Source organism: Cryptomeria japonica, chromosome 6 (genome assembly GCF_030272615.1).
Source record: "Cryptomeria japonica chromosome 6, Sugi_1.0, whole genome shotgun sequence".
Lineage (NCBI taxonomy): Eukaryota > Viridiplantae > Streptophyta > Pinopsida > Cupressales > Cupressaceae > Cryptomeria > Cryptomeria japonica.
In genome coordinates this window covers 318,618,944-318,763,122 of record NC_081410.1, presented here as the reverse complement: position 1 = coordinate 318,763,122, position 144,179 = coordinate 318,618,944, and the positions used below count along the sequence as shown (strand labels likewise).

At 36.0% G+C, this 144,179-nt stretch overlaps 1 protein-coding gene across 1 annotated transcript; it reads left to right on the top strand.

The window, feature by feature from the left end:
* The first annotated feature begins 72,398 nt into the window (after nt 1-72,398).
* Nucleotides 72,399-73,148, top strand: LOC131876594 (uncharacterized). Its single transcript, XM_059222033.1, has one exon. The coding sequence runs from the start codon at nt 72,399-72,401 to the stop codon at nt 73,146-73,148; it is 750 nt and encodes a 249-aa protein (XP_059078016.1).
* The last annotated feature ends 71,031 nt before the right edge of the window (nt 73,149-144,179 follow it).

The following is a 144,179-nucleotide window of genomic DNA, read 5'->3' as shown; positions in this document are numbered from 1 at the left end:
AACAAAAATAAAACTCTCCAAAAAGTGACATGACAATTGCCAACACAACATACAACATATGTGTCAAGTGACACTACAAAATAATTCCACATCACAAATACACACATGGCAATTGTCCCTTGAATGATTTAAACAATTCAATAAATATAATTTACACTCATGCAAACATTTTACGTTTACGTATAAAATACAATACATACGGGGTGTTGTCTCTCCAAATAGACAACCCTTGGTTTTATTAATGTACATAGGCCTAGGCTTGATTCTCCATGCGCATCTCAATTTAAACATTAGTACTTTCCAATAGCCTCATATAATATAAAACACATAATTAAGAATGGAATTCAATCACTCTGCATAGAATTGACATTATACAATACAATCTGCCACATATCAAAGCAATTCACATAAGAAATTCATCATAACCCTCATAATTTAATCCATTCATAGGATATGCAACATATTTCTAGCATCATAATAAAGTCTTGCAAATCAAATAATGGCATACATCATCTCAATGTCACCCTATTCTAGGATCATATAAAATTCTATATCCAGAAAGCATAGAAATGAAGCATCAATATATCAATGTTATCAAATTCGTGGGATCATATACAGTTCTATATCCATAATGCATAAAAATAAAGCATCCATGATAGTTCCAACATGAAAATCACTGAAAAGATAAGATGGGTTAGGGTAGGGCCTCACACCGTCCCCCTCTAGGCATGAATGTCCTCTTGAAATTCATCAAAAAGATGAGGGTACTGTAATCTCATACATGTTGCATCCTCCCATGAAGTTGTAGCCTCATCATAACAATCGCACTGGACCCTAACCTGGTCCAGCTCTCAACCTCGAAGGGCCAACGTCCGGCAAGCCAAAATGCGAATGGGCTCCAAAGATAGATGTCCATCTGACTCCACCTGCAAGGCATCCCAATCTAAAATATGAGACTCATCATAGATATATTTCTTCAAAACTGATACATGAAACACATCGTGGATGCGTGATAGGATAGGTGAAAAAGCTAGGCGATAAGAAACTGGTCCTATCCTTTCAAGGATCTCAAAAGGTCCAACAAAGTGAGGTGCAAGCTTAGAACCCTTCCCATAATGGATTGGACTCTTATGCGGCCACACTCTCAGAAAAAATCTATCCCCAACCATGTAACTCCAGTCTATCCTCTTTTCATCTGCATATTTCTTCTACCTATCTTGTGAATCTCTAAGGTGCTGTCTAATCAAAATTACCTGCTGCTCCATATCATGAACCATCTCAGGACCTATGAACACTCTATCCTCAATACGGTCCCAACTCAAAGGTGTCCTGCAAGGTCTGTCATACAAAGCCTAAAAAGGTGGCATCCCCAAAGAAGTGTGATTCCCATTATTGTAGGCAAACTCTACTAAATGAAGGTACTCCTCCCATCTGGTCTGATGATCCATGATGTACATGTGGAGCATATCCTCTAATACCTGGTTAACCCACTCTATCTGTCCATCTGTTTCTTGATGATAAGCTATGCTGAAATTGAGCTCGGTGCTCATAGCTTCTTGTAATGCCTTCCAAAAGGAAGAAGTGAAGAGGGAATCCCTGTCAGAAATAATCTTGCATGGAACACCATGAAACCTGACAATGTCTCGCAAGAACACCTGTGCCACTGCTGGTGCTATGAAGGTAGTCCAGACTGGTGTTGGTCAACTTGTCAATTATCACCAAGATAGCATCATGGCGACGAGATGACATGGGAAGACCAATGATGAAATCCATGAATATAGTATCCCACTTCCACTCTGGTATAGCATGAGACTGGAGCAACCCACCTGGATGGTGGTGCTCCACCTTGACTCTCTAACACTCAAGGCATCAGGCTACTAACTCAGTGATAAGCTGCCCCATACCTGGCCAATGATATAACTGCCTCAAGTCTGCATGCATCTTCTTAACCCTAGGATGCACTGCATAAGGAACTCTATGAGCCTCCATGACAATGAACTATCGCAATCCCCTGAGAGAAGGTACATAGATGCGCCCTCGATGGTGTAATAGTCCATCAGACTCTAAAGAGTAATCCACAAACTTCCCCTCTAGGGTCTCCTGAGATCGGATCCTCTGACAAACCTCTAGATACCATCCATCCTCTAGCAACCGCTACAATATACGGTCTCTCAAATCTATGCTCATAGATATGGTGTATACCTCATGTCGCCTCCTACTCAAGGCATCTACGACTATGTTCTCCTTCCCCTTGATGTAGTGGACATCAAAATCATGCTTGCAAAGGAACTCCATCCATCTCCTCTGATGGGCATTAAGATTAGGCTGGGTGAAGATGTACTGCAAACTCTGGTGGTCTTAATGAAGCTCGAAGTGATGACCCAAAAGGAAGTGTCACCTCCTCACAAGTGCATGTACTATTGCTGCAAGATCTAGGTCATGTGTAGGGTAGTTAAGCTCATGAGTCTTAAGTTTCCTAGACTTGTACGCTATAACTCTACCCTCTTGCATCAGGACTACTCCTAATCCATCCAAGGAAGCATCCGTGCATACCATGAAATCAGCTATGGGGTCTGGCACAATAAGGATAGGTGCACTAGTGAGTGCCCTTTTCAGATCCTGAAAAGCCCTCTCACACTTCCTTGTCCACTCAAATTTCTTTCTCTTTCACTGGAGGGATGTGATGGGGTGTGCAACTCTGGAAAATCCCTCAACAAAGCATCTGTAGTATCCTGTTAAACCCATGAAACTCCTGACCTGTGTCACACTGGTTGGCATTGGCCAATCCATAATAGCTCTGATCTTTGATGGGTCAACTGAGATCCCATCACCAGATATAAGATGCCCAAGGTACTTGACCTCTGATCTAAAGAAAGCACACTTTGACAAACTGTCGAACAACTAGTTGTCCCTCCAACATTACAAAACTTGCCTCAAATGCTCCTCATGCTCCTTCTCATTTCGAGAATATATTAATATGTCATCGAGGAACACAATCACAAATCGGTCGAGGAAAGTGCGGAATACCCCATTCATGAGACTCATGAATATAGCTGGAGCATTCGTAAGACCGAATGGGACCACAATGAACTCATAGTGGCCATATCTGGTACGAAACATGGTCTTGTGGATATCACTCTCCACAATCCTCAGCTGATGATACCCTAACTTCAGATCTATTTTGGAGAACACTTTAGCACCTTAAAGCTGATCAAACAAGTCATCAATCCTAGGCAAGGGATAGCGGTTCTTAATGGTTACTTTATTCAGTTGCATGTAATCCATGCATAGCCGAAGGGACCCATCCTTCTTCTTCACGAAGATGACTAGTGTGCCCTAAGGGGAGATGCTAGTATGAATGTGACCCTTCTCTAAGAGTTCCTCTAGCTGCATCTTGATCTTATTAAGCTCACATGTGGTCATCCTATAAGGTACTCTCAAAACTGGCTCAGCTCCTGGCACCAAATCTATGTGGAAGTCAATCTCTCTACTCGGTGGCATGCCAAGTAGCTCGACTGGAAACACATCTGCAAACGCCCCAAGGATGGGATGATCATCTATGGAAGACTCCTGATTTTCTTCCTCTCTATCATTGATGGTGATAGCACACAACTGCCATCCCTTTTGCATGCTCCGATGAAGCTGCATAGCGGAAGTCATACGAAGAGACACGAGCCTCTGAATCCCAACGATTACTATGGAAGCACCATGATCGTCCTCGCACTTGATCTTTTTTACGTGAGAATCCATCTTGGCTCTGTGGGCGTAAATCCAATCCATGCCAAGTATGATGCCATAGGATCCAAGTGGTATAACTCTAAGGTCTACTACGGTGGTGGTATTACCAATCTGGAGCGGACATCCCCTAACCTCTGAATCCACTGACACTTTAGCCCCTGATGCTAACTCCACTTCCCAACTGACACCTTGCCTAACTACCACTAGCCTGCAACGCTCCACAACCAATGGAGATATAAAGGAGTTAGTCGCTCTTGAGTCAAATAATATAGAAATACCGATACCTTTGATCATACCTGTAGCCTCAATGACTATGGCCTAGTGCTCTGCCTAGCAGTTGTCAACCACTACGAAGACTCTATGGGACTTGCCCATATCTCCAACTGTAGACTCTGATGCTGCCATCCTCTAATTACCTACCATCTGACCCTGTGGACACTCTCTCACCATGCGCCCCATGGCTCCACATGTGAAACAAGCACCATGTGCCTGAAACTGTGCACCCTGAGGCCTAGAGTAAGGCTTCCCACCTGTCCTACTTGAACCACTGTACCCACCCCTGGAGGACTGTTGAGTCTGTGCTGGACGTGTGTATGTACTCTGTGCTCTCTGGTTGCATCTAGGACCCTGTGATTGCCACTGCTTGGGCTTAAAGCCCTGTTGTCCCTGAGGGGGCCTCTGCCTCTGACTCTGCTATGACTGCTATGGAGGAGGGGGTTTATAGGACCTTGATGCATTTTTGTGGTTGCCCTTCCAGTGGGGTTTCTGAAACCCAAAAGACTAGGGTGTTGGGTTTAGGTTTTGAAACCGATCCCTCGTGTCCTATGGCTTGACCTGAATCTCCTCGGCTATCAAGGCCTTCTCCATGGCAACCTAAAGGCTCCCTGGAGCAGCCATCCTCACTGGTCCTGCTATCCTGACATTAAGTCCCCTGATAAATTGGTTGATGAGAAGCTTCTCATCCTTCAGGTAGTCTACATAAGGTAGGAGCTCAATGAACTTGCTCTCATACTGGGTCACTGAGAGACCCTTTTGCTGGAGGTCATGGAACTCATTGATCCTACACTACCTGAAGTGCTCTAATAGGTACCTCTCCTTGAACCTCTCTGTGAAGATTTCCCATGTGAGGGTGTCTAAAATTAGACCACACTTGAATTCCTCCTATTTCCACCATGTGGAGGTCGATGATCTCAGAAGGTGGACTGCAACTCATGCCTTCAGATTGCTTTCATAAGAACACAATGCGAAGCACTGATCTAGGCTCAAAAGCCAAGCCTCAGCTTCTACCCCATCGGTAGATCCCCCAAAAGATGGTGGCTGGAGACGCAAAACCTCTCTGATCAAATCCCCTAGTTCTCGATGTGTCCTCTCAATATAAACAAGTGTGGCTACCAGAGGTGGTCCAAGTAGATGAACAGACTCAGGCTCATGCTCAACCTGGACCTCTAAGGAATTAGGAGGTGGACTCCTACTCCATTCCCTATTTGCTGATCTAAGGCTCCCTGAGTTATGGTTTTCTTCATGATGATCTACTGCTGGAAGCCTATCCTGCACTATCCCGATCAGGATCTGAAGTGCTAATAAGATGTCTCGGTTTGGGTCAACCGATGGTTTCAGAGGGGCCTCTGGGTTCCCTTTTGGAGTTGGTTCCTCCCTATCAACCTCCTCGCGTGCCATACGTGTATTCTTAGGACCCCTTCCGCGCTTGTGAGCTTGTCGCGTAGTCGGAGGCATCCTTATGAGAAAATAAAATGAAAATAAAATAAATAATAATTTTTGGGAATCTTTTTTTTAAATTAATTAAATAATTAAAGAAAAACCTAATGGAGAAAGGTTCCTAGTGTTGGAAACCTTGCTCTGATACCGAAATGTCATGCCCAAACTTTTGAGCTAAAAACAAAACAATTTTTTTTAAAAAAAAAAAACCTAAACTCTCAAAACAAACTACATTTAAAATGGAATCAAATAAGTCTTGTCTTAACTAGGATGTCAATAGAATTTTTTCCTAAATTTGGTTTAATTATCCAACTCAAATAAGCGACCTTAATTAATGGAGATTAATTAATCCCAAGAGGGTTGTCTCAATTTAGTTAGTTAATTTAATTATCTTAATTAAGTTGCCGCTAATTAAAATTGAGGAATAATTAGATGTCTCAAATGCATTTAAAATTATGTCGGGCTAATTGAATGATGATGAGGATATCATAAATTAAGAATTTAATTAATCAAGCACACACAAATTCATTGTTTAAATCTTATCGATAAGGGTTCAATTTCCACAATGTCATTTGTCCAATAAATCCAATTTTATACTATAGTCAATTTTAATTTCCCCTAAACCTTCAAATCTAACAATTTAAGTAATCTAGCCAACATTGGCCTCATAGGTTAAAAATTCATAAAAATAATTGATAATTTTCAATTATAAATTTTCCCCAATTTAAAATATAACTTAACGTCCGTATTTAATCGAATATATCAAATAACTATATAGTTTCCCTAGTTGAATAAATTAAATCAACTATGCGATTAATGTATCCATATAACATTAATCCTCCATTTTAAATTATATAAAATAAACTATATTAAAAATTAATGTTCTCCCACATCGGATAAGGAGTTTTAAATTAATAACACATAAGGCTAAAATTATATGGGGGGGAATATTTCAAAAATTTGGAAAGTATTTCCCCCTCTTCTTATTTTAATTTATTATTATTTTTTTTTAAATCTCAAACCCTAACCAGGGTTGATTAATTTTCTTCTCCTATATTTTATTTAAATCCACTTAATAATCCCTTCCTTTTATTTTTATATTATTAACTAACCCTAATATTTTTTGTCTTTTATCTGTATGCAAACTCTAATCCAGATTTGGATTAGGGTTGCATATTATACCCAAAAACAAATCTTAACTTAATGTATTTCCTCTGCCCTAACCCAAAACTAGGTTAGGGTTTATTCTTTTTTTTTGTACACTGTGTGTTATGCAGGGCCGAACAGGGCAAGGCGGCGACCATGGAAAAGTGGAGGTCAAAAGGGAGGGTAGAGGCCGAAGGGGAGGTTGGGATTTCATAGTGGTGGCTCCCCCCCCGGTCACCACTATGTTTACACATAGTGGCGGGCGGTGTCGTCCATTGTGTGCACCCATAGTGGCAGCCAGTGTCGTCCACTATGTGTACATACAGTGGAGGCCAGTGTCGTCCATTGTGTGTAAGCATAGTGGCGGCCGCGGGCCGTCCACTGTGTTTACACATAGTGGCGGCACCTCCCGCGTCAAGCACTGTGTGTAAACATAGTGGCTCAGCCCGTGAGCCATCCACTATGTTAACACATAGTGGTTCGGCCTATACCCCAACATTTGTTTATTTTATTTTCTTTTTTTTCTTTACTTACAGTATTTAAAATACAATATATATATATATATATATATATTTGTGTGTGTGTGTGTTTATGTATGTATAACAAGTTCAAACATATATTTTTGTTACATTTATGTGCATTTTTAAATGTGTATATATATATATATCAACTCTTGGGGTTAGGATTTTTTGGAAGTTATTGATACATTAGCATGCAGGAATGTAAAGAAAAAGAATGTTTAGGCTGTTCATAGATAGATGTAAATTTTTTTTTTTATATTCTATTTTCTGAAAGGATTTAATTAATTATAATTAGATTAACTTATACCTTCATAGTCTAAGAATATATCTACATGCATTTCTTCTCTCTTTTTTTTAGCAGCAATACTTTTTTTCTGACAGTTATACTAACAGCAAGCTAAAGACTATAATAAGGTTTTATTTTTATTTATTTTGTTTATAGATTAATATTCTGCAATGAACAAACAGAAATAAAAATGACAGAAATAATTATGACTGTAGGAGCATTTTCAACTTCATTTAGATATCTATAGGGAAGGTAAATTTCATGGTTCTACTTTAGCTTTCTGTTTATTTTATTTTGTTCTAAGTAAACTAAAATGACAATAACAACAACAACGTTTAATATTGCAAGAAAATACTTAAAACACATTTCATTTCCTTTTTTTTTCTGCCTTTTTCATTGCTACACAAAAATTGCAGAAATAAACAAAATGCAGCAATATTATAGAATTAAATAAAGATAACAACAACAATATTTTACAGAATTTAAATAAAATGCTTCTCATATATGGAGGGTTTGAACACAAGTTGTCAATCTTTAAAAATGGGTAAAACTCCCAAATAGTCTCTCATTCCTAATGAATGAGGACTTAACTAAATAACACATCACTTTCCTTCAAAATATTTACAATAATTACATTTTTTTTTATTTCTTACTTTCTGCAACTAAATAAAATTTACATCTCCTAGCTTTCCTTTCCAAGCAACCTGCATTTAAAAATTTAAGGTTGTGACCATGGGATGCTCACCTCCCAGCCTAGGCTTACTAGAAGCCACCCCCGAGCTTGGAAAACCAAGTCCTAGATGGCTTACACTCAAGCATACACAAACAAGCAAAGAGGAAAAACATAACAAAAACATTCCTTTCCCAAGCTGAAACTTCATCACATAATGTGATGTTTTACTAGGGTGGAAGTGGACCAAGTACCCTTGAGGAGATCTGCTAGATAGTAACTCACAACCAGCTCATGGCATCCAAGAAAACACAACAAAACTCATCTTAACCCCCATATCCTTATGACCCATAAAAGGCAAACATGTCATTATTGCTCCCCTTATGACCCCCGAATGCATAAACAAAACTATGCAGCAAGGGTCACATGGACAAACCCTTGAGATTACTCTCATGATGAGAGCCTCTCACTCTAAGGCTGTCAAACTCCTTCCACCCCCAAGACCATTTTGTCCCCCCAAGGGTAAGATAGTCTTGGATACTTCCAAACACAACAAAATGCATAAACAGAAATAGAAAAAGAATCACAAAGAGCTTTCACAAATACAATGTAAGATACAACATCTACATTCAAGCATTCTACATATAGATTTCAAATAACAAGTAAGAAAATACCAACCTTAAATCTGCCAAGGGTATTCTAGGGAAAACTTGGAGAAGAACAGCCCAATCCACAAGACTTTTCTGTAACACTTAGCTAAATTTTTCTATTCTCAAACTGGTTTTTCTTTCAAAAATTGTCCAAACTCTCCAAAGATGGAGAGTGGGTGATTAGCTTACTAAGCTTCAATCTTTAGCCTAAGAAGGCTTCTCTCACTCCTTCCAACCTCTTGGTTAGAGTGAGGGACTCCCATTGGTTGGTCTTCCCTAGGTCTTACACACTCCCTAACCAAGGCACCTCAAGAAGAGGAATGAAATGGAGAAGAGGAATTACACCTATCAAGAAAGTTATCTAACCAAGGATGGCACTCCTATAGATGGAATTCGTCCATCTTGGGAAAACCACTTTTTTGGGTGGTTAAACAAGCCCTAGGGGAAAGACACATGGCCAAATTTGGCCTTCACCCATAGGTACCCCATGAGGCCTAATAAAAATGCTCTAAAACTGACTCTAGGAGTTGATTTAACCCTTAGAAAGTCCACCTAAAGTTAACCTACGGGTCAACTCTAAGTTGACCCTCCTTGTGGCTCACTAACCTAGATTTCTTGGTACCTTCAAGGATAATTAGGAGATATAACAATTAAACAAAAATAAAACTCTCCAAAAAGTGATATGACAATTGCCAACACAACATACAACATATGTGTCAAGTGACACTACAAAATAATTCCACATCACAAATACACACATGGCAATTGTCCCTTGAATGATTTAAACAATTCAATAAATATAATTTACACTCATGCAAACATTTTACGTTTACGAATAAAATACAATACATACGGGGTGTTGTCTCTCCAAATAGACAACCCTTGGTTTTATTAACGTACATAGGCCTAGGCTTGATTCTCCATGCGCATCTCAATTTAAACATTAGTACTTTCCAATAGCCTCATATAATATAAAACACTTAATTAAGAATACAATTCAATCACTCTGCATAGAATTGACATTATACAATACAATTTTCCACATATCAAAGCAATTCACATAAGCAATTCATCATAACCCTCATAATTTAATCCATTCATAGGATATGCAACATATTTCTAGGATCATAATAAAGTCTTGCAAATCAAATAATGACATACATCATCTCAATGTTACCCTATTCTAGGATCATATAAAATTCTATAGCCACAAAGCATAGAAATTAAGTATCAATATGTCAATGTTATCAAATTCGTGGGATCATATAAAGTTATATATCCATAATGCATAAAAATAATGCATCCATGATAGTTCCAACATGAAAATCACTAAAAAGCTAGGATGGTTCGGGGTAGGGCCTCACATGATTTTCACAATGCAATCAAAATTTACATGACAAAGTCTCTTATGCCATAGCCAACTTTCATCAATATGTGCAATTAAGCATGTCTTTTCATTGTTATTCAAATGAAAGATATTACCTCTAGTTTTATTATGAGTTGCAATTTCCAAACTAGTTCTGTTCATAATTTTGCATTTTCCATTCTTGAATTGTAACTAAAATCCTTTCTCAACTAATTAACCAACACTCAAAAGATCATGCTTTAAACCTTCAACATAGTAAACATTGTTAGTATTATGCTTACCAACAAGAGATATAGTACCTTTTCCTTTGATAAAACAACTTTTATCATCTCCAAATCTTACCAGACCTCCATTATATTCCTGAAAATGTTAAGAATTTACTTTTGTCACTAGTCATATGATGTGACCATCCTGAATCAATGATCCATTCATCATTAACTTCAACTTTAACTATCAAGGCCTGCTCTACTCGTTGAATAGTAGGTATCAGTTGATCTTATGTTATATCAACAAAGACCCATCCATTGTCTGTCGGATTCTCATCAGAATCATCAGTGACTCCTTCATCAACAAGATAACAAGATTTATCTTTATTCTTCTTAAATATGTATCTCTGATATTCAGGGTTAGGATTGTATGTTCTTCTAGCCTCTTATCTTAATCTAGCATGTCTATTAGGGCATCTTGAATCCATATGACCAATCTTAATATAGTTAAAATATTTAAAGGGTGCTTTACCTTCATACTTACTTCCAACTAGACCTTTAGGCATTTTTCTTGCAAATAGTGCTTCAAGTTCTTCAAGTTCTTCATTTTCTCTCCTGCTTTCTTCAAGTTCTCTTGCATAAAATGCTTTCCAATCAGATTTGTCAAATGATGGTGCAGATGATGTTGATAACTTAAAAGCTAAATCTGTCTTTATAGTAGCAACATGACCAAATTGCTCAATTTCAAAAGCTGAAAGTTTTCCAATCAATGTGTCCCTAGTTACTGATGTATTAGGCATTGTTCTTAACTCATTTATAGCAATAACTTTCATTTTATATGCTGGTGGAAATCCTCTTAAAAACTTTGAAATAATTTCATCTTCACTTAAGGTTCCTCCACAACATTTAATACCCAAAACAATTTCATTAACTCTTTCCATAAAAGCATAAATCCTTTCGTCTTCTTCCATTTTCAGATTTTCATACTTGACCTGGAAGCTTTCAAGTTTTGCAATTTTGACTGTGGAATCTCCTTCATTAAATGTTTCATAATGGTCCCAAATAGTTTTAGCAGTAGATCTATCAGATAATCCCACAATTTTCTGATCTGATAATGCGCTCAAAAGTGCTTCCCTTGCTTTGCAATCTTTTTCCTCATCTTTTCCTAAGGTAGGTGGATTAGGTTGACTTTGAGTAGAAGCAATATAGCTATTCTTTGTAACATCCTAGATGTCCTTTCCAATGCAATTTAGATGTGTCTCTATCCTGATCTTCCATATGCCATAGTTGGTTCCATCAAGTTTAGGATTGTCCTTCCTGAAATAGTTAGTAGACATTGGATCTCCTCAAGCTGTTAAAATTCTACAAAAAGAGGACTAGGATCTGATACCAATTGTTAGGTCTCAGAGATAACTGAGAGGAGGGGGTGAATTAGTTGTCAAATAATTTCAAACCAAAAACAACTTAGCCAACCTTAATGCTTAATACCAATAAACCAAACTTTATGCCGGTAGACATTTTATTAGTTAATTGCAGCACCAATAAAGATTAATGCATGAAATAGAAAGACAATAACATCCACAACACATTACACCAATATTTGTACGTGGAAACCCTGTAAGGGGAAAAACCATGGTGGGAAACCTTACCCACAATCAGATGATACTAGTGCAGATAGTATGTGTATACATATGGGGTTTGCATATGCAGAAAGGCCAAGTGCCTAGAGCTCATTGCTCAAACACAAATAGGAGTCAAACTGACTACAATTGGATGGTTAAATCCAATAATGATGTACTACTCAAAATAGCATCTTCATATGCTGGATTCAGTATTGATTCAGTTCTGATATTCCTTCACAAAAACCTTGCTTTACCTTCAAATGATGTCTGCGTGTATAGCTCTGCTTATTCTTGCATATACCTTCTTACAATTTCTTTTCCCAATTGCATATTGATCTTACAAATAAGATCTTACATATATACCATAACCTAAGACCAATTTTAGTAGGTCGGCTCTAGAAGATATTACAATCAATAACTGATGCAATATCTGATTCAACATGTCGGCTTAATGCATTTACAATAACAGCAAAATCATCTTCAAAGTGTGTCATGCTGATCTGGAATAGATAAGCCTGCCGATGCTTATTCTGGACCTATTTGCCGGTAATAGAAAATATGCAAACACGAATATACCAATGAACAAATCTCCAAGACAAAGTGTCCAAATGATGTCTTCAACTTAACCATATTTTCCATGTCATTCCAAGTGTCGATGAACAATATATCCTGTTGGTGAACCAGATACCGGTGATTGTGCATAAGTCACTTGTTTGCTGGTGAACATTGCCAATCCTCCAAAGTGCCAAAGTTGATAAGTGTTAATAGGTGTTGACATCAATGACAAAACCATATCAACATATCCAAAATACCAACAAAGTGTTTGTAGATGATATCATATTTGGAGGTAATGATGACATGAGCAATGACTTTGCAAATGAAATGAAAAGTGAGTTTGAAATGTCTCTAGTGGGAGATAAAAAAATTCATAGGCTTGCAAATATAGAAAATGAAGAGTGGTATTTTCATCACACGGTCTAAATATGTGAAAGAGGTATTAAAGACATTTGGTATGAAAAATTGTAAACCAGTTGGGACACCAATGGTTATAGGTTGTAAATTATCTAAGGAAGATGAAGACACATCTGTTGATGAAAAGAAGTACAGGTCAATGATTGGGAAATTGTACTATATTCTTCACATCAAACTAGATATAGCTCATGTAATTGGTCTAGTTGCTAGATTTCAGAAGAGTATAAAGAAAACACATTTGATAGAAACCAAGAGGATATTCAGATATTTGAAAGGTACTATTGACTATGGATTATGGTATCCATATGCATGTAACTTTGATTTGAAGGTGTATACAGATGTAGATTGGATAAGTAATGTTGATGATAGGAAAAGCACAACCGGTGGAACATTATTTCTCGAAGGAAGACTTGTTTCATGGAGTAGAAAGAAGAAGAGTTGTATATCATAGTCTACTACTGAAGTTGAGTATGTTGCAACTTATAGATTTTACCTAGGCTATCTAGATGAGACACATTTTGGAGGGTTTCAAGATGAAGTTTATAGAACTTGTAAAGATCTTATGTGACAATACTAGTGCCATAAATATTTCCAAGAACCCTGTTTTGCATGCACAAACCAAGCATATTGAATTGAAGTATCATTTCTTGAGGGAAAAAGTGCAGAGTAAAGATGTGATATTGGAACATGTTTCTACCAAGGAGCATCTTGCAGATATCTTTACTAAACCTCTTCCTAAGACTACTTTTAAGTACCTTAAAAGTCAGCTAGGGGTTGTACCCCTTCATGAGGTCAATTGAGAATGATGTAGAGTACATCAGTGCGGGAGCTACTTGCAAAACTTTACAGCAGGATTGGTGTAGAGTGGAGTTATTCCACAGGGGGAGCATCAAGTTGTAGGTTGTTGATATAGAACATAGAAGTTTGACATTGCATGTTTTACTTTCATTTTTTCATTGTTGTCAAAGCGGGAGAAGAACTATGTGATTATGGGGAAGAATAATTGTATGATTGATAGATATAAGGTCTATAGCCAATTACGAGATGAAGACAAGGAGAGTACATGGTAAAATGTAAACCAAGATTCCTATTCACAATCATACAAATCAATGGTAATGATATTTGTATTGCCATCAATGCCCAAGGGGGAGATTGTTGGCATTTGCATGAAGATTGCATTAATGAAATGTTATGTTATCATTGATGTCAATTGTAACTAGTAATGATGTTGTTATAATGTTGTTTTGTAACCGTTAGGAAGAGCTAGTCAAGGGAACTACAACCGGTAGGTGAGTTTATGGAGTGAACCGATATTGCTAAGTATTGGTTAGTTGAACCGGTAAATGCTACCTGTTGATATGATAAACCCTAACTAATTAAGTTTAGTGAATTGGTTGTATTGGTTTATGATCTGATGATGAGCTATAATGATTATGACACGTATGCATGTTGTATGAGATGAGTTTCAAATTATTTTTGGCACGTTGAGATAACAGTTTTTGTCTTGGGAATGAGAAAGTTCATTGCATGTAATGAAAACCATGTGATGAGTTCCAAAGTTTGATGAAGCGGTGATCAAGGAGAGGTTGAGGCTATCTTGAATGATGTACAGAGTTTATTATATAATCCAATGGTCATACTTGAACCAATTTGTTTGTAATCTCTATGAGAGAATTAGGCTTGTGTTGTGTTACTGACCTATTAATTTGTTTATAAGGTCGATGAGTTGTTCTATTGAAGAGTTGGAAAATTTGTAGTTGAGTGTGGCTGACAAACCGAATGATGTATCTACAATTTGTGTAAAGGAAGATAGGAACATGAAAAGGATTTGGACAAGAAAGTGTAGTGCTATTCAAACAAATCAGAAAACCCCTATTGTTTTCTAACAATTACAGCAGTAAAATCCCCTAACCAGGTAAGCTCTAACAAGCTTAGTATTATTCAAATCCTCTAACCAGGTGGTCCATTAGCTTGGATTTCAAATCCATTACCGAGGTTACTCCTCATAGGGTATTGCTTCTAATAGGGCATTATATTCAATCCCTTAATTGGGTGGTCCCTAATAGGATCTATTCTTAACAGGACTTTTGTAAAAGCTTTAACAGGCTTGGCTCCTAACAGGGTGAACTTCAAAAGAGTTCAGAATACGTGTGGGTATTCATCCCCACCGTGGTTTTTTCCATTTGGGTTTCCACATCAAAAATATTGTGTCAAGTGGTGAATGTTTTTGTGGTTATGTTTACTATGGTTGAATTGCTTAAATGCTAAATCCACTTTGATATGTTATGTTAACCGACAACAATCTGAAAATGAGGTTTTACTTATGTTAGTAGAGTATTTGGATGTTTGTGAGTTTCAAGTTGTTTTATTGTTAATCTGTTATAAGAGTCAACCGGTTTAACTTGACAGTGATATTGCATTTGTAATTCAGTGGTTTAATTTGTCACTTCTGAGTTTTCTTTGAGAGGTTGATTCTAAGATTGGTGAAAGTTTATATCAGTTTTCTATCTAATGATTCACCCCCCCTCTCATTAGTTGACTGGATCCTTATTCTATCATCATACCATCAATTCATGTCTCCAATAAACTAATTGGGTCCATGATTGAGTCTAACATACCTTGGAATAACATGATCTTGATTTTCCAGTTCTTCTTCTTCTTCTTCACTTTCTTCTTCTTCTACTAGACCTCCCTATTCTAGTTGAACTGGGGCTTTTGTGTTATGTTCACCAACTTCTGGCTTCACTGGTTCCGGTTCCAAAAACAGTGTGTAAGGTTCTTATTCCTCCTTCTCCTCATTGGTTTCTCCTAATTTCTCAGAAAACTCATCAACTCGGACATTAACACTTTCAATGATCTTCTTGATCTAGTTGTTGTAATACTTGTAAGCTTTGCTCTTGGTTGAGTAACCAAGAAATATGCCTTCACCACTCTTGGCATCAAACTTACCAACATAATCACCTCTTTGGATAAACCATCTGCTACCAAATATCTTAAAGTAACTAATGTTAGGTGATATACCATACGATTACTCATGGGGTGTTTTATCCTTACCTCTTTTAACCAGTATCTAGTTCATTGTATAAATAGTTGTGGTGACAGCTTCTCTCCAGAATGTCCTAGCTACACCTCCTTGAATTAGCATAGTCCTAGCAGCTTCAACAACTGATCAGTTGTACCTTTCTGCAATACCATTCTACCATGGTGTCCTAGGTGCAGAAAGTTGCCTCTTAATTCCATTGTCTTCACAGTATCTAGTGAATTCCTCTGAAGTAAATTCACCACCTTGATCAGTTCTGAAGTAATTTATCTTCTTTCCACTTTTATTTTCAACTAAGGCTCTAAATGCGTTAAACTTGCTAAGTGCTTCTGTCTTGTCTTTCAAGAATGTGACCTACATCATCCTTGAGAAATCATCTGTAAAAATCATGAAGTACTGATCATCTTGAATACTCCTAGTCCTCATTGGTCCACATAGGTCGGTATGAACCAAATCTAGCAAATGTTCTATTGAGAAAGATTTTCTCTTGAAGGTTGAGGATGTCATCTTCCCTAACTGACGTTCCTTGCACAAAGCATCCACTGGTTTGTCCAACTATGGCAAACCTCTTACTGATTTGGACTTACTGACCTTTACAATGTTATCCAAATTTACATGACAAAATCTCCGATGCCAAAGCCAGCTATCTTCTACTTTTGTAATTAAACGACTATTGACTTTAGAACTTAAATGAAACAAGTTACCTCTAGTCTATTTGCTAGTTGCAATCAGATCACCTTTGCTTCCATAAATCTTGCATACTCCATTCTTGAATTCTAGTGGGTAACCTTTGTCATTGAGTTGAGAAACACTCAAAAGATTGTGTTTTAGTCCTTCAACCCTGTAGACATCATCTGCACTAATTTTTCCATTCAAAGAGATGGATCCTTTCCCTTTCACCATGTAGGGTGAGTCATTTCCAAATCTCACAACACCTCCATTAAACTCTCTCAAAGGAAGAAACTTGCTCTGGTCACCAGTCATGTGGTGTGAACAACCATTATCTATAATCCAGTCATCAAAACTATCCATGCAAGAGACTAATGCCTTTTGATATGATGTCTCTTCTTTAATAGCAACAAACAAAATGTCCTCATTTGCATCTTCCTTGGATTCCTTATCGGTAATTCCTCCATCCACTGCAATGAGACAATCTCTTTTACCTTTGCCTTTATACTTCTTATACTTCTCACGTTTTTTCTCATTATCTTTATTAGGACATTTAGCAACAATATGTCCAATCCGGTTACATGCAAAACACTTCAAAGGTAATTTACCTCTGTACTTACCAGTACCTCTGAGTAACTGCTTGGCCAACAATGCTTCAAGCTCAATCAGACTATCTTCATCATGTACCTCTCTACTAGATGTGGACTCATGACTGTAGCTAACTTCTTTGCTTTTCATTACCATTGGGGTTGAAACTAAGGCTCTAAGTGCAGATTCCAATCTCTGAACACTTCCATCAAAACCATTTAATTCAAATGCAGTTAATTTACCAATGACGGAGTCAAGAGTTACCTTTGTTTTATTAATAGACTTGAGTTCCTAAATGGCTGCAACTCAGATAGCGTAGACTAGTAGAAGGGTTCTCAACACCTTGCTAACCACTATGGTATCCTCCACTATACCTCCAACACTTTTAATCTCTCTGACTATCTCCTTGTTTCTCTATCCATATTGTTGAATTTTTTATCCTTCAACCATTCGTATATCATCAAATTTACCTCTCAGACTCTCTTCTTTGGCAATCTTAACATGCTCATCATCGCTATATATATCTTCTAGTTTATTCCATACTTCTTAAGAAAACTCCAATCCATGGACATCAACATACTCTAAACTGGACAAGGAACAGATAATGGCCTCCAATTCTTGATTGTTCTTCTGTTGCTCGTTCTTTTGATCATCTGACAAAATCCCACTAGGCAAGTTATATTTAGTAACAACATGTTCCCAATATTGACTTCCTAAGCTCTTGATATAGATCTTCATTCTATTACAATAGATTATGTAGTTTTCCCTATTGAACTTCGGACCTTCTTTCTTCATCATGTTCTCCTAGATCTTTTCCTCAATATTTTATGCTTAAACACAAGAGAACCTAAAATTATTTGATACAAATTGATAATATGATGAAACAATAAGGATCCAGTCAACTACCAAGAGGGGATGGTGAATCAGTAGATAGAAAACAAACTAAAATTTCACCAAACTTAATCCCAACTTATAAACAACTTGCTAAACTAAACTAGTTTAGACACTATACCAAAAACTACAACTGCATTGTCAAACTTTACCGATTAACCAAAACATCAATGATACAATGTAATAGATCTAAAACTCACATACCATTTAACCAAAACATCAAACCACTTTACTAACATCAGTAATAGCTCATTTCATATCACTTTTGGTCATCTAAGCATATCTAACTGGCTTTACTAGTTAATCATATCAACCATATTAAAACACATCCTTAAAATCATTCACCACTTCACACAATGATTTTTTATGTGGAAACCCAAATGGGAAAAACCACAGTGGGGATGAATACCCACAAGTATTTTGAACTCTTATGAAGTTCACCCTGTTAGGAGCCAAGCCTTGTTAGAATCTTATACAATAATCTCTTGTTAAGAACAGATCCGGTTAGGGACCACCCGGTTAAGGGATTGACTACAATACCCTGTTAAAAGCAATACCCTGTTAGGTGTAATCTCGGTAGAGGATTTCAAATCCAAGCTAATGGATCACCTGGTTAGAGGATTTAAACAACACAAAGACTATTAAAGCTTACCCAGTTAAGGGATTTAACTATTGTAATGGTTAGAAAACAACAAGGTCTTTGTTGATCTAGTAATAGCACTGCTTTGCTTAGTCAGATCATTTTCTTCTCCTATCTGCCTTCACAAGATTCTGCAAACACTCCTGCTGGTTAGACAACAATCTCACTACCAAACAACCAAATTGCCAACACAATTACAAAACAACTCATCAACCTTAAATACAAATACAATAGGTTGGTAACACATCACAAAACCTACAGATCTCATAGAGATTACAAACATATCGATTTAATCATGACCATTGGATTACATAGCAATCAACTACACATTGTTCTAGACAACTTCAACCACTCCTGGATCACCTCACATTGGATCCTATAGCTCATCATGTATTTTCCACTTCATGCTATGCATTTGATCATTCCCAAGATAAACACTTATCTTCATATGCCAAAACCACTTGAAACTCATCGTGTGCATCATGCTTATGTGGCATATTCATCTCTGATCATCATTAGATCAAAGATCATCACAACCAATTCACCAAGATCCATCGGTTAGGGTTCAACTTATCAACTAGTTAGGGTTATCGATTGATCACTCTGCTTGAATACCAATAACAGTTTCCTTAACTGCTTTACTACTAGTTGCTTTGTTGCATCATTACCGGTTGCAATACAAAATCATTACCGGTTACTATTGATGTCAATGAAAACACTATACTTCATCAATGCAATATTCATGCAATGCCAACAATGTAATTGTTTTATTGTTTGGTGGCCAACCTGATTGGTTATGTTCAAGGGTTTGTATATATATGATGTAATATCTCATTGTAGATCACCATGGTATGAGATATGGATATGTAATGTGCGAATAATTTAATATCATTCAAGTAGAGGACTTGGTTGATCATTGGAGATCAAGTTAGGTTTATGTAAGAGGATTTAGTCCTCTGGTATTGAGCTCAATCGAAACTATACTCAAGCATAGGAGATGCTATCTTTGCAGTTCATTCATTCTTCCGGCTTGTAGTCTAGATTTCTTTGTAGTGAGTGAGACTCCTTTTGTGATGAGCAGTGCACTCTAGGTTGTTGGCCTTGTTGCAAGTCCAAGCCCCTCAATTGTAATTCACATCCTTACTGCAGAAGTATTATCTGACTATCGGTAGGCTTCCCACTATAGTTTTTCCCTTTACCAAGTTTTCCACGTATAAATTTTGGTGTCATGTGAATGGTATTTATTCTCTGATTATTGTTTATGCTTAATTGGTTGATCTATTATTCTGGTATTTGGTTTAAGCATTACAGTATTAATGTTTTGGGTTCTGGTATTAAATTTTTAATTACTAATGGTTCCGGTAATCTGTGACAACTGATTCAGCTCCCCCTCTCAGTTGTCTTCTAGTTATTTGAATTGTGTCTAACATTATTCTCTTCAACCAAATAATTAACTCTCTTCTTTTTAGCATCATTTGAAATTTTCTTAGACACTTTGCTCCTTTTGAGCTCATTTTCCAACCTTATTACTTCATCCTTGAGCGCCTTTATCTCCAGTGACAAGGTGTTATTATTTTCAACCAAATCACTTACTCTCTTCTCTTCATCGTCTTTTGAACTTTTCTCAGCCACTTTGCTCATTTTGAGCTCATCTTCCAACCTTGCTACTTCAGCCTTGAGCACCTTTATCTCCTGAAGTGAACTTGAAGCAGCATAAGAATTTGAAGTAGGATGTGGAGAAGGTAGGAGTGACACCACCTTATTATATTCCTACAGCAATTTTTCATTTTGAATTTTTAACTTACTCAAATCTTCTATAAGCTTGTTAACATCTACCTGAGAAGTCATTGTATCTTTTGTTAAGAGCATTGCAAATCTATCAGGAGGTCTTATTTTTATAATAATCAAGTTATCAGTAAGATCTCCTACCCTCTTCTTAATCTGGGTTTTATGAATTTGGTCATCATTAAATATTGACCACATTGCCAATGCCTCATATTGAGGGCTATAATATGACCCAAAATACAACTCCTGAGCTTTCTCTTTAGTTGGTAAAGCTACAAACTATGAAGATTCCTTTCTTATGGTGTCCAATACAATTGTAGAAGAGAGGTCCCATCCTTCAAGTAACAAACATCCACTATTCATTACAAAATGCCTTGCCTCCTTAGGGGTCATCTTCGATATGAAATAATTAACCTCCTCTAAAACTTCAACTATAAATCTATCAATATTGCTGCCTGTCATATTCCTCGATGCCAACCTTTCTCTAAGCATATTGGAAAATTGCTCCCTTTTGTTTTTTAGGAAAAAGTCCCTAAACTCTCGGGACTGCACAAACTTATCATTGGACAGAAATGTAGAGCATGCCAATTGGTCTAACATCATCTCCTACCTTTACTCTTTCAAAATTTATGACACTTTGTTCCACCAATTTAGTGTATACCACTTTGTATGTTGGGTCTATCTTTTTAATTTTTTCTTTTGCCATGTGTATTCTCCACTGAACTTTGACATCAGAAGAAGCATTTCTAATTAAGTCCTCAAAATGATCATGCTCATGAACAAAGGATGCCAATCTACACCCAGCCCTGGTCTGATCAATAAAGTGTTCTGGATCAAAATTTCTGATTTTTGCAAAATTCATTTTGTATGGTAGTAACTTGTAATATAACAGGTCGAATCTTCCTTTTCTCGAGATCTCAAAATCACAAAAACATATGGTTTTGGGAAGGATCCCTTCTTTACCTTTGGGATTTGTAAATGAGCCTTGTCAGACTCATTCAACTGCCAAATTATTTCTAAGAAAACAATTCTATCTGGTACATATCTAGGCAAAAAATGAGGTTTAACTAGTGCACCGTAAAATTTGATGATTGTGTAACTGGGGTAGAAAAACCAATCTCCCTAGCTATGGCAGATTCCTAGCTTGGGCTCTAGCTCAAGAGACCCCAAAACTCTCCTCACCATGTCTGATAATCTCTAATTTATTGGGTACCCCAAATTTTACAACACAGCTCTGACAAAGAGTTCCTCAAACATGAGATAATTGGAGTTGTCATAGTGCATGTCCCATAAATACATCCATTCTTGGATAGGAAACCTTTGGTTTTGTTCATCTACATTTCTCAAACTCAGCTCTGGGCCTCAAGGGCAAGGAGAAACCTTGCTTCCACCATACAAAATAATGTGGCACAATAGAGAATACCACCTAAATTGAACAATAGGGCTACCCTTTTGGATATCCAAAAGGGCTTCGTGAATAGCATTGGAAATGAATGAGGAAAATTCAAAGAAGGTGTTTCTATAAGTGTGCTAGGTTTTTGCGGCCAACATCATAAGATGCATAGGCATCTTGGACTTTACATCGATTCCCAACATTCGGAAAAGTGCAAAGTAAGTGTATATGAAATAATCCTCAAAAAATTCATAATCAAAGGGATCAACATTTGTCTTCCAAAATGCAATAAGCTTCTCATCCCCCTTCTTCCTTCTATGAAATGGAAGCCATTTAACCTTAAAGGTACCTTTGTCCTTGTCTTATTCCCTCCCTAGAGATATAAAATCAATGGGCACCAGCACCTGGGCATTAGAGTTTAACATAAATGTTTCAGAAATAGATTCCCTGTCAAACTTGGCTAACAAAACACCCTTCTCTATCGAGATAGATTGGCTATTTGGATTATAGCTTTTTTCCACACCTCTAATTAGGTCTACATTGACAAAAAGATTTGGGATGACAAGACTTCCCAAATCCAATTTACATGCATTATTCACTGGAATTGGGGCTCTACTAATGTTTTAAAAAAACACGAACAAATCCATTCCGCTAATCAACATGTAAGGATCCCCACATGATGCTGCCCTGTCCACAATTGTATCAAATATAATATCTATAACCTGGGCATGCCTTCCCCTTTTCAAAGAACCGGGCAATTAAGCAATAATATCTTCATCCAAGGCCCTCTTAGCATTAGCTAAACCTCTTCTTGAATTTCCACTCATCCTATTTAAGCTTATGGTATTCAAGAAATGTACAAACAATGCTTCCAAAAAGAAATTGAGTATTCAAAATTTATGATCTCGCAAAATCGCAATCTGAGTACTACTTTCCTAAAACTAAGCCTAAAATACCGACAAAACCCTTTCATAGATAGAAAAAATTAAACCAAACTACAAAATGCCAACTTACTTGTACTTGACACCACACTTAGCAGTGTCAAAGTTCAAACCCTTGCAGTTTCATTAGATGCTAATGCTTGGAGTTGTATTATTGGAGTGTCTGAATTACACAAATTCATCAACTATGACTCTTCATAAATATTAAATTATCTAAAATTGAATGCAATTATCAAGTGACCAGGCATGTTCGAAGGGAACTAGTGGAAATTGTTAGATTCAATGACAATCCCAAAGACACTGAGAGGGGGGGGGGGTGAATCAGTGTCTAACTAGTTGAATGAATATTTAAAATTATTTATAACTTTGCAACCCAAAATAGTGTACCAGTAAACAAGAATTAATTCAGTAAACAGAAATAATAGAGACAACATAGAAAGACAACATAACACAATATATTTTAATGAGGAAACCCGGTGTGGGAAAAACCTTGGTGGGATTTGTGACCCACAATATTTACTCACTAGCCAATGAATAAATACTATTCACAATAGGGGCCTGCACATGCAGGGAGGCCAATAGCCTAGAGCTAATGCTCAATGAAGAGTCTCATTGACTACAAAAATGGATAATTAAATCCAATACAATGTACTGCTCAAAACAACATCTCTAATGCCAGGTTCAGTACCGGTTTAAGCTTAGATAGATACCTTAACCAAAAACCTTCACTTCCACTAAACAACTATCTTCTACCATACATATCACTACAAAATGATCTTATAAGATCTCATACATATATGAGTCTTTTACAATATACCAAGTCGACTTACAAATAGTTAATTAAATTTCTAAAACAATTCATATAAACAAAACTTTATCCCATGTCAGCCTGAGTGCTTGTATACTTCATTTCTGGTGTAAGCACCTGTCGGTGTCGGTGTCTGCCAGTGTATGGTATCTATGCTATTGGTGCATGTGTAGAAACCTATTGCCAGTTGGTTTCCAGTTGGTTGCCATCAATGACAATATCAACTATTCTCATATAAGTGTAGAATTCCAACAATCTCCCCCTTTGGCATTGATGGCAACACTCATGAGAAAAATCAAAACTGTTATCCCAAAACTAAAATCCAAAAAGATGTGCTCCCCCTGAGCAAGTGATCTCCTTTGTACATGCATTTTTCTCTCTACTACTCCTTATTTTTCTCTATACTACTACTCCCCCTTTGACATCAATGACAAAGGATTTCATAAATAATCAAAAGAGTACAAAAATACTACCTCAAGGTCTGTAACCAGTTCGTTACTATTTGAAAAATGTCCACCAAAACCAGATTCAAACTCTACATAAACTTGTTACTGTTAGTTAGAGTTGCCTCAGTCTACTGGATCATATCAATGAGATAGTGCATTTGCTGTTTCAGTGATCGTTCTTCAGTAATTGTTGCCTTAGTCATTTCATCTCTCTGAGTAATCAGACTATCTAACCTCAGACCAAGTTTATTCTTTAGTTCCCAGGCTTTGGACCTTATTCTTGCCTTTTCTTTCTCAAGTTTCTCCAACTTCTCCTCAAAAACTGTCATTTCCTGCTCAAAAACTGAGATAAGTTCAGATGAAGCTATCATATTATCTGCAATGTCATCAATCTCTTTTTGTTTCTTTTTAATCTCCTCATCAATGTCCTCTATCAAATAGTGAGGTTTACATGCTTCTCTATATAACTCCTTATACTCCAAAATTGTAGAATTAAGTACCGATAAAAGTGTGTCCAAGTGATCGATACATTTCTTTATAATGTTCTCAAAGAATGTATTTTTCTCTTTGTCAACTCTCTCCTTAATGGTATCCTCATTCACCTCTTCTAGAGTTATGACATTATCAACAATGAATTTGGACAATGTGTCCAATTTACCTAAAGAATCATTAATGTGCTCTATCTGATAATTAGGTGCAATCATCTTCAAGATAGGTAATATGTTATCAATTGCCTTAAATGCTAAGGCATTACAATCTGTAATCCTCTTGATGGAATCCAATAAGACCTTTGTTATGTTAGTAAGTCTAAATTCACATGTAGATGTTCTCAGTTCTGCAATGGGTTTCTTCTCAATAGATGTTTGTCCAATTACCTTCACTATATCCTCTTTATTTCCATCAGATGCATCCACTTTACTTACATTTTATTCTAGTGGATCTATCTGTGTATGTGCCTCTACCTTTGATGGTTTCTCAGTTTGATTAAGCACCTCTACAATTGTCGGTTTCTCAGACTCAACATGAACCTCTCCCTTAGATTATTTCCTAGTTTGTACAATTGCCACTTTCTCTGATTCTGGTTGCCTTGTGTTAGTTGTCTTGTCCTTTGTAGGTTTCTCAGTTACAGATTGCTCTGCTTGGGTCGGTATCTCAGTGTTCTGAGAATCAACAGTTTGTGTTGGTATCTTAGAGATCTTGTTGTCTTTGACATCATCTGCCTTAACCTCTACAGTTTCTTTGTCCACAACAATATTTATGTCTTGAGTATCCACATTCATGGTAAAAAGTATTTCTTACCCTGGGTTAGTATCATCATGAGTTATACCTTCAGTATCCATATCTGGTGGATTAGTTGTATGTACCGGTGATGTTGAAGTTAATGGAGGGGTGTCCTGAGCCAGTGGAGGGATGTTATCTGTTACTTTTATAGCAAGTGTAGACACCTAAAATTATCTAGTCTAATTAAATTTATTTATTTAATTACTTTAGCCTAATTCTTCTATTAATTAAATAAATCTTTATTTATTTAATTAATTCATTTATCCTCTTCTAGCCTTATTTCTCATTTAAATAAATACATTTATTTATTTAAATTACCCTTTTCCTAAATTAAATAAATATCTTATTTATTTAATTGATCCCACTTCCTCTAGTAATTAAATAAATCTTTATTTATTTAATTAATTCATTAACCTTTTTCACCCATGACACGTCATTCATCTCTTAATTCCTACACTACCTACCCTCTCATTATTTTATTATTTTCTCTACCTACCCTCTAATCATAGCCGACCATTTATCTTTTACACCTCTCAATCTTATCCCTCCATTTCTTATAGTGTCTTCTATATAAGGAGATGCTTCCTTCATTATCAAACCCTAACTAACTCAATTACGCACTCGACTACACTATGCCTTTTGCACTTTCATATGTGATCCTACTTGCAACCACATTTCCGTTCTTTGTTGAGCTCTTGTGCACATAAAATCTGAGAGCAAATATATCAAGCAAGATCAATGCAGATTCAAACCCTATTGGACATGTGATGGTATAATCTTTGTGATTTCATTTGATTTGCATTGTCTTAGGTAATCTTCATATATTATGGTGGATCTTTGTTGTTGTTAGGCTAGGGTTTTGTGGTTGAATTCATTTAGCCTTTCAATATTGTTGTATCCATTTTCACCATATACATTTTGGCACACCCAGTGGGACTCTTGTCCCTTTTACATTTAACGTCTTTTGTTGCAAATTTTGTGTTTTGAAGTTGCAGATCAAACATTTCCAACAACATTTTGATATTTTCGCGTCTGCGTAATTTTGGATCGCATTTTTGATTTTCTGTCGCGTCTGCAATATCTGGAATCGCGTCTACATCCTCGACAGTATTTTATTTTTTTGTAGATTCTGAAAGTCATGTCTATGTTCTCTAGTCATGTCTATGTCTAGAAGTAGCGTCTGTGTTCTGGAATTGCATCTGTGTCAGATCTAAGCGCATCTGTGAAATTTTGTAGCATTTGTGTCTCTGATAACCGTGTCTGTGTGAGGTTGTTACATTTTGGACTTCTTTGATTTGGTTTTTCATCATTTGGGTTTTCAGATCTAGTTTATTTTGAGCTAACATCTTCAGATCTAGCTAACAAAATTGGTGTAGCTTGTCTTGAAAGCAAAATCATTTTGTCGAAGGCCCCTATTTTACAAAGTCTTTTGGATCTAAAATTTACCTAACTTGTGTGCTTGTAGGAAGGGGTGATTATTTGAAACAATCCAAACTACTAATAGAGCTTTGTTGCAGGACCTTGGCAAGGGTTTTTGATCTTTATTGTGTGCCTTATTTTTTATAGACTAGCAAACACTTCAATTGGTGCACTAAAATTGAACCAGTGTCTTTTATGTCTTGAGCAATAGGCTCTTTTTGTTTAATCTTTAGAGGGCCCATCTCCCTGTGTGGTCATTAGGATTACTAGTGAGGAGAGAATGACCCAAGTGGTAGCAAGGAAAACCCACCTCTTCCGAACCACTATAAACAATTGTATCCATGGTGAAAACTATGGATAACATGTGCTAATTAGTTCATACCGACACTTTGTCTCCCCATAAACCCATTTGATCAAATTTATTTGATCATTTGTAGGGCGTAACCCCTACCGGCTGGGAGCCTTCTGTATTTATAGAGTTGGAAGTGCCACATGTATGGCCACATGAGCAGATGCCCTTACTAGCACCTTGTTGTTTTAGAATCCAAAATCCTTCTAGTTGTTGGGGCAGGAGGTTAGACATCTGGTAGCGGCCCACACACATACGATTCTTAGTAGAGATACAAAGTTCGCCATGAAGAGTTTTCATGGGGACTGATGCTTGGCTGCCCCAAGAAGTGAGTGCTGAGGGTGGAGCCAGTGGGGTCAAGCATCTAAGTATCCACTTTGAATAGCGTAGCCTCGGGGGAAACTCCATGTGGGATCAACAACTATTGTCTTGGCCAGCCATAAGAATTGTGCTTGACTTATTTTGAACAATCAAACATTCAAGACCAAACATCAAAACATAGTGTCTTTTGTGTCTTCAAGTGTATGCAAAACATTTTTACATCAAACAACACACTTTTCTTTGAGTCATTTTTGGGTTTAAATACTTACAAACATTGAGTCTTCATCAACACTATGTCCTCTTGTCATGAAAAATAGTCAAACATTCAGATTTGGTCATTTAACCACGTCTGTGAAGGGCATAAACGTGTCTGTATCTTTTGAGCAGCATTGCACTTATAGTACCTCAAAAACGTGTTTGTGTCTGACAGAACCATGTCTGTGTCATTTAAGTGTGTCTGTGTCTGACAAAATAGCATATGTGTCATTTGAGCGCGTCTGTGAAGTATACAGGCACATCTGTGTTCAAAATTGAAAACTTTCATAATCCAGCAAACAAGGAACAGTCAGTTTCAGAATTCTTGAGCTTCCTAGGTATCTCTCTGGGTTTTCATCTAGCATTCAACCTGTCTTTGGGTCTCACAAAGTCCATCATTGCTTTACACCTTACATTACATTTGTCTAAACTCGAGTCAAAAGGTCACTTGCTTGTCCTCATCATATTTTGTCAACACATTACATACAACAACATTTTTCTAAGTGGTCCCTCATCAAGGTCTATCACCTTTGGCTCTCATTTGATCTTACTTAGAGTCAAGGTCAACTTACCTCATCAAGAGAAACTATCATCTCTTTGGAAGTCACACCTACTCTACTACATACATACTTGGTCTTACACTTTGGACATTGCAAGTACACTTCAGATTCATTTACATTCCATCCAACTCTTGGTCTTTCATATCTTTCCATTTTCATCTAGTCTCACACATCTTGGTCAATACCTAGTTCGTGGTTGAAACCCATTCCCAAAAATCTAGGAGAGAAACTAAAGAGGCTCAAGAGTCTGCAAACATGATTTCCTATGAATATGACAATGATATCTTTTTCAATTCTGATCATACTACATTACCTGACATGGATGCCTATAGAAACATTCCAAATGTTGAGAACATGGACACTACAAACAACAATGATACACACAATGACAATATGGACAAAATTTTATTACATTCAGCAGAAGTGGAAGACACCATTATGGATCCCCATTTCAATAGATTGGTTGAGGAAATAATGAGAAGGGATAGACAATATTTCTTACAAGTGATGGCACATAGTGGAGCCAAGATCCCTCATGATTTTCACATGTCTCAAATAATGGAAAATTGACCTTTGCAACAACCTCACCTCAACATGGATCAAAGGAGGCCTAATAGTGGAGGCAATAGAGGACCACATAGGGTGCCTGAATCACCATCATCTTTGTTTCAAAAACTAGAGGTCCCATATACACATGGTCAAGCATATGATACTCACCTTCGCAGACCATTATGGAAGTCTTATGCAGAAAAATATGCTCAATCACATTCCAATGCTAAGGATCAACCACCAAAGCAATTGGATATTCAAAGGCATGCTCAAACTTTGGACACAGGGAAACCCCACGTCAAATTTGGGGGCAACACACTAGAACAAACTCATGACATTCCTATAGAGTATGGTATACATGGACAAAGTAGATATTTCGTTCCTCATCATGACTCTATACCAAGTGGTCCATATACACAACATCATTATAGACCTCCTCCATATGAACATGTGTATGATCAATATCATCCATATATGCAACATGCTCCTCCTCCACCCAGTGGTTCAGGCATGGGGTATGGTCCAAGAAGTCGATCTCCACCTAAGAACAATTTGGAACAACAAATCAAGGATTTACAAAAGAAAATGGAGGACATAAACACACCGAAGCCAACTTACACAATGAGAAACATATGTCCCTATGCATTTGACAAAAGCATTCCAATGCCTCCTTTTCCTACACACTTTGTGACACCTAAGTTTGATAAGTATAGAGGAAAAGGGGATCCTAAGGCACACATAAGACATTTTTTCACAGCTTGCATTGAGGTAGCAGCAGAAGAGACATATTTGATGAGATTATTCCCACAAAACTTAGGTGATCAATCTATGGAATGGTTCTCCCAACTCCCACCTAGAATTAAGTCATGGGGTGACTTAGCTAAGGCATTTATACAACATTTCTCATACAACATAGAGATAGACATATCAGTCACTACTTTGTGCAACACCAAGAAAAAGGATGGAGAATCTTTTTCATCATTTTTACAAAGATGGAGAAATCTAGCCAGCAGATGCTCTTGTGAAATTCCACAAAAACAAATGGTAGAAATGTTCACTCAGAATGTTAACAAAGACATTGGTTATGACCTAAGAAAAGCTTGTTTGTCCACCTTCAAAGACATCATTGAAAAAGGCTTGGCAACAGAGAAGGTCCTAATTGAACAAGGAGTCATTAAGATATTCAAGGAAAACAAAGATGACTTTAAAGGAAAAGATAAGCCAAGATTTTGGAATAAAAACAAGAACACAGTCAACGATGGTGTTGTGGATGCCAATACAGTGTGACCCAAAATTGTTTTTACTGGATCAAGCTCTACAAACAATCAAGTGAATACTCAAACAACTTCAAAGTCATGAAGGAAGTACACTCCATTGGGAGAACCACTTGAGTCAGTTTTCAAGAAGCTAGTGGCAAACAAGGTAATCATAGTTCCATATTTTCCTCCATATGAACCAAAGGTCAAACCAAATTGGTGGAATGATGGTGAGTATTGCAAATTTCACAAGAGCAAGGGTCATAAGATAGGAAATTGCCATCGACTGAAGAACATCATACAAGATCTTATTGATAGAGGTGACATTACGATTGAAGGACATTCATCCAATCAAGAACATGAGATGTTTAAGGAACCACTCCCAAAGCATGACAAAGGAAATCTGAAGCCATAGATGACCAAACCAACTATACCAGAGCATCCTATAACTATGATTCAACTATCAATCACATTTGGATGGACAATTATGTCTCTACCATTATCATCAAGGACAAAATGCCTGAGAATTCTATCCAAAAACCCAAGATTGTCCTAAAAGGCATTGGATCTTCTTTCGGACCTACCTCTGAATGTAATGTTACAACTCGTCAAGGTAAATTCACTTTGCAAGGTGCTCCAGCCAAAAACACAGCTTCCTTATCAACCAAACCTGAGTATGACCTTGTAGAGCAGTTGGGGAAGACACCCACACTTATTTTCATCCTTGAGCTTTTACGCATATCCCTCGCACATAAAGCTATTCTTGACAAAATCTTGAGACACTTCTATCCCTACGGATTTAAACATGGACTAGTTTCAAGCCATGGTGAGATACCTTTCCATTCCACACTCCCTTACATTCACAGAAGCCGATGACGCCTGTAGTACCCCTACTAGTTTGAACTAATTAGACTCATATTTTATTATTGGTTGTTTTAAGTGGATACATTACCATGGTATATTATTCAGATTTTTATAACATTATGCTTTATCTGGAGATAAGATGTATAATTTATTTACAGTATTTTAGTACTTGTGATTTATGGCATTTTATGGATTATTCCTATGTACTAAAATTTTACTTTACCTATGTGATGTGTAATTATATGTTGTGTGTTTGCGAGTGTATTGGATGCAAGGGGACGATTTTCCTTCACTCATTTCGGTGAGACAGGGAACGTCGCGATTCTCCTTCATCGGTGTGTATGTCATGTTTTCTATATTATATATATATGCATGCATGGTTTGGTGATGCAGGATATTGTAGGTACAAGTACCGAATAGGTACGGGGTATCGTCTCCACCTGGCTTCACAGGTCTGAGTGTGCCTTATATTTTCTGATGGAAGTGGAGGAGATAGTAGTTGATCCTATTTTACTTAGTTACACTCATGTGAGTGTCATTAGTTAGTCGTCTTGTTAGTGTGTTCAGCCTTCGTATTTTGTCATTTTATCTTTTATGGACAATTGCTTGAGATTTGTTTAATTTGAGTATTTTAGTGGATTTAATTAATTAATTAATTAAGTTTATGGAATTATCTCATTATTGTATTGTTTGTGCATTGAGATTATAAATTTAGTTAATTAAATGAAATTATTAAATTAAGTTGCAAGCTGCATGATATTAGAAATATATTTTATTTAAATTTTAGTTGAAAAATAAATTAGATTAATTATATTTATTGTTTCCTAGAATTTTAAATAAATAAATAAATAAAAGGATAAATAAATAAAAGAATAAATAAATAAATAAAAGAATAAATAAATAAAAGAATAAATAAATAAAAGAATAAAAGAATAAATAAATAAAAGAATAAAAGAATAAATAAATAAACGAATAAAATAATTAATTAGAATTAAAATATTGTTTTAATTCTTTATTTGGAAAAAGAATTAATTGGAATTAAAGTATTGTTCTAATTCTTTATTTAGAAAAAGAATTAATTGGAATTAAAGTATTGTTGTAATTCTTTATTTAGAAAATTAATTAATTGGAATTAAAGTATTGTTTTAATTATTTATTTAGAAAATTAATTAATTGCATGAGAAAAGAAAAGAAAGAATAATGATTTTAAATTATTGCATGTTAGCTTATCTTTTGTTATAAAATTAGAAAATAAAATAAAATTACTTTTATTCTAAATTTAGGTTTTTGAGAAAAAGCTATTGAACCTAGAATTTTAGTTTAAATAAGGGAATAGGTCATTGTTTTAGATACACAGGAACAGGTCAGGAATTTAGGTGAAGGAATTTATTGGGAGCTTATTGAAAAAGTTAGGGCGCTTCTACAGATTTCTTCCAGGAAAGCAATACCAGGTTGGATGAATTCTTAGTTGTGGGTTTTTAGTAAATATTTCTATTTTTCTCTGATTGATGTGTGTGTGTTAAATTATTGTCGAATACAAACCCTCTTCTGATGAATTTGAGTTTTGTTTTGAAATCCATGTCTAACGTGTATTTCTAGTTTATAGGAAGAAAGTAATTTTGGAAAAATTAGGAAAATTATTATAGAAAATTCATCAAGATTTTATGATGCATGGAGAATTGCAAGATTTGGGAGGAATGGGATTCTTAGAGAAAATATTCCCTCTTGTTTGATTTTTGTTTCGATACTTGGCTATTAGAGTCCTTTTTAATATTTGTGTATCTATGTGAAATCATTTAGTTATTTTAGAAATAAATTTAATCATTAATTAAATTTATTGTGTTATTAAACGTGCAATGGTTTTAGTTAGTGCACTGAGTCTTTAAAAAAAAATTATTTCATCCTTTTAGTTGCCTAGTTGTGTTGTTTTCCTTTAGGGTTCTTGGCGGGGCATTACATAAAAGGAAATTAATTAATACATAATTTCTCCAAAATAATATAATAAAACAAATTCCCTTAACTTTTAATAACACAATAAATTTTGGTTGAAAATAGAATTTATTGGTTTTTAGGTTATTGTATGTTAAAAATAATAATAATAATAAATTAAATTAATTATAAAAAAAATTAAATTAATTAAAAAATAATAATAATATTAATATTAATATTAATATTATATATATATGTATATAGTATTTTTTGTGGTTTTAATTATGTTATTTTGGAAATGAAAGATATTTCAAAATTAAATCTTCTTTTATTATATATTTTAATGTGATATAATTGTATAATATTATATTCGTAGAGTATATATATTTATGTAATTATATTATATTATTATATATATAATTTGGAATTTGGAATTTAATTTAGATTATTGATATAATCTAATCGGGTTTATTTGTAAATTAATCATGAACATATATAATTAGGGGGTTAATTTTTATGTGATTTTATTTAACTTTATTGGACAAATGACAGATTGATTTCTTTGTATTAAAATAGTTGTATTTTCTTATTGTCTAGAAAATCTTTAATTGCAAGTTATTTATGTTTTTGGTTGTTTTAAGAAAAGATTGTCTGTATTAGGATCTTGTGTAAATGGTGTTTGCAGTCAAGCTTAATTTCGTTGCAATTCTAGTTGAGTTGTCATTGTGTTCTATGTTATTATTTCTCCTTGGTCGGGTGTTGTTGTATAACCTTATTGATGTGAGCCATTGTGTGTTTTGTCCAAATGGTCAATCTTGGGTTGGTATTTGTGTATCCTTCACCTGTGCTTGCCAGGATTGTTTATGGTTGTCTGTTTCGCCATAGAGTTCTCGTAGAGAGAAACATTTCTTGTCTATGTCCTAGGAGAGAGAGTGGCTTTCGAGCGGGGGTCGTGCCTGAAGTGGATGACAGGATAACCCGTCAAAAGTTAGTTAAAAAGTGATAACATAATAATATATTGGGTGGGAGTGAGATAAACATAGATAAGTGTACCTCATGCATAGGTGAGTGCTTGTATAGGGCTCATAATGTTACGAGAAGGCTTGGAATGGCAAACTTACCACCTTGTCTTCACGAAAGGATTGGTAGGGTCCACATGAGACTTAGTTGGAACCAGAGGCTTGGGAGAGGTTACCAGGAGAAACCCAAGTATGGGGGCCGAGACCTATGGAGGCTATACCATGGTAACCATCAAGCTATGTGATGACACTCTCTTCTTAGAGTCATTAGTGTTTTGTGAGTTGAGTCACATGTATGTTTGCAGAGTCTTGTAGTCCTTTCGTACTTGTCTTACTTTGCTTGCTTGAGGGTTTTCTACTATCTCCTAGCACGGTGGGGTGGTTCCATTTTGGGATCACATGGTCGGGTGATAGTGCCACTTCCCATCGAATGTTCTGGATTGTATCTTCAGGTGAGGAAAGGCTTCGCTGGTGTTTCTTGGTTCGTGGTTTATGTACTAGCTCTTGTTCAAGATCATTAATCAGTTGAGACCTTGTGGTCATTGTATCAGACTTTTATGTAACCTTGATATTGTATCTTTGTAACCAGTGGTATTATTGGAAGCCATGTATTTATGGATATTGTAATATTATTATGTCAGTGAAATGAATGTTATTGTTTTGATCTTATGGTTAAATGGTTTATGGAAATTGGATACATTGGAATACTTTTATTTCTTTATTATGAAATTTGGATGTATGTGTAGTTTTAAACTTAAGTTTTCAATTTATCTAATTAAATGGATTAACTGTGGTGTTAATATAATCTACGAAATTAACCTTCATTGGTTACCCTTAGGAAATCATATGTTACACTTCCGCTATGTTATTAAACGTGCAATAGTTTTAGTTAGTGCACTTAGTCTTTTAAAAAAAATTATTTCACCCTTTTAGTTGCCTAGTTGTGTTGTTTTCCTTTAGGGTTCCTAGTGGGGCATTACAACACCTCCATAAGTCAGCCACATAATGTACCTTTACACATTGAAGCCTTCATACACAAACATCAAATAAAATGAGTCCTGATAGATGGAGGAGCAGATCTAAACATTTGTACATTGAGCACTATTAAACAATTGGGATATTCTGATAAAGTTGTGAATTCTACAAACAAAATTACCATCAAGGCATATGATGATGAAGAGCGTTCATCCAAAGGCACAGTCACCTTGCCTCTTAGAGTTGGGCTAGTTACGAAGGATGTGGTTTGTGAAGTCCTAGACCTGGATCTCACATACAATATATTACTAGGATGTCCTTGGATTCATGAAATGAGGGCAGTCCCATCTACATATCACCAATGCATTAAGTTTCCTCACAACGGAGTTGAGATAACAGTTAATGGTGATCCTAATCCAGACATATACTGCAATAACCTAAGACCAAGAACTAAGATGAGCATTCCAAGTAATAGGGAAGTTGTCCCTTCTTTTGCATACATTGATCCTAAATCATTAAAACCTTCGACATCAAAAAAAGGTGAGCTTAAAGGGAAATTCCAGGACAAGGGCATGGGTGAATGCACTTTGAATCAAACCATGTGCTTACAACAAGTTATGAGTTCACCAAAAGAATATGGAAGACCACATCCTAATAAGCAAGTATCTATCATTATACTCAAATGGGACCCTACTATCTTTCAAAGATGGGGTGAACTAGAAGAAGAAGACTTATACAACATGCTTTACAAAGACCTTGAAAATGATACACAAGATCGCATCAGCATACCATGTGAAAAGTATGGCAAAGGATTCAAAAATCTACAAAAAATTGGTTATGATGGCAAAAGTCCTCTTGGATTAAGGAAGGAAGGTATCATTGAACCTTTACAACCTGAATTGACATTCAAAAAGGAACGCTTGAAGGGACTTGGTTTTGTGACTTCCAAGGTCCATACTCAAAAGATAGAAGAAGCATTACAAATCAAAGCTACCAAAATTCAACAAGAGAATCGCTATTCCACAGACTCCAATGACTGGGAATGGGATTCAGACAAATCCTCTAGTGACTATGAACTCACTGAGACATTCAGAGAACCAAGTGAACCCACAAAAGAAGAGGAATTTTATAGAAAATTCAAAGTTGGTCAAGAAATAACCCCTAAGGATCCCACATAGTCCTTGCCTCTAGATTCTAGGTCGAAATCACAAAGAATGAGAACACCTATCCTGGAATGTGCTTCTAGTGATGACCATTTGGATTCATTCACGATCGAGACTGATGAGGAGAGTGCCAATGATGACCTCGATAACTACCTTGACATACTTGAATATAACTGCATCTTCACCCTTAGCCCCGCTAACTTCAAAGACATCAAAGGCCTTCCCCTTGTTCACCACCAACTTATTGACTGGGACCATGAAGGACCTACACAGTTCGATACATTCCAAAATGATGAAGCTTTTATTGACTATCTGGGCATACAAGATGATCTTCCCCTTGGGGATCATAAGGTAGGATACACTATAGAACTCAACAACATGGCATATTTTGGTGAGGGTGTCGGGCCTTCCAGTCACAAAAACATAAAAATAAAAACAAATCAAGGGTCTTATGGAGAAAACCATGTTGTGGCGCTGTCTGACCCCAAAATAGTAAAAAGAAAGGACATATCTGAGGGCGAAATCCTCTTTGAGGCACCCAAGGATGGAAGGCTCGACATTCTCCCAACATCGTATGAAGAAAAATCATCTATGTTGGTAGAGGAAACCATCAAAACAAACATTGGTACAGAAGAAAGTCCACATAACATATTCCTGGCTCAATCTTTGACAGAGACAGAATGATCAAAGTTCATAAGTTTCTTCATAGAGTGACAAATTAATTTTGCATGGTCATATGCTGATATGCCTGGATTGGATCCAGATTTGGTAATGCATCATTTGACAGTTAAACTGGGGGCAAAACCAGTGAAATAGAAATTGAGAAAGATGCATCCACAAGTGGCATTATTAGTCAAGGCAGAGCTTGAAAAATTATTGGATGTCGGATTCATATGCCCAATTGATTATCCTGAATAGATCTCCAACTTAGTGCCCATCAATAAACCAGATCGTAGCATCAGAATATGTACATACTTCAGAGACATCAACAAAGCTTGTCCTAAGGATGACTTCCCATTACCAAACATAGATTTGATTGTAGATCTCACAACAGGTCATGAAATGTTAGCTTTGATGGATGGATTCTCTAGTTATAATCAAATAAAAATTGCATCCGAGGATCAACACAAAATGGCATTTACTTGTCCTTGGGGAACTTTCTGTTGGAATGTCATGCCCTTTGGGTTAAAAAATGTAGGCACTACATATCAAAGAGCCATGACTACTATCTTTCATGATCTCATGCACGTTACTGTGGAAGATTATGTTGACGACCTCTTGGGCAAATCAGTAGACAAAGATACACATTTAGACATACTTTCAGTTGTCTTTGATTGGTTGGAAAAATACAAAGTAAGATTAAACCCCAAGAAATGTGTCTTTGGAGTAACCTCCGGGAAGTTCCTGGGATTCATTGTCTCAAAAAGAGGAATCAAAGCCGATCCAGCAAAAGTCAAGGCCATCCTAGAGATGCAACCACCAAGAAATATTAGTCAACTTTGATCTTTGCAAGGGAGACTTCAGTCCATAAGAAGATTCATAGCACAACTTGCAGATAATGTAATCCTTTTCAGCACTTGCTACATAAAAACATCAAATTCAAATGGGATGATAATTGTCAATAGGCTTTCCAGATACTCAAAGATTATCTTCTGAATCCGCTAATTTTGGTGCCACCAGTTCTAGATCAACCTCTATTACTATACATGTCAGCTACTTCAATAGCACTAGGGGCACTCTTAGCACAATAGGTTGCTGAGGGCAAAGAAAAGGCAGTATACTACATCAGTCATACCTTGGTGGTATATGAGCTAAACTACACACCAATTGAGCGTGCATGTCTCGTTTTGGTCTTTGATTCACAAAAATTATGACATTACATGCTAACTCATAAAACTAAGTTGGTTGCAAGGATCGATCCATTGAAATGCCTTCTCAATAAAGCAACACTTACTAGGCAACTAGCCGAATGGGTGATGCTCCTAAGTGAATTCGACATCGAGTATGTGGATAGAAAAGCAATAAAAGGACAAACTATCACAGATCAATTAGCGGATGCTCCCATGATAGATGATGTTCCTCTAACTTTAGAATTCCCAGATGAATCCATCTTGACAGTGTCACGCGCAAAGCCTTGGCAGCTGTACTTTGACGGCTCATACACATAGCACAGGGTAGGAGCTGGTATCCTTGTCATAACTCCTCAAGGGGATTCCATACCAAAATCATATTGATTATCATTTCCCTGCACTAATAACATAGTGGAATACAAAGCATTAACAACTGGATTACAGATTACAATTCAGTGGAAGATCCAGGAACTTCATGTTTTTGGGGACTCTCAACTTGTGATTCGTCAAACAACTAATGACTACCAAACAAAGGATGAGAAATTAATGCCTTACAAAAGAATGGTGGATGACCTGAAACAACATTTGATGAAGATAGACTTTGACTAGATACCAAGAGAGCGGAATCAAGCTGCAGATTCTATGGCTGCAATTGCTTCACTAATCGATCTACCACAAAATGAGACCCACTATGAGTTCTTGGTGGATAACCTTTTGATTCCCTCATATGAGATCACTCCTACTGAGATGATATGTGTCGTCGGTCTTGAGTCCCAGTTATATGGTCCCATTTTCACATACCTTAGTGACAATACCCTACCTCCTGACCTATCCAATAACCAACATTGCACTTTCATTCACCAATCTTCTCGATATGTCATTTTAGTCGATATCCTATACCATCAAGGTCTAGATGGCACTCTTCTTATATGTTTAGAAGGGGACGAAACTCAGATTGTGTTACATGAAGTTCATGAAGGGATATGTGGTCCACATTCTAGTGGTCCTACCTTAGCCAAGAAACTCATTCGGACTGGATATTACTGGCCCAATATGGAAAAAGACTCATATCAGTTTGTCAAGAAATGTAGGCATTGTCGAATTCATGGAGACCTCATTCATGTGCCAGCACAAGAACTTCAACCAATTCTGACTCCTTGGCCCTTTTGTCAGTGGGGACTCGATCTCATAGGCAAGATTCACCCTCCTTCCAATGGTCTTAAATTCATCATCACAACCACAGAGTATTTCACAAAATGGATCGAAGCGGTGCCTCTTACACAAGTCACTGGAAAACAAATTGCTACATTCATTCTCAACTATATCATTTGTCGACATGGTATTCCTTTTTCCATCATCACTGATAACGGGCGTCCCTTCAAAAATTAGGATGTTCATGAACTCTGTGACCACTTCCATATTACCCATCATTTCTCCACACCATATTACCCCTAAGGTAACGGTCAAGCTGAGGCATCTAATAAAATAATCCTTAAAATCTTGAAAACAACAATCGACGATGCTGGCCATAATTGGCATATCCAACTTAATCCCGCACTTTGGGCTTACCGCACAAGCATCTGAACACCTACAGTAGCTACACCCTATTCACTTGTCTACGGAACTGAAGCTATCTTGCCTATTGAGGTCAAGTTACCCTCTTTACGAGTCTCTTTGCAAAACATTATCAGTGATGAAGACTACAAGGTCTCTCGCATACAAGAACTTGAACTATTAGATGAACGAAGACAAACTACTTTTAATCATCTCAAGGCTTATCAAAAATGAATGAGTTGTAGCTACAATCTTAAAGTCAAGCCTGGCACATTTGAGGTAGGTGACTTAGTTCTCAGAGAAAATCCTAAAAATCAGCAAGACAGAGAGAAGAAGGGCAAGTTTGAACCAAACTGGCTTGGTCCTTACATCATCACAGCAACATATGGATCTGGTGCATATCATCTCTCAACCATAGAGGGTGAACCTTTGGAGGATCCTATCAATAGCATGTACCTTCATAGGTTTTACACATAGCTCTTCAGAGTATCCTAATTCAAAAATACAAAAAAAAAATTAAAAAATTAAAAAAATACAAAAAAAAAAAAACATTTCGTCCAACAATGAAAACCACTTTGGTGGCGCCCTGGGCAAGTACCATGGTGAAAATTGGGTCACTGGTGCCATGCGTAGAGACATTTCTCCTCCCTCCTTGAGGATTCCATCTCATCCTTTCACTTTGTACACACTCACATCCTATCGATCCATAATAAACTTACCCATTCCCATCATAGCTTGTTATTGATCTACCCAAGATTAGTTCGCCATTCATAATAAACCTCCCAATCACCCCTTTCCATCCATAATAAATCAGCTCCTATCTTTGGCTAAGGCAAATCCTATGTCTAGTAATGGGTGTGGAACTGAGAACATCACACATTCTAAGGAGTACAGTTTCTTCCATTTTTCTTTAGTCTATCCGTGCACAATCCGCAATAAAGTAGCACTTGCATCACAATCCGCAATAAAGTTCCAGCTTCTCCACAATAAAGTATCAGTTGCATGGATTTAGTCAGTTTCAGATGAGACATAGTAGCAACAATGGGCTTCAACAAATCAAATCTTTCAATAGACTCAGACAACATTATGGTTCAGTGCTATCTATCCTTTTTGTGAAAGTAAACATTGTGACCACAATCAAATAAGACTTCTACAAGTGACAAGAGACACTAAAATTGAGGACTACAGTGGATGTTGATGTCGAGTCTTGATTTTTCTTTTGATTTTATCTTTTTGGTGACATGTCTTTTAGCTTTTCTGGGATGTCTCTGACTAGAGATTTTGTCTCCAGGATGTCTTTGACTAGAAAGGTGAGGATGGGGTATCATCACCTACTTTTCTTTGTTGTATGTGAATTGTCTCTTAGTAATGCTATGACTTGTCCAAGGATATGAGGACACTGTGAGTCTAGTGTGAACTGGGGCATTCCTTGTTTGCAACTATCTTATCTCCATGCAAACAGGTACAATGACTTTCTGGGTCGAACATATGCCTGGATTGTCATAACCTATTTTTCCATAATAAAGCTCAATGATGATAATGCACAAGAAGCTCTTTTCACTTTCATATCTTCTATCTTCCATCCCCCTTTCTTGATTGACCTCCACTATCCTTCTTGAGTCTATGTAGCCTGCTATCACATGACTGAGTATAATGACATGCCAAAAACATTTGCATTTCATATAGTTTTGCACCTGCATTATCACATATTAAGCATTTCATACATACATATAGATATCACAATTGCATCACATCCTGCACACATCACATGTTAGCATATTTTACATTCTCATCATGCATCTCATCATTTGCATTTCATACATTCACATTTGCATTGGCATAACATTTAAAAACATAAAAGAACAAAAATATTGCATTTCATCATCTACATATTTGCATTCATAACATAAACATCACATAGAAACATACATCATGAAACATCTCATCACATAGGTACACATGCATATAGCTGCCACAAAGATGAATCATCTCATATATATATATATATATAATCATAAGTGTCATGATACAATGATGTTAAAATCATATGGCTACAAATCACCCAAAGGTGTCTACATCATCATACAAAAATGGTACAAAACCGATACATAGGGAGCCCTCTAAGGCTATGATGAACTCCCTCCCTCAGAGCTACCTGGCCTCGATGGAGTCTGAGCCCTGGAAGGACCCACCCCAGGATCATCTCTCCTATCCCCTCTATTTGGTGTTGGTGGAGGACCCATGATCCCACTACTAGACGTCGGTCTCCTGTGACTCCCTCCAGTAGTCGTCGTTGTCCATGATGGTCTGCACAAGCTCCTCGCTCACTGCTTTGGTAGCACTGCCCCGTAGTATAGGTCTTGCCAATAACCTATCTCCTCCTCTTCCTGCAGAACATAGGTGTATCCAGCCCCTATGTCATCTATCACCTACCTCCCAGCCCTCAGTGTTGTCTCAGCCTCTATGTAGTGTTGGATAGCCTGATCTCGCTCCTGCTCAGTATCCCTCAGCTCTCTCTTGAGCCTAGCTATCTCCCTCTCTAGATCCTGGATCTCATTTGCCTATCCCTGACAGATCTCCCTCAGCTCAAATAGATCATCCTCTTCCTCCTCATCCCCCTATTCCTATGGCTCTACCTGTGGCTCCCCCTATATTGGTTGTTGTGCTTGTGCCTCTGCCTATACCTATACCTGCCTCTGTCCCTATCCTTGCACCTATCTAGGATCCTGTGCTGTTGGCACCTATAATGGCAATCCATCATGACCCCTCACCACCCAAGCTTGTCTCTCTTCCCCACCCTCTCTCCATGGAGCCACTTTCCTCTCTCCTACTGCACCCCGCCTCCTCTGTCAGCGTCTACCTCTACCATCTCCATCATCATCCTCATCCCCTCTGCCATCTCCATCTATCTGCTCACCTAGATCTATCAAGCATGGAAATGGATGCTCTGCCCAATATGCAGTATACTCTGCATCCATCCTTGCATCCTCAATCTTAGGCCACATATCCCATGGCATGGGAACCATCTCTACCAGCTGCATCATGGACTGATCATATGATAATAGTGGCCCAAAGTGTGCCTAGTCTTGTACTGTCCATGCATACATACCAGAACCCCATGGCATCCGTTGGATCCTGCTAAACTACCTACATACCCTGTCCACTAACTACCTCTCTAGTACATAGGGTGTCTGCCCAATCAGATATCTACTCCTGAATGTGTATGGCATATCCACTGTGTCATCCTCCCATTGCTTGCACTCACAGTACAACCTCCATATCACAGTGTCAATCTCATCGATCACTCGATGCCAGTGCTCCAACCTGCCAATCCGTGGCTGTGAGGTAATCATATCATATAGATGAACAAAACTGCGTCCATGACCCCGACCTCTGAAATGTATTGGTCGTGTGACTGGCAGATGCTCATATGCCCAAACCTGCAACAATGTAACTCCACAGCCTAATCCTACGGATCCATGATAAACAAATTGATGAAGCTCATAGTATAAGTGTGCCAGCATGCATGGTCCCCAGGCATAACTGGTATGCTATGTAACCAGTGTCTCCAAGGTGCTCCCCCAACCCACAACCAACCCTCGTGTCACCCTATCTGGACACAAGAACCCGCTGATCACTCCTCCTAGCACTGCTGGTAGCACCAATCCTGTCATTGTCATGGTGTCCCAGGCCATGTGTCCAGCCCTCATCTCCAGTCCCGGATCCTGGAACACTCATCTCAATGCCTCCCTATCTCCATCTCGATCATAGGGTATCAACTCCCCATCGATCGGTATCCGTAATATCCTATATACATCCTCTAAGGTGACTGTCATCTCACCCATAGGAAAATAAAAAGTGCATGTCTTTGAATGCCACCTCTCAGCCAGTGCAATCAGCAACCCCATGTTCACCTGAAACTCAGGCACATACATAATAAATTGTAGACCCATAACCTCAATGGAAGCCCTGTCCTCGAATGTCAACTCTGGTCATAACCTCTGAGTCGATGGGAACCTCTCCTGTGACTCCAACATAGGTAAGTACTCTTGTAGTCAAGCAAATCAACTGTGTCAGTCAAAGTGGCATTCCCTATTCATCACAAAATGTTTTTTTTATATTAAGTGCTTATGGTACTATATCCTAGTGACACTCACTATTCATCACAAAGTGTTGCTTCTATCCTAGTGACACTCACTGTTCATCACAAAGTGTTGCTTCTATCCTAGTGACACTCACTATTCATCAAAAGTGTTGCTTCTATCCTAGTGACACTCACTATTCATCACAAAGTGTTGCTATCTATCCTAGTGACACTCACTGTTTTTCATAAAGTGTTTCTATCTATCCTAGTGACACTCGTTGTTCATCACAAAGTGTTTCTATTTATCCTAGTGGTACTCCCTATTCATCACAAAGTACTACATATTTGCACTCCCTGTTCATCACAAAGTGTTGCTCCTATTCGTACTCCTTGTTCATCACAAAGTACTATGTCTTGGTACTCACTGTTCATCACAAAGTGCCTTGATCTATCCTATCATAGGGCTATACTTGAGTGTATCCTCTTGAGTAGTTTCCTAATTGGCAACGTATGTTCTATCATAGAATTGTCAATCCTAGCCCTATCTGCTATCCTAGTCTTCCCTAGAGGACCTGCTTGAGTGTATCCTCTTAGCAGCTTATCCAATCGACAGCGTATGTTCATCATAGAACTACCGATTTGACCTTGAAGACATAAATGTGCTTACATATTGCGTAAACGCGCCTGCTTTGCACAGACGCACCTAAAATACATAGACAGGCTTCTGTTCTACACATACACGCCTGTCCTGCATAGACATGCCTACATTTCATAAATGCACTTGTACAACGTAGACACGCTCGCATCTGGCATAGATTCTTTTCCCAGCATAGACATGCCTGGCACCAACATAGGCACGCCTAGCCAACCTAGACGCGCCTGGCACCAATGCAGATGCGCCTACGCGTTTTTGACATTTTTTTGACATTACCTAAAGTCACATTTATTGCACTCCCTAGCATGCATTAATGGTAACATTTATTATGATAAAGTACAAAGAGGTTTTGTGGTACTTACCGACTCTCCTGCATCGGCTGGCCTCTGAAATTGGCGAATGCGATCGAATCTATGCACCAATGCCATTGCTTCTGACTGTTGCTGCTCTATTCTCTCTCTGCACTTTGATCTCTTGGATGTGTGGATGAAAATGAGGATGTTTTCCCCTCGTGGTCTATCTTATAGATTGCCCTAGCCCTAGCCCTAGCCCTAGCCCTCATTTACCGAGTCAGTCTTCTTTATCCCATGAATCTGTAACTCTATCCTATCTTGTCATTCCTTTCTAGACTTTCTTTCTTATCAAGAGATTGTCTGTGATCTTTTCAGACATTTTCATCCAATCTCTCGAGGGGGCATATCATTCCCATCTTGGGGCAACTTTGTATCAGTTCATATTATCTTCTTTGAAACAACGCGACAAGCTGCATTGTCTCAAAGAGGGACAAAATGTAGACACCTAAAGTTATCCAGTCTAATTAAATAAATATCTTTATTTATTTAATTAATTCATTTATCCTCTTCTAGCCTTATTTCTCATTTAAATAAATACATTTATTTATTTAAATTACCCTTTTCCTAAATTAAATAAATATCTTATTTATTTAATTGATCCCACTTCCTCTAGTAATTAAATAAATCTTTATTTATTTAATTAATTCATTAACCTTTTCCACCCCTGACACATGTCATTCATCTCTTAATTCCTACACTACCTACCCTCTCATTATTTTATTATTTTCTCTACCTACCCTCTAATCATAGCTGACCATTTATCTTTTACACCTCTCAATCTTATCCCTCCATTTCTTATAGTGTCTTCTATATAAGGAGATGCTTCTTTCATTATCAAACCCTTACTAACTCAATTACGCACTCGACTACACTACGCCTTTTGCACTTTCATATGCGATCCTACTTGCAACCACATTTCCATTCTTTGTTGAGCTCTTGTGCACATAAAATCTGAGAGCAAATATATCAAGCAAGATAAATGGAGATAGGAATAATGGAGATTCAAACCCTATTGGACATGTGATCGTATAATCTTTGTGATTTCATTTGATTTGCATTGTCTTAGGTAATCTTCATATGTTATGGTGGATCTTTGTTGTTGTTAGGCTAGGGTTTTGTGGTTGAATTCATTTAGCCTTTCAATATTGTTGTATCCATTTTCACCGTATACAGCAGGTACACCACCTACTTTACCTTTTCCCTTGTCCTTCTGATATACCTTGAATGTATTTTCCATTTTTGGTCTGTTTCTTTCCTCTTGCTTTTCCTTCTCAACAAAAAATATGTCCCATTTATCTGCAGTCTCATCTGCAATTTCCTTAACCCTTCTAGCCATAAGACTTACTTGTCGGTGCCCACTGACAAATACTGACCGGTTTGCTTCAGATATAAGCTCATCTATATCTTCCTTGGAGTTTACCAGATGTATAGCCAAGAGTGCTTCAACTTTCAACTTCTTATCCAGTTCCATCACAGATAGCCTTTTAGCTTCTAATCTCATGTACAAAGCATTGGGTAAATCATGAATTACTTCTATCAAAAATTTCTTGTAGATATCCAAATGTAAAATAATGTCGTCTTCAATAGTTTATTTTTCAGAATCCTTAAAAGAATTATACCATTTATTTACATTTACCAAATTACCTTCCTATGTAATCTCATTTAGTAGATCATCGAGTGTAGGGGTAACCGGTGTCTATTTCTTCTTTGGTGTAAGCTTTTTCTGCGGTTCCCTAACTGCCTATTGATTTTTCCTTAGTGTCCTTGTTTTCTTAGGAGGAGGAGAAGGTACTGGTGGGGTTTTCCTTTTCCTTTCCACTCTCTTAAACTTAGTAGCCTTGCCACTATCAATATCAGAAGATGTTACAACCGATGAAACATGTGCTTCCAGTTGCAATCCTGTAAGCTCACTAGCTGATATACCACTGATATTCATGACATTTTCTTTAATTTCACTAGCCTTCTTAGAGGCATCTCTAATAAACTTGTCTCTTTTCTTCCTTTCTTTCTGCATAGATACATTACTTGCAATAGTTTATGCATTACCAAATATTCCTTCAGATGGCTCCCTAGGTGCATCAAGTAGGGCTTTTGCATATGTTTCTAGAACAGGTAGGTCTACCTCATAACCCATCTTAGTAACCCAAATAGTTCTAGGGCTTACTGCTTCCATCCAAGTCTCATCTCGCTTAATGACAAAATAGATTTGCTTGTCATATTTATCAACTATGCTCTACGGTAATCTCTCTCTTGCTCTCATCTTAGTTTGAAATGTTTTGAAGTAGTCTGCAATGTTCTTTTCACAGTCACTGCCCATACCAGTGAAAGCTTCCTGTATCTTCTTTCCTATCGAGATGTCATAACCAAAGTCCTTGTGACCTATGTTGGGTGTCTCTTTGGAAAAGTATAGCATTAAACATACTATTAGGCTCCCAAAATGGAAAGTACCTTTCTTATCTCCCTTAATCTTCTTCAAATTGCCAATCAGTTCATCTTTAAGCCATTCACAAACATCTATCTTAGCATTATTGTTCACCATCTCATATGCACTATGAATAAAAAGGTTAGAACCAAATTCAGTCTATTGGCATGTGTTGCTTTATATCCAAGTATCATACTAACATATCTCACATTTATATCCTTGACATCATTGACTCTAAGTGACCTGCTATCAGATGTGGCTCCGGTTAAGCTTGTCACACTCTTGTTAGGTATTTTCTTGGTTTTATCAGGCCTACTACCGGTTGAAGGTAAACCAGTAACTGCCTTAATTGCTTCCTTGGTTATCTTGCAAACTAACTCTAACCATATGTCATGCCCAAACTTTTGGGCACAAACGGTTTTTTTTTAAAACATAATCTAATAACACTAAATTTGCTAAAAGATCTGAACTAACAAGTTTAGTCTTAACTATGTTTTGAACTGATCCAATAACTAAATCAATTTGGTGGAAAAAATCTTCCAAATTTAAAGGCGGGATGTTGTTCCTCCAAGAGAGTTAATATTATCCCTTAAATGAATAAATAATTATCTTATTTAAACAAGGTTCAAAATTAAATTGACAAGAGCTATAATTAATCTCCAATAGCCTTTTAATTGCTAGGAAATAAATTATTGAGTACTAACTCTTAGATTATTTAACCTAATATGCAAAATTGACATTAATTAAAATGTGCCTAACAAACTCGATTAAAGGGCCATCATGAATTACAAACATCATTATAAATCCCTAAAGGTTAATCTCCAAAAGAGTTTAAAATTTAAGGCTTCATATTTAAACGTTTATACATACATATGAAAATTGGACGTAAGTTAATTAATCTAAGATTAGATATTATACGTCCATATATATATATATATATGTATATGTAAGTGTGTAAGAAAGTATATATATATATATATATATATATATATATATATATATATATATATATATATATATATATATATATATATATATATATATATATATATATATATATATATATATATATAAAGGATATAGGGTTTCTCTTTTTTTATTTTATTTTAAAACACACATTATTAAGTTGAAAGGATGGGGAAAACCCTATTCAAATTTGAATGGGTATTTCCTCCCCCGCTTTTTTTTAAAAAGGGGAATAAGAGGTTCCTATGCTAACCCTAACCCAAAATTGGGTTAGGGTTGCATATATATTTTTTTTGTGAAGCAACCCTAATCTTTACCCCCTTTTTGGTTTGCCTTATTATTTTTTTTTGTGTTAACCTCAACCCTGCCCTAAGGCTGAAACCAATGAATTTGTTGCAGGGTGGAAGAGAGAGGAGGTGGCGGCCATTTCCAGCAGCTGCTCCATGCCATAGTGGCGACATTTTAAGTTAGCATGGGGGGAAGGGGTTGGCGGAAGGCCTAGCCTCCCACAGTGGTGTTGGCGCCGCTACAGGTCTCGACCCGCAGTGGTGGCCTCGGCCGCCCCTATGGGTCGCGGCCTGCAGCGGCACCGTGGTGCCCCTATGGGACTCGGCCCATAGAGGGACCGCGCCACCCCGGGGTGCCCGCAGAAGCCTTGGGTCTGGGTAACCTCTGGGGGTAGGGTTTGCCAAGGGGCAAAAAAAATAATTTCTTTATTAACTTTTTTTTTGTGTTATTTTCATTTTTTTTTTTTTAATATATATATATATATTTACAATAACACACTTAAGCAATCTATGAGTTTTTCTTTTTTTTTTTCCAGTATTATTATGTTTATATAAACCATGCAGAAAACTGGTAAAATAATGGCAGTATGCTATAGATGAAATTTTCTTTTTTTTCTAATATGTTAATGTGTATGCTTTAAATTATGTTTTTTTATTATTATTATTCAAATCACAAACATCATGCTAGTAGATTTAGAATAATGCATTTCTCTCCTTTTTTTTATCTAATGCTAACTTTTGAAATAGATGACTATTTAATTTTAAATACATTTTCTGCAATAAATAAGTGACATAATAAAATAACTAGGTTTTATATTCTGCAATAGATAAAATGACAGAATGTAATAAATTTTAACAGCAACTACAATAGCCTAGAAACATTTAAAATCAACTTAAAGATAGATATATTAAACCTATTTAACACAATTTGTATTTGTATTTAACTCAAAAGGTCTATATGCATGCTTTTCCGATTCCCATAATTTTATTTGCATGAAGGAATAAAAGAACTTTAAATTTAAAAAATAACATGAATGCAACAACTTTATTTTTGGTAACTATAGGACTTAATAAAACTTATACATTTCATTTTTTTATGCAAAAATAACTAAGTAGAATAATGCATTTCTTTAAGCATATTTAGAATATAATGTAGATAACATTACAAATGGGTTAGAAACCCAACTAGTCTCTCCTTTCCATTGAATAAGAACTTAGAATATAATATATACATTTCTTTGCTTTTGGAAAATAAATACAACATTTGGCTTTTCTTTACAAAGCTACAACATAAATACATCTTCTCTTTTCCTAATCTTTTCTGCAACTCAAGTAAAAACTAGCAACTTATATCTTTCTTTTTCCTTCCCATCCCGAGAAACCTGCAAATAAAACATAAGGTTTGACCTTGGAATGCTCACCTCCCAGCCTAGGCTTACTAGAAGCCATCCTCGAGCTTGGAGAACCAAGAACTAGATGGGTTACACACAAACAACCACAACACGCAAAGGGGTAAACATACAACAAACAATTTTCCCAACCAAGGCTACACTTCACCACAACTTGTGATGATTTTCCACGGGTGGAAGTGGACCAAATACCATTGGAGAGACTGCAAGCATGGAACATCTCAAGCCATCTCATGGCAACCAAATACAACACAAATACATCCCCACATCCTTATGCCCCCTAAAGGCATATAAGCCATATCATCTCTCCTTATGACCCCCAAATGCATAAACAAGGCTATGCAGCAAGGGTCACAAATAACACCCTTGAGATCACTCTCCATAAAGGAGAGCCTCTCACCCAAGGCTATCAAACTTCTTCCACCCCAAGACCATCCTACTCTCCCAAGAGTAGAAGGCCTTGGACACTCCCAATACAAGAAAAAGCATAAAAAGAACAAAGGGAAAAATTCACATTTTCTTTCACAAAGTAAAATACATATAAACAACTCTTCCATACAAGCATTTCTTCAACATGCATATACAACATAAACAAAAGAGAATAAGAACCAACCTTAATCTGCCCAAAGGTTTTGATAGATCTAGTTGGGGATGAGTAGCCCAAATCCACACAATTTTTCACCAACACTTAGCCAAAATTCTATCCTACAACTATTCTTCAAAATTGCATGATCTCCAACAATGGAGAGTGGGTGATTAACTCACTAAGTCCCTAATCCTTGCCTAAGAAGGCCTCTCTCACTCTTCTCAACCCCTTGGATAGAGTGAGAGTTCCCATTGGTTGGCCTTCCCAACCTCTTACATGTTGCTAAAACTGGAAAGAGAAAAGGTAAGAGAGGATGGGGAAGAGAGTCTGACACCAAAAGGGAAGGTTGTCTATCCTAGGAGGAACCTTCTAAGTTGAATTTTCGCTCACCTTGGAAAAACCACTTTTTGAGGTGACTAAACAGTCACATGGGAGTAGTCACATGTTTAAAAATACCCATAACCCATAGGTATACCCTTTGGACCTTTGGAAAAGCCCTAAAACTAACCCTAGGAGTCCATTTGACCCCTTAGAAACCCAACTGAAGTTAACCTACGGGTCAAACCTGAGTTGACCACTCCCAAGACTCCCTACCCAAGGCAAATTTGGGACCACACTCAAATGTTTGAAATGGCTTTGGTAGAAACAAACTCCCTCCAAGAGACAAGTCAAAATCAATGACACTAATCAGCACATGTGTCAAGTAATACAATAAAATACATTATAAAAATCACACATGGAATTTGTCTCTTGTTGGATTACACAAATTAATACAATCAATCTAACACACGTGCATCATTTACTTTCACAAATAAAATACAATACAAATGGGGTGTTGTCTCTCCAAATAGACAACCCCTAGCTTTACAAATGTACATAGGTCTAGGTTTGGTTCTCCATAATATTTCCATGTTCACATGGATAATTTTCCTGTGCATCTCAATTTACACATTAGTAATTCCAAATAACCACAAATATATTAATAAACACATGAATTTGAATACACATCAAACACTCATACAATTGAGAGTAATAAATCAATATCTCATATATCCCAATTGATCCACATAAGAAATTATCATAATCCTCATAATTTTGATTGATTCATAAAATATAAATCCTATTTCTATTCATCATAATAAAGTCCTGCAAATCCAATAATGACATACATCATCTCAAAGTCGTCCTATTCTAGAATCATATAAAGTTTCATATCCATAATGCATAAAATAAAGCATCAATATACGTCAATGTTATCCAAATCATGGAATCATATAAGTTCTAAATCCATAATGCATAAAAATAAAGCATCCATAATAGTCTCATCATGAAAATAACAGAAATGCTAGGATGAGTCGGGGTAGGGGCTCACACCATATGAACTCTCCATGGACTCTGCTCAATACAAGTCTTACAACTTCCTTTGTAAATTCAGGAATGTTCAGTATTTCTACAAAACCTAAGTCTTCCACAATCTTAAGTTCAGGTTTAATCAAGCCTTTTTCATTGGTAATAACCTCATTAAAAAATTTCTTCAAATCCTCAATTTCTAGGTTTTCTATGTTGCAATGTATGTAGATTCTAGGGTCTTTTGCAAGTGCTACACCCTTCATAATTTTCAAAAAAGCTTTGATAGAATCATATTGCTCTGCAATCTCGGGGATAATCTTAGACATGGGTCTAGGGCATTGGATGTTTTCAACAATGATAGGTTTTGCAATAAACTTAGGAACAAAAGATGAGGTGGCCATTTTGATAAATACATCTTAACTAAAGTTCTTTGAATGCCTAAAAATCACTTCGTAGCTTCACCTTAGGATGCCCTTGCTTAGTTTCATGCTCTTTGATTGTTTGAATGATTGGTGAGTTGAAATGAGGGTTTTTCGATGCTTTATAGCCAAAAAGGTTCTTTAAAACTGCATTAAATGCTCACCGGTAAAGTGAAAACTTAACACATCTATCGATAAAGAAGAAATGTATATTCTCACCATCAATCGAGGGTAAAATGCATGATTTTCAATTTGATACAATACCCCCTAAGGATTATTCCTTAGTTAGATGAAGATCTCCTATTGGTGGAGGGTTACTCTATTCTACCGGTGCAGAGATAGATTCATCAACTTTCTGATCTGCCTTCTTAATCCAATGTTTTGAAAAATCTTGCTTTATTTCATTTACCTTTTCTTTTCCCTTCACACTAGATCCTTTATTGTTCGTCGGTATAGTTTTGCTTCTACAAAATTTTGCAATATGTCCAATCTTGTTGCATGCATAACAAGTTACATTATTCCTCAGAATAGCCTTTCCATATCCTTGACCGGTTTGTGATCTGAATTGATTAGATAAATGCCCAAATCTACCACAAACATAGCATTTCACATTCATTCTGCAATTTTCTAAATTATGACCAAATTTGTTGCATTTGGAACATTGACCGATGGGTGAGTTTGTATTTTGAATATTTCTAAATCTACATTGATTTGCTCTATGACCATATTTGTTGCAATTGAAACATTTCCCATTAAATTTATAAGCATTAGGTTGTCTTACTAGTTTGTTCTGATCTTGATTATTTGCAGTACCAGAACTTTCTCCAATTTCAAATCCAAGTCCAATTGTATCTTCATCGAGTTTTTGTCTTTTCAGCATGTCATCAAGCCTTTCTAAACTTTTCTTGAATTTGTCTTTGTGTTCATTTGCAGTGATCAACTCATTTTCAAGAATTCCAACTTGTCTCACAAGCTCATCTTTATCATGTTGCATGTGAATCAGATTTGTGTTTAGCATATCAATTTCATGACTGAGTCTCAGATTTTCATTTCCTGCATCATTAAGTTTCCTAGTCAAGTCTTCTTCATTCTTCTTCCTATCTTCAATATCCTTACATAACCTCATGGTCATATCTTGCATTTCATTCTTCATATTACTTTTCTCTTGCCTTAACTTATTTACAATGTCTCTAAGAGTTTCCTTTTCATCATCATCATTCTACATTTTCTTATAAAGTTCCTTTCTCTTATTTTATGCTATAACCAGGTTCTCCTGAAGTCCTTTAATGAATTCCTTAGCAGTCTTCAAATCATCTTCAAGTTTGATATTCTTCAATTTTTATGCATCAAAATCTTCAAGAGCTCCTTCCAACTATTTTCTTAAGTTCTCCATCTATACCAGTTTTAGAATCTTCCTCAAGTCTTTAGGCTTTTGCAAATAGAGGACCAGGCTCTAAAACCAATTGTTAGATTCAATGGCAGTCCCAAAGACACTGAGGGGGGAGGTGAATTAGTGTCTAACTAGTTTAATTAATATTTAAACATATTTATAACTTTGCAACCCAAAACAGTGTATCGGTAAACAAGAATTAATGCAATAAACACAAATAATAGAGACAACATAGAAACACACCATAACACAAGATATTTTAACGAGGAAACCTGGTGTGGAAAAAACCTCAATGGGATTTGTGACCCACAATATTTACTCACTGGCCAATGAATAAATACTACTTACTATGTCGACTTGAATTTCATCCTCAGAATGCTACCTGCAACAAGTTAGTTTCACAAAATACCAATGGAAATGCTACAGGAAATCCAAACTCAACCAATGAAACTACATGAAATACATATGAAATAAAAATATTAATAATATCTTCATGGTTTATCTCTCTTTGTGTCCTAACTCCATTGTTCCTGGTTGCAGATGGTGTGCTTGTTAGGCCCATTATGGAAAGCTAATGTACTGAGAGGGGAGGGGTGAATCAGTACTCAAATCCTTTTTCTTAACAATATCTTTACTGTTATGCATAAACCAAAAACTATTGTAACATAACATAAAGCTAAAACAAATGAGTAACAATCATACATGATTCACTCCATAACACATATATTTTGGTCACGCAGAAACTCTTGGTTAGAGAGAAAAACTGCGGTGGGGATGGCACCCACAACTTCACTACTGCAATAATAAAGAGTGCTTGGTTAGAGCTACATATTTAGCTATTTTTGATAGCTTACCCTGTTAGGAGTAACAAGATCTGTTAGATCTACCTTACTAAGGATTTATACAACACTATATAAGTGTAGCACCTGGTTAAAGGATTTACAATTTATAGACTTGGTTAGAGTCTTTTACCCTGTTAAAGGTTTCTCTTACAACTTCAAAATATTACAATAAGACTTTACAAATATCTGCAACTTTACATCTAAAATGCTGTAGCAGATTCTATGTGCTCAAAATAAGATTACCTTACCTATAGCATACCTCAGTAACTCATAAACTAACTCGGTAAACCCTTCTATTTACTCTGTTCCTCGACTATTCTCTGATAACCTTCTCGGTGACCTCTGTGTCTTTGTAACAGTCATAATACTCTGTGATTTCTCATGTATCACATAAGTCTTGCTTCATACACATATGCACACACATTTCTCACATTCACATCTATTTCTAACCCTAAATTCATGCCATATAAATAGAATTCTTATGTCGGTGATCTGATTCATTACTTCGATCTTACAAACATGATTTCTCGAATAAATAACCATGCAAGATATTTCATTGGTTAGATGACCTCAAAATTATACAAAATTTGTATGTGCAATTTCCAATGTGATAACGGTTCTATGTGCCTTGATCTTGTAACACATTTTCATATGTGTGTCCAGGTTCAATGAATCTAGTAACACGTTTCACTCGGTGTATATCAACTCAGTGTATTATCTTTACTACTTAGTAGACATGAAATAACACTCGATAGACAGCTCGATGTATACTGGGCTTTGTGACTGTTTTCCTTCTGTAACCGACTAGGCTATTCATACCAACTAAATATTTTGGTAGTGGTAACCGACTAGAGTATATAGAATGACTTTGTATATAAAACTAATGGCAATTTGATAAGTAGTAACAATCTCCCCTTTTGACATTAGTTGAGATGTTTGACAAAACTACTTTCAAAGTCATTACTCAAAAATCTGTATGCTTTACAAAATTTGACTAAACATGCAGTATATACATTAGTCATTGAAATAGTATAATCAAATATACTCCCCTTATCAATATGCTGTAAAAAACTCTGTAATCACTTTTCTTTCCTCTGTTCATTGCTTGGTTCAATGCTCTTGGATACTCTACATATTCTACTCATTCTCTACTTGGTATACTCCCCCTGTATACTACACTCCAGTTGTTTAATACTTTGAATACTATACACTCCCTTGTGTACTTTGATGCTATATATACTCTTGATGATATATTCTGATAGCTATATATACTCTGATATACTCTGATATACTCCCCCTTTTTGAGAAACATCAAAATTTAGTTACCATTGGGAGGTGGCAACTGATCAAAAATGGATTTGTACTTTGTCTTGGCTTCGGTGAGAGCGACAGAGAGTGCATCCTTTACACTGTCCATTAAAGAATTTTGTGCATTAATATCAGCCAATAATGAAATTAAGCCATCTAAAGTGCTTCCCTCTTGTGTAGTAGAGAGATAAGTGGCTCGGTTTAGCTGTTCTTGAACGGATGAAAGATGAGGAAGGAATAATGTTTGAAGTGTCATTATGTCCATCCTGATCTTGTTTTCTTCATTCCTCAATTCCAATTGTTGAGCCATGAGTTGTTGTAGCTTAGTATAAAAATTCTGAACTGAATTGGGCTCGAGGGTCAACTTATTTGAGAGATTGGTGATCTCTTTCTCAATTGCTTCTATTTTATTCTTAATGTCCTTAAGAAATAAAGAAAATGTGCAGAGTTTCTGAAATAATGAAATAATGTGCTTGAGTTGAGGGGACAACTCAGCAATAAATTTGACAAGTTTTACCTTGCCAACAGAAATGGATTTCTGTACTTCCTCTATTAGTTTAGTAGTTAGCTCCTTGTCTTTTAGTTTGCTCAAGTATTCGGATGCATCTACTCCAGATGTCTCAATCTGATTTAGGAGTTCATCCAATTGAATATGGATGGCTGCATCAATTGATACTGTAGCTGAAGGTAGCATATCTGATAGTAAGGTCTTTACCTTCTGAAGTACTTTATTCTTCTTTTGTATGGCCAGTTGCTTCTCCTGTTCAACCTTTTCTTTGCACAGTTCACTGAATTCAGTGAGTACTTGCCCTTTCAATTTGGAGATGTCTACATTGGGCAACACTATCGGTTTTGATAAATCAATTTTAAAAATATGCCTTTTCAACTTCTTTTCTTTACCTTTCACCGGGTGAACCACTACAATAGCTTGAGAGGCTTGAGGACCCTCGGTAGGTTGCTCGGTAGAGACAACACTTTTGTCAATTTCTTTAGCCTCGGTAGTGTCCTTCTGTGTCTCAGTGCTTGGTGTCTCAGCTGTAACATTTTCTGTGCTAGAAGGTGCTTGAGAGGTTTGTTCTTGTGAAGTACCTTCTACTGTAGACTTTTGACCTTCGGTGCCTTCACCTGTAGCCTGAGGAGCTTCGGTTGTAGCAGGTTGATTGATCGGTGGGTAAGGCTGAACTTGTTCCAAAATAGATTCACTGGAGACAAGTTTTGCATAAGCATTGCCTTCTATCATTTCTTGTTCAGGTGCCTCTACATCCATGATATCTTCATCTATTTGAATGGTGTCAGCAGGGTCTTGCTTGGTGACACCAAGCTCTTAGTCAGTGACATCGACTATTTCCACTGTAGATTGTTCACTAGCATGCTTTCTTCTAAAGATGGTCTTCCATTGCTCTTTTGTTTCCTTCTCCACTTCTATATACAGGCCATTCATCAATTTCAAGGCCTTTTGTTTTACTGTAAATTGAGTTTGGTTGTTTGTCAGATGTTCTTTTATTTCATCAACCGACATATCAGGAAAGAGATGCACCAAACTTCTTTCTCTGATTTGTTTCTCTGAGTCTAGGGCACATTGCCATTTGGTTTCAATATGTGCATATAATTCCTTAGGAATATAATTACATACTTCTAATGGGACCACTCAGAATTTGAGAAGTGTGCAAATGACAGCTTCTTCAATTTGCCTCTTTTCATTAGCAGATCTGGATTCATATTTGATAAATCTGAATCCACCAAATCCACCATATTCCTTTAGATTATTACAAAAAAATTCTACACTATGTACATCTACCTTCTTGCTTTTCACAATCTGAAATTTATTTGCATCTTCAGATTCGGTATCACTCGACTCTTTTGGCAAAATGAGTCTCCGAGTAGATTTCTTGTAAGTTCTAGTTACCTTAGGAATGGCAACAATCTTTTGTTTCTTACTCGATGATGCAGTAGATGCCCTTGTGTTAGGTCTCTTTGTTGGAGGGGTCAGTAGGGCCATTGAAGTGTCTTGTTTCTTTCTCTTCAACACTTTTCCCTTAGGCAATTCAGTGCTAAGTGTTATGGCTGCTTCTTGGGCTTCTGTCTCTTCTTTGGTGATGGCTAGAACTCCTTTGATAGGTGTGGAGGAAGATTCTTCTCCAAATTTCTAAGTTAATGCCTTAATCATCTTTGTAGCTTTTCTTGTAGCCTTAGGTACTACAATGCTCATTTTTACTTTCTCCTTCACCTCTTCATAGGTTCCATACCTCAGCCCGGTAGTATGCCTTGGCAATGATAGATAGGTATCAATTTTCTATTGTGTGATATCAAAATCAATCTCATAACCCATAGGTGACAAAGATTGAGTCCTCGGTTCCACAGTATTCACATAACAGTAATCGGTGTTGACCTCAAAACATATTTCATCTTTGTATTTTTCTACCAGCTATGGTGGAATTCGGTACCTATTAACCTATTATGCATTTTTTCTTGGAACTTGCTAAAGTAATCATCCATTATATCATTAAAGTTATCACCTAACTTCTTGATGAAGTCATTGATCTGATGGGTGATTGGTTAGTGTAGTTCCCAAACAACTTTACCGACTGTTGGAAAAAACTTCTCAAAGTAGAAAAACATACATACAAGTAGTGATCCAAATTTTAGAGTATTTGCCGTGTTGTTCTTCTTTGGCTTCCTGATTGTGTTCAGATTTTCAAACAAGTTCTTCAACAATACTTCACATAGGTCAATTTTCATGCCTTTCTTAACAATTTTGTATGCTAAGTCCACTGCTGCACAGGGTACACTGTTTTCCCTTGCCGATTGGAAGAAACAGTAACCAATTACTCTAATGGCAAATTTGAGTTCAAGATCAGTGACATTGTTCAACTTCAGACCTCTGTAATCCAATTCAACTCTAGTCAAACTAATCAATTCCTTCTGTGATATCATTTTCTGTGCTCGAGCATGATCATAGATAGGATAACCGGTGATCAGATGAATGATTTCTTTAGTGATCTTAAACGGTTGCTCTTGTAGCCACATGAAATTATCATGCACTCGGCTTAGTACAAACTTGACCCACTCGGGTTTGAACACATGGGGATAGGTTAGGGCTTCAGTCAATCCCTTGATTTTGATATGCACATACTTGCTATCCATTTTACCATCTATTCATCATATGCATCTTTGATCTCAACATGACCGAGTTCTTCAACATGGCATTTTGTGAAGAATCTCACATCCTCAACTAACAAGACTCGATCTAGGATGAGTGAAAAAGCAGTTTTGTCATACGGTTCAGATGCAATTTTGGGAGTCAAAGAGTATTTTAGTGAGGGCTTTTCTACATTTGTGACAACAATGGGGTCTTGGATCTTAGATGCCATTTTGATTTTAGATAAAAATTGACACAGGAACCTTAGGGTTTGAGAACTTAACAAATGACAAATGCTTCACACTCAGTAGATAATAACAACTTAATGAGTTTGGTAAACTAGCTTAGCAATGTGATGAGATTCGATGTAAATACCTTAGATTTTGCTTTGAAGTTGGTTTGATCACCTTGATTCACTCTGCTCTGCTTATCGAAAACTTAGTGAATGAAAATGACCATGAAAAACCTTGTAAGTACTCAAAAATACCTTATCGGGCTCCGTGCAAGTTAGGTCAAAGACATTAAATGCACTCGGTTCACTTAACTTTCTTTCCCTTTTTTTGCGCTTTAACCAAGTAACCAGATTTCCTTCATATACCGACTTGACAGGCTTCCTGAATTCACCAACTTAATAGTTTTCCTGTAAAGTGCTCCAAGAGACTTTGATAGAATTTCAAACTTACTACTACATCTTATTATGTAGATTTTGAATTCAGTACATACTAAAATAGGAACTATTTAAGATTTAACCTTGTGAGAATGCAGTCCCTTCATACTTTACCGATTAATTTGGAGTGGGAGCACCTAACTCGGTAGGCAAGGTGCTTTCTTTATTTGACACAATTTCCTTCTTTCTCCAAATCATCTTTAATTTCTCTTTTATTTCATCAGTGTCTTCTCTAGGTTGATCTCTGCAATCTTCAGCCAAGTGTCCAACTTTGTGACGATGAAAACATGCCATACCAGGATTTCTCCATGATCTTCGGTTATTCATTCCAAACCTTATAAAGAAGTTGGCACTTATATGTCCATATCTTCCAAAACATTCACACCATATCCTTATATTGTAATCCCATGGTACTGCAGAATATTGTCAGTAAGGATCTATGTGAGTTTGGTAGCCTCTAGTATTTTCTCGGTGTGCATACCACATGTGGTTCTTTTGCTTTAACAACCACTTCTTGGTACTGTGTCCATATCTATTGCAGTTTTTACAAAACCCTTTGAATTTTGCCTTCTGATAATTGTTAACAGACTTTGTCCTACATTGATTAGATGTGTGACCATATTTATTGCAATTGTAACAATAACCATTGGTCTTAGTGGTATTCGGTTGCTTACCTTTTTTGATTTGACACATGTTGGCAGTATGACCTTGATTTCCACAATAGTAGCAAATAGGCTTCTTCCTTTTGATGTTATTCCTTTTTCCAGCTTGTTTTGATGATTCTCCTCTCTTAGTAGTGCAGATTCCCTTCTCAGTAGAGTCTTTTCCTTTGTAACTGAGTCCTCCTTCTTTGTAGGGTCATCTTGTGTTCAGTTGCTCATCCAACATCTTTGATGCTTCATAACTCTTCTTCAGTGTTTCCTTGGATTTCTTCTCTATTTCAAGTTCATTGCTCAACCTTGATACTTCAAGTTTCAATGCTTGATTCTCATCATCTTTCAGATTTGCTTCATGATGTGTATAACCTAGTGTATCTGTCAAATTTTGTTGAATACCAGTTATCCTTATGATTTCATCATTCTTATCAGATACTAAGACTTCAAGTTGTTGTTTCTCTCTTTGTAGATCTCTTACTTTATCATTGGCTATCCTTAATGCATCTATATTTTCAGTCATCTGTGTACTGAAATGTTCATGTTCTCTTTTCATTGCTTTTAGTTGATCAACCAATGCTTTGTTCTTTTCTTTCAGCATTCCAATCATTTCTTCAGCTTCTTCAGATATACTATTCTCAGATGATGTCTCGATTTGTTCCACTAACTCTTGAGAATCCTGCAAGTCATCAAATAATCTTCTCCTTACTTTCAGAGATTTTTGCATTTGCCTTTGCATGTCTGTAATCACTTGATTTGCATTATCCATCTCTTCTTATAGATACACAATCCTCCAAGATTGTTTATAGCCTTCCATTGATAAGATCTTTCTCTTTAGGTAGTTAAACCCTTTTCCAAGATTCAAGCTCTGATACCAATTATTAGGCCCAATATGGAAAGCTAATGTACTGAGAGGGGAGGGGTGAATCAGTACTTCAAATCCTTTTTCTTAACAATATCTTTAATGTTATGCATAAACCAAAAACTACTGTAACATAACATAAAGCTAAAACAAATGAGTAACAATCAAACATGATTCACTCCATAACACATATATTTTGGTCACGCAGAAACTCTTGGTTAGAGAGAAAAATTGCAGTGGGGATGGCACCCACAACTTCACTACTGTAATAATAAAGAGTGCTCGGTTAGAGCTACATACTTAGCTATTTTTGATAGCTTACCCTGTTAGGAGTAACAAGATCTGTTAGATCTACCTTACTAAAGGATTTATACAACACTATATAAGTGTAGCACCTGGTTAAAGGTTTTACAATTTATAGACTTGGTTAGAGTCTTTTACCCTGTTAAAGGTTTCTCTTACAACTTCAAAATATTACAATAAGACTTTACAAATATCTGCAACTTTACATCTGAAATGCTGTAGCAGATTCTATGTGCTCAAAATAAGATTACCTTGCCTATAGCATACCTTGGTAACTCATAAAGTAACTCGGTAAACCCTTCTATTTACTCTGTTCCTTGACTATTCTCTGATAACCTTCTCGGTGACCTCTGTGTCTCTGTAATAGTCATAATACTCTGTGATTTCTCATGTATCACATAAGTCTTGCTTCATACACATATGCACACACATTTCTCACATTCACATCTATTTCTAACCCTAAATTCATGCTGTATAAATAGACTTCTTATGTCGGTGATCTGATTCATTGCTTCGATCTTACAAACATGATTTCTCGAATAAATAACCATGCAAGATATTTCATTGGTTAGATGACCTCAAAATTATACAAAATTTGTATGTACAATTTCCAATGTGATAATGGTTCTGTGTGCCTCGATCTTGTAACACATTTTCATATGTGTGTCCAAGTTCAATGAATCTAGTAACATGTTTCACTCGGTATATATCAACTCAGTGTATTATCTTTACTACTTGGTAGACATGAAATAACCCTCAGTAGACAGCTCGGTGTATACTGGGCTTTGTCACTGTTTTCCTTCTGTAACCGACTAGGTTGTTCATACTGACTAAATATTTTAGTAGTGGTAACCGACTAGAGTATATAGAATGACTTTGTATATAAAACTAATGGCAATTTGATAAGTAGTAACAATGCTCTCAGACAATGCACTAATAACTTCCAAGATAGCATATGAAGAATGGACTGATAAATGATAGTTAACAAATGCTATGATATGCAATACTACATGATTATGCTAAAATGCTAATTGCTATTTGCTTCAAGATTAAAACTCACAGATGCATAAGTTTTACAAATGATTGGCTTGCAAATTCACTTCAAGTCTAACTTAAAGACTAACTCTCTCTCAACTCAGACTCCTAGTTTTATAGACCTTGAGAGGATCAGATGATGTGTCTTGGATCAACGGTCATGATCAGATCTACAAATTTGGATGGCTATGAGAAAAGGTGAAGGTTGAGAGAAAGGGGGAAGGAGAAGACAAGTGTCACTCATCGCACCTTGACTAGGTTGTTGACAGAAGGAATCTAGGGATGGTTGGAGAAGGTTTAGGCATGAGATGACAAGTGGACTCAAGTCCTTTATAAGATATAGGGGTGTTGGAGAGAATATAGAAGAAGGTTATGAAATATGTGTATGTACACAATATTTCATTAAATTTGGAGGTTAGAGATAAGTGGCTACTAAATGATTTATTTATTTAATTTTGTTGAATTAATTTAGCCACATGATGAATGAGTTGGAAAAGGGAAGATGAAGTGGAGATGGAAGGTGAGTTGGAAAAGGGATTTAAATAATTTAAAAATTATTTAATATTTGAGACTATATGATAGAAGAATAATCATTAGATATTAGATATTTAAATGATTGAAGGAAATAATTAAATATTTACATATCCAATTAATTGATCAGAAGAATAATTAAATATTGGATATTTAATTAATTAGAGGAATAGGATAGATGAATTAATTAATAAAATATTTCAATTAAATTAATTAATAGAAAGACACGAAATGAATTAAATAAATTAATCTTTTCAAATTAACTATTTAATATAAGAATAAATACTAAATAAATATTAAATATTTATTTAATCGCTCATAGCCATTTTTATGTGTATACATTTTGTCCCTCTTTGAAATGATGTCAAGACAACATTGTTTCAAAGATTAAATCAAGTCTCGATAGTGTGCCTGATAGAGATAAAAATCTTGATTGTGTGCCCCAAATACTGATTTTTGGATGTTGATTTGATGATGATGCCCCCTCAAGAGATCGTTTGTGCATTAAAGGCATGGATGATCTCTCGATAGAAGAAGAATGTTATATGAAAGATAGATGAGTGAATAGATTGCAGATTGATCAAATGAATTAGATTGATAAGATTGATTGGATTGAGATCAAATCTGATTTCAGGAAGGACAATTCATGTATAAGACAAAAGATGATCAAAACGTCTGGTTTTGGGAAAGATACATCCTATATAAGACATGATAGATGATCAAAACATTTGGTTTTAGGAAAGATATATCCTGTATAAGACTTGATAGATGATAGTTGAATGAATGATGAAGATATTAAAGTGAAGAATGATTCCATTAGATGATGATGCTTGTGCAGGTGATCCAGTTGTCAGACCCATAGGCTCGAGAGGTAGTCATGATCCTTGACTTGATTTAAATTGATGGTACTTTGTAAATTATTGATTATTTTTGTGATATCATTGTATACTTGGACTTTTTATTTCTTTATGATGATCTATATGCAGACATTGACTGTATATGATGATGATCTTTATTATGCATGTTACTCTATTTTATGATCTATGTGCCTTTATTATATGGATGCAGTGATTAGATGGATGATGATATGATGATGATTGTCTTTCCTTACTTTATGATAATGATCTACATGATGCAATGATAAATGTTTTTTATTTGATTTTTGATTTTGATTTCCTTGGATGCAAATGAAAATGATTACTAACTTAAACGATGAAAATGCAATGATCTATATGGAAATGCAAATGAATGATTATGAACTATGTTATTCAAATGTTTTTGATTTTTGATGCAATTTGAAAATGATGTGAAAAATGCAAATGCAATGATCGATTGTTTTAGGGTTTATGCATAATATGATTATGATTCTAAGTGCAAAGATGCAACTAAATGATAATGCAAATAATAATGATGATACACTACATGATTAATGAAATGCACTTATGCTGAATGCAAATAAATGCAATGATTAAAATGCAACTAAATGAAATGGATGATGATTCTAAAGATGAATGCACCTACAATGATCAAATGCAAAAAAAAAATTTGTCCAAGCATACTCAATCTTTATTTATGACCGTTGATCTATGAATGAAATGAAATTCTTATAATGCAACTCACAATGAATGCTTATAATGCAGATGAATAATGAGCCAATCTAAAATGATCTAACTAAAAATGATACTACCATTCTTCATATGTTATCTTGTAACAGTGCTTGATTTCATCATTGAGCTTTAAAATTTTGTAAGAGAATACAAGCAACTTGACATAAATATCCAAGATGACCTGAGTATTTCTTACATGGATTTTGATATAGAAAGTTAATACAAGCAACTTGATATAATGGATCAAGTTGACCTAAGTATTGCTTGCAGAATAGACAAGGATTATCTTCTTTCATCCATGACTTGGAACATCCTCCTTGATCTTTTGTCGATCATATCTTGAGACAAGTACATACCGTAGTAAGAGATAAACCACAGACAATAATCAAAAAATAATAATCATGCCTCATCATAGCTTCTCTAGTCATGGACATCCTTGAGTCGCATAGAGTACATGATTAGCAATAAAATCAAGATATAAACACTAGATCTTGTATTCCATTCACATGTTCTTATGGTTATTAACTGATATAATCATCGTGATGAATGATCTTTGATAATCCTTTATTACTTGTTGATTGATTCTTCAGTTTTTGAGTTTCATGATTCAGTTGTTGATGAAATGCCTTGATTTTTGTTGCTTTGTTGCTCGTTATATGTTTCAAAACCCTAGGTGTTTTTGGTTTTTCTAATTTTTTAAAATGTTTTGGATTTTCAAAGATTCAAAAGATCACCTTACCAAAAGGAATTAGGATTTTGCCCCCAGTGGAAACAAAAATTTATTATGGATGTATGAATTGATCAAGATCCAAACCATGGCAGGATACAAATGTAGATTGATTGATTCTGATAAAATCTAAGATAGTGACTACAACAAGTGTGTCAAAGATTGATAATTGTTGGTAAGTTGCATATTTCCTATGAAATGGTTCAAAGAAATGGATACAAAAGATGGAACAAATAAGCTAAAATAGATGGAAGTGATAGATGTGATAGGATAGAGTGAATAGGTGCACAAAGCGATCTCATAGATGGAGGAACTTACTTTTTAGATAACGCCTGTTTACCAGGTTTTCACCATCTAAATTTATTACATTTTTTTATTTGTTTTTTATTTTTTATTGATTTTCTGCTTTTTTTATGTTTACTGATTTCTTCAGGACTTTATATTCTTTTTATTGATTTTTTCCAGGACTTTATATCTCAAGCATAGAATTTCTTGAGATGGATAGAATTGATAGGTTCATCAAACCAATCACCTTCAGGGGTAGATAGCTTGTATGCTCCTAATCCATATGCTGCTACTATGACAAAAGGTCCTAGCCAATTTGGTTCAAATTTTCCCTTCTTGTGTCGGTCTTGCTGATTTCTTGGATTCTCCCTTAGAACTATATCTCCAATTTGAAAAATGTGCAGCTTGACCCTATGGCTATAACTTCTTGCCATTCTTTGTTGATATACTTTCAAATGATGTGTTGCATTTTGGTGAAGTTCCTGAATCAGTTCAAGTTCCTAGAGTCGAGAGACTCGTTCTTCTTCTTCTAGTATGAGACCTTTCAAGGATACTCATAGAGAAGGTATCTCTACTTCTATAAGCAATATGGCTTATGATCCATAGACCAAACAATATGGAGTTTCCCCTGTTGGAGTGCAGATGCTAGTTTGGTAGGCCCAAAGAGTAGGATTTAGCTGAATGTGCCAATCTTTTCCAGCTTCATTGACTGTTTTCTTAAAAAATTTCAAGATAGTTTTGTTTGATGCCTCAACTTAACCATTTCCCTGTGGATAATATGGAGTAGAAAATCTATATTGGATATGAAATTGTTCACATAGCTCCTTCACATCTTGATTTTTGAATGGTCTTCCATTATCAGTGATAATGGTCACAGGAACTCCATAGCGACATATTATATAATTCAAAATGAATGATGATATTTGTTTTCCTGTCACCATTGTTAAAGGAACTGCTTTAATCCATTTAGTAAAATATTCAGTAGCAATCAGAATAAACTTATGTCCATTGGAATATGAGGGATTTATCTTTCCTACCAAATCAAGGCCCCATTGAGAAAATGACCATGATCCTGTCATAGGATATAACTCTTGTGCTGGTGCATGCATGAGATTCCCATGGATCTGTCATTGTTTGCATTTCCTAGCATATGTGAATGAATCTCTCTCCATAGTAGGCCAATAGTAACCCATACGAAGAGGTTTCTTAGCCAATGTTAAACCACTTGAGTGTGTGCCACAAATACCTGTATGAACTTTGTTAAGAACTTTCTTAGATTCTTCTTGTTCAAGACATTTCAACAAAGTACCATCTAGACCACGCCTATATAGGATATCGATAATAATAGTATAGTGAGAGGATTCATGGATAAAATTCCTTCTCTGATTGCGGGAAAAGTCAAGAGGAAGGATATTTTCTATTAAATACTGATAAGTTTGACCATATAAGGATTGATTGGTTCCTAATATATGGAAAATTTGGTAGGTATGTTAGGATTGAATGGTAGGGGTTCAGATATCTTCCACGAGAAATTTGTAATGATGTTGATTCTCCTTATTTTGCAAGAGAGATGCTATTGTAGCCATTGCATCTGCTACTTTATTCTCATTTCTTGGAATCTGGGTGAATGATATTTCTTTAAAGTGCTCTTTAAACTCCTCTACCAGTTGTTTGTATGCAATGAGCTTATCATCCTTATTTTGATATTCATCATTTATTTGGTTGATGATAAGCTATGAATCACCATAGACATGTAGTTCTTTAACATTCCATTCAATGGCCCTCTTGAGCCCAATAACCAATGCTTCATATTATGTAGTATTATTGGTACATGCAAAGCACAAACTATATGATTTCGGATTTGTGTGTCCCTGAGGTGTGATGAAAAATATTCTTGCGCCTGATCCATATCATGTATAAGAACCATCCAAGTACAATTCCTAAAAGCTTGTACTTACTGTCAAAATATTTGCATCAGGAAATTCGATATGCAAAGGCATGTCATTTTGTAAAGGTGCATCACCCAATTGATCAGTGATGACCTATCCCTTGATAGATTTTTGGTCAACATACTCTATATCAAATTCACTCAATATCATAACCCATTTGGCTAGTCTTCCTATCAAGGTTGACTTGCTCAACAAATATTTGAGGGGATCTATCTTTGCTATTAGTTTTACAAAATGAATCAACATATAATGTCATAGCTTCTAAGTTGCAAATACAACTGCTAGACATGTCTTTTCTATTGAGGAATAATTTAATTCATAGCCAACAAGCATTCTACTGATATAATACACTACTCTTTCTTTTCCTTCTTCATCATGTTGAGCTAGGAGAGCTCCTAATGATACAGTTGTTGTTGAGATATAGAGAAACAATGGTTTCCCTTTGGTTGGTGATACCAGTACTGGAGGACTCATAAGATATTATTTTATTTACAAAGAAGATTCTTCACATTTTAGATCTTATTTGAATGGAATATTTTTATGTAGAAGATGGGTGAATGGAAGACATCTATCTGCTAACTGAGAGACAAATCTCCTAATTGATTGCAATCTTCCTTGTAAAGATCGCAATTGACTTATGTTCCTAGGTGACTCCATCTCCATGATGGCTTTGACCTTTTTAGGATCTACTTCAATTCCATGAGCTGATATAATGTACCCAAGGAGTTTTCCAAAGGTTGCCCCAAATGCACATTTCTTTGGATTTAATCTCAATTGATATCTTTCCATCCTATCAAAAATATTGCTTAAGATGTTTAGATGTTCTTGTCTTGTATGATATTTTGCAAGTATATCATTGACATAATCTTCCATAAATGTATGCATCATATCATGGAAGATTGTTGGCATATCCCTTTGATAAGTTTCTCTTGCATTCTTAAGCCCAAATGGCATAACATTCCAACAATAAGTTCCCCATGCACAGGTGAAAGTTGTCTTTTCTTGATCTTCAGGTGTGATTCTTATTTGATTATATCCTGAGAAGCCATCCATTAATGAAAACATCTCATGCCCTACTGATAAGTCTACAATTATATCAATGTTTGGTAGTGGGAAATCATCTTTTGGACATGCTTTATTCAGATCTCTAAAATTTGTACAAACTCTTATGCTTTTATTTGGTTTTGACATTGGTACAATACTTGAAACCCATTCTGGATAAGCAACAGGTTTTATAAAACCCACTTCTATTAGTTTCTTCAACTCGGTTTTTACAAGAAGAGCAATGTGTGGATGCATCTTTCTTAGCTTCTTCTTAACTGGTTTTGCTTTTAAATCCACATTAAGATGATGCATGATAAGATCTGGATTAAGTCCCAGCATGTCTGCATAGGACCAAGCAAAATTTATTTTTTCTTTGCTTAAAGAATTTAATGTATTATTTCCTCTCTTCTTCTGATAATGAGGCAGCATAATGAAGTATTTTAGGATCCTTTGATGTACCAATGTTTATTGCTTCTGTTGGTTCTATCAGGATAGCAGATCTCTCCTGAAAATATGCAGGAAGAATGTCAAACTTTCCATCTTTTGGCACCTTAAAGAGGTTTTCACCATCAGAAACGTCCCTTATTTTCTCTTTTGATTGATCTAGTGTTTCCATGAAATGATTTTCAAAAGTAGGTCTCTTTCCTTGATTTATTTCGCTTTTACGACTGGAAAGTTTGGCATTCTCTTGACTACAAGAAACATTACTTGACTCTGTAATGGAAGATATCTTAGGTGTGATGGGTTCAACAACATTAAGGTACACGGCTAAATCATGATCATTGGAAAAGACATTTAGTTCAGGGGTTTCTAAATTATCCCAATCAATTAGTTCAGGATGAAGAAGGGGTAAATCATAATCATTGTCATCATTAGGTGCTTCAAATTTCATGACATAATGATCATAATTTGGCATAGAGTAGGTATTATCATAGATTAAATTTTTTTGAGAATTGTCTTTCCCAAGCATCTCCCAATTAGTTCTAACAAAATCAGTATTAGTATTTTGTAGTTCACACTCAAGTGGTTCTTCAACTGACGTTTGTCCCTTAAATGAATGGATTATATCAACACACATGTCTTTAATACTGCAAATTCCTTCTTGATTGACCTCATTTGCATTTTGGATTTGACATACTTGTGTACATGATAAAGAGGATGCTTTTGCTAGAGTTAGTCTCCTTTCAAACTCAATTTCTTCTGGACTAATAGTCAATCTGACTTGACTATCTCTTAATTCTTCTATAGTTCTACCACATCTGCATACATCTTGTTCCTCTTTTGATGAAAATGTTATATTTCCAGATGCTTGATCTATCCCTGTTTGTACTTCTTGTGGTATTACTTCTTTGTCTTTTTCATTCCCTTTCCTTTTTGCATATGCCTCTTTTCTCTAAATTCTGAGTTTTTCTTGCCTTCTTTCTAACTCCATCTTTTGTTTTGTAATAGACAAGTTTTCCTTTGTGATAGCTCCTTGGTCTTCATTGTTTTCCTTACTTGATGTAGTAGATAAGATATTTGGACCCCATTCAAACTCATTTGAATCTATCTCTGAATCACGATCTAGGACTACTCCACTATACCATACAGGAATGTTGTATGGTGCAAAAAGTTCCCTGATTTCTGCCATCTCTATTTTCACTTCTTCTGGAATATCTTGTTCAGATTTTGCATTTTTTTATATTTCCAGAACTTGTTGACAAGATTCTTCTTTACCCTTGATGGTAATCTCCTCGTGTAATGCCCCGCCAGGAAACCCTGAAGGGATAAAGATAAAACACAAGAATAGAGTGCAATAATTTAATTTTTTTTTTTAAAGTTACACAAAATTAAGATACAACAAGATATCAAAGATTCAGATTACATAGCGGAAGACATAACCTAACACCTAAAGAGTTTCCCAACATGATTAATTAATTACATATTTAACTTAACTCACACTAATAAATCTAATAAGTTGATTATCTTATAAGGAGATAATTCTTAAACAAGGATAATTTCTTTCAAATAGATGAAAATATAGATCACAATATAAGGTTCATCCATTAAGATTTGTCTATACCCTTCATTCAAAATTTCATTTAGAATTTAAGTCATGCATCTAATTTAACAACACACTTGAATTTTATCATAAACTAATGAGATATTTCCATGCATACTTAATTTCCTTAACAATAACTGAATATATTCCATTATCCTAAGCTACATTCTTTCATGTTCCAATTTACTGCATTCAAGAGAGGACTGCATACATGCATTTAAAATTAATTTCATCTTATCCACTTATACATTCTATCAAAATGCCATTCATACATGCTAACACTAAACATGAATCATAAGAACAAAAGCATCACATAACACCAAGATGATCTCGGAGTTCACCCTTAAAGGGCTACATCTCTAGGTCTGCTCAACTGCAAGACCCCTTTGATAATTAATAAAGTTAAGAATACATGAGGTTCTCATTATTTACCATCCTGCCATCAAGGCAAAACATAACCAATATACAAATGACCACATCGGTCAATAAATACATAATTGATCCCTCGAAAGGAAAGGATCCATCTGAAACATAAACGAAGCAAATACAAAGGTCCACTAGAGCATCCACAAAACTAAGACATCACAACCCAAGGTCTAGCATGAAATCAGGTTATCACAAGGGCATAAGCAGTAGGATGATGCCACAAAAGTGCTCCTATCAAGACAATAAAACCACACACTAGCGAATGTAGGGACAAGTGTCATCACACAACCTGGTATGGTTACCATGGCAGGTCTTCATAGGTTCTAGCCCCATACACTGGGTTACCCTGGCAACCAAATCCAAACCTCTGGCCCATCCAAGCCTCATGTGGACCCACACATCCTTTTGTGAAGACAAGGGTGATGATTTTCCATTTCAAGCCTTCTCACAGCATGTCGAGTTTGTGTTAGCACTCATCCCATGTGTGAGGCACAATTATCTTACTTAGAGATTCATTAACAACACTCTAATATACTATTAGGTTATCACTTATTAGACTCACTTTCGATGGGTTACCCAGTAGCCACTTTGGGTGCGACCCCCAATCGAAAGCCACTTTCTCATACGACACTAGACTATACTTAGATGAACTCAAAAACCAAGAAATACACATGGTCAAGCAAACGGAATTCAAAAAGGGGGAAACAACCCTTTGGTCAAACATGACTCAATAGAGGTTCTCTGACAGACGGTACTCTAACCAGAGACCTGACCAGATATGATCAACCACTAAACATCATTCGATACCCACATAAAGGATATGACCAATACAACACCACAACAAAATAATAGTCAACTGGAGACCGAGGACAGAAATAGGTACCCAAATCAACCATACGATGGGGTCCTATCAACCAAAACAAGTCTTGCGATTACTTAAGCAAAAGCGAATATGGAAGTTAAACTCACATAGGCAATAACCAGTAGATACAATCTTTTCTGAATTGATTTTAAACATTAAATTTCGATCAAGTCTTCTGAATGATCTAAGTTTTATTGCAGTTATCTACCTCATCTAGGTACCAATTGTTCTTGGTTTTCTAACTCTCTAAGGTTCATGCATCGAACATACATAAAAATGCCATTATGAGTTCTTAATTCAAGTTCACATGAATATAATTAAATAACCATTAACCAACTAAATAAGATATTTATTCTTCAAATAAAACATCGTTCTCATACTAGCTCAAAACAATCTCTCCAATTTCATCTTTTCCAAGCCCAGATACACTGTACGGATCAAGGAAACTTAAACATATAAGGAATCCAAATAAAGATAGTCCATTCCTACTTAACAATTATTTCCTTGTGCATATACAGAAAATTACCAAAATTAAATATTAATTACTATATATTTATTAATCCGCAATTAATAAAATATATACAATTAATAATAACCAAATAACAAATTAAGTATCTAATTAGAAAAATGTGCATTACTAATAAAATACAATGGTGAGCTTCCACACAGCTAGAAGTATGACTCTAAAAGACTTCCTTGTCACATGGCTACAATTCACTCAGTCTAAATGGGGAGTCCTATGGTTGACCGACCTAGCAATGATTGTTTGGGCTATTTGGAAAGAAAGGAACAAGAGGATATTCAAAGAATTGGCCAAAACAGTGGAACTAGTCATAAATGACATTAAAGCGAGCATAGAAGAAGTCATCTATGGTAGGTCACGAAATGTCAGTAAATTCAAATTCAATGATTGGGATATGGAAATGGAAAGGAATTGGTCCTTAAAAAATGCTCTATTCCATTATCCCAAAAATAGAATCAACAGGAAAGAGGTCAGATGGGAGAAGCCTCAGAACAATTGGGTCAAGCTCAATTTTGATGGGGCATGTAGAGGCAATCCGGGGCAGGCAGGATTTGGAGCAGTCATTCGAAACAAGGAGGGGAATGTGGTGTCTGGCACGTATGGATATATTGGCCATGCCACAAACAATGAGGCAAAAATAAGAGCTCTAGAGGTCGGGCTATTACTCTGCAAGGAGATAGGTCTAACCAATATTCAGGTTGAAGGAGACTCACAGATAATCATAAATGGGGTGACCAATGACAAATTGCTTAATTGGAAATTATCAAAGTGGTTGCTGCACATTCATTCCTTACTTCAGGCAATCAAACCATACGAAATAACACATATACTTAGGGAGGGAAACAAAGTAGCCGACCTATTGGCAAATCTAGGGGTCAATTCACAGGTTGTGGAAGTGACAGTCATTCCCATGGCTCTCAGTCCAGAAGTTACGGACCTGTGTAGGAAGGACCTATGGATAAGGAAAACCGAGGGAGTGGGATGATGGTCCTTGAAAATAGGGAAGCAGATGTAGGACAATTGGTGGAGTTCTTAGGCAGCCCAAATACCTGAAAGTTGCAGTGACGGCGGTCTGACCTGCAGAGGAAGGGCTGAAATGATGGAAGGATAGATTCCTGTAGAGTTTTGGCTGAAGCCAAATTTGGCAGGTCAAAACTTCTAGAGCATAGTAAACTCTATTTATTGGCCTTTGTATATGTGGAATGCATAGTATGTAAGGTGCAAGGAACTCTCAAGCGGGTAGTATCGGTCGTATGAACTGCGGGTAGTATCGGTAGGTCAAGACTACGAATGAGCCATGGCCTATTTTGGGAATATCGGTTGTATGAACTGTGAAGAAATGCTGGACGCGCAAATTCATAGTTTATTTGTCACAGAGGAGTATGTCTATGATGCGATTAGAGGGCTTGTGGGGATCACATTAAACTTTGACCACCACTGGTGTGATAGCACAATCTATGAAGCTATCCTTATGCCCTTGGTTGACATCATTGAGTATAGAGAAAAAGTGGTGGAGGCTCTGGATGGCTTTGTCAAACCAGTCAATGGCAACCATATTGCAGACTCCATCTTAAGCCTGCCGGAGGGAGAATGGTTTAGCTTACTCAAGACATATTTTCAGCCAAGCTACTTTCTACCATCGGACTCAGAAGAAGAAGAAGAGGGGAGTGAGGAGGATGGGAATCTAGAATCAGACACCAGTGAGATAAGTCGGGCAGAACGCAGACGCATTGAGAGGGAGGAGCTGAAGGAAATGATGAGAACATTTGGGGAAAATGTGTGGGAGGTGTTTTGGTGTGCAGTACAGAATGGGAATATGGCTCCCTTCTATAGAGTAACTAACACTGAGACCTGGTGGCTCTCGGCTGAAGCCACAACAAATGTACTTAGCATTGGCGAGTATGTGGGGGTCATCATGCAGACCTTCAATGGGGGGCAGTAGTAACAATATATATCTCTGATTATGTATGCACTGTAGTTAGCAGTGATAGGAAATGGTAGGAGTAGTGGTAGTCGCTACAGATAGCAGTGTTAAGAAATGATAGGGGTAGTTTTCTGCTAAAGCATTTTTTGTAAGAACATTTTTAGCAATACAAGGGTGCTATCCCCTATGATAGCTCTTATCCTTAAAAAAAATTTAAAAAAAAAACAATTTGAAAATCAATTAAAGTATATTGCCACTTATACAATTAATTAATTTCCAATAATCATAATTTATTGATTAAATTCCATATTTAAACTTAATTAAAAACTTTTTTTTTTTTTTTAATAAAAGTGGAATACTCCACTAAATTTTATTTATCATTTTTTCTTTTTACATAGGATTCAAAGAGCATACTAGAGGAAAGAACCCTGGGAAGAAAACCTCCGGTCATAGCTCATAAAATAAACCTATACTAAGAGTTTATAAGACCAGCCGCTTAAAAAATGTGGTCACATGTGAAAGAGCATTTACATAATATCTTATGGCACATACAAATCCACCAGAGATTTCCCACAAAGTAATAATTCCGGTTGCCAAAAGAAGGAAGAAGATAGATTAAACCAGAGCCCGGCTCAAGAACCTGCAGACCAAAACCACCTACTCAAATTCTCTGAGAGGCATGAACAAAGTGCAGAAGCCCAGGAACATGATGTCATGGAATAGAAGACCAATAACTAGGCCCTTCCAATGGTGGAGAAGAAGGAGGCACCATCTGAATAGGAGAAACCCAAACTGGCGAAGAGCGAACAGAGAAACCAAAGCAAATAATGTATCATCATATAAGTTAGATATCAAACCATTCCTTAAGATTGAAAGGATTTCCCCATGCCAACCTAAAGATAATAACTGAGAATGAGAGATAAAACTAGCATAATCAAAATCACCAAATTCAAAACGGTAATTAGAGAGAGCACTGTCCAAATCAACAGAAGTGTAGAAATGGGGGCTGAAGTATGTATCAAAGATTGCCCTAACCATATCAAAATCCAGAAGCAAATCCATACATACAGTGAGAAACCAAGAAGCAATATCCACAGGAAAACAACCTGAGTTATCCGCAATCCATTGCTTTCCCAAAACTTTGCGAAAATCTAGAGAAAACTCCACCGAATGAATGTGAAATAGACGCCCAAGCTTTTCATCATCCAAAACAAAAGAATCTTGGAAATCATAATGTTTATGAGGCATCAGAATGCGATAGCCCATGGATGCCATCAAAAAAGACAATGCAAAGTCGAGCGAGAAGAGGAGAATAAAAGAAGACAAACTCATCTTAAGGGAGTAGTGTAACCACAAAAGGTCGGCACAATAAATTACTCAGCACAAATGAAAAGTGAATGCAAACGGAAGCATGCTGCCACCCTAATGTAAAATGATGACAATCCATATGAAACAAATAGCCGATCATGAATATAAATAAACCAAGATATCCACATGAGCAAAATCTGTCAACAGTCCTCAAAAAACTACCACAAAATGAATATGAGGAAAGCATATGAAAAACCGTACAAACATCAAGGGAGGACAATAATGAAAGAAGTCAGAGAAGCTTACAAACATACAAGAAAAACCTCCCCCGCACACCATAATACCGCAACCAATACTTGCAATAAAAGCAACATGTACGGGAATAGTGATTAAATAGAAATGTAGTCATTGCATTCCGAAACTATAATCATCAACAAGAGTACATGAGTAAATATTCTTTAGAGTGGCAACAAGATACGATAAGAAAGCATTCATAGACCACAAAAACCAACCTTATATAGAAAGAGAGGCTCGAGCCCTATCTGAGGTTACACACAAACATCCAGATATAATGAAGTAATATCCCAAATGGATACCACTACTTTAAACTGCATGGCTGAATGAAACTATAGGTAAGGCACAAGGTCATACTTCTCTTTTCGAATTGATATCAGTTAAATCGGATGAGGAGGAAGAGAATCAGAGGCTACCCCAACCAATTCCTGGATATCCTCATCCAAAGCTTTATTAGCTAGGAAGTCAGCCACCTTATTCTTCTCTAAAACAGTGAGACATAGTGAAAGAATTAAACAACTCAAGATGATCAAGAATCTTATTCAACCAATACTTTAAATGCCAAGAGTGGGAAGAATGATTTGTAACCATGTAGAAAACTACCTGAGAGTCACCCTCAATAACAACATCCAACAAATGTAATGAAAGAAGCAAATCCAGACCTACCGAAAGAGCATGTAGTTCAGCCACATTGTTAGTACCATAAGCAATACATTTACATTGAGCTATAATGATAGCCTCCCTATCATTAGAGACCACTATTCCAATAGCAGATTTACCAGGGTTGCCACAAGAGGCACCGTCAAAATTCAATTTAACTTTTGAAACCGGAGGAGGCAACCAAACAACTTCCTTTCTATTAATTGGAGGTCGTGACTGAAAAAATGTACCACTTCGAGGAAGTGTTTGCAAGGCTATCCAATTATTAGACACACAATTATCCCAGGGAGTGTAAGTATTATGCAAACCAGAGCCTCAATAGATGAAAGCCAAAACAGTTTCAGAAATCAACTTTTCAATACCACAGAGCACCTCATGCAGAGGGGAGGATAGTTTCTTAAAAATCCTATTGTTCCTTTCTAACCATATTTTCTAGATTAGAATAGAGGGAGCAATAATCCAGAGAGAAGCATAAAATGTAGATGGATATAAAAGAGGCCAACTCATAAAAAGAGAGCTAAGGTCCTTACTTAAAGCAGACTTCCAATTTAACTTGCTAAACAACAAATTCTAGCAATGAGTAGCAAAAGGACAATGTAGGAAGAGATGATCCACTGATTCAAGAGACCCTCCACACATAACACAAGGAAAAACCATAGTAATACCCAACCTATCTAATCTCATACCAGTAAGTATTCTATCCTGAACAGCCAGCTAAGCAAAAGCCCCTACTTTGGGCGAGCAGGTAGCATGCCGGAATAGTTTAAATGGCAAAAGTTCCCTCTTAACATCTAAGGATAAAAAATTATAACCTTCTTTAATCGAATATTCCCCAGATTTTGAAAAAGTCCAGATGAGCTCATCATCCTTCCCCGAGAAGAGTAATGGACGTTTCTTAAGCTCATCCTCAAATGCAGATTCAATGTCCTAACCCACTAGAAGAGAAACAATTGATTTCCACTTTGCCACTAGCGGGGAACCCGAGGAGTCGACAAAGAAATAATCTGCCACAAAAATGCCCCAAGAGGATTTAAGGATGGGCATAAGGGACAACCAATCCCTAAGACTAGACATAATAGGGAAGTCATTCCAAACCTCATCCCAAAACCTAGCCTTACGACCATTATGAATAAGCCAAGATAAACCTAGAAAAATAACAGATCTGCATTCAGACATAAAATTCCAGATCACAGAGCCTTTGGGAAGAGTAGAAGTAGTGAAGATAGCCTCCTTAGAACAATTAGGCAAGTATTTAGCAGATAAAATGGATGCCCATTTAGAGGTAGGTTGTTTATAAAATTTCCAAACCAACTTAGCACCAAGTGCCAAGTTCTGCTTATCAAGGTCCCTAATCCCAACACCTCATTTATCTTTAGGAGCACAAACCCTATCCCAGGCCTATTGGGACTCATTAAATTTGAGTCAAGTTTATAGGTCCATTTCAAAAAATTTCTTTGCATGTCAGAAAAGTATCCAAATGAGTCAGTTTGAATGGCCTAGTTAGAGAGGGGGTAAATGGAGCTGGTTGATTTTCAAAAGGTAAGGCTCAAGAATCATGTCCCACACCTTTCATTTGGCCTATGTAGTGATGTTCAACTTTCAAAATTCAGTTTGGAGAAGTTTATGAGGTACCCATTTTGAGGGGTGAGCTAAAAGTGCATTTTAGGCACAAATGCAGATTTTATTGAGTAGCCTACTTTAAGCGATTACATCTTTTATCCTGTTGATTTTCATGAAGAAATTAAAAATGGATTCAATTATATGCCTAAATGTGAGTCAACCTGCAAAATTTTAAGTCTTGACGAATCCATTTGCTCAGTTATTGAAGCCAAATCTGTTTGTAGTTTCTATGTTTTGGCAATTCCCTGTTTCGACAGCTAGTCGGAGCCCTATTTCGCACAAGTGTAAAAGTTGCCTCAGTGGGTGTCATGCCAAAATGTTTCTTCTGGGTTAATTATGATATAAATGATGAGTTACGTTTCAAATTTCAAGCCTCAGTCAATCTGTTTGATCAGTTTTCAAAAGGGTTCATTTAGCCATCGTTTTCAGTTATCTGTACTCTCAGTGTTGTATCAGTTAATGTAGCCATTTTCCTGAGCGTGCCATTTGCATCCTGTCAGTCTGGTCATCAAACTAAGAATTATAAGTTTTAATATGTACTTCAAGGTACCTGTGTTCCAAATTTGGGGGCCTACGGAGGTCGTTTGATATTTTTTAGAAGGGCATCATGTGTTGCTAGGACATTGACTTCATTAGGCCCGCAGTGTCGACAAAGCCAGTTTGCCATTTTCACCGATTAATATCTCTTCGCTCAGGACTCGTCTTGAGAAATCGTTTGGTAGATTTCATGCTTGCATATCAGAGTACACGTCTGTCAAATGGCGAGCTCTAGAAAGGTGTTTTGATAGGTTTGAAAAATACGTCTTCGCGATTAAATGTGAAAATGTGGCGTAATTGTTTGAAGGTTGCAAAATTCAGTTTGATGATCCGAAAACAATGCCAATCATTTCCAGAGGTGTGTTTAAGGTGTCTGAAGCATTTCGAAGGCCAGTCACTTGAAAAAAATAAAAATTAGTTGGACCCACTTTGGGGCCCGACCTGGCTCATGCTTATGCATTAATTCTTGTGGCGAACTGTTCTTATTGCAATGGCATGAAATATCCAGGGACAGATATGTATAAGTATACAAAATCTCTTTTGGAGAGGTTAGAAGTAAATGGAGAAATATTTCGGAACCAAAGTTTTTTGAAACATGGAGCAGTGCAAGTGGTTAGTGAAAAGCTATCTCTCTCTCAAATTGGGTGAATGAAATTACTAGTTTTGCACCAAGCATGAAATGCTCTCTTATATAATGGATCAAATTGAGCATGCCAGATATTTTGAGAGCATTTGAATAAAGTTTAAAATTCTGCATGAGCAGGCTAGCAGTCCATCCTCTGCGATTAGCCAATGGTGTGGCATTGCAATAGGCATAAAGGCCAATTTCCCCCTTTGCATGGTGTGTGGAAGCCACCAATCTATGACAATTCCAGTGGCATTTCCTTGGTATTTACTTGTCACGGTTGGCACAACAATGACAATTATAACAGGTTCCTTTGCATCAAAACATGTAGCATTCATTTTCTATTGTGTCTAATGTGCTTCGTGGTGAGTTGCTTGCACATGATGAAGCCTGTACTACATCAGTCTTCAAAGGAAATTGTGAATCTACAATTCATTTTAGCTCAAGTGTGGGAATCGTCTTTGATTAAAGGCAACTTCTCTCTATTTTTAACATTGGAGATTCAAAACTTACACAGATCTTAGTATGACACGCACGAGAAATCCCACATCTTATAGTCAATGATATGTGGTATAGATGCTGGTCTATAGGCATACCTTCCTATTCAACAGCCATAGTAGCCTGTTCCCAATCCACTAGTTAGAGGGTCCCGCAACTATTGAAGCATCCTCAGTAGTTGCATTTTCTCTCACTAATCGAGCCTTCTTTCCCTGTATGGTAGCCAAATCATTGGGTTTTATGTAAAAAGATAGCCAAATCATTGAAATGACAAGAAGAAAGAAAAGTGTCAATGGTTCAATAGTTAAGAGTAGAAGAATCTAACAAAAGTGATGGAATAACTTTTAGAACAATGAAATGGATTCTACTACAGTACGATAGAACGTGCTACTATAGGGCTACCAATGGGGGAAGCAGTTCCAACAGGCGCATTTTCTTCTTGGAGCTCAGCGTGGTTCAGAGATGCTCTTTATAGTAATAATGGATTTCCTATTTGGGGTTTTGGCATTTGGTCAATCTAAGGAACTATTATTCCTTTCACTGGCTTCTATTAAAGATGCATCTTCTGTAGAGCCTTGTGGATTATTAGCTTTAGGAGTGTGAATGAATATTTTAATGGATTTCATTGTAGATTTTAATCTTGGTGGTGATATGTATTTAGCCACAAAAGATGGCTATTTGCTTGCACAAACAGGAGCCGCAGAAGACCCCGGGCTTCTACGTGAGCATGAAACCTCCAGCATCTTCCCTTGCAGCGTGGCATGTTCAAAAAATACCATCAATTTCCAAGCAATTGCAAAAAATGCCATTAAAGTTCTCAGGAAAGCTTAAAATGCACAGTCCCAAGCAAAATGAATTATCCCACATTGCCTAGACATTAGTGTTTTTTGATATCTATATGCAAGAACACACTAATGTAATATGTCAAAGCCTCTGGGCTTTTGACAGACGGTGCCTATGGGCACCCAAGGTGGGCCTACGTGTGGGCATGGATCCCGAGGTGATGGAAGAGGTGAATGAGCGACGACTAGGTAGACCCCATGTAGGCACACTTCCCGAGGCAAATAGGCAAATTTTGCAGACAAGGGTCAACTTAACCAGTGAGTAGGTTGCAGAGGATCGATGAAGCACGTGATTTCACGGGCCGAAGATGCACGCGAGTTACACCTTGCGAAATGGCAAAAAAGGTAAAGATCATGCATGTTTCAGGAGATCAGACGGTTCGTGCGGTTTCGTGAAGGAAAGTTGCTCCCCAGTTAAGCCCAGCGAAACAGTGAAATGCAAAATGGCGAAAATAGCAAAAATGCAGCAGGTTAAAGAGTGAGCAAGTTTGATGAAGATCGACAACCTATGCGGTTTCGTGGAGTGAAGATGCATGCCAGATAAAGCCCTACAAAATGGCGAAAGCCAGGTGGAAGGTCCAGTCAGTGGTCCAATAGGCGGGTCCCGGTGAGGTGGCGATGATGTGGTGCAGAGGTGGCGATGACATGGACGACAAGCAAGCGAACACGTGGCGGAGTGACGAGGTGTCATCCCAGGTGGCACCCAGTGGACTCCATCGACCAAACAGGTTCCACCATGTGCCAAGGCATCAGAGCACAATCAGAGCAAAAATCAAATTTAAAATCAGTTAATTACATAGTGCAAACCATATCAAATAATTCAAAAATTTAAATGATGTGCACAAATGGGGAATTAATACGGCTAGGGCTCCTTTTTTGGGCAAAATATGAAGTGTTATATGTTTTCGGAAAGCTCTCAAAATGAGGAATCTAGTCAGGTAGTTAATTTTGACAAATGTGGGATATTTTGGTAGAAGTTTCCACGAGAGTAAATTCAGTTAGAGAGGAGATATTTGGCAATTTCAGTTGCAGATTTGATTTTCTTCCCCCCTCTTTTTATTCCTAATTCTTCTCAGTTGTGTAAGGGTTCCAGAAATTTGGAGAAATGCTCCAGATTTGATGGCTTCCATTTTCTGAATATCTTGACCCAAGTTTGTAAATGCTTTTGTTTGGTTTCAGGGTACAGAGGATTACAGTGCAATATTCAAGATGTGTCTTCTAGTTGCAGACTTTGCTTGTGTAAGGCATGAGTAATTTCCCACAAGATTGTCTTTGTGATATGTTTTTTCATTATTATGAATTCAATCCTCAAGGAGGATGAAATTTGTCAATTTCAAGGAGGTTGTGTGATTGTTTGTGGGTATCCTTCAAGGAGGGTTTTAAACTTTGTAATCAGTCATGAATAATAGAATGTGTCCCAGATTTGATGATTTCTTGTGAGTGGAACTGAGTAATTCATTAATATAAGGTGTTAATGCAAGGATATCATTGAGGAGAATCAATTTGTGACTAGGATGCATATTTAAAGTTCTGTGTATGACTCTGTGGCCCAATGAACAAGGCACTGGTCTTGCAAGTTTGGGCATGTTTTCAGATCAAACAAATTAAAAGAAAATCTATTTCCCTTTGTGTTTAGGGGTTGTTTTCTTTCATTCCAAGCTCTTTTTCATTTGTGGTTTATACAGATTTAGCCAATCTGTAATGTATTTCTAGATTTGATGAGTTTGTGGAATGATATATCTGCTTCATTGATGTTGTCATGGTGAGTAAATGAGTTAATTTCATGCATCAAAAAGGGTGTCCCCCCCTAGGTTTAGCAGAACCTGAAGTGTAGGAGGATCATTAGGATGCTATGTTATGTTGTCCAAGCCCAGAAGTGTTTCATTGATTGAGATTGGCTATCTCATAGATAGATTTTCAGGTGTTCTTGGGTTAATGTCAGTTGCCTCTCACAGTAATGATGGAATGATCAGTGGGAAGTGTTGTGAAAATGTTGATACGGAGATAGATATATACAAGGGGTATGTACCATTTGATTTGTATGCGGGTTATGTTGATTATGTGGCTGCCAACTACCAAATGAATCATGCATCTCTCCATGATAATATTATTGAAAATAATGATGGTGATGACTATCAATCTTTACATGTTGCTCATGTATTTGATGTTGAAATTCCAAATACAAAGGGATTACTAAGTGTTGTTGTTTGTGCAAGTGAAAATGTGCAATATGATGAAAATCAGAATTGTTTAGTGCAAACAATAGTTGATCCTCACTTAAACGCTGATAATGTCACTTGTGTTGAGGATGAAGTAAATCTATTTTTAGATTTCACTTCTTCTAATCATGTTGATGATCTTTCTATTTTGAAAGTTATGCACAATGTTAATTCAGAAAATTCCAAGGGTGCACATGATTGCAATGAAAATATAGCACACACGGATGGACAAATTTTTACGGAATCTCACATGGAACAGCAAATTGCAATGCAAGTTTAGAAGATTGTAGAACTTAAGAAAGCTCTTGAGGTTGTGGATAAGAAGGTTCAAATGTTGGAGAGCCTTCGAGCTGTTGATGAAGACCTTCTGCAATATAGTGAAGAGGATTCTTCAGAAAAGGACTGTGAATTGAATGTTTGTATACTTGATGAACAACATGCTGATCTAACAGATGGTTTTATGACAGAAAATTTTAGTGAACATGCTGAAAACTTATCAGATGAAGTAAATAGTAGCAATATTCATTTTCATTCTTTGGCTGATGACGAGTGTTATATTGGTGAAGAAGATCAGTTGTGGCAAGATAAGTATGATTATCTTGATTTTTAGAATGATGGTCAAATGATGAAATGAATATGAAACATGGAACACTGAGGATTGTTCCAGCCAAGTGTCAATTTCTTCTTTGCCTGATGAAGATGATTATGATGATAATGCGAATGGTATCTTTAGCAATTTTACTAATGTTCTATTCAATGCTGATATAGATACTGACCAATCACTTCAATGTCATAATGTTCATAAGGGGATTCTTCATTTTGTTTCTAATCCTTTGTATGAAGAAATAACTAATCAGCCAGATGTTGTAAATGATGAACCAGTCCATAATACTGATGAAATTCCGAACAGCAATAGCATAGGTTGTGAAAAATTATTTCATGATGAAGGTAAGAGGCATGGGTTATGTTATGATCATTTAAAACCACAAATGAAAGTGCTTCAGGTGGATGTAGGCTTGAAAGAGAAAGAGTTAGCTGAGGATTTGCTTCAGCCAAAGGTATGCATTCTTTTCCATGAATGGGATGTTGAGAATGCAAAGGTTTTGAGTTTGATAAGCAAGGATAGTACAAGGTGTGATCAGCATAGTGAAATGTCACATCCAGATTGTAACATGTATGTTCCTTGTTTGCATCAGTTGATTAGTAATGCCCCTCATTCTATAAATTTAAATGATAACAAGGTGAGTGCTAATAGGAATTGCAGTGTTGAAATTGAATGCTTTATTTTTGAAGTTTAGCATGATGATGCCCTTGCAAAGGATGAAATTGATTGGGATAGTGAAGTGTATTGCAACTTGTGGGAAGGCCTCTATAATGAGTTGTCTCATGGTTTTAGTTTTGTTGAAGTAGCGTGTGATTACAAAGTTCAAAATCAGACCAAAGGTATGCACACCAGCTGTTACAGTAATGAGACAACAAAGGTTGATTATAAGAATCATGCTCAGTTGTTATTGAAAGGTGCCTTTGTTTGGATCATAGTATCAAGTGATGAAAATCAGATTTTTGACAGACGTAAATGTTAAGATTGTTTGAGCAGCTTATATTCAGTTTTAAGCATGTTTGTATCTATTGTATAGTTTCTTTGCTTCAGTTGTGTGGTTTTCACTAAAGTGCCCTACTGTCCGGGTAGAGTAAGGATGCCCTATTTTTGAAATGAGATGAGAAGAGAAGAATGATCTATTTTTGGGTGTTCTGCTTAACCATTCATTCCATGTTCTTGTGTTGATCTTGCAATCAACCATCCCCAGTCAGAGCCACTATTGGGACTCATTAAATTTGAGTCAAGTTTATAGGCCCATTTCAAAAATTTTCTCTACATGTCAGAAAAGTATCCAAATGAGTCAGTTTGAATAGCCTCGTTAGAGAGGGGGTAAATGGAGTCGGTTGATTTTCAGAAGGTAAGGCTCGGGAATCATGTCCCACACCTTTCATTTGGCCTATGCAGTGATGTGCAACTTTCAAAATTCAGTTTGGAGAAGTTTATGAGGTACCCATTTTGAGGGGTGAGTTGAAAGTGCATTTTAGGCACAAATGCAAATTTTATTGAGTAGCCTACTTTGAGCGATTACATCTTTTACCCTATTGATTTTCATGAAGAAATTCAAAATGGATTAAATTATATGCCTAAATGTGAGTCAGCTTGCAAAATTTTAAGTCTTGACGAATCCATTTGCTCAGTTATTGAAGCCAAATCTGTTTGTAGTTTCTATGTTTTGGCAATTCCCTGTTTCGACAGCTAGTCGGAGTCCTGTTTCGCATAAGTATAAAAGTTGCCTCAATGGGTGTCATGCCAAAATGTTTCTTCTAGGTTAATTCTAATATAAATGATGAGTTACGTTTCAAATTTCAAGCCTCAGTCAATCTGTTTGATCGGTTTTCAAAAGGGTTCATTTAGCCATTGTTTTCAGTTATCCGTACTCTCAGTGTTGTATCAGTTAATGTAGCCATTTTCATGAGCGCGCCATTTGCATCCTGTCAGTCTGGTGATCAAACTGAGAATTCTAAGTTTTAATATGTACTTCAAGGTAGCCGTGTTCCCAATTTGGGGGCCTATGGAGGTCGTTTGATATTTTTTACAAGGACATTGACTTCATCAGGCCCGCAGTGTCGACAAAGCCAGTTTGCCATTTTCGCCGATTAATATCTCTTTTCTCGAGACTTGTCTTGAGAAATCATTGGTAGATTTCATGCTTGCATATCAGAGTACACGTCTGTCAGATGGCAAGCTCCAGAAAGGTGTTTTGATAGGTTTGAAAAATACGTTTTCATGATTAAATTCGAAAATGCGGCGTAATTGCTTGAAGGTTACAAAATTCATTTTGATGATCCGAAAACAATGCCGATCATTTCCAGAGGTGTGTTTAAGGTGTCTAAAGCATTTCGAAGGCTAGTCACTTGAAAATGAAAATTTTTTAGTCGGACCCACTTTGGGGCCCGACCTGGCTCATGCTTATGCATTAATTCTTGTGGTGAACTGTTCTTATTGCAATGGCATGAAATCTCCCAGGGACAGATATGTATAAGTATACAAAATCTCTTTTGGAGAGGTTAGAAGGAAATGGAGAAATATTTCAGAACCAAAGTTTTTTGAAACATGGAGCAGTGCAAGTGGTTAGTGAAAAGCCATCTCTCTCTCAAATTGGGTGAATGAAATTACTAGTTTTGCACTAAGCATGAAATGCTCTCTTATATAATGGATCAAATTGAGCATGCCAGATATTTTGAGAGCATTTGAATAAAGTTTAAAATTCTGCATGAGCAGGCTAGCAGTCCATCCTCTGCGATTAGCCAATGATGTGGCATTGCAATAGGCATAAAGGCCAATTTCCCCCTTTGCATGGTGTGTGGAAGCCACCAATCTATGGCAATTCCAGTGGCATTTCCTTGGTATTTACTTGTCACAGTTGGCACAACAATGACAATTATAATAGGTTCCTTTGCATCAAAACATGCAGCATTCAGTTTCTATTGTGTCTAATGCGCTTCGTGGTGAGTTGCCTGTACTACATCAGTCTTCAAAGGAAATTGTGAATCTACAATTCATTTTAGCTCAAGTGTGGGAATCGTCTTTGATTAAAGGCAACTTGTCTCTATTTTTAACATTGCAGAGTCAGAACTTACACAAATCTCAGTATGACACACACGGGAAATCCCACATCTTATAGTCAATGATATGTGGTATAGATGCTGGTCCATAGACGTACCTTCATATTCAATAGCCATAGTAGCCCGTTCCCAATCCACCAGTTAGAGGGTCCCGTAACTGTTGAAGCATCCTCAGTAGTTGCATTTTCTCTCACTGATCGAGCCTTCTTTCCGTGTATGGTAGCCAAATCATTGGGTTTTATGTAAAAAGATAGCCAAATCATTGAAATGACAAGAAGAAAGAAGAGTGTCAATGGTTCAACAGTTAAGAGTAGAAGAAGCTGACAAAAGTGATGGAATAACTTTTAGAACAATGAAATGGATTCTACTACAGTACGATAGAACATGCTACTATAGGGCTACCAATGGGGGAAGCAGTTCCAATAGGCGTATTTTCTTCTTGGAGATCAGCGTGGTTCAGAGATGCTCTCCACAGTAATAATGGATTTGCTGTTTGGGGTTTTGGCATTTGGTCAATCTAAGGAACTATTATTCCTTTCACTAGCTTCTATTAATGATGCATCTTCTATAGAGCCTTGTGGAGTACTAGCTTTAGGAGTGTGAATGAATATTTTAATGGATTTCATTGCAGATTTTCATCTTGGTAGCGATAGGTATTTAGCCACAAAAGATGGCTATTTTCTTGCACAAACAGGAGCCGCAGAAGACCCTAGGCTTCTACGTGAGCATGAAACCTCAAGCATCTTCCCTTGCAGCGTGGCATGTTCAAAAAATACCATCGATTTCCAAGCAATTGCAAAAAATGCCATTAAAGTTCTCAGGAAAGCTTAATATGCACAGTCCCAGGCAAAATGAATTATCCCACATTGCCTGGACATTAGTGTTTTTTGATATTTATATGCAAGAACACACTAATGTAATATGTCAAAGCCTCTAGGCTTTTGACAAACGGTGCCTATGGGCGCCCAAGGTGGGCCCATGCATGGGTATGAATCTCGAGGTGATGGAGGAGGTGATTGAGCGGAGACCAGGTGGACCCCACATAGGCACACTTCCCAAGGCAAACAAGCAAATTTTGCAGAGAAGGGTCGGCTTAACCAGTGAGTAGGTTGCAGAGGATCCAATGAAGCATGTGATTTCGCAGGCCGAAGATGCACGCGAGTTACACCCTGCGAAATGGCAAAAAAGGTAAAGATCGTGCATGTTTCAGGAGATCAGACGGTCCACACGGTTTTGCGAAGGAAAGTTGCTCGCCAGTTAAGCCCAACGAAACAGCAAAACGCGAAATGGCAAAAATGCAGCGGGTTAAAGAGTGAGCAAGTTTGATGAAGATCGACGGCTTGTGTGGTTCCATGGAGTGAAGATGCACATCGGATAAAGCCCTGTGAAATGGCGAAAGCCAGGTGGCGCACAAGTGGCAGGTCTAGTCAGCGGTCCAGCAAGCGGGTCCTGGTGAGGTGGTGATGACGTGGTGCAGAGGTGGTGATGACGTGGACGACAAGCAAGTGGACACATGGCAAAGTGACAAGGTGTCATCCTAGGTGGTGCCCAATGGACCCCATTGACCAATCAGGTTCTACCATGTGCCAAGGCATCAGAGCACAATCAAAGCAAAAATCAAATTTAAAATTAGTTAATTACATAGTGCAAACCATATCAAATAATTCAAAAATTTAAATGATGTGCACAAATGGGGAATTAATAGGCCCAGGGCTCATTTTTTGGGAAAAATATGAAGTGTTATATGTTTTCGGAAAGCTCCCAGAATGAGGAATCTAGTCAGGTAGTTAATTTTGACAAATGTGGGATATTTTGGGAGTAGTTTCCATGGGAGTAAATTCAGTTAGAGAGATATTTGGCAATTTCAGTTGCAGATTTGATTTTCTTCCCTCCTCTTTTTATTCCCAATTCTTCTTAGTTGTAAGGGTTCCAGAAATTTGGAGAAATGCTCTAGATTTGATCACTTCCATTTTCTGAATATCTTGACCCAAGTTTGTAAATGCTTTTTTTTGGTTTTAGGGTATAGAGGATTATAGTGCAGTATTCAAGATGTGTCTTCTAGTTGCAGACTTTGCTTGTGTAAGGCATGAGTAATTTCCCACAAGATTGTCTCTGTGATATGTTTTTTCATTATTATGAATTCAATCCTCAAGGAGGATGAAATTTGTCAATTTCAAGGAGGTTGTGTGATTGTTTGTGGGTATCCTTCAAGGAAGGTTTTAAACTCTGTAATCAGTCATGAATAATGGAATGTGTCCCAGATTTGATGATTTCTTGTGAGTGGAACTGAGTAATGCATTAATATAAGGTGTTAATGTAGGGATATCATTGAGGAGAATCAATTTGTGACTAGGATTCATATTTAAAGTTCTGTGTATAACTCTGTGGCCCAATGAACAAGACACTGGTCTTGCAAGTTTGGGGATGTTTTCAGATCAAACAAATTAAAAGAAACTCTATTTCCCTTTGTGTTTAGGGGTTGTGTTCTTTCATTCCAAGCTCTTTTTCATTTGTGGTTTATACAGATTTAGCCAATCTGTAATGTGTTTCTAGATTTGATGAGTTTTTGGAATGATTTATCTGCTTCATTGATGTTGTCATGGTGAGTAAATAAGTTAATTTCATATATCAAAAAGGGTGTCCCCCCCTAGGTTTAGCAGAACTTGAAGTGCAGGAGGATCATTAGGATCCTATGTTATGTTGTCCAAGCCCAAAAGTGTTTCATTGATTGAGATTGGCTATCTCATAGATAGATTTGCAGGTGTTCTTGGGTTATCACTTTTGGTGAACAACAAGGCCAACAAGGAGATCCTTTTTGTCTTATCAACATTATTAGTCCATAAAAAGGATCTCGTAATTGAATTAAGAGCCACCACTATTTTTTTCGGAGCCTTTAAAATTGATAATAGATAGATAGGAATCGCATTTAAGACTGCTTTAATAAGCACAATTTTATTGGAAAAAGTTAACCACTTATGGGACCAAGAAAGAATTTTAGCTGAGATAGCCCCAAAAACCCGTTCCCAAAAATTGTGCTTCTCAGAGCCAGTGTAAAATGGCAACCCTAAATATTTGCAAGGAAATTGACCCACCAAAAAACTCCAAAAATGAGACAACCTAGACTGCACCAAAGGGGAGACATTAAAGAAAAAAACTTTAGATTTAGCCTGATTAACCTTTTGCCTAGAGAACGAAGAATAATTCGAAATGAGCTTGTTAATGACCTGAGCTTCCCTCATAGAAGATAATCCAAATAGTAAAGTATCATCCAGAAAGAAACAATGAGTATGGGATATGGACATACGAGGAATGGAAATCCCCTTCCACATGCCCCTCTCCTTGGCACATGAAATGGCCCTACTAAAGGCTTCGGCCAGAATGATAAACAAAAAAGGAGATAGTGGATCTCCTTGCCTAAGGCCTCTAGAAGAGGAAAAAAAATCACATGGGAAACCATTCAATAATATTGAAAACCTAGTAGTACTAATACAAGCCTGAATCCATTTAACCCATTTTACTCCAAACCCAAATTTAGAGAGCACAGACAATAAAGCCTGCCAATTTACCCTATCATAAGCCTTCATCATATCTAATTTGAGAATCATAGCCGGAATAGATAACTGAGAGATGGAGTGTAGAATTTCATGGGCCACAATAGCTCCTTCTGGCATCTCTCTACCAGGGACAAAGCCCCCCTGCTCATCCGAGATGATTCTAGGGATGAGCTTTGCAAGCCGTAAAGAAATAGCCTTAGTAATAATTTTGTATAAGGAGTTACATAACGCAATTGGGCAAAAGTCCATAAAAGATACATGATTCTCACACTTCGGGATAAGAGCAATTAGAGTTGAGTTGACTTTCCTTAACATATTCCGATTACATCTAGCTTCTTCTAAAACCAAACGAAGATCCTCCCCAAGAAAGGACCAACATTTTTGAAAAAAGAGAGCAGTAAAACCATCAGGACCAGGTGCTTTCTCAGGAGACATAGAGAAGACAACATCTTTGACTTCTTGAATGGAAAAGGGGGCCATGAGCATAGAATTATCCTCCGCTGTTATAAGCTTAGGAATGAAAGAGGCAGAATTATCACAAAAAATAGATGACTCCTCAGAGAGCAAGGACTTAAAAAACCGGACACCTTCTTTAACTATATCCAATTCTTCAGTTAAAACAACCCCATCAAAATTCTGAATGGAAGAGATCCGACAACGTTGATGTTTCAACTTGGTCGAGGCATGAAAGAATTTGGTATTATGATCCCCATCACTCAACCATAAATCTTTGGATTTTTTACGCCAATAAATTTCTTCTCTAGAGAGGATCTCTTCTAATTGTGAATTCAAAGACTTATGCTTCTGGAAAGTTGCAAAGTCCATGCCACCAATCATAACCATGTTATTAAGAGCTTCAATCTCTTCCTGAATCTTAGCTTTCTCAGAAAAAATGTTTTTAAAATGCAAAACATTCCATGTCTTGATTTGAAGCTTAAGAAAAGATAGATTTTTAACGAACCAAAACATCCTAGAGCCACGAACAAAGGGAGCCATAGACCACCAAGATTGTAAAAGCAATAAAAAGGAAGGATCACAAAACCACATTGGTTCAAACTTAAAAGAAGACCGACTAGGAGCTTTGTCATCAAAAATGGATAACCCAACCGGAAAATGATCAAAACCAGCATAGGGCAAAACTGAGGCAACTACATCCACATTAGAGGAAATCCAGTTATCTGAAACCAGAAAATGATCAAGTCTCTCAACAATATGAGAGAAGTCCTTTCTCCTATTTGTCCAGGTAAAAGGCCCATTCAAAGTCTTATAATCCACCAAATTATTATTTGAAATGAAAGCAGAAAAATCTTCCAGGATACGTTTGTTAGGAAGAATTCCCCCAGACTTCTCATCATCAGATGAAATGGCATTGAAATCTCCTCCAACAACTATAAGTTGGCCAAGAAGAGGGGATAAGATGAGAGATAAAGAATCCCAAAGAGGTTTCTTATCCCCTATAGATATTGGCCCATAAACATTGAACAACCAGAGCTTGATATCTGAAACACGACTTTTAACCAGAGCCAACATCCAGGAGGGGGCAGAAGCAATCAATTTCAGATTAATAGACAAATCCTTCCAAAGGAAAGCCAAACCCACAGAAGCTCCCATCAAGGGGGATACACAAAAATTCCAAGACTTCCATTTGGAAAAAAGCCAATCAACACCTTGACTATTTAACTTAGACTCTTGCAAAAATAACACATCACACCTCATTAAATCCAACTAAGATTTAATGAGATGTCTTTTGTTAGGGGCATTTAAGCCCCTAACATTCCAAGATACAAACTTCATTGGCCTCGAGGGGAGGAAATCTCTCCCCTTTTCTCAATTTCTAGATCAACCTTCTCCAACTCAGACTTTAGACACCGCTTGGAAGCCACTGATTGAGTAAAAGGTGGACTAAATTTTTTCTTTTTACTAGACCCTGACTTTGGACTCGAGAGTAGATTGAATACCAGCATCAATTTCAATTTGTGTGTAAAATTTTTTTGGTTTCCTACCCCTCTTCGCAGGAGAAGGGGATTAAAATTTACATTTAATAATATTAAATTTTTTTTATTATATTATTATGTTTTTGATAAAAAAAATATTTAAAAAAAACAATTTTTAAAAAGACAAAATAATGGGGGGCGGCGAAAAGGCAGCCAGGCATACCTCCCTTTTACGAGGGTTTGGGGGCGGTCGTGCCCTAGCCACGGGCGATGCCACCGCGAGGGACCCTGCGGCCAACATGGGTGTCGCAGCTCCCTGCGGCCACTACGGGGGTCACATCTAGCTGCAGTTGCCGCTGGTCGCAAACCCGCACAAGGGAAGGAGCCGGCGGGTCGAGCCTCCACTCCCCACTCCTCCAATCCCCAAATAAATGCCCTCTTTTTTTTTTTTACAATAAACTTCGATTTAAAAAAAAATAAAATCGATTATTATTTAATATTTTTGTTTTGTTTTATATTTCTCTTTTTTTTTAGACAAACCCCCATTTTTCTTAAAAAAAACCAGTCTCTTATTGAGACTTAAAATAAAGACTTTCAGAATGATAGAGGTTTTCAAAATTAGAGAAATTTGTGGAATAACCATCCAAATAAATAATCTTTTTGGGCATAAGGAAGCTCATTTTTCATGCAAGGATTCAAGCAATAAGCCAATCTTTAACTAATTCCACTATAATTCTTCATCTTGGGCAATCAATGGAGAATTTTGAAGCCAAAATTGCATGAAGAACTTTCAAGCCCATTTTTTTTAAAAATTTAAACAATAACTAAATTGATAAACAAAATTCCTACCTCAATAAGCATTCCTGGAAAGGATCTGATGGAGAGCCCCAACCTGCAGCTCAAGAAATCCTTCTCCTTCCAAAATCCCCAAATTTTCCATCCAAAATATTTTCCAAAAAAAAATCAATCTCCCATATTTTTCCAAAAACCTCGGTTAAATGGGAGAAATTTGACCAAAATTTTATTTTTGGAATTAAAATATTTTTATTTAAAATAAATCACAAAATCATTCTTTTCCAACTATATCAATATATTAACTTGCTTTTCAATCTAAAACTTCATTATCTCAAATAACTAAAATTTAACCTTTCTATTTCAAAAAGCCAACAAGATTAAATTAATTCTATTTCAATTAAATTTAAATCTTTCTTTTCCAACAATGTAAACATATTAAATTTAACATTAAAATTAACCATTTAATTGAACTTGCTCCTAATTTAAATCGAGCAATTCAAATTAACGATAATCGCATAAAGAAACCCTGTTTAATTTAGTCCATTAATCTTTAATGCACAAACACATATTTAATCAAATTAAATACTAAGGACTAATTACTCAATTTAACCATACACACAAAACATGCAACCCAAGAAGCCAAACGGACAGACGACCCACAAACCCAACCAAAGGGAATACCAACAATGACTGATGATGCTCACTTGAGAACGACTATGGTTAAACAAGGGTCTTACGACCACCTAATCCAGATTCTAAGGACCAAAGAGGTACACTCAAACCTGCGAATCCAGGTGGAGATGAACCTCGCACCCATGCGGCGCTGTACCTGAAATCTCCTACAACCAAGAGTCATACATGCATACATATATAGATTTAATGAAAGTGTTAGCCTGAGATTATAATACAAAATAGGAGAATTAATAACTTGCATACAAATCGGTGTGAAGACCACATAAACCGATATGCACTAAATCAAAACATCTGACTATAATCATTATATTATGATAAACTAACCAAGGTCAAACCGAGATTAAAAATTGATTAGGGCAGGGGTACTACATTCTCCCCCCTAGGTTCTAACTTACTCCTGGAAGTCGTAAGGCTAGATGGAGAACATGTCGCACACAACAGTCCTGAAACTCATTTAACAAAGATCAAATTGCACATAGGAATCTTTCCATAAATAAATGAAACATTATTGCTAAATTCTTTACGAATGCCATTATCCATTGGCAAGATACATCTTAAAACCATACACTTCTTAAAATATTCTAGGAATCATAAATAATCATAGTAGAGATACAAGATATTTCTTCCTTTCATTACACCAAATTAAAACATTAAAAGAGGTAAGCAACAATTACCATACTCATCTATCAAATATGACTAGAAAACATGCCAACGTGATCAATTTCCTTTACCAATTCCATCTTTTTCATAAAAATTTATCACATAGAACTAGCTTCAAATATCAATTTCTACAACCAAGTTAACTTTCAAGAAATAAGAGCAACATATAGTACACAATTGTTTACACTTGCCAGGCATAAATGAAAACCTTTCCAATGACTATGTCCCATAACATAGTGACAAGTTAACACAATTTACTCCATGATACACACAATAACCATCCACATAACTAGAATGCATAACTCAAAAGGCCACATGTGAGCATGTCTAATGCTCGGTCAAAGATAACATGCACGATTAGCACCTCTATGCTTAATCTCAGAACAATAATATGATCATAAATATCCAATATCTCACTCAAAGGCTTGATGGTGCTAGGGCACACCATAGCGGTGCTACCTTCCATACAAGACCTTCATGAACATCCCTTGTTGAGTAAGGTGGTTAGACTCCAAGAGATAGTCACCACACATAGGTAGGTAGTGGATCCTAGCTGCATCATAGCCTCACATACCCACATCCTCAAGGTTCCTTACATCTACTTCCTCGTACACACTCTACCAAGACCATCTCATACGTTCTTGGAGAGGAATTTCACATTTCAACACAAGACCAACATACAAAAACAATAAGGATAAACTAGTTTAGCCACCAAAGTACAGATGAATAAAGATAATAAATCATCAATTCCAACAGTAAGGCAAGAAAATAATCCATAATTTGCAACACCAAATCAAGTAAGCAAAAGATCACAAGATCGTGGCTAAACCTTCAAAGTCAAAGTAAAATAAATTGCTGGTCCACAAAGAAATAGATACGAATATCACAACTGCACATAACATCACTATGTGACTAGCATCTAGACACCAACGAGGAAGGAAGGAACAATTGTCTAGCCATCGCAATAGCTCATCATGTGGTGTAACATAGTCACACTACCCACATGGCATGGCGGTGTGCACCTTGACATCACCCCGCATCACATCATCACGTGGCATGGCAATACCCCAAGCGGAGAAGACATGCAATGGACGTATCCTGCATGGTAGTGTACCTCACAGAAACAAGCACGCGTAGGTCACATCCCGCATAGCGATGTATGTATAAGGATACTCATCATAAGCTAGAGGTATACATGACTAAGGTCCACCCACATGTCCACCAACACATACTAACTAGCAGCTCATGTGGATAAACCTACCTTTCATGAAGACAAGGAAAAGGATCCTCCAAAATACACCATCACTATGCTCAAGAATCACCATCATTATGCTCAAATAAAGGAGAGGTATAGGCTATCACACATAAACCTATAAATAGATTCATCAAAAGGGAAAGTATTGAGTACACCTTTGATACTGTTTAATTGTATAACTATATCATTCCTTGAAATAGAGAAGCTAAAGTCACTTCACGTCAACATTTCTCGCACGCCAATCCATACTATTCACGGAATGGTGACTTTGAATACTACCCCTAACATATTGAATTACTCGCAACCCAAGGTTTGGTACTCAGTAGGGAAACAAATAAGCAACATCACATAAACAGTATGGTTTCTCATACTCATAAGCAACATATCCTCCATGGTTGATTACTTCACCAACCCATGGGCACATACAATAAGCACTGGTTTCTTACAGTACACATGAATACACCAGTACTAGTTTAGTCACATTTATGGGGAGTACTTTCGAGTACGCTACCATCTACTCAAGGGAGATTTTAATTATTCTATCCACATGAATAACTGAATAAAGTTTACTCTAGATATAAGTACTGAAATTATTAACAATTCACAATTACATAAGGAAACAACATCATTTCTATATCTTTCTCGGATTTCACTAAGCATTCGTATCCACATTACTAACTATGCAAATTTCTTTTCCAAAGAGGACTTTCATCTTTCAATATGAAGCCAAAATGCAATAGCACAATTTCACATGTTTTATAAACATTCTATTTAAATCAATGCATTCTTCGTAGTATTTCTAAAAATCTTATAATCTAGGCAAAGAGAGAAGGAAAAGAGAGTTTGATAATCCAACTATTTCCTACAAAGACACAAGATCAACAAGATCACACTATATACTAAAATTTCTCACTATAGGCCTATCATTTTAATTTCACGGTTATCATTTTGCTACCATTTTAGAAGGATGCCAATTAACCTAACATGGCGTTTCCAATAATTATGGTTGCAACAGAATGTTCTAGTTTTCCAAACAACAGAGATCAAAACAAACAATCTTTTCGATAATACCAGACCTCTTGCGAACACTCACTACTTTAATACAATACAGACACATATCATAATTTGCAACCTATCATTGAAAATCAAGATATGATAAGAAGGTAAAAGAGGAGCTATCAACTAAATAATACATATTAATGTATGCACATCAAACAAGCTTTTCATTCGCACTTTCTAAACATAATAATTACATATATCCAAAAGCAAGTTCAATGGAGCATTTGCTAACATAGATCCTCGGTTCAACTAGTTTAATGCAACACTTAAAACAATATTTCATGGAACACATTAATACACTCTCAAAGCTACTATAACATGTTCCCTTTAATACTTCTTTTACAACCAAAGCAATTTCACATAACAACTATTCGCATATTAATGTACCTCACTCAAGATAGAATTTAATTATGTTACTCCTAAATTACACATGGAGAATTCTTTAATGTAAACATACAATTTTCTCCCAACAACCAATATGAACTTTCAACCCAAGGCCCCTTTTAATATCTACAAACACATAAGCATCATAGGGCTCACACAAGGGCTCAAGAAGTCATAACCTTTCTCTTGCAAAAAAGAAAACTCAAATCAGAGATAATTACACATATCCCAAACATTTTAATTTCTAGAGAGAGAGAGGAGGAAGGGTGATAATCATTAAATTTTCTATGAAATAAGCATTCAATATCTACCATACTAGTCCTTCAAGTTGACAACACTAAGATAGATCATAATCTTAAACAAGCACAATTCGCACTTTCAGATTCAAGACAAGCACAGACCAACCCAAATGGATTAGTCTAAAGAGTACAACAATCAAAAAGGAAGGTACATACAACTCTCTTTCAGAATATGAGTAATCATAGACCAAGACATCAATAAGTAGACAAAGCACAATCAATCACTCAAAACACCAACATCAAGAAGGTAAAAATAGGGTGTGAACACATGCATTACACACAAGTTCAGGTCAGCTCAATCACTCACATACAAAAAGGAGGACAAGCATGCACATAAGATCGATACACCCCACACCAACTAAGGGCACAAGCGAAACTAGAGATCCCAGTGTTTGCAACATGGGCTCTGATACCAAATGTAATGCCCCGCAAGGAAACCCCGAAGGGATAAAGCTAAAACACAAGAATAGAGTGCAGTAATTTAATTTTATTTTTTTAAGTTACACAACATTAAGATACAACAAGATATCAAAGATTCAAATTACATAGCAGAAGACATCAACTAACACCTAAAGAGTTTCCCAATGTCATTACTTAATTACACATTTAACTTAACTCACACTAATAAATCCAATAAGCTAATTATCTTATAACGAGATAATTCTTAAACAAGGATAATTTCTTTCAGATAGATGAAAATATAGATCACAATATAAGGTTCATCCATTAAGATTTGTCTATACCCTTCATTCAAACTTTCATTTAGAATTTAAGTCATGCATCTAATTTAACAACACACTTGAATTTTATCATAAAATAATGAGATATTTCCATGCATACTTAATTTCCTTAACAATAACTAAATATATTCCATTATCCTAAGCTACATTCTTTCATGTTCCAATTTACTGCATTCAAGAGAGGACTGCATACATGCATTTAAAATTAATTTCATCTTATCCACTTATACATTCTATCAAAATGCCATTCATACATGCTAACACTAAACATGAAACATAAGAACAAAAGCATCACATAACACCAAGATGATCTCGGAGTTCACCCTTAAAGGGCTACATCTCTGGGTCTGCTCAACTATAAGACTCCTTTGATAATTAATAAAGTTAAGAATACATGAGGTTCTCATTATTTACCATCCTGCCATCAAGGCGAAACATAACCAATATACAAACGACCACATCAGTCAATAAATACATAATTGATCCCTCGAAAGGAAAGGATCCATTTGAAACATAAATGAAGCAAGTACAAAGTTCCACTGGAGTGTCCGCAAAACTAAGACATCGTAACCCAAGGTCTAGCATGAAATCAGGTTCTCACAAGGGCATAAGCAACAAGATGACTCCACAAAAGTTCTCCTATCAAGACAATACAACCACATACTAGTGAACGTAGGGATAAGTGTCATCACACAACCTGGTATGGTTACCATGGCAGGTCTTCATAGGTTCTGGCCCCATACATTGGGTTACCCTGGCAACCTAATCCAAACCTCCAGCCCATCCAAGCCTCATGTGGACCCATACATCCTTTCGTGAAGACAAGGGTGATGGTTTGCCATTTCAGGCCTTCTCACAGCATGTCGAGTCTATGTTAGCACTCATCCCATGTGTGAGGCACAATTATCTTACTTAGAGATTCATTAACAACACTCTAATATACTATTAGGTTATCACTTATTAGACTCAATTTCGATGGGTTACCCAGTAGCCACTTTGGGCACGACCCCCAATCGAAAGCCACTTTCCCATACGACACTAGACTATACTTAGATGAACTCAAAAACCAAGAAATACACATGGTCAGGCGAACAGAGTTCAAAAAGGGGGAAACAACCCTTTGTTCAAACACGACTCAATAGAGGTGCTCTGACAGATGGTACTCTAACCAGAGACCTGACCAGTTATGGTCAACCACTAAACATCATTTGACACCCACATAAAGGATATGACCAATACAACACCACAACAAAATAACAATCAACTCGATACCGAGGACAGAAACAGGTACCCAAATCAACCATACGACAAGGTCCTATCAACCAAAACAAGTCTTGCCATTACTTAAGCAAAAGCGAATATAGAAATTAAACTTGCATAGGCAATAACCAGCAGATACAATCTTTTCTGAATTGATTTAAACATTAAATGTCGATCAAGTCTTCTAAATGATCTAAGTTTGATTGCAGTTATCTACCTCATCTAGGTACTAGTTGTTCTTAGTTTTCTAACTCTCTAAGGTTCATGCATCGAACATACATAAATATGCCATTATGAGTTCTTAATTCAAGTTCACATGAATATAATTAAATAACCATTAACCAACTAAATAAGATATTTATTTTTCAAATAAAACATTGTTCTCATACTGGCTCAAAAACAATCTCTCCAATTTCGTCTTTTCCAAGCCCAGTTACACTATACAGATCAAGGAAACTTAAATATATAAGGAATCCAAATAAAGATCGTCCATTCCTACTTAAAAATTATTTCCTTGTGCCTATATAGAAAATTACCAAAATTAAATATTAATTACTATATATTTATTAATCCACAATTAATAAAATATATACAATTAATAATAACCAAATAACAAATTAAGTATCTAATTAGAAAAATATGCATTAATAATAAAATACAATTTGAAAATTAATTAAGGTATATTGCCACTTATACAATTAATTAATTTCCAATAATCATAATTTATTAATTAAATACCATATTTAAACTTAATTAAAATTTACATTTAATAATATTAAATTATTATTATTATATTATTATTTTTTTGATAAAAAAAATATTAAAAAAAAACAATTTTTAAAAAGACAAAATAATGGGGGGCGGCGAAAAGGCAGTCGAGCCCACCTCCCTTTTATGGGGGTTTGGGGGCAGTCGTGCCCTAGCTGCGGGGGACCCTGTAGCCACCGCGGGGGTCGCAGCTAGCTGCAGCCACCACTGGTCGCAAACCCGCGCAGGGGAAGGAGGCGGTGGGTTGAGCCTCCGCTCCCTGCTCCTCCAATCCCCAAATAAATGCCCTCTTTTTTTTTTTTTACAATAAACTTCGATTTTTAAAAAAATAAAATCGATTATGATTTAATTTATTTATTTTTTTATATTTCTCTTTTTGTTTAAACAAACCCCCATTTTTCTTAAAAAAAACTAGTCTCTTATTGAGACTTAAAATAAATATTTTCAGAATGATAGAGGTTTTCAAAATTAAAGAAATTTGTGGAATAACCATCCAAATAAATAATCTTTTTGGGCATAAGGACGCTCATTTTTCATGGAAGGATTTGAGCAATAAGCCAATCTTTAACTAATTCCACTATAATTCTTCATCTTGGGCAATCAATGGAGAGTTTTGAAACCAAAATTGCATGAAGAACATTCAAGCCCATTTTTTTTTTGAATTTAAACAATAACTAAATTGATAAACAAAATTCCTACCTCAAAAAGCATTCCTGGAAAGGATCTGATGGAGAGCCCCAACCTGCAACTCAAGAAATCCTTCTCCTTCCAAAATCCCCAAAATTTCCATCCAAAATATTTTCCAAAAAAAATCAATCTCCCATATTTTTCCAAAAACCTAGGTTAAATGGGAGAAGTTTGACCAAAATTTTATTTTTGGAATTAAAATTATTTTATTTAAAATAAATCACAAAATCATTATTTTCCAGCTATATCAATATATTAACTTGCTTTTCAATCTAAAAATTGATTTTCTCAAATAACTAAAATTTAACCTTTCTATTTCAAAAAGCCAACAAGATTAAATTAATTCTATTTCAATTAAATTTAAATCTTTCTTTTCCAACAGCGTAAACATATTAAATTTAACATTAAAATTAACCATTTAATTGAACTTGCTCCTAATTTAAATCGAGCAATTAAAATTAACGATAATCGCATAAAGAAACCCTGTTTAATTTAGTCCATTAATCTTTAATGCACAAACACATATTTAATCAAATTAAATACTAAGGACTAATTACTCAATTTAACGATACACACAAAACACGCAACCCAAGAAACCAAACAGACAGATGACCTGCAAACCCAACCAAAGGGAATACCACCACTATGGTCAAACGAGGGTCTTACAACCACCTAATCCAAATTCTAAGGACCAAAGAGGTACACTCAAACCTGCAAATCTAGGTGGAGATGAACCTCACACCCATGCGGCACTGTACCTGAAATCTCCTGCAACCAAGAGTCATACATGTATACATATATAAATTTAATGTAAGTGTTAACCCGAGATTATAACACAAAATAGGAGAATTAATAACTTGCATACAAATCGGTGTGAAGACCAAATAAATGTTAGGCCCAATATGGAAAGCTAATGTACTGAGAGGGGAGGGGTGAATCAGTACTCCAAAACTTTTTAACAACAATATCTTTACTGTTATGCATAAACCAAAAACTGCTACAACATAACATAAAGCTAAAACAAATAAATAACAATCATACATGATTCACTCCATAACTCATATATTTTGGTTATGCAGAAACTCTTGGTTAGAGAGAAAAACTGCGGTGGGGATGGCACCCACAACTTCACTACTGCAATAATAAAGAGTGCTTGGTTAGAGCTACATGTTCAGCTATTTCTAATAGCTTACCCTATAAGGAGTATTAAGATCTTTAGATCTACCTTGCTAAAGGATTTTACAACACTTATTCTAAATGCTGCACCTGGTTAAAGGCTTTACAATTTATAGACTTTGTTAGATTCTTTTACCCTGTTAAAGGTTTCTCTTACAACTTCAAAATATTACAATAAATCACTACAAATATCTGCAACTTTACATCTGGAATGTTATAGCAGATTCTATGTGTTCATAATGAGATTACCTTGCTTATAGCATACCTTGGTAACCCATAAAGTAACTCAGTAAACCCTTTTGTTTACTCTATTCTTTGACTGTTCTCTGAAATCCTTCTCGGTGACCTCTATGTCTCTATAATAGTCATAACACTTAGTGCATTCTTATGTGTTACACATGTCTTGCTTCATACACCACTATATCTCTCTCTGTCACTTTTTTCTATATATCTGATCTCAATCCATGTTGTATAAATAGATCTCTTATGTCGGTGATCTGATTCATTGCTTTGATCTTACAAACATGATTTATCAAATGAATAACCATATAACATATTTCATTGGTTAGATGACCTCAAAATCATACACAATCCTTAAGTGCAATTCCCAATGTGATAACGGTTCTCTGTTCCTCGATCTTGTAACACATTTCCACATGTGTGTCTAGGTTCAATGAATCTAGTAAAATGTTTCACTTGGTGTATATCAACTCGGTGTGTCATTATTGCTGCTCGGTAGACATGGAATGATACTCGGTAGACAGCTTGGTGCATATTGGGCTCTATGAATACTTTCTTCTTTAACCAACTGTTCTGTGCATACCGACTAGAGTATATAGAATGACTTTGGATATAAAACTAATGGCAACTTAATAAGTAGTAACAATCTCCCCTTTTGACATTAGTTGAGATGTTTGACAAAACTACTTTCAAAGTCATAGCTCAAAAATCTATATACTTGCAAAATTTGACTAAACAGATAGTATATACATTAGTCAATGAAATAGTATATTTAGATATACTCCCCTTATCACTATACTGTATAAAACTTCTGATTTTGCATGCTCGGTGATCAATGTTCTGTGATAACTGCTTGGTTCACTGCTCTATTCTCTGTTCACTGTCAAAATTGACTCTGCATGTGAATACTTTGTTCAGCTCGGTGTATACTCCCCCTGTATACTACATTCCCTTGTATACTTTGATATGATACTCATTCCCCCTTTTTTACAAACATCTAAACTTAGTTACCATTCGGTGGTGGCAACTGGTCAAAAATGGATTTGTACTTTGTCTTTGCATCGGTAAGGGCACAGAGAGGGCATCCTTAACACTGTCCATAAGTGAATTATGAGCTATAATGTCAGCTAACAGTGAGATGAGTCCATCTAAGGTGCTTCCCTCTTGCTAAGTGGATAGGAAGGTAGCTTTGTTGATCTATTCTTGGACGGATGAAAGATGAGGAAGGAACAATGTTTGAAGTGTCATTATGTCCATCCTTATCTTGTGTTCTTCATTCCTCAGTTCCAATTGTTGAGCCATGAGCTGTTGAAGCTTGGTATAAAAATTCTGAATGGAATGTGGCTCAGTGGTCAACTTATTAGAGAGATCGGTGATCTCTTTATCAATTACTTCTATTTTATTTTTGATGTCCTTAATTAATAGAGAGAATGTACAGAGTTTTTGAAATAAATAAAGAATGTGCTTGAGTTGAGGGGACAACTCAACAATAAATTTGACAAGTTTAACTTTGCCAGTGGCAATAGCTTTCTATACCTCTTCAATCATTTTAGCAGTGAGCTCCTTGCCCTTTAACTTGCTCAAATATTCGGATGCATCTACTCCATATGTCTCTATCTTGGTTAGGAGTTCATCCAGTTGAATGTGGATGGTTGCATCTTTGATTACTGTAGCTTCAAGTAGCATATTGGTTAAGAGTGCTTTCACCTTCTGAAGTACTTTATTTTTCTTTTGAATAGCCATTTGCTTCTCCTTTTCGGCTTTGGCTTTTCATAGTTCACCAAATTCAATGAGTGCTTGCCCTTTTAATTTTGAAATATCAACATTGGGCAACACTATTGGTTTTGACAAATATAATTTGAAACTATGCTTTTTCATCTTCTTTTCTTTACCTTTCATCGGTTGGACTAAAACAATGGCTTGTGAGGCTTGATGACCCTCGGTAGGTTGCTTGGTAGAGGAAACACTTTGGTCGGTTCCTTTAACCTCTGATGTATCCTTTGTTGTTTCCTTTAGTGCTTCAGTGCTTGGGGTCTTAGATGTAACATTTTCAATGCTGGAAGGAGCTTGTGAAGACCGTTCCCCAGTGGCCTAAGAAGCAGTTTATCCTTCTGTAGATTTGTGACCTTTTGTCCCTTGTTCAGTATCCTGAGGGGCCTTGATTGTAGTAGTCTGAGTGACCAGAGGATAGGGCTGAACTTGCTCCAAAACTGACTCACTGGATACCAGTTTGGCATATGTGTTCCCTTCAATCATTTCCTATTCAGGTGCCTCTGTATCCAGGATATCTTCATCTACTTGTATGGTATCAGCAGGGTCCTACTCGGTGATATCAGGATCTTGCTCGATGACATCAACTATTTCAACTTCAGCTTGTTCACCAACATTCTTGATTCAAAAGATTTCCTGCCATTTTTCTTTGGTCTCATTCTCTACATCCAAGTAAAGTCCATTCATCAATTTTAAAGCTCTTTTCTTGACTAGGAATTTTGTGTGGCAATTTTTTAGATGTTCAGTGATCTCATTTACTGACATGTCTAGGAAAATATGTACCAAACTTCTTTCTCTCATATGTTTCTCTAAATCCATAGCATACTTCCACCTATTGTCAATATGTAAATATAATTCATTTGGAAGAGGTTTAGATAATTCTAATGGAGCCAATCAGAATTTCAATAGTGTGCAAATTACAGCTTCTTCTATTTGTCTCTTTTCATCATCAGATCTAGATTCATACTTAACATATCTGAATGCTCCAAATCCACCATATTGCTTCAGATTAGCACAAAAAATTTCAACACTATGTACATTTACCTTTTTGCTCTTGACAATCTGAAATTTACTTGCATCTTCAGATTCGGTGTCACTAGACTCTTTTGCCAAAATGAGTCTCCGAGTAGATTTCTCGTAAGTTTTTGTTACCTTGGGTATGGAAACACTCTTTGTTTTCTTACTCGGTGATGCTACAAATGCTCTTGTGTTAGGTCGCTTTGCTAGAGGAGTCGGTGATACTTTTGATGTATCCTGTTTCTTTCTTTTCAACACTTTTCCCTTAGGCAATTCAGTGCTCAATGTTATAGCTGCCTCTTGGGCTTCAAATTCCTCTTTGGTGATTACTATAGTGCCTTTGATAGGTGTGGAGGAAGAACCTTCTCCAAATTTCTCCGTTAATGTCTCAATCATCTTTGTTGCCTTCCTTGTAGCTTTGGGTACTACAATGCTCATTTTTACTTTTTCCTTCACTTGCTCATATGTTCCATACCTCAGCTCGGTAGCATGCCTTGGTAATGTCAGAAAAGCATCTATTTGCTATTGTGTGATGTTAGAATCAATCTTGTAACCCATAGGTGGCAATGATTGAGTTCTTGGTTCCACAACATTCACATAACAGTAACTAGTGTCCACTTCAAAACATATGTCATCCTTGTATTTCTCCACTAGCTTGGGTGGAATCCGCTACCTATTATGCATCCTTTCCTAAAACTTGCTAAAATAATCATCCATAATATCATTAAAATTATCACCTAGCTTCTTGATGAAGTCATTGATTTGATGGGTGATTGGTTGGTGTAGCTCCCAAACTACTTTACCGACTGATGGAAAGAATTTCTCAAAATAGAAAAATATGCATATTAACAGTGATCTAAACTTTAGTGTATTGGCAGAATTGTTCTTCTTTGGCTTCCTTATGGTGTTCAAATTCTCAAATAGGTTTTTCAGAAATACCTCACATAAATCAATTTTCATGCCTTTCTTCATAATTTTATAAGCTAAGTCTACTGCTGCACAGGGTACACTATTTTCCCTTGCTGATTGGAAGAAACAATAACCTATTACTCTAATGGCAAACTTTAGCTTTGCATTAGTGACATTGTTCAGTTTCAGTCCTCTACAATCTGATTCTACTCTGGTTAAACTAATCAATTCCTTCTGTGATATCATTTTCTGGGCTCGGGCATGATCATAAATAGAGTAACCGGTGATCAAATGAATGATTTCCTTGGTGATCTTAAACGGTTTCTTTTCTAGCCACATGAAGTCATCATGAACTCTTATCAAAACAAACTTGACCCATTGGGGTTTGAATACATGGGGATAGGTTAGGACTTCAGTCAATCCCTTGATTCTGATGTGTTCATACTTGCTATCCATTTTACCATCGGTGCACAATTCATCATATGTGTCTTTTATTCAACATGACCTAGTTCTTCAACTCGACATTTGGTAAAGAATATCACATCCTCGACTAATAAAACTCTATCCGGAATGAGTGAAAATGCAGTTTTGTCAACCGGTTCAGATGCAATTTTGGGAGTTAAAGAGTATTTGAGTGAGAGCTTTTCGATGTTTTCAACAACAATAGGATTTTGGATCTTAGGTGCCATTGCAGATTTTAGATAAATACTAGCAAAAGATCCCTAGGGTTTGAAAACTTTCAAACGGCAGACGCTTCACACTTAGCAAATAATAACAACTTGATATGATCGGTAAATCAGCTTAACAATGCATTGAGATTGATGTAAATACCTTTGAATTTTCTCGGGAGGTGGTTTGATCGCCTTTGATTCGCTTTGCTCTGCTTTCTTGAAAACTTGGTGAGTGAAAAAGGGCCGCGTAAATGCTTTAAGTACACAATATGCCTTATTGGGCTTCATGCAAGTTAGGTCAAAAACATTAAATGCATTCAGTTCCACTAAACCTTCTTTCCTTTTTGCACTTTAACCGAGTAACCAGACTTCCTTCATTTACCGACTTGACAGGCTTCCTGTATTCACCGACTTGACAAGCTTCCTGTATAGTGCTCCAAAAGACTTTGATAGAATTTCAAACTTACTAATACATCTTAGTTATGCAGATTTTGAATTAAGTACATAATAAAATAGGAACTTTTAAGATTGAACCTTGAGAGAATGTAGTCCCTTCATACCTTTACCGATTAATTTGGAATAGGTGCACCTAACTCGGTAGGTAAGGTGCTTTCTTCATTTGACACAATTTCCTTCTTTTTCCAAATCATCTGTAATTTGCCTTTTATTTCTTCAATATCTCCTCTAGGTTGATCTCTACAATCTCTAGCCAAGTGTCCAACTTTGTGACAATGAAAACATGCCATACTAGGATTTCTCCATGATATTCGGTTGTTCATTCTAAACCTTATAAAATAGTTGGCACTTATATGTCCATATCTTCCACAACATTCACACCATATCCTTGTATTGTATTCCCATGGTACTGCAAAATACTGTTAGTAAGGATCTGTGTGAGTTTGGTAGCCTCTAGCATTTGCTCGGTGTGTAGACCACATATAGTTCTTTTTCTTAAGCCAACACTTCTCGGTACTATGTCCATATCTATTGCAGTTATTACAAAACCCTTTGAATTTTGCCTTCTGATAATTGTTAACAATCTTTGTCCTACATTGATTAGATGTGTGACCATATTTATTGCAATTGTAACAATAACCATTAGACTTAGTGACATTTGGTTGCTTACCTTTTCTGATTTGGCACAAGTTATTAGTTTGACCTTGATTTCCACAGTAGTTGCAAATGGGCTTCTTTCCTTTGATATTCTTCTTATTTCCAGCTTGCTTTGATGATTCTCCTCTCTTGGTAGTATGAGTTCCCATCTCAATAGAGTCTTTTCCTTTTTAAACAAGTCCTGCATCTTTGTTGGGTCTTCTTGTATTCAGTTGCTCATCCAACATCTTTGATGCTTCATAACTCTTCTTCAGTGTTTCCTTGGATTTCTTTTTTGTTTCAAGTTCATCGATCAACCTTGATACTTCAAGTTTCAATGCTTGATTCTCATCATCCTTCAGATTTGCTTCATGATGTGCATAACCTAATTGATCTGATAGATTTTGTTGAATCCCAATCAACCTTGTGATTTCATCATTCTTTTCAGATACTAATGCTTCAAGCTATTGTTTTTCTCTTTCTAGATCTCTTACTTTATCCTCGGTTGTCCTCAATGCATCAAGATTCTCAGTCATCTGTGTGCTGAAATGTTTATGTCCTCTTTTCATTACTTTAAGCTGATCAGTCAGTGCTTTGTTCTTTTATTTCAATACTCCAATCATTTCTTCACTCTCTTCAGATATACTATTCTCAGATGATGTTTCAATTTGTTCAACTAACTCTTGAGAGTCTTGCAAATCATCAAATAATCTTCTTCTCACTTTCAATGATTTTTGCATTTGTCTTTGCATGTCTACAATCACTTGATTAGCATGATCCAACTCTTCTTGCACATACACAATTCTCCGAGATTGTTTATAGCCTTCCATTGATAAGATCTTTCTCTTTAGGTTGTTAAACCCTTTTCCAAGATTCAAGCTTTGATACCAATTGTTAGGCCCAATATGGAAAGCTAATGTACTGAGAGGGGAGGGGTGAATCAGTACTCCAAAACTTTTTAACAACAATATCTTTACTGTTATGCATAAACCAAAAACTGCTACAACATAACATAAAGCTAAAATAAACAAATAACAATCATACACGATTCACTCCATAACTCATATATTTTGGTTACGCAGAAACTCTTGGTTAGAGAGAAAAACTGCGGTGGGGATAGCACCCACAACTTCACTACTACAATAATAAAGAGTGCTCGGTTAGAGCTACATGTTCAACTATTTCTGATAGCTTACCCTATTAGGAGCATTAAAATCTTTAGATCTACCTTGCTAAAGGATTTTACAACACTTATTCTAAATGATGCACCTAGTTAAAGGCTTTACAATTTATAGACTTTGTTAGAGTCTTTTACCCTGTTAAAGGTTTCTCTTACAAATTCAAAATATTACAATAAATCATTACAAATATCTGCAACTTTACATCTAGAATGTTATAGCAGATTCTATGTGTTCATAATGAGATTACCTTGCTTATAGCATACCTCGGTAACCCATAAAGTAACTCGCTAAACTCTTATGTTTACTCTGTTCTTTGACTGTTCTCTGAAATCCTTCTCGGTGACCTCTATGTCTCTATAATAGTCATAACACTCAGTGCATTCTTATGTGTTACACATGTCTTGCTTCATACACCACTATATCTCTCTCTCTGTCACTTTTTTCTATATATCTGATCTCAATCCATGCTGTATAAATAGATCTCTTATGTCAGTGATCTGATTCATTGCTTCGATCTTACAAACATTATTTATCAAATGAATAACCATACAAAATATTTCATTGGTTAAATGACCTCAAAATCATACACAATCCTTAAGTGCAATTCCCAATGTGGTAATGGTTCTATGTTCCTCGATCTTGTAACACGTTTCCACATGTGTGTCTAGGTTCAATGAATCTGGTAAAACATTTCACTCGGTGTATATCAACTCGGTGTGTCATTATTGCTGCTCAGTAGACATGGAATGATACTCGGTAGACAACTCGGTGCATACTGGGCTCTGTGAATACTTTCTTCTTTAACCGACTATTTTGTGCATATCGACTGAATGTTTCAGTAGAGATAACTGACTAGACTATATAGAATGACTTTGGATATAAAACTAATGGCAACTTAATAAGTAGTAACAATAAACCAATATGCACTAAATCAAAACATCTGACTATAGTCATTATATTATGATAAAATAACCAAGGTCAAACCGAGATTAAAAATTGATTAGGGTAGGGGTACTACACCTCGTCTTTCTTTTCATTTTCTTCTTGCTTCTTTTGTTTATTGATTACTATTTCTATTGCTTGATGTAGCTTTTCTTGCCAATTTTACTCTTTAGAGACTGATTTATTTCTCCACTTTTGTTGTTGATGATTATGTTGCTTTTGATTGGATTTTTGATATCCAAGCCTATATTTATCTTCTTTGGATTGCGAGTCTAGACAAATAGGTTCTAAAATAACTTGATGTCCCTTACCAATGGTCCTTTGCCTTCATATCCCATTTTTTGCATGATTTCATAACCTTTGCCATATTGTTTAATGGGAATATTGACTTATGTTGTTGTTGCTATAGTTTTATCTTCATCCTTATACAACCAACCAAGAATGTCTTTGTCATCATTTTCTTCTTCAAGAGTTCCAATGCTAACAAATGTTCCTTTAAACATATGTTTTGGTCTTTCTGATGTCTTTGATTGAATATCTGTAGGCTTTCCATATGACTTAGGGGAAAGTGGAAAATTATGCAAAGAATATTTTCCCATTCCTTCATCATTTAATTTGAGCTTTTCCTTTTCACATAACTTTTTTTCAATTTATTTGGTAGGATATACTGATTCTCTATTATGTGGAACTCTTGTATCTTGTGTTGGCTTCAAATTATTGCAATATTGACTAGAATATGCAATTATAGTGATCTCTTGTCCTTCATGAGGAAATTTTACACATTGATGATATGTAGAAGGAATTGCTTGTATTTTGTGAATCCATGGTCTTCCTAGAAGAATGTTGTAAGAGAGGTTCAAATCTAAAACCTGACACAATGTATTCCTTTCCACAGGTCCTATTTTGATTGGTAACACAACAGTTCCTTTAGAAGAACATTTTGCTTCATCATAAGCCTTGATGGTTATTTTCTTTTTTTGGGTCCACTGCATTTTCTGAATATCCCAAAGCTTTTATCAAACTTAATGCACAAATGTTTAAGCCGACCCCTCCATCTATGAGTACATGTTTGACATGAGTTTTATTAATGGTGACTTCAACATGTAAGGGAGTATTGTGAGGATGTTGTAAGAATGCATCATCATTTTCAAAAAATTATAAGCAATGAGGGGCTATAAGGTGTCCTACCATGTTTTGAAACTGTTGTTTCCACTAAAGCTTTCTCCAAAATTTCCGTATGCATAGGTGAAACCTTGAGAAGTTCCAGAATTGATATTTGAGAGGTTATTCTTTGTAATTCCTCTACTAAATTGTGTTGTTGTGAAGTGGATGTTGGGTCTTTTGTTACACCTAAAAAGGTAACCTTTGCTTTGCTTCTCGTAATAACATTGGCTGGCTCTGAAGATGGATTATCTTTAACAATGATAACATTTACCACATCATCATATGCATAAGTGTAATTCACTTTGGCTTTTCCTTTGTCATCTTTTAATTGGGATGGTTCACCTTTGTCATAATTTAGAAGTGGAGTTTTGAAAGCTAGGTGTGATTCATTTGTCTTATGGCTATCCACTATGATGGTTCCATTATCGATTAGACCTTGGATAAGGTGTTTCAATCTCTGACAATCATTTGTTTGGTGTCCTTTGTTTCGATGGTAATTGCAAAAATGATTATCATTCCACCAATTTGTCTTGACTGGTGGCTCATAACTTCTTGCTTCTAGTAAAACAATCAATTTGTTGGCAAGTAGAGTTTTTAGAGCTGATTCCAATGGTTATCCAATGTTTGTGAATTTCCTTCGAGGATTGGAGAAGAAGGACTTGGTTTTATTATTTTCTGGATTGTTATTGCTGGGGATTTGACTTGATAGATTAAAAAATGGTTACTGTTATTGTGTGGCACTATTATCATCATTTCCTCCATTGCTGACATTCCTATTCTTTGACTAGAACTTGGGTTTGTCATTGTCATTGTTGTTGTTGTTGTTGTTGTTGTTGTTGTTGTTGTTGTAGGAATTATTGTAAAGTTTTAGCTCTCCTTTCTTTACCATCGCATTCTCTATTTTCAGACCATTCTCAATCATTTTGGAAAAGGAGGGAGGACATTACATTCTTAGTCAATAACTCATTTCACTGATAATATTATCAATGAATATGTCCATTTTTTCTTGATCAGGTACATCTCGGGGATACCTATTAAACATGCATTTCCATCATTGTAAGAAGATTATAAAGATTCACCATTATTTTGTTTAACATTGCATAGATCCAGCATTGTTATCTCATTCCTTATATTGTAGGAGTATTGTGAAATAAATCTATTCACAAGTTCTTCAAAAGATTTGATTCCGGATGGTAATATTGAAAACCACTCCATTGATTTTCCATTTAAACTCCTGGGAAAAAGATGCATAAGGTAAGTTTCATCATGGGCAAATTCCATTCTCATAGTACAAAACTCCCTAATGTGATCCTGAGGATCAGCTTTTCCATCGTATTTGTCATATTTAGGAATCTCGCAATGTTGCGGAAATGGTACCATATTCAATTTTTTATTGAAAGGATATGGGCATATATCTTCCAATGAATACTTTTTGGAGCTTGTTCCATTTTGCATATCTTGTATCTGTTGTTGTAGAGCTTGCATTTGTTGAGTAAGGTTTTACAATGGATTATCCACATAGTTTCTCCTTGTTTCTTCATAAGTTCTTTTATCACTATGCTCTTTTCTTGTGTCATCCCTTTCTTTTCTTGTTTCTTCATGACTTTCTTTGTTCATATCTTCATTATTTGGATCAATTTTGTTTTAGGTGTTACTTGCCTCCACATCTTGTTTCAAGTTTTCTATGTTAAAGTCTTATGGTAATTTAGCTCCAGATTTTGCCAACATCAAGAGATATTTCTCTTTTTGCTTTGCCAACAATTTTTCCATTAGCTTATCAAATTTGAAATCTTGCTCAAGGTCTCTAATGGTTCTATTGACTGCTTCTTCATCAATAGCGGTATACCCAAAAGTTTGGAATGTAGAATTATCTTCTTCCTCCATTTGTTGTTTTCTCAGTTGTTCGTATTGATCTCTAGTCCAAAATGGCATGTGATTATTTCAAAAAAATTGAAATTTCCAAAGGACAAAGTCAATAGGTGATTATTGGTTTAGGAAGATATGCTTTGTTGATTTTACTGCTATTGTTTGTTCATTGTGATAAAGCATCTCTTTGTTGAAAAGCGCATCCTTGCAAAATTTCTCCGTCAAACTCTGTACCGCAGCCACGTAAGTAGTGATGAAAATGGTGTAGGAATGTCCTATGTTTCAATAAGATCTTTTGATTGATATACAAGAATCTTATTCTTTTCTAATTAGCTTTATAACTAGGTTTTCTTTTCTTAAGGTGATACTTAAAAGTCATATAAGCATCTGACAGTTCACAAGTTTGTTTGATTCCAATGTTGGTGCAATTTTGATTTTGATATAACCTAGGTTCAAAATAGGAAAGATATATCCAAGATTATGAACATAGTATAGATTGATCAAGCTTCGTGATAGAGGATTTGATTATCCTAATGAGAGACTTGACAATGATGTTGATTTTTTTTTTCACTTAAGATGTTTGAATCAATAGCTTGTTGAATGTTTATGCTTATAGAAACCATTTGGGAATAGCTTGTTGGATTATTGACCTAGTTGTTGAGATAGTTTGAAAATACGTGATGGTTTAGAGACAAATCTACTCAAGAAGTATTTTGATACTGATGTTTTCACACTTTAGTTTGATCTAGTGTTCAAATGTTAGAAAGCCTTTGTATTACCCTTTTGATCAATTTTTTTCAGCAATTTGTTGGATTTTCGCTCACGCGTAGATGATAATTTTCTTCAATTTTTGACCATTTGGAACATGTAATAAACATAGAAGACACAATGTTTAATAAACAAAATGCACAAGCAAGTACAAATATTATGGCAGGTTGAGACAATAGTTGTTGAATCTCACATTGGGTTTCCCCCGAGGCTACGCTATTCAAAGTGGATATTTAGATGCTTGACCCCACTAGCTCCACCCTCGGCACTCACTTCTCCGGGGAAGCCAAGCACCACTTTCTATAAAAAATCCCCATGGAAAACTTCATATGTCTACTAAGAACTGTATGTGTGTGAGCCACTTTAGAGGTACGACCTCTTGCACCAACAACTAGAAGGACTTTGGCAACTAGTACAAGTGGTTTTTAGTAAAGGCTTCCGGTCATGTGGCCATACATGTGACACTTTCAGCTCTATAAATATAGAAGGTTCCCAACCTATAGAGGTTACGCTCCATAGGGTTTATGGGGAAACATAGTGCCGGTATGAACTTATCAGCACATGTTGTTTGGGACTTTCGTCACAAACATGATTTATTTAGAATGGATTAGAAGGATTTGGTATTAGCCTATTTCCACTTTAGGTCCTTTCCCTCTCACTGGCCCTCTCAAGGTAGCTCGGGAAGGCATGCCCTCTAAAGGATTCAATTTTCTTGAAAGTAAAGAAAGCATAAAAGAGTGGGTTTGGCTTTTTGATCACCCAATTAAGGGGAGAACAGATACCTACCACTTTCGAGACACGAAATATAAGTGTTCTTTTTAACTTTCCATAGAAATGTGATCTATCTTCTATTAGGAGATGTTTCTCCAACAAGCATGGTGTTTATTTTAGCCTTTTTAAAATTATACGTGCAATTATTTTAGAGAAGTTACTCAAAATACAAGTTGCATGCTATCAATTTATCCCCTTAGTTAGACTAAATGAGCAAGACATGATTTATTACTTCCCAAAATAAGCCTTTAAATTAACTAGGTGAGGAAATGCATAAAATTTGCCTTAAACACAATCCTACACATGTATGTTAGTAGTTTGAAAAATTTAAGTTCTTGGACATTCGGACCTACAAGAAAATTTTGTTAGTCGCAAACAAAATTGCTATCTTTCACCTCAAAAATGCTAATCTACAGAGCAAATGCACTAACCTACACTACAAAAGCGCTGCTCTATGGACTCAAAAGTGTGATTTCTTTAACAAGTGCGCTAACCTAAAGGACAAAAGCGTTAACTTGTAATGCAAACGCGTAGATTTTCAGACAAAAGCACTAACCTACATTGCATATGCGTTAACGTGCAATGCAAATGCATTAACCTGAGATGCAAATGCACTAACCTAAGATGCAAATGTGCTAACCTACTGAATAAAAGTGTTTTCATAATTCACACATGCGTGAATCTGCATTACAAATGCATTAATTTATTTTTGTGAGATTTTTAAAGGTATATGCGAGGTCCATGAGCCCCACGGTGGGCGCCAAAATGTGTCGACTTAAATTTTATCCTCAAAATGCTACCTGCAACAAGTTAGTTTCACAAAATACCAATGGAAATGCTATAGGAAATCCAAACTCAAACACTGAAACTACATGAAATAAATATGAAATAAAAATACTAATATTACCTTCATGGTTTATGTGTCATTGTGTCCTAACTCCACTATTCCTGGTTGTAGATGGTGTGCTCTTAGACAATGCACTGATAGCTTCCAAGATGGCATATGATGAATGGACTAATAACTGATAGTTCACAAATGCTATGATATGCAATACTACATGATTATGCTAAAATGCTAATTGCTTCAAGATTAAAACTCACGGATGTATAAGTTTTACAAATGATTGGCTTGCAAATTCACTTGAAGTCTAACTTTAAGACTAACTCTCTCTCAACTCAAACTCCTAATTTTATAGACCTTGAGAGGATCAGATGATGTGGCCTGGATCAACGATCATGATCAAATATACAGATTTAGATGGCTGTGAGCAAAGGTGAAGGTTGAGAGAAAGGGGGAAGGAGAAGACAAGTGTCACTCATCTCACCTTGACTGGGTTGTTGACTGAGGGAATCTAGGGATGGTTGGACAAGATTTAGGCATGAGAGGACAAGTGGACTCAAGTCCTTCCTAAGATGTAGGGGTGTTGGAGAGAATATAGAAGAAGGTTATGAAATATGTGTACGTACACAATATTTCATTAAATTTGGAGGTTAGAGATAAGTGGCTAATAAATTATTTATTTATTTTATTTTGTTGAATTAATTTAGCCACATGATGAATGCGTTGGCAAAGGGAAGATGAAGTGGAGATGGAAGGTGAGTTGGAAAAGGGATTTAAATAATTTAAAAATTATTTAATATTTGAGACTATAGGATAGAAGAATAATCATTAGATATTAGATATTTAAATGATTAAAGGAAATAATTAAATATTTAGATATTCAATTAATTGATCAGAAAATAATTTAATATTAGATATTTAATTAATTAGAGGAATAGGATAGATGAATTAATTAATAAAATATTTCAATTAAATTAATTAAAAGAAAGACACGAAATGAATTAAATAAATTAATCTTTTCAAATTAACTATTTAATAGAAGATTAAATACTTATTTAATCGCTCATATCCATTTTTATGTGTATACACTTACAATAGGGGCCTACACATGCAGGGGGGCCAACAACCTAGAGCTCACTGCTCAATGAAGAGTCTCACTGACTATAAAAATGGATAATTAAATCCAATACAATGTACTGCTCAAAACAACATCTCTAATGCCAGGTTCAGTACCAGTTTAAGCTCAGATAGATACTTTAACTAAAAACCTTCACTGCCACTAAACAACTATCTTCTACCATACATACCATTACAAAATGATCTTATAAGATCTCATACATATATGAGTCTTTTACAATATACCTAGTCGGCTTACAAATAGTTAATTACATTTACAAAATAATTCATATAAATAAAACTTTATCCCATGTCGGCCTAAGTGCCGGTATACTTCATTTCCGATGTAAGCACCTTCCGGTGTCGGTGTATGATATTTGTGATGTCGGTGCATGTGTAGAAACCTATTGCTAGTTGGTTGCCAGTTGGTTGCCATCAATGACAACATCAACTATTCTCATATGAGTGTAGAATGCCAACAAAAACTTCCTGCAAAACAACAACATAAAACAAATCCTACCCCAAAGTTTTGAACCTGAGCCATTAATCTTAATCGGTCAAGAAGATCGTCTGTAGTAGTAAATTAATTATTTCACATCTATTTCTAATAAAAGGGGACACCTGGCATAATTTTGCATAATCGCATATTTGTGGTAGGAACCATCATTTAAAGAATGAACAACAATTTATTTGTTAATTGATTATAAGAGGGTCTGATGAAGGTCTTGTTGGCATTGTATTGTCATTAATGTTAACCGGTATGTATTCAGCAGTATGAATGGCTACCAAGATGAAAGGTTTATGCAAGATGCAAGAAGAAGATTTTACCTGTATGGATGTCCACCGATGAGTAAGCATAAGAAAGCATAGAGACAACTAAAGGTAATACTAGTTATGTCAACCGGTATAACATGATCAACATGTATGTATTGTCAACTAGTATGCAGGAAGGTGTAGTATCAACCGATAAACAGGGCCACTAGTGAGCATGTATGAACAAGAAAAGGACAAACTAACATAGTGAATTATTGATGGATCACATAGAGTGTGAATAGAGAACCGAGAGAAATCCAAGTTAGCTTGATGTAACTAAAAAAATAGTAAAGAGATGATACAAGGGTTGACCATTCATTGCATGACCACTAGGGAAAGAAGACTGGGATAATAAGGCGAAAACCGATAGTGTGTTTTTTGGTCAGTGCATGAGACTGAACCGACACAGTGAATTGAGGTGGATGTCGATGAAGATGACACGTTGGATCTAGGTGGCTAACGTGCAGTGATTAAGATTGCATTGGTGAGGTGATTTATGACTAAGTCTACATTAAATGAAGACTGCAAAAATCACAAAGGAGTTGTAGGGGATTGCGGCTCAAAGCAGTTCAGAGGACAAAGATTTGATTCTTTGACATATTGATCAAAGCAGGACATCTGATCATATTGTCGACCTAGAGAAGGAAACTGCTAGACCATTTAATGCAATTGACAAAACCAGGGTTAGTGTTTGCTAAATATAGTAAACATATATTGGAAGAAACAAATATGGCAATGCAGTATTGTTTTGTTGTAGGTTATCATCTTGAAGAAGAGTTCCAATAAGATTTGATACTGTTTGTTGTAGGTAGAAGAAACCCTAACCTTGGATAGTTTGAATCTCATTCTGGCATGAAAGCTTAAGTATAAATATGTAGATTGAAGAGATAATGTGTTTCCAGTTGTGAGAAGAGAGTGTGCTTGAGAAAGTAGAGAGATAATCAGTTTGAGAATTCTTTGTTGAAGATTAAAGTAACAAAGAATTTAAATCAAAACCAGAGGAGAGAGTTAACCGGCAATAGGGACTAAACCGGTAAGACGCAGAGTGACCGGTGAATTGTTATAGTGTGTAACAGTCAAGTAAAATGGTAATGATTGAACTAGTAGGAAGGCATCAGAGAGTGATAGAGTGCAAGGTGAGGATCAGAGGAAGTCAAGAGAGGAAGAGGCTGACTGGTAAGGGGTTAGAGTGAGTGAATAGTGAACTGGTAGCAAAAGAAGTAGTGAGACAGAATAACCGGTGGAGTGTATTCGTTGGAGGTGTTACAAAATCCATTTGTAACAAGGTGCTTTCACTGTAATAAGTTTTATTTCATTGTATATCACTGAGTTGGTCCTCGAGGTAGGAGTTGTTGCTCCTTTGGGTTGGTGCTCCTTGGGTTGGTGCCCTAAATCGGTAGGGGTTGGTTCTCCTTGGGTTGGTTCCCTAAATCATTGTAATATTGTGTTTTATTGTGAGGTTGGATTGGAGCAGTAGACTCTAGCAATGTTTATCACCGAGGTTTTTCCCACATTGGGTTTTCCTTGTATATCTGGTGTGGTGAGATGCATTCTTTGTGTGTTTGATTACTAGTGTTTTCATTACTTTACTGGTCACACACACATAGTTGGAAATTGTTTGAAATCACTGATTCACCCCCCTCCCCCTCTCAATGACATATTGTGTTCTACAATTGGTATCAAAGCCTTAGGTTTCTTGTTGGTCAAAGCTTTCTCTATCTTGGGTAGATTCTGGTCTAAAGAACACAATGGCAAGAAATGAGTCCTTCTCCTCCAAATCCCCCATGTTTGATGGAACCAACTACGCCTTTTGGAGTAGAAGAATGAAAACCTATCTATCTTCACTAGCTTGTGATGTTTGGATGTCTATAAAAAATGGGTATATTGTCCCTAGCATTCCTCCCATAGATCTAGATGCTAAGAAGGAGTATGAAAATAATGCAAAAGCTAAACATGCTATTCTCAGTGGATTGTCAGATAATGCGTTTGTCAAGGTTATGCACTGCTCATTTACCAAGGAGACTTGGGATAAGTTGCAGAGATAATTTGAAGGGGATGCCAAGGTTAAGGAGGCCAAGCTACAAACACTAAGAGGTCAGCTTGAAGGCTTGAAGATGAAAGATGAATAAAAGATTGCAGACTACCTTCACAGAGTTGATGAAACTATGAATACCATCAGAGGACTAGTTAGATCACTAATATCTAATTATGATACTAAGGTCTCTGCTATAGAGGAAGCCAAGGATCTGAAAATATTTTCAATGGATGAGTTATTTGGCTCTCTAACTACTTATGCAATGAGGACAATCGATGAAGGAACTTCCAAGAAAGAAGCTGCCTTCAAATCCACCAAAAAGGGTAAGGAAGAAATTTCTCATAGAGAATCTAGTGGAGACTCAGATACTAAAGTTGCAAACTTTGTAAGAAAGCTCGAAAGAAGATCTGGTAAGTATAAAGGAAAAGTGCCTCTTAAATGCTTTAACTATGGTAAAATAGGACACTTTGCTGCAAAATATCCCTATGGTGAAATTAGTGGGGATGAGCAAAGGAGCCCTAGAAGGTCTTCTGGTAAAGATAAAGAGAAGAATGTCTACTAGCAAGAAAGAATAAGCTACTAGAAGCAGAACAGTCTATATACCTTTGAATATGATGCCACAGATGAATAAAGTGCATTAGAAGATGACTGCCATGAGGATGAAAGAGAAGTTAATCTCTTTATGGCACTAGATGAACCATTTGTTGAAGATGAGGAAGATTAATATATTGAATTTGAAGTGGACCTAGAAGGTGAGCTCATAAGCGCTCTTGAGGAGTTGAAGAAAACAAGAAAATAACTCAAAAAGGTTAAGCATTCTACTATAGAGGAACAAGAACAGTTGGAGGAATCCAAAAAAACAATTTATGATCTACAACTCCAATTGGAAGAAGCTAAGAGGATATGTGAAGTTACATCCTTCGATTTGATAAAGAAGGAAAAGAAGTAGCAAAATCTAGAAGAAGAAATTGTAAGGCTCATAAAGGAGCTAGAAAAGAGCAAGGATGAATTGAAGATGAGGAGCAAGTATGAGGGAAACATTGAATCTTTAGACAAGATGTTGAGAAAATAGAAGCATTCAAAAGACACCGATGGTTTAGGATTTGAAGAGGGACAATGTTCAAATAGCCAAGACACATTCGGTAAAGAGATACAATTCTCTTCCTCAAGTGAAAGTAAAAAGAGTCAAATCTTTACAGTCAACAAAGATACCGGTAAATAGACCTATGCTAAGGCTACAAGAAATCATCCTGTGAACTAGAATGCTTAAAACCGGAAGGGTCACATACCTTACCGGTATGCAAATTATAAAGGCAAGCCCAAGGTGGATAGTGAAGGATTCACTAGAATCAATAGAATTAGAGGAAGGTCACATACGGTGAGACAAAGGTTTGCTACTCCAAAGCAACAAGACTGTTATGTACCCAAATTACATGGCTATTACTACCAGTGTATTAGTTTGGACATATAATTATTGATTGTAGACTAATGAATAAGCCCCATGTTAATTTCAAACGAATAAACTAATTTTCTGCACTTTAGGGTATTGATGTTGTTTGTTATCAGTGTAATGGATTTGGTCATAGGAGCTTTGAATGTAGGAGAAGTCAACCAGTGTCCTACAATAGTTTTAAAGGTTGATCTTTTAATGTCAATGTGAATTTATATAATTCTCAAGATTTTGGACACATTGCAAAGCATTGCAAGCTCAGAAAAATCAAGCAAAAGAAGTCAACACCAGATCAAAAACCGGTAGTTAAACCAAAACATGAAATTGCAGCAGACAAGAAGAAGGAAGACAAACTGGTTTGGGTTGAAAAAGATAAGAATAAGGCAGAATCAAGTTTGATTGTGTAGACTGCCCTGCATGCAAAGAGAAGAAACTTATGGGTTGTAGATAGTGGATGTTCCAATCACATGATCGGTGACAAAAAGAAATTTATTAAGCTTGAAGATTGGAATGGAGGCTCAGTAATATTTGGAGAGAAATCCTCCATCAAGATAAAAGGAAAAGGTACTCTGAATATAGATGGAAAATTAAAGGCCTATGATGTATATTATGTGGAAGGTTTAAAGAACAATTTACTAAGTGTAAGTTAAATGTGTGATAAAGGTTGCAAATTCAATTTTGACTCTACTAGTTTCTAGATAAGAAAAGAGAGTACGAGTCAGATTGTTGCAGAAGGTAAAAGAACAGATGGAAATGTGTACAATCTAAAAGAATTCTTTGAGTCCCAATGCATGATGGGACAAGTGGATGAGAGTTGGCTGTGACACAAGAGATTAGGCCATATAAATTTTGATAATATGGTTACAGTAAGCAAAAAGGGCTCTATGATAAATAGACCACCCATCATCAAATTGGTAAGAAAATTTTGTGATGAATGTTAAAGAAGAAAGCATACTAATGTGAGCTTCAAGAATAAAGAAACATAATACTTACAAGACAAATCTCAAGCATTTGAAAGATTCAATATTTTTTGGAAGATGGTTGAGAGGGAAAGTGGATGCAAGCTGAAATGTCTAAGATCTAACTGGAGTGGATAGTTCACATCAAATGAGTTTGAAAATTACAATGAGAGGCATGGAATAAGAAGATAGTATTCAGCCCCAAGGACACCACAACAAAATGGTGTAGTGGAAAGAAAGAACAGGACAGTCAAGGAGATGGAAAGAACCATGTTAAATGAGGCAAACATATCAGATATTTATTGGAAGGAAGAAGTTCATACTATTGTATATACCTTGAACCGGGTTCAATTGAGAACAAACAACAAAATGACACCTTATGAGTTTTGGTATGATCAGAATCCATCAGTCAAATATTTCAAAGTGTTTGGGAGAAAATGCTTGATCAAAAGAGATCATGATGGCTTAGGTAGCTTTGATTCCAAGAGTGATGAAGATATCTTCTTGGGCTACTCAACTCATAGCAAAGCCTACAAATGCTATAACAAAAGACTACGAAGAGTCATTGAGAATGTGCATGTAAGAGTTGATGAAGATATGCATAAAGGAAGACAAGCACAAGTAAACCAGTATGATGACACTAGTGATGAAGATGAAGTTCAGACTGACATTGAACCATAAGAAGCATCAAAAAAGTCCCCCAACTGGTATGTGCAGAAAAATCACCTGGAAGATTAGATCTTAGGTGATAAGAATGATGATGTGTAGACCAAAAGAAGACTTGCCTAGAATGATGAACAAGACAATTTCTGCCTCATGACTGAAATAGAACCCAAAACATTTAATGAGGCTAGAAAAAGCTAGAAATGGATGGATGCAATGGAAGAAGAGCTACAACAAATTGAGAAGAACAAAACTTGGGAATTAGTTCCTAGACGGGTAGATATGAATGTCGTTGGCACAAAGTAGGTCTATCGGAAAAAAATGAATGAATAAGGTAATATTGTTAGGCATAAAGAAAGGTTAGTGTGAAAAAGGTATTCCCAAGTAGAAGGAATAGATTTTGAAGAAACATATGCACTGGTTTCAAGACTTGAAGCCATTAGAATGTTTTAAGTATTCTTTGCTTACAAAGGATACAAAGTATATCAAATGGATGTTAAATCTACTTTCTTAAATGGTAATTTAGAAGAATAAATTTACATAGAACAACCAAAAGGTTTTCTGATGCATGATGATGAAACCTTTGTGTGCAGTTTGAAGAAGGCGTTGTATGGTTTGAAACAAGCTCCAAGAGAATGACACTCAAGGCCAGATAAGTATCTAATAGAGCAGGGTTTCAGAGAGGGAAGTGCAGATAGTAATCTGTACATTAAAGCATATGGAAACCACATGATTATTATGGTTCTTTATGTGGATGACATAATTTTTGGAGGAAACAAGGACACTCTGTGCAAAGAGTTTTCTGATCAGATGCAGTCATAATTTGAGATGTCAATTCTTGGAGAGTTGTCATACTTTCTTGGTTTGCAAATTTCACAACAAGGTAAAGGGATATTTATCTCTCAAACCAAGTATGCCAGAGATATGTTGAAGAAGTTTCAGATGGAAGACAACAAACCGATAAGAACCCCCATGGTGACTGGTTGCAAGCTGAGAAAGGTTTATGAGTCACCGATAGTGGATCAAATATTGTATAGATCCATGATTGGCAGTTTGTTATATCTTACTGCTTATAGACTGAATATAGTCCAGGTAGTATGCATGGTGGCTATATTTTAAGTTGCACCCAAACAGTCACATGTGCATGCAGTCAAGAGGATATTTAGGTTTCTAATGTTAGATAATTTATTAGTCCCAAAGACACTGAGAGGGGGGGTTGAATCAGTTTCTAACTAATAAATGAAAGATTTAAACTTATTTACAATTCTATAACTGAGATTAATATGTCGGTAAGTAAATAATAATGAAATAAAGAGAAATAAAGGAATCAACATCAATGCACACCATAACACAAACATTTTGGCAAGGAAACCCAGTAAGGGAAAAACCTCAGTGAGATTTGTGACCCACATTATTTACCCACTGGCCATATGAATAAATATTGCTAGTACATAAGGGGCTTGCACATGCAGGAAAGCCAACTGCCCAGAGCTCACTTCTCAACAACAAAAGTGGAGTCTCACTGACTACAACAGCATACTGATGTAAACATAAAAATGAGCTCTTACAACTTGCATCAAAATGTTGGATGAGTTCGATGTTGTGCTCTATCTGATACCGATTTTGCCTCTGCCAAAAACCCTAGCCAGTATGTTGTCAAATGATTCTGCTTATACAAAATCATCTTTCCTTTTCTCTACTTCTTATTCACTCCAAAATGAACACATCAAAATGCATATACAACTATTTTCTATCACATCCCATATATATCTCTATCTTATCTCATATTATCGCTTACTTCTTTTTAAATGACCTACAAGAGCTCATAAATATATGAGTCTTTACAATACAACATGTCGGCCATACAATTATAATTTACATTACAATTTATTTTGCATAAACAATATTTATTGTCAAATCGGCCTGGAATGCTGGTATAATCTTCTGTCAGTTATAATCTTCTATCGGTGTAAACTAGATGCCGGTGTGAATGAGCCTTGTTGTATCTGTCGATGCTGGTAGGTGAAGTCTATGGCTGGTTGATCCTATGGAACCTTGTTGCCATCAATGACAATATCCACCCTTCTCATCTGAGTGTATAATGCCAACAATCTCCCCCTTTGGCATTGATGGCAACACTCATGAGAAAAATAAAAAACTATGAATCCAAAACTATGAGTGCTCCCCCTGAGCAAATGATTTGTTCATCTTCTTCTATACACTTTTCTCCATGCCTTGCTCACTACATTTTATCACTATATAGTCCCCCTTTGATATCAATGACAAAGGATGTCAAAAAGTTCAAAAGTTTACTTAGATCCCTGAAGTCTGTTGTGTACAATTTGAAAAATATCTGCAAGAACTAAGTTCAGACCTTGCATGAACTCTATCGGTAATTATTTTTTTTGTTTTCCTGATCATTCTGATAAGATAGTGTATTTGTTGTTCCGGTGTTCTATCTCCTTGAATTGTAGCCTTTGATAGTGCATTTTGGTGAGTGATTAGATTGTCCAATCTTGGACCAAGCTTATTCTTCAACTCCCTAGCTTTCATTTTCAATCTTGCCTTTTCTTTTTCAATATTTTTAATCTTCTCCTCATGTGTAGCCATATCCTATTCTATGACTGATGTTAGCTTAGAAGAACCAATTATATTATCCGTAATATCATTGATAACTCAATGATGAATGAATAGTACCAAACTGGTACTGAGAGGGGGGGGTGAATCAGTACAAACAAAAACACACTCTTAAACTGGTTTGTTCGCAAACACTATGCATTAACAGACAAATAGTAACACCGGTCCTTAAACGGAGTACAACCGGCAAAACCCAGAATAACTAAGAAAAGCATAAACCGATTGACACTTATCTTCTCATATAATCTAACACTTCATTTCCATTTCACCCTAATGCATGAACAGGTAATCTACCATCAAAGATATACATATAAGCAAATAGATCAACATGATTCACCTCTTGACAGAAAACAACATAGCATCACATGAAGAAGACATCACACATGACACACATATTTTTCACGTGGAAACCCAACTGGGAAAAACCACGGTGGGGATGAATACCCACAAGCTTGTTTTTGAACTCTTTAGAAGTTCGCTCTGTTAGGAGTCTTGTCCGGTTAAAGACTGATACAATAGGTTCTGTTAGGAATTGATCTTGTTAAGGATCACCTGGTTAAGGGATGGCTAGAATACCCGGTTAAGGGTTAAACCCTGTCAAAGGTTACCTTGTTAGAGGATTTCAAGAACTCAATGGTTTTGAGTCACCCTGTTAAAGGATTTATAGCAAGCCAGTTAAAGCTACCCTGTTAAGGGATTTCTCAACTATTGAGGTGGTTAGAGATCAACAGGTATTACAATGATCTAGTAATAGCACTCAATGCTAATATAGATCCGCTTAAGCTCCTCTTCACCTCTGCACTTACACTCTGTAGGTATCACTTCTCTCCTCTGGTCTGGCAAGAATCATGTATCTCTTCTCTTGGATACACACACACAACTTTTGCCAACAACCTCAGAAAGAATCACAACATCAACCTTATAGGAAAATAGATAGGTCGGTAGCATAAACCCTAAACCCTAAACCTATTAGGTTAAGGAATTCAAATGGTTCAATCCTGACCATTGAGCACACTACATTAAATGCAACAGTCTTGATCCAATCTCATGACATTCTCCATCGTTCATTTTCCACCGATTTCATGGTGGCTGATAACCCATCACACGTTATCACTGTTTACAGACTTCACACATTCCTGAGGTAGATAGGAACAATCTCCTTCATGCAAGATCCTTCATGCAAGATCCTTCACGCACACAAGGCATACGTGGCAACATGATTTGTTCTTTGTTATCATGCGGACTCATCACACAAATTCATCGGTTGAGCTACACAGGCTTGAAGCACTTTAACCGGAAACCCTGAAGTTGAGACTACCAACCGATAGTCATACAATGCTTCCATGTGCCGGTTCCCATAACCATATGCCGGTTCACCTTGAACAAACACACCACTTCACTTTGGCACAAATGTCGGTTCACAGTGTTATACCGGTTCTCTTCTCTTCATCATATTGACATCAATGACAACACATAATGTCATTATGTCCTCATACCGGTTCACATAATGCCAACAATCATCAATTTCCTTTTGAATTTTTTTTATCTGATCATCAATATCTTTTGTTAGTTGATATGGTTTACAAGCTTCTCAGTGTAATTCCTTATACTCCAAAATGGTAGAGTTCAATGCCGGTAGCAGTGTATCAATATGTTGTGTACATTCCTTTATTGTTTTTCTAAAGAATACCTCCTTTTCTTTATCAACTTTTTCTTGAATAATTTTCGCAGTTATTTTTTCTAATGACTGAATGTTAGCAGAAATGAATTTGGACAATGTGTCCAATTTACCTATCGATCCAATAATATGATCTACCTTGCACTCTTGTGCAATCATCTACAAAATTTGGAGAGAATCATAGATAGTATTAAATGCTAAGGCATTACACTCTGTTAGCTTCTTTATAGAATCTAATAGTACTTATGTGACAGATGTTGGTCTGAAATCCAAAATTGAAGTACTGGGAGAGGTGCTAGGTTTTTCATGATCTTTCTTCTCTTCTCCTAATTTTTTTATGCCATCATTCTTAATAATTACATTGTTTGCATTTTTTACATTATCCTGCTGAGTGTCAACTGCCTTGACCAGTGAGTCAGAGATCTCAATATTTACGAATTCTAATTTTTGCTCCTCAAAGATTTCTTTATCTACAACTTTATTTATATCATCAACAGTTATATTATCAATATCAATATTTACAGGAGTGTCAGTGGGATTGTAATGCTCGCCAAAATACCCTGGAGAAATTAAAACTACTAACACAATAATGGAGATTAATTATTTTTTATTAACATCTATTAACAACTAATGTGTCACATAACATCTCCATCTAATTACATTCATTAACCAATAACCATTATGAACACACATCATTACATTAATTACGTAAGCGGAAATAACATAACATAATTAATCTCTCTCTAAGGTACTTCAATGTCATTACTTATTTTACCACCATCATGACATCCTACTCACATGATAAACATAATCCATCTTAATTTAATGCATCAAATTCATTTCCTGACCATGAGATATACAACCTACCAAATTATCTATCCATCATGATATGTATGCAATTCTACCGTTTTACTACATATTACATTGCTTTCTTAAAAATGTAAGACAACCCCATATTCATACATTCATTTTATGCACCAAATCTAAATGCGTTTTAACCCATCATTTCCTTTCTACATTCTCTTATCATTTTCCATAATAGTGCAATCCTAATGAATGGGTATAATCCATCCTTACTAATCCATTTAAACACACTTCAATCGTATCTAATACTAACATGATCTCATTCCATCTATTATGATTATCTACTCATAATGTATAAATCATAATTCATTCTTCAATCCACATGATAAACTAAATTCCCTTATTTCTTTACTTAATCATGAGTAAGAAAAACATCACACTATTCCTTCAATCATAAAGCTCATTTACTAACTTACAAACATATAACTATATAAATCCATTACTTCTAATATAAGTACATGGCATACATCATATACAAGTCACTTACTATCTATCTAGCATGATTTACCTATTAGCAACATGATCTATTCACATTTATAATTCCTTCATTATATCATAGCTTACACATAGCACCAAAAGCAAATCCACGATTCCATTAGCAACAGTTTCCTTTTTCTAATCCAACTACACATACAGCCACTTTCCTAACATGATCATTTCATTTGATAATAAACCCTAATGCATAACACAAGAATCCTAATATTTCCTTCCATAATCTTTTTCATTCTCTGCATACTTTTCTTAATTTCCAAGCATACACATTGAGACATCATTATCTAAACCTTATCCATATTATCTAACATCCTTAATATTGACATTTAAGATTATTCCTTTTCTCAGGGTTCTATCACATATTAAATCACAATCTAAAGAATAACCATATAATTCCTTTTTAAACATTACAAAAAGATCATATTACAAATCACATCTATTTCAATTGCAATACCATTGTCAAATTTAGGTACATGAAATCATTCCCTTCATTTAACAAGAACATCTCATTTACACATTTACAAATCATAAAATATCCTAACTACCATTCATGAATTACTTACAAATACATTTATATAACAATACTTCAAGAACATAGCTCTTTTTACATGATTCCATCCATCACATACAAGATACTACATATATGCATTTCATCATTTTCATTACATAAATCTGCTACAAGGTAGATCTATATTCCATCAAGATGAATAATCCACATCCACGCATGAAGAATCCAATAGAACATTCGAATGGCTAAAATCACCAACCACCCAACCATGTGGAACCAAAGGACAACCCCCCATTCTAGGAGATGACACAAGGTCCCAACACACACTCTAAACCTAAGCTAGCACCTATAACCAAAGAGACTAACCACACATGGACTCACATGCATGGGCCAATCACATCATACAAGACTAAACTTCTAGAGGCGCATGAATCAACAAGGCATAAATGTAAACTCAAAAGAGATAATAATAAACCACAAGGGGACACATGTAGGAGTGGAGTGTCATCACATGCCATCCTCTAACATAGAAAATGTAATATATATAACAACATAAGGCACTAGCCTTATGGGCATGTGGAGCATCTCAACCAATGAGAGAACAAGGGATATTGACTTGCCATAGCAATGGCCTTATCATGCTTATCCTAAAACATCTTCCCTAGGATCAAGTCATGAGGCTCACATCACTTATTATCTTTATTAATGAATCTAACTACCCAACCCATTAATTATTAGGTTATCACTTAATTACAAAACATAATAAACTTCCAATGTGCCCTAATGGTCTAGACTTCATGCATTCCTTACTAGGAACCTTATGCAATTCATACATCCTTAATAGGAACCTTATGCAATTCATACATGCTTACTAGGAACCTCATGTAAGCCTATCTCTCATGACCCCGGTCATCACACGGAAGCCCACTCCCTCCTGACATGGCCCAAAAAAAAAATGCAATAAGAGGCTCATAATATCAATTAAATCTAAAATCATAATCATCATACACCCATTCATATACATGGTCATCCAAAGGTCATAAAACTAATTAAACAACAAGAGCCTCATAGCATAAAATGCATCAATAAGATAATAAATTTCTACAACAAGACACATCTACTTGTTCAACTGAGCACAATAAATAACTCTCTCTACCATGGCTTCTCAACATGGTAGAGACATAACTCCATCATAAAGATCATATAAAATCAAAACCATAAAAGATTCATCAAATCCATCAATTTTACAATCTGCAAAATCATCAATAAACATCTGAAAAGCCTCTGGTACAAACAAATGACTGAGAGAAACATATTAAAATAAGTAAAATAGTAGAAAACTCCAAATGCAAAGTCATAGTGTTTTAGTCATACCTTGAAAACCCAGATCACAAATTTCATGATGTTTATACAAAATTTAGATGACTTCAAGGCGAAAAAACCCAATAAATCTAGTGGAAACTCAGTTGATATTTTTGGAGAAATGTTAGAAATAAAGTCATGGATCTGTACCTAAGAGCAACAGATACAACACAAACATAAAATACAAGTTGCGACACAGAATCAAAATGAATAAATTAAAATACATAATCTATAGTTTGACTATAATTATTTTCCCCATTTAAAACCCACAAACAACAATTCTGCAAACACAGAGAATACAGATAAATAAAATAATCTCTACAAAAGACAAGGGCTCCAACTTGGAATTAGAAGTTATGGAATAAATTTGATGAAGAGCTCCAAATCCAAATCCAAACACAAGATCCAGTAAAAAAAACAAGCCACAATCCAAATGTTGTAAAAACAAATCTCCAAGAACGGTAAAAATCCCCCGGCAACAAGCCTAGACTACCCAATAAAAAGAAATCCAAAGCAAAACCCTAGCCAATGGAAATAAATCAAAATATAATATTTTCTACCAACCCCATGTTAGGTTACTTTTATATTTTCCATTTCAAATTCAACCAATGAGAATGGAGGGTAGGTAGTAGTAACACAAAATATTATAATACAACTTAGTGGGAAGATATTATTATTTTATTCAAATGTGTCCATACACTCCCACTAATAAATAAAGTCAACTATATAAATAAAACATAAGCCATAAATAAATTAATTAATTAAATTAAATTAAATATAATCTCATAAATAGTCAAGCCAATAGCATTTAATGGTAGGTAGGGAATATAATAAACTCATTTACTCTTGTAACGAGAGAAATAGCTAAAATTGTATAAAATACTATTTACCAAGTAACAAGAGAAATGTAATAAGATATTATAAAGTATCGATTACCAATGCACAAACAATAATGGCCATGCCCTATTAAATATCTAAGGGCCATTTAAGATAAAGCCAATTAAATAATTAAATACAAGATGCCAAGGCTAAAAAGCTGACTAAATAAATAAACATAAAATAACCAAGGCTCGATAAATAAATTAAAAGCCACCAATAAATATTAATCAACATTAAAATATCAAAGCATTATTAAACAACAAATAATAAATAATTAAATATCAAATAAATGGTCAAACCTCAATAAAGATTAAAATACCAAATAAATATTAAAATCATACAAAATAAATAACCATAAAATATCAAATAATTAAATGCTCAAGGCCAATAAAGTAAATGCATTAAAATAAGCATTATTAATTATAAAATCACACATCAAGAATCACATAATCAAATAAATCAACCATCTCTAAACATACTCACAATACTGAAAGGATCAAACTCACAAACTGACATGGTGAATTACAACAAGACGCTATGACACTTGGTGCATATCTTAGACCTAGAGTATGTGAAGGGAACTCATGTCATCTCCGAACCACATAAACCATTGGAATTAAAGACATGCTCAGACTTGTGAAGCTAGGTGGAGTCGATGTTTGTTACCTGCAAGGTCCTGCAACCACAAAATGATAATACAACATATATATATATATATATATATATATATATATATATATATATATCATAACAAGCAAGTGATAGAGAGTCATGATGACACATCCCGCTTGCAATGAGTGGTGTGGAATCATCTCTATCACGAAGACAGTCAAATAATAGTCAAACACATCTCATAAGCATCTCATCAAATGTAATCATGAAATAAGGTTAGTGTAATCAAAATCAACATCAAATCCATGATCAATATAATTTTTTGATAATCTATCACATAGTAAGCGTATAGTATACATCGAATCACATGATCAAATCATCCAAAATAGCATATGCACAATAATGTCTATCATCACAATGCATAACTAAAACACATGAACAATCATCATCCAAATCATCATAAATAGTTGAGATAAGTCTATCATGCATGAAATAAAAATCAACTCTAATCAAAACAAGTCAAGTCAAGGGTGGACACTACAGGGTTGGTTCTTACCAATTTATGGAATAGAGGTATCATCCATTGTAATGTTGATGTCCTGAGTATCAAACTTCATTGTGAATAGAACATTTGACTTGGGGTCAATCGCATTTGTTTTGATTAATTAAAAAAATAGGTTTTCAGGACCCGAGACCTTTAACAAAGGAGATTAAGATAAGACACCAAAAAGTCTAGTGCTTAAGAACTGCTTACAAAATGACTAGCAAAAAAACTAGTAAACCAAAAGGACAGCTACACAAACAATAGCAAAGAAACAAAGAAGGCGCTACAAAGTTATTTTCTTCAACAAGTCCTCTGCCTTTTTAACCAACTCGTCGTATGTGGCTCTGACAGCTTTGAGGTCTTCCAGGTCCTTGTTAGGTTTCTTTTCCTTCTTTTTACCTCTGGTACAGGTTCTAGGACCTTGAGCTTCCCCTGTTCCTTCAGTATCCGGGTCAATATCCAGGATTTCCTTTTCTTCATCTAGTTTGTTGATGAGGGTGTTGGTGTTGTTAGCTGAAATCTTCAGGATGCTTAGACTCTGTTCAGCAATGCTCTTCAGTCACTCCTCAATTTTGTTGACTTTGCTAACAGTATCCAAGATAGTTTGGTCATTAGCGTCAGCAAGATTTTTCCTTTCCAGCAAATCCTTCTCTATTTTCTCAAACCTGGGGTTGAAGGCATCTCTTATGTTTTTGGCTTTTGCAATGGTACTTTTCAGGTCCTCTATGTAATTAGCCATGGTCTAACCTTCCCCTGTATTGATGGTTTCCAAGATCAAAATTCTGTTGCAGATTTTTTTGTTTTCATCCACAACTTTCTTGTAACCATTAATAAGCCATTCCATAGTATCCATGAAACCTTGCATACCATCTGGTGGAGGGTTAGTGGGGGGGTCAACCTTACTAGGGGTTTCCTATTCTTTTTTAGGGGTACTTGGATAGTGGTTGAGTCTTCAACCCTAATAGCCTCTTCCATGGTCACCTTCTTCAGATTTTGTTCAGCTTCCAAGGTCCTTACCTACTTATGGAGTTCCGGTTCCTTAACAATCTCCTCCTTCTTCTTGTGCTTTTTCTTGGTTTGGGTGTGAGCTTTTGTCTTCTTCTTCAGCAATCCTTGAGGGTTCTCCTCCTCAGAATCTTTTGAGACCTCCTCCTCTGAAGAAATGCTAATCTGGGATCTACCTTTAGGCTTTTTGCCCTTAGAGGAAGCAGGTCTTGTTTTGATGTGTTTCCTCTTCTTCTCACTTTCATAATTTGAAACATCCATGCTATCCTCAGTATCACTCAAAGGGTCACTGTCAAACTCCTCTTCCACTGAGAAGGTAGAGTCAGACCCCTCATCCTCAGAATCCATAGGGGCTGCATCCAAAAAATTTGGTTGGACTTGAGATGGTCATAAATAAGGACCATTAGGCCTTGATGCATGGCAGTATCCCCCATAGGGTTCTCTTTGTAGGCCTTAATAGTAGCATTCATCATGCAGAGCAAAAAATAGGGGAAATTAACCTTTTCATTGTGCCTAAAATGATTCAGAAGAATGAAGTGATAACCATAAACTTTTGTGAACCTACCATCTAATGTGATGTAGCACATTAAAACAAAGATGACCTCCTATCAGGGTTTCACAAAAGCCCTAGGCGGGTAGTAGGTTTTTCTCAACTTTACCAGTCATTTTTTATCATTCTCGGTATCCGGGTATCTTTTGATATCTTTCTTATTGACTTTCCTATCTCTGTAGAAGTTGCAACCTTCTCTTGTGAGGCTCGTGGCCTGGGCAATTAGATCTTCATAAATTTCAACAGTCTGGTTTCCCATTTTCAGCATACCCTTTCTCCAGTTTTTGCAGAAAAAATTGGTGATCATGCCATCTTGTCTGTGGAGTCTCTCCATGAATTTCAAGAAACCACCCTTCTGTAGAATACCCCAAACCTCCTCCTTCTATTTCCATTCTTTGCAGCTACTTGGTTCGTATTGTCTCCTGTTACCACCCATGTTGTCACTGTTCAAAGCCAAGTTTTGAAACTTGCAGAGAAAATTAGCCGGAGAGCTTTTTGGAACTATCAAAGTTACCTAGAAAGCATGGGAACTAATGGCATAGGTATTATAATGAGTGAGTCTCTCATTATTATAATGACTTGAAGTACTCCAATTAGTCCTTTTCATTATTATCCTGTCCATCAAGAATCTTTGGATTGCTTCTATATCGATCATTAAAAATGATTTGCCTGACATTTTCAAGGAGTCCTTGTTCTCTCATCCACAAAATCATTTCCTCTTTGTTAACCACCGCATTGGTAGCCCAGTCAGCAGAGCCATTGACGTCCCGGTAAATGTGCGAAATGTAGCTTTTTTTAAAGTACTAATAAGATCTATAGCAGTGATGATTATATTGTTGATCGACCATGAGGGTTTTGAGATCCCCTTAAGACATTTTATGATATTGTTTGAGTCCCCTTCAATCCATAGGTAGGGACAATTCCATTTTTTAGCAAGGAGGATACCTTGGAGAGCTGCCATTGCTTTAGCTTTATGGTTAGTTTGGGTTCCAATAGGGACAACAACCATTTCCTTACAAATTCCTTTGTCATCTCTAAGAGAAGCTCCACAACCTGAAGGACCTAGATTACCTTTGGCAGCACCATCAAAATTAACTTTGAACCAACCAAATCATCCAAAATAGCATATGCACAATAATGTCTATCATCTGTTGCCTTTTCTTCCTCTGATGTCTTTTCTACAGGTTGATTCTGCACTTCTGTCTGTGCCTCTGCTACTACCAGTGGGGTGTCCTGGGCCAGTGGTGGTAAATTATCCTTTATTGTTAAGTCAGGGACACTGCCAACTTTATTCTTCCTCTTATCACCTTTTTGTATATGTTAAAAAAAGATTTATAAGCTTTTTGTCTTTCTTTTTCTTCTCTTTTCTCTTTCTCCATGAAGAAAATATCCCATTTGTCTGTTGTCTCATTTGCAATTTCCTTTGTCCTGCCGGCTATGAGGCTTACTTATTGGTGACCACTTACAAAAATAGTTATGTTAGCCTCTACTATCAATTCATCTATTTCTTGTCTAGACTTGGCTAGATAAACAGCCAACGGTGCTTCAACCTTCAATTTCTTGTCCAATTTATCTATCAATTCATCTTTTAACCATTCACAAAGATCAATTTTTGCATTATTCTTTACCATTTCATAAGCACTATGAATGCATAGACTGGAAATAGAATTCAAACTATTTGTATGTGCAACCTTGTAACCAATAACCATGCTAGCATATTTAACATTGTCATCATTTATGTCACTTACCCTAAGTGATCTGTTATCAGATGTAGCATCGATTAGATCCATAACATCTTTGTTTGGAATTTTATTCTTCTTCTTAGGCCTTGTACCGGTAGAGGGTAAACCTATAACAACTTTAATGGCTTCCCTGGTGATTTTGAAGATGAATTCAAGCCATAATAATTCAACGCGAACTCTACTTAGAAAATATCAGATAATTTCATCTTCAAATTCAAGCATATAAAGAATGTCTACGAACCCTAAATCTTCCACAATCTTATGTTCAGGTTTGATTACACCTTGGTTGTTTGTGATGACTTTCATTAATATGTTTTTCATTTCCTCAGACCCTAAATCTTCAATATTATAGTGAATGTATGCCCTAGGGTCTTATGTGAATGCGACTCCCTTCGAAATTTTTGAAAATGCTCCAACAAAGTTGTCCGCCTTAGCTATCTTAGGATCTATCTTCAAAAATGGCCTAGGACATTTGGTAGTCTCCACAACAGTAGGGTTTTCTATGAATTCAGGAATGGAAGATGAAGAAGCCATGACACAAAATAAATACCTTTTTCTATCGAATGCAAGTGAAAACCTTGGATGCCCTAGAAAATCTTTGTTGCTTTGCTTCTTGAATGCCGGTGCTCTACTTCTGTGCTCTTTGAATACTTGAATGCTTGGTGAGTCGAATGAGAAATTTCAATGCTTTATAGCCAAAAATTTAAATAACAACCGCATTAAATGCTTCGTTGGTTTAGTGAATTTCCATTGTAACTCAACATATGTGCCGGTAAAGAAGAATTATGACTTTCTTACCATCATCTAAGGGGAAAAATGCACGATCTTCAAATAGTTTCCTTACCCCTATTGGTATTATGGATGTGTTAAAAAAAATTTGTCATTGATGTCAACACTTGTCAACATTTATCCTTGTGGAAATCTTTGGTTATGTTTACCGGCATGTTCAGTAACTTATGCACAGTCATCGGTATCTGGTTCACCGGCACTAAGGATGATCTATTATAATCTGGAGATTACTTGGTTATGTTGAAGACATTGTTTGGACACTTGGTTTTGGTGATTTGATTATTGGTACAATCAAGTTTGCATACTTGTTGTTACCGGCAAATAGGTCTAGGTTATGGACTGGTAAGCGTTATCTATTCCAGATCAGCACGACACGTTATGGAGATATTTTATTGATTGGTTATTATTGTAAATGCATTAAGCTAACATCATGCATCACATATTGATTCATTTGTAATTGATTTAATTGTAATATTCTTAGTGAGCCGACCTACACATTTGGTCTTAGGTTTTGGTATATATGTAAGATCTCATTTGTGAGATTAATAGGATTGAGGAAGGGAATTGCAATAAGGTATATGTGAATATAAGTAGAGCTATACATGCAGACATCATTTGAAGATTCAAGGAAGGTATGAGAAAGACAATCAGAGCTTAACCAGTACTGAATCCAACATATGAAGATGCTATTTTGTGTAGTACATTATCATTGGATTTAACCATCCAATTGTAGTCAGTGTGACTCCCATTTTGTGATTGAGTAGTGAGCTCTAGGCAGTTGGCCTTTCTGCATGTGCAGACCCCATTTGTACACACATACTATCTACAATAGTATCATTTGATTGTGGGTAAGGTTTCCCACTGTGGTTTTTCCCCTTATAGGGTTTCCACATACAAATATATGTGTTATGTGTTTTGGATGTTATTTGTCTTCTATTTCATGCATTAAACTTTACCGAACTGTTATTAACTGTTAAATTGTCTACCGGCATTAAGTTTGGTTTACCGGTATTATGCACTAAGTTTGGTTAAGTTATATTTAGGTTGAAATTAATAGACAACTAATTCAACCCCCCTCTTAGTTGCCTCCAGGTCCTAACAATTGGTATCAGAGCCTAGTCCTTGTTTTGTAGAAGTTTAACAACTTGAGGAGATTCTATGGCAACTAACTATTTCAGGAAGGACAATTTGAAGCTTGATGGAACTAACTATGGTATATGGAAGATCAGAATGGAGACGCATTTGAATTGGATTAGAAAAGACATATGGGATGTTACAAAGAATGGCTATGTTGGTCCTACACATAGTTAGCCTAATCCACCAACCTTGGCTAAAGATCAGGAGAATGATTGCAAAGGAAGAGAAGCACTTTTGAGCGCATTGTTAGATCAGAAAATCATGGGATTTTCATACTGATCTACTGCTAAAGCTATTTGGGATAAATTGGAGACATTGAATGAAGGTGATACCACTATCAAAATTGCAAAACTGGAATGCTTCCAGGTCAGGTATGAAAATGGAAGAAGATGAAAGGATTTCGACTTTTATGGAAAGAGTTAATGAAATTGTTTTGGGTATACAATGTTGTGGAGGATCCTTAAGTGAAGATGAAATTGTTTCTAAAGTTTTAAGAGAATCACCATTGGCATAAAAATGAAAGTAACTATTATTAATGGATTGAGAACAATGCCTAATGCATCAGTATCTAGAGATACTTTGGTTGGAAAAATTTCAGCTTTTGAACTTGAGGAATTCTGTCCAATTGCTATAATTAAGATAAATTTGGCTTTCAAAGCTTCATCATCCACAACATCATCATCATCATCTAAAAAATCTGATTGGAAAGCACTCTATGCTAGAGAACTTAAAGAAATCAGAAGAGAAAATGAAGAACTTGAAGAGCTTGAAGCACTATTTGCAAGAAAAATGCCTAAAGGTCCAGTTGGAAGTAAGTATGAAGGTAAAGCACCATTTAAATTTTTTAACTGTAATAAAATTGGTCATATGGCATCTAGGTGTCCTGATAGACATGCAAGATTGAAAGAAGAAGCTAAAAGAAAATATAAGCCTAACCCTAAATATCAAAGAAACATATTTAAGAAGAATAGAGACAAATCATGTTACTATGTTGATGAAGGAGTTATTGATGATTCTGATGAGGAACTAGTAGATAGTGGATGGGTTTGTGTTGCAATAACAGAAGATCAATCGACACCTACTATTCAACCGGTAGGGCAGGCCCTAGCAGCTAAAATTGAAGAAAATGATGAATGGATCATTGATTCCGGATGTTCACATCATATGACTGGTGATAAGAGTAAATTCTTAACCTTTCAGGAATACAATGGGGGTCTAGTAAGATTTAGAGATGACAAAGCTTATTTGATCAGAGGAAAAGGCACTATATCTTTTGATGGTAAGCACAATACTAATAATGTTTACTATGTTGAAGGCTTGAAGCATAATCTTTTGAGTGTTGGTCAACTACAATTCAAGAATGGTAAATGCAAAATCATGAATAAAACTAGTTTGGAAATTGCAACTAGTAATCAGACTAGAGGTAATATCTTTCATTTGAATAACAATGAGAAGATAGGCTTGATTGCACATATTGATGAAAGTTGGTTATGGCATAAGAGACTTTGTCATGTAAATTTTGATTGCATTGTGAAAATCAGTACAACTAAGGCAGTAAGGGATTTACCTAAGATTGTTAAACCTCACAATCCGGTATGTAAGGAATGTCAATTTGGAAAGTAAGTTAGAGAAACCTTTAAGAGTATTCTAGAAAAATCCAATAATGTTCTTGACTTAATGCATACTGTTTTATGTGGTCCAACAAAAACTAGAAGTTTATAAGGAGATAGATATTTATGCTAATCATTGATTATTATTCTAGAATGTGTTGGGTTACTTTTCTTAGGGAGAAATCAAAAGCTTTTGGGAAATTCAAACTCATGGTAGAGAATGAAATTGGTAAGAAAACCAAATATTTGAGATTAGATCAAGGAGGTGAATTCACATATAAGGAATTTAATACATTCTATGAAGTGAATGGAATCAGAAGACAATTATTAGCACCTCAGACACCCCAGCAAAATGGAGTTGTGTAAAGGAAGAACAAAACTATTTTGGATGCAGCTAGAAGCATGATATCTGAAGAAAACCTACTTCATGTGTATTGGAGAGAAGCAGTCAATACAACTGTTTATACACTCAACAGAGTTCACATCAAAGGTGAAATCGGTAAGACCCCTCATGAACTATGGTTTGGTAATACTCCTACTCTTAAATATTTTAGAATATTTGGAAGCAAATGTTATATTAGGAGAGATGATTATATTGGCAAATTTGATTCTAGAAGTGATGAAGGAATATTTCTTGGTTACTCAACTAAGAGCAAGGCATGTAGATGTTTTAATAAGAGATTGCAGAAAATCATTGAATGTTCAAATGTGAAGATTGATGAACAGTTTAAAAGGTCTATAAACTCTGAACCGGTAGTTGAAATAATCACAAATGAACCTACAATGAGTACACCGGTACAGAATGTTGTTCCAGTCACACCGGCATCATCTGAGAATTCCACAGTGACTGAACAACAACAACAAGTGAATACACCCAGGTATGTAAGATTCATTCACTCTGAAAGTCAGATAATTGGGAATAAGTATCAAGGAGTTATAACTAGAGGATGACTGGCAAATGAAGAGGTATGTCTAATTTCTCAAATTGAACCAGCAACTATTAATGAGTCATGTGAAGATTAACATTGGATTAAAGCTATGGAAGATGAATTGGAAAAAATTGAAAAGAATAACACATGGACATTGGTTCCCCAGCCTAAAAACAAAAATGTAATTGGAACTAAATGGGTATTCAGAAATAAACTCAATGAAGATGATAAGGTAATTAGAAAAAAAGCAAGATTATTGTGTAAGGGATATTCACAAAAAGAAGGAATTGATTACAATGAAACCTTTGCACTGGTAGCTAGAATTAAGGCAGTCAGATTATTCTTAGCTTTTGCAGCACACAAGAACTATAAAGTATATCAAATGGATGTTAAATGTGCATTTCTAAATGGTGATATTGAAGAGGAAGTTTACATTGAACAACTTGATGGATTTTCTTTGATAGATGACAAAGATATGGTTTGCAGGTTAAGGAAAGCTTTATATGGATTGAAGCAAGCTCCTAGAGCTTGGTATGCTAGATTGGACAAATATCTTTTGAAGCTTGGTTACACTAAAGGTAATGCTGATAGCAATCTATATTTGAAAGTGACTAATGATGACATCTTGGTTATAGAAGTTTTTATTGATGATATCATTTTTGGAGGAGAAGATGGATTGTGTAAAGACTTTTCTAACAAGATGTAGGAAGAATTTGAAATGTCTATGATTGGAGAGATAAAATTCTTTTTAGGATTGCAGATTTCACAGACTGATAAAGGTATATTCATAAATCAATCAAATTACTTGAAGGAATTACTTAAGAAATTTGGCATGGAAAACTCTAAACCGGTAAGCACACCTATGACTACAAATGATAAACTATCATTGAAGGATGAAACAACACCTATTAATCCAACAAGATACAAGTCTATGATAGGAGGTTTACTATATTTGACACAAACAAGACCTGATATTATGAATGCAGTATGTATTGTTTCAAGAATTCAGAGTAATCCTAAGGAAAATCATGAATCAGCAGTAAAAAGGATTTTCCAGTACCTACAAGGCACACCAAATCTTGGCTTATGGTATCCTAAAGATGAAAAATTTGATTTATGTGCATACACATATGCAAATTGGGTAGGAGATGTAGATGATAGAAAAAGAACCACCAGTGGAGCATTTTTTCTTGGCAGTAGACTAATTTCATGGTTAAGCAAGAAACAAAGTTGTACGTCACTATCAATAACAGAATTAGAATATGTTAAAGAAAGAAACTAATTGTACTTTGGTATTATGGATTAAGTAATGTTGAAGGACATAAAGGTAAAATGCAAAGAACCTATAATTATTTACTGTGATAATATGGCAACAATTGATATATCAAAGAATTTGGTATTTCACTCTAAAACTAAACATCTTTCTATCAAATTCAATTTTCTGAAAGAGAATGTTGAAGCAAAAGAAGTGAAATTGGTTTATGTGAATACTAAAGAGCAGATTGTAGATATCTTTACTAAGCCTTTGCCTAAGGAAACTTTTGAATATATAAGAGAGCAGCTCGGAGTTATACCCTCACCAATAGAAACTTAGATAGTTGGAGCATGGCATTAGACTGACAAAATTAATAGAGAAATATTTTTCCGGCTTTGATGAAGGAGAGCTACTTCTTAGGGGGAGTAGATTGAATAAATTTGGTTAGAACAATTGGTATTTGTAATAAGTTCTATGAACTGATTATATTTGGTTTTGTATTGCTTTGGCATTTGATGTCAAAGGGGGAGAGATATCTATGGAAAAACACATTATCTTTTGGGGAGAGATTATTCATTGGGGGAGAGATTGTTACTCTCTATATCTGTATTTTGATGATCTCTTTGGGAGATTGTTGGTTTTTGGTTTTTGGCATTTCTTCTTTGGCACTTAGACGGTTTTTCCATCTTGTGTTGCCATCAATGCCAAAGGGGGAGATTTTTGGTATTATGGATGTGTTGCATTGGTTTTGTCATTGATCTCAACACTTGTCAACACTTATCCTTGTGGAGATCTTTGGTTATGTTCATCGGCATGTTCAATAACTTATGAATAGTCACTGGTATCTGGTTCACTGGTAGGTTATATTGTTCACCGGCACTGAGGATGATCTGTTATCATCTAGAGATTACTTGGTTATGTCGAAGACATTGTTTGGACACTTGGTTTTCGTGATTTGATTATTGGTACAATTGAGTTTGCATATTTTCTATTACCGGCAAATAGATCTAGGTTATGAACCGACAAGCGTTATCTATTCCAAATCAGTACAACACCTTATGGAGATGTTTTATTGATTGGTTATTGTTGTAAATGCATTGAGCTGACATCATGCATTGCATATTGATTCATTTGTAATTGATTTAATTATAATATTCTTAGTGAGCCGACCTACACATTTGGTCTTAGGTTTTGGTATATATGTAAGATCTCATTTGTGAGATTAATAGGATTGAGGAAGGGAATTGTAATAAGGTATATGTGAATATAAGTAGAGCTATACACACAGACATCATTTGAAGATTCAAGGAAGGTATGAGGAAGACAATTAGAGCTTAACCAGTACTGAATCCAACATATGAAGATGCTATTTTGTGCTATACATTATCATTGGATTTAACCATCCAATTGTAGTCAGTGTGACTCCCATTTTGTGATTGAGCAGTGAGATCTAGGCAGCCGGCCTTTCTGCATGTGTAGACCCCACTTTTACACACATACTATCTATAGTAGTATCATTTGATTGTGGGTAAGGTTTCCCACCATGGTTTTTCCCCTTACAGGGTTTCCACATACAAATATCTATCTTATGTGTTGTGGATTTTATTTGTCTTCTATTTCATGCATTAAACTTTACCGGTATTGTTATTAACTATTAAACTATCTACCGACATTAAGTTTGGTTTACCGGTATTATGAACTAAGTTTGGTTAAGTTATATTTGGGTTGAAATTAATAGACAACTGATTCACCCCCTCCCCCCCCTCTCAGTTACCTTCAAGTCCTAACAACCCCTAAGGATTATTTCTTAGTTAGATGAAGAATTTCCTACTAGTGCAGGATTGCTTTGTTCTTCTGGTGCAAAGCCAGATTCGTTATTTCTCTTATTTGTCTTCTTGACCCATTGTTTAGAAAATTCTTTCTTGATTTCATTCACCTTTTCCTTTCCTTTGTCATTAGATCCTTTGTTGTTTGCCGGTACATTCTTTCTTCTACAAAATCTTTGAATAGCTTTTCCATAACCTTGCCCGATTTGAGTTTTGTATTGATTTGATAGATGTCCAAATCTACCACAAGCATGGCATTTTACATTCATTCTACAATTATTTGACTTATGACCATATTTATTGCATTTGAAACATTGACTGGTAAATGAGTTTGTATTTTGCTTATTCCTATATCTGCATCGATTTGCTCTATCACCAAATTTATTGCAATTAAAACATTTTCCATTGAATTTGTAAGCATTGGGTTGCCTTACCGGTTTGTTGGGATCATGATTATTTGCAGTTCTATAACTTTCTCCATGTTCAAATCCAAGTCCAACTATATCTTCATCGGGTCTTTGATTTTTTAGCATATCATCAAGCTTGGTTGAGCTCTTTTTGAATTTGTCTTTGTGTTCATTTGTAGTGACCAACTCACTTTCCAGAGTTCTAACTTGTCTCATAAGTTCCTCTTTGTCATGTTGCATTTGAATCAACTATGTTTTAAGCATACCATTTTCATGACTAAGCCTTATAGATTCATTTGATCTTTCATTAAGTTGTCAGGCCAAATCTTCCTGATTTTTCTTTCTATCTTCAATATCCTTAGATAGTCTCATGGCCAAATCTTGCATCTCATTCTTCATGTTACTGTTCTCTTGTCTCAATTTCTTTGCAATATCTCTGAGAGTTTCTTTTTCTTCATCATGTTGTTTTGTAGTTGCTCACACAATTATTTTCTCTTATTTTGTGTCATGATCAGGTTTTCTTGAAGTTCTTTGATGAATCCTTGGGCAGATCTGAGTTCTTCTTCCAGTTTGATATTCTTTAATTTTTTTGCATCAAAATATTCAAGAGCCACTTCCAACTGTTGTCTCAAATTTTCCATGGGTACTGGTTTTAGAATTTTCCTCAAGTTGTTAGGCTTTTGCAAAAAAAGGACCATGCTTTGATACCAATTGTTAGATAATTGATTAATCCCAATGACACTGAGAGTGGGGGTGAATTAGTGTCTAACCGGTAAATGAAAGATTTAAACTTATTTATAATTCTGTAACTGAGATTAATATGTCAGTAAGCAAACAATAATGCAGTAAAGAGAAATAAAGGAATCAACATCAATGCACACCATAACACAAATATTTTGGCAAGGAAACCCAGTAAGGGAAAAAAATCGATGGGATTTGTGACCCATAATATTTAATCACTTGCCATATGAATAAATATTATTAGTACATAAGGGGCCTGCACATGCAGGAAGGCCAACTGCCTAGAGCTCACTAGTCAACAACAAAAGTGGAGTCTCAATGACTACAACATCATACTGATATAAACATAAAAATGAACTCTTACAACTTGCATCAAAATTTTGGATGAGTTCATTGTTGTGCTATGTCTGATACCGATTCTGCCTCTGCCAAAAACCCTAGCCGATATGCTGTCAAATGATTCTGTTTATACAAAATAGTCTTCGCTCTACTTTGCTTCTTATTCACTCCAAAATGAACACATCAAAATGCATATACAACTATTTGCTATCATATCCCATATATCTCTCTATCTTATCTCATATTATCACTTACTTTTTTTTAAATGACCTACAAGAGATCATAAATATATGAGTCTTTACAATACAACATGTCGGCCATACAATTATAAATTACATTACAATTTATTTTGCATAAACAATATTTATTGTCAAGTTGGCCTGGA

Excerpts from the sequence above, each read along its gene's own strand:
- LOC131876594 (XM_059222033.1), top strand. The coding sequence starts at position 72,399 with ATGATTGTTTGGGCTATTTGGAAAGAAAGGAACAAGAGGATATTCAAA.